This window comes from Lonchura striata, chromosome 33 (assembly GCF_046129695.1).
Source record: "Lonchura striata isolate bLonStr1 chromosome 33, bLonStr1.mat, whole genome shotgun sequence".
Classification (NCBI taxonomy): Eukaryota; Metazoa; Chordata; class Aves; order Passeriformes; family Estrildidae; genus Lonchura; species Lonchura striata.
Window position 1 is genome coordinate 1,193,388 of NC_134635.1, and position 133,552 is coordinate 1,326,939.

Genomic DNA, 133,552 nt, shown 5'->3' on the forward strand with positions numbered 1-133,552 from the left:
TGCAGGGCTGGGAACCCCCTGGAGCCCCCCAGGCAGTCCCGTGGCATTGCCTCTCCAGCCTGGGGCACGGCCGGGGTGCCAGGAGCGGGATGTGATTTGTGGGGGTTTCCTCCCGCAGTCTGTGCCAGTCTGAGCCCCAGCAGGGCTGGCAGTGCCATGGACAGGGTGTGGATGTGCCTGGCCTCACCCCAGGCCAGAGGAACCCCTGGCACAGCAGGGCTGCAGCTCACCCCTTTCCTTGCAGGGCAGTGGAGGTGCCCAGGGGATGTTTGTGCAGAATGGAGCAGGAGAGGATCCAGGCCCGCCCCAGTGCCACACTGAAGGTGGATAAAAGCCATCCTGCCTCCAGGGCTCACCAGAGCCCTGCTGAACTTGCCCAGCATCCTCCAGGATGCCAGCCGAGCCCCAAAGCTGGCCTGAGGCCCAAGACCCTGGCTTGGCAGGGCTCCTGGCACCTTCACTCTCTCCCAGGGAAGCCCCAGGATGGGCATCTTCTGGTGTAAGAAACAGCCCAGGGCTGCTGCTGCTCCTGCACTAAAACATCCTCTGCTCAAGGGTCTCCACTGCTTGGGGCTCTAAGGATCCCACAAGAAAAAGTCTCCAGGAACAGCTTCAGGATGAGCTATTCCCACCTCTAGAGTGACCTTTTCCTCTTCTACACCTTGCCCATGTGCACCATGTCCAGCTGGGCCCCTCTGCTCCAGCTGCAGGGATTAAAGCTCACCTTCAGCTGGGGGCTGTGGGGAGAGCAGCCCCCAGGCCTGGCTCCCTCATCCCTGCTGCCCTGGGGAAGGGATGGGGACAGGGACAAGGCACGTGAGACACCTGGAGCCCCACATTGCCTGTGCAGCTAGTCAGATCCCTTTCCACGGCCTTTAAAAGGCAGAAACGGGAGAGGCCTTGGCATAGCCCTCCTGGGATCCTTGGTGCAGAGGGGACAGGGCAGACACTCTCCTGGTTTCCAAGCAGCAGCATCCCCCCTCCCCTGCAGCCTCCATCCTGTTCCAGCTCCTCAGCTGGTGCCACCTCCTCTGTCCTCGCAGCTCCTCAGGGAAGGGGCCGTGGCTGCAGATGTCCATGACCAGCTGGCAGCAGGGCACGTGGAAATTCCACGCTGGCAGAAGGAAATCAAGCCCCAGAAAATCCATCTATCGGCATCTTGAGGTCTTCTTATGCCAGAGATGTTTTATAAACTCACTGCTCCTCCAAACCCAGCATCTTATCCCTGTTTGTCCTTTGACCACCCTGGGTCCAACAGCAACAAACACCTCAGTGTCAGCACATGCTGCCAGAAACATCCCAGACATTTGCTCATATTAAAGATGGTGTTAGCTCATTTCAGCTCAGAATGACAGGGACATAGAAGTCTCCACTCTTCCATTTTTCCCTTTCAAATCTGCCACCTTTGCTGCTGCAGATGCAACTCTGAGCAATACTGACAAGCTCAGAGAGCAGGATTCCATGGGGGAAACAGTAGAAACTGTAGAATTATGGAATTTCCTGAGTTGGAAGGGACCCACAAGGATCATGAGTCCGACTCCTGGCCCTGCACAGACACCCCAACAATCCCACGCTGTGCCTGGGAGCATTGCTCCTTCAGCTCTGGCAGCTTTGGAGCTGTGCCCATTCCCTGGGGAGCCTGGGTAGTGCCTGATCACCCTCGGGGGAAGAACCTTTTCCTGATATCCAGCCTGACCCTCCCCTGGCACAGCTCCAGCCGCTCCCTCGGGGAATTCTCTCCCTGTCCCAAGGCTCCTGCTCCTTCATGCACTCAGCGTGCTGAGCATCCCCTGGCTGCTTCTCAGCAGAGCTGCTCAGAGCAGGCAGAGCTCAGTGCTGGGGCTGCAGCCTCTGCAGAGGGACCCTGCACTGCCAGGCCCTGATGGACACCAGCCCAGGGCCCTGATGGACACAGGGCATGGGCTGTGGGCTGCTGAGCACCTTCCCCCCTCTTCACACTCTGTGTTTCCTGGAGATGAGCCACTGCTGCCCATATTCCATCAGCAGGAAAAGCTGCACGGGGCAAACCCTGCCAGATGTGCCCACAGCCATTTCCATTCCTTTCCATCGCCAGTGCTTGCTGCAGCAGGGCTGTTTTCTGCTGCTCACTGCACTTCTCCCTCCTGGCCTGCTCAGTGCTGCCACTGGGGTGGAGGGCAGCATGATGTGGCTGCTTGGCTTTACCACATTTAGTGATCCAAAAAGCCACATTAAAAAAAAAAAAAAATTGTACTCAAAATAGTACTAAACCAAAGTGCTGGGAGAGTCCCTCAGATTAAAGGAGAAAACGAAACTGGGTTCAGCTGTAGAAGTCAGAGCAGATGTTGGAAGTTAGCTGCACAAAGCTGGAGTCAGAGCATGGTGCAGACAGGGGTGTGGGACTCACTCTCACTCCTGCACAGGTAGAACAGCCCTGAGGCTTCTGCCATCCAAGCTGGGAGCTAGAAGGCTTTTCCCAAAGCAGGTGAACAAATCTGCCCCGTGCAGAAGCTCCGGGGAAGGGCCTGGAGCCCAGAATGGCCCAGGGAGGCCCCGAGCTGTGGTTTGCAGGGGGAATCCGGGGCTCCAGCACGGGACAAAGCCAGAGCAGCTCTGGGGCCGAGGTCACCTGTGCTGCCCCTTGGAGCTGCTCCTGCAGCATCCCCAGGCCGGCGGGCGGAGGGGCAGAGCGAGTTTCCTTAATGGGCTTGGGACGTAAAAGGCAGCAGAGGCTGGAGGCGAGCAGATCAACATCAAAGGAAAAAGATGATAAAAAAGTGCTTCATCCCGCTTTGTCCCAGGCAGGAGAGGCCCAGTGGCCAAACAGGCTCCCATGAATCACGCTGGTGAGGAAGCCAGCAACGGGCTGTTTGTTCTGTTTGTTTGCCTGTTGCCAGGGGCCCCGTGGCTGGGCTTGGATCCGTGAGCCCTGTGGTTCAGCCACTCTTTCACGAGGGTTTGGGATGGGGAAGCTGGGGGATCTCTGCTGTGATTTGAGGGCAGAGCTGAGACCACAGGGTGGGGTTGGACTGGGCAGGATGGAGCTTGTGGTACCAGGAGAGGGGACTGTGCTGGCTGGAGACCCCAGATGCTGCCGAGAGCAGTAGGATGGAGGCTGGGGGGCCAGTGGCAGCAGAAGCAGAGGGTGCTGTAAGAACCACAGTACAAGGACGGCTGGAGGACAGATCCCACTGGGAATGACTCACGGACAATCAGAAAACACCCTTGGCTCCGATGACAAAGGCAGAGAACACCAAACTGCCCTCCTGTTCCATGCTGGAGGTGAGTTTCCACTTCCTCCACTTCTGCCTTCTGCCCTTCTCTGTGCAAAGCCTGGCTGCACTCACTGCATGCTCAGCTCTGCCTGGTCTGCAGTGCTCAGCCCAAGTGCTAAAGCATCTCTCCCACCCTCCAGTGAGGTATGGGGTCTTCAGAGCTCATCTGTCGATGATGCAGAAGTCCATGCCTCCATTTGCCAGTCTGAGTTCAGCGTATTCTGCCATTTTTCCATTCTTCCATGACTTAACACCTGGGGCTTTGTCTGCATAGAGACGGTCTCTTCAAGCACCTAGAATCTCAGAGTCACATGCTGACTGGGGTGGAAGGAACCTTGAAGCCCATCTCCTTCCACCCTCATGCTATGGTCAGCAGCACCTTCCACTGGACCAGGCTGCTCCAAGCCCTGAGTACTCCCAGGGATGGGACAGCCACAGCTTCTCTGGGCAGCCTGTACTGCTGCCTCACCACTCTCACAGGGAAGAATTTCTTCCTAATATCTAAACTAAACTTACTCTTTTAAAGTTTAAATCTGTTGCCATTTGTCCTCGTTCCATGATCCCTGCTCAGTCCATTTCCTTCTTGCCCTTCCAGCAGGTTTCCCCCCAGCCATGCCAGTCTCTTGTCTTCCTTTCCTGATTTCTTTTCCATGTGGATTGAGAATTCTTGCACTCTATGGAAAGAGTCCTTAAGGACCTGCTAGCTCTGCCCCTTGTCCCTCAGGGCAGTTTCTTAGGGCTCCCACTGAACAATTTGCAGTTTGCTTTCCTACAATTCAAGGTCTGGTCCTACCTTGAATCTTTGCCTGTCCCACATCCCCGGGGCTGTGAGCTGCACTGGTGCATGGTCGCTGCAGCCCAGGCTGCCTGCAGTCCTGATGCTGCTGACGAGCTGACTCGTGCTGGTGATCAGCAGGTCCCAGAGACAGATCCATCTATCCTCTCTGTAGGACCTCCATACATGGCCCCTTGCAAAGCCAAGACCCTCTCTCCTATGAGGATGTTGGAAATTACCATAATGCAAATAAAGCAATTAATTATTAATGATAATTCAGCATCATCCACACTGCAGGCTCTGCACAAGCCTCTGCTCTGTCAAAGGATAAAAGGAAGAGGGTGGAGAGGTCCCAGAGAAGCTGTGGCTGCCCCATCCCTGGAATTGCTCAAAGCCAGGCTGGATGGGGCTGTGAATAACCTGGGATAGTGGAAGGTGTCCCTGCCCACGGCAGCGTGGTGCACGGAGATGGAATCCAAAGTCCCTTCCAACCCAAACCCCTCAGTGATTCTGCAACCCCCAGGGTCTGACCGGTCCTGTGGTTTTGCTGTTTTGCCCAGCCCGGTTCCCCTCCCTGGGCGTGAGGACCAGCGCAGGCACCGGAGCCAGCAGCGAGCCCTCCCTCGTCGCGGATCGCCCCCCAGACGCGGCGAGGGCAGCCGCAGCCCCCGGAGGTGATGCCAGGGTCGCTGCCGGCCGGGCCAGGGCTCGGCGAGCCCCGCCCGGCCCGGCGGGCGCAGGAGGGACCGGCAGCTCCATCTCGTGTCGGCCGGCCGCAGCACAGAGCGGAGCCCGGCCGCCGCGGGCCCGCCGCGCCCCGGGGCTCGGGCAGAGCGGCGCCCGGCGCTGCCGAGCCCGGCCCGAGACTCGGAGCGCCGCGGGGATCGCCCGGCTGCCGTGCAGAGCCCGCCGGCTCCAGCAGCCCGGGGGCATGCCATCCCCCCTTCCCCCGCTGTCCCGTGCCATCCCCCGCTGTCCCGTGCCATCCCTCACTGTCCCATGTCACCCCCTCACTATCCCATGTCACCCCTCACTGTCCCGTGTCACCCCTCGCTGTCCCGTTTCACCCCTCGCTGTCCCATGCCACCCCTCACTGTCCTGTGTCACCCCTCACTGTCCCGTGCCATCCCTCACTGTCCCGTGCCATCCCCTGCTGTCCCGTGCCACCCCTCACTGTCCCGTGCCACCCCTCACTGTCCTGTGCCATCCCTCACTGTCCCATGTCACCCCCTCACTATCCCATGTCACCCCTCACTGTCCCGTGTCACCCTTCACTGTCCCGTGCCATCCCTCACTGTCTCATGTCATCCCCTCACTATCCCATGTCACCCCTCACTGTCCCGTGCCACCCCTCGCTGTCCCGTGCCATCCCTCACTGTCCCGTGCCACCCCTTGCTATCCCGTGCCATCCCTCACTGTCCCGTGCAACCCCTCCCTGTCCCATGTCACCCCCTCACTATCCCATGTCACCCCTCACTGTCCCGTGCCACCCCTCGCTGTCCCGTGCCATCCCTCCCTGTCCCGTGCCACCCCTCACTGTCCTGTGTCACCCCTCACTGTCCCATGTCACCCCTCACTGTCCCGTGCCATCCCTCCCTGTCCCGTGCCATCCCTTCCTGTCCCGTGCCACCCCTCAGCACGGGTCCCTGGCCTGGCCTCAGAGCCTGGCACCGAAGGCACAAGCCTGGATGGATTTTTACAGGCACGGCGCCAGTCCTGAGTGACTGCTGCTCCTCAGGGAGGCAGAGCCAATGCTCCCGAGCTCCCGAGCTCCCATTCATGGCTGCCTCCTCCCAAGGGGGGCAGGACAGAAGCCATCCCTGGCCGGGTCACTGCCACCAGGGCTTGTCCCCTGGCACGGGCACCGGGGGACCCAGGGGAGAACAACCACGCCTTGACCCAGCAGGGGCACCCAGCCCGTGCCTCCCTCAGGCACCCCGCGCTGCCCGGCTCTCCCTCCAGGCTCTCTGCCAACAGCAGAGAGGGGGAAAAGCTTCCCGGCCAGCAGAGAGGCCTGGAGAGCTGGGCAGGAGACACCGTGCTGCCACCAGCATCCCCGGGAGAACGGGAGTCAAAAACCCACTGGGGGACTGGGCAGGAGGCACCGTGCTGCCACCAGCATCCCCGGGGGAACGGGAGTCAAAAACCAGCTGGGAGAGCCGGGCAGGAGGCACCGTGCTGCCACCAGCATCCTCGGGAGTCAAAAACCCACTGGAGGACTGGGCAGGAGCCACCGTGCTGCCACCAGCATCCTCGGGAGTCAAAAACCCACTGGGGGAGCCGGGCAGGAGCCACCGTGCTGCCACCAGCATCCCCGGGAGAGCGGGAGTCAAAAACCCACTGGGGGACTGGGCAGGAGCCACCGTGCTGCCACCAGCATCCCCGGGAGTCAGAAACCTGCTGGGGGACCAGGCAGGAGGCACCGTGCTGCCACCAGCATCCCCGGGGGAATGGGAGTCAGAAACCAGCTGGGGGTGCCAGCACAGAGCCAGGGGACGGGCATGGAGATGAGCACAGCACCCCGAGCCAGAGAGCACTGAGAGGACACACAGGCCATGGGACATGGGGACAGTGTCCCTGAGCAGGACACACAGGCCATGGGACAATGTCCCTGAGCAGGACACACAGGCCATGGGACATGGGGACAGTGTCCCTGAGCAGGACACACAGGCCATGGGACAGGACACAGTGCCCTGAGCAGGACACACAGGCCATAGGACATGGGGACAGTGTCCCTGAGCAGGACACACAGGCCATGACACAGTGCCCTGAGCAGGACACACAGGCCATGGGACAATGTCCCTGAGCAGGACACACAGGCCATGGGACATGACACAGTGCCCTGAGCAGGACACACAGGCCATGGGACATGGGGACAGTGTCCCTGAGCAGGACACACAGGCCATGGGAGACATGGGATGGATGCAAGCAGCAGCTCGTGCATCCCGGCCTCTCTGCACAGAATGCCCTGGACACACAGCCAGGCTCCTGGCTCCCTGCTTCTGGGATGGACCCACAGTTCTTCCTCCTCCCGGTGCCCTCCCAGCCCATGGCACAGCCCTGCCATCCTCCCCGAGCAGAAAACGCCTCTCTTGCCCCTGCTGGCACTTGCTGGCGCCGGGAGCTCGTTGCTGGCACGGCAGAGTGCCAGGAGGTCTGGAGGGGAGCAGGGGCAGGCTGAGCTCAGGCCTTGGGCTGATGGCAGCACCTCCCTGCCTGGGGAGCCGCGGGGCAGTGCCGGGGCTGCTCCGGTTTCCAGAAACAAGATCTCCAGGGAGGCTGCTGGCTCGAGCACCAACTGGCAGACGTGGCGAGCAGGGTGGTGGGGACGGCCTGGCAGCGAGGTGCTGCTGCTCTGCTGCACCACAGTGCTGCCAGTCACAGGACTATCACCTTTGGAGCATCCCAAAGGACATGGGGAGACAGGAATGAATACTGGGATTTGGGTGTGGCTTCAGCCAGATGGTGCCCTGCACGTGCCTGCTGGTACTGGCTCTGTGGCTGCTCAGGGAAGGGAACAGGCCAGGCACGGCCCAAGGTGCTCCCTGCATCTCCTGGCAGTGGGGTCAGGAACAGGGCCCCATGTTCCTGGAAGGGCGGGATGGGCCTCAGACAGCTGGGGGGGGTCTTTGCCCAAATGCTGAATTCTTGCCATGTGCAGGGAACTCCTGCCTGCACTCACCCACCCTCTCCGAGGCAAACCCAGGGTGGAATTTGAGGCAGGAGCAGGGTAACACCTGGGATCAGCATTGCTGCCCTGGGTGCTATCCCCTCTCCTAACCCACAGCCTCCTCCTTTGGCATGGCACAGGGACAGGGTGACACTGTCCTGAGCCACCTCCCTGCCCCGCGACGCTGAAACTAAGGAGTGGGAGGCTTCAGCCACTGTAGGGTGCAGTGGGGGTCTCCTGGATTTGCCAAAGCAGGACCACCAGCTGCTCTGTGCTCCATAAGGGGGTCTGAGCCCACGGCAGCCCTGAGTGGTGAGACACCACGGCTGGGGCTGTGGAAGCCTCAGGAATTGCCTCCCAATCCCCTTCTCCTTTCCCTGCTGGCTGAGGGAACATGACAAACCCAGGGCCCCTGTGCCCCACGCGTGGCCGGGACTTGGGCAGCTGCCGGGAAGCAGAAGATGTCCCCACAGCCGAGGCATCCCGGCATTTTGGGAAGTGTGCAAGCAGCCTGCAGCTCACGCTCGGATTTACACCCCCGGCATGGCCCTTTGCTGCCTGCCGAGGATCCGGCCCTTGGGGCAGGCTCCGAAATGATCCCAAGCCCCCCTGCTTCGTTATTAAATCAAATCCATCTGGCCTCGACCACGGACGGTTGTTATTCGAGATCCCTCTCCTAGAGGAGCTGGGATTAGCTCCGGGCATGGGGGATTCTCCCTCCCTCCCTCTCTCCCACCGCTCCCAGCCCTCCTGCCTCTCTCTTTTGTGTTTCTTCACTTCTGGAGGAGCAGGGGGAGGCGAGGACAGCTTTTGTGCAGCGCTGGCTGCAGGGGTGTCCCCGCAGGACCGCGGTGCCACCGCGCTCCCGGTGGGTCCCGTCAGGACATACCTGCACCCCCCACCCACACCAGGGCAGCCAGAACCCCCCGAACCCCGGCAATGCCACATCTGGCACGGGGGTGACAGTGACTCCAGGCTTTGTCCCAGCCACCTGCCACCCCCATTTTTGACCCCAAGCAGCCGAGAGCTGCTGGGAGCTGCTCTCCCCGGGGCCGTGCAGGGCTGAGCAGGGTAATCCCCTCTCCCAGCCCCACAGAACCCACTGCCCCAGGAGGGCAGGGTGAACTGGAATGGTGAGGGATGTGCTACTGTGGAGCAAATGCTTTTAGCTTTACAGCAAGTGCCTCGAGTGCTGCTGCTTGCCCGGGTGTCACTGCTGGTGTTCCTTAAGGCTGCAGCTCCCAAACCCCCATTGAGGAGCTGCTGGATTGATGATTTGGCTTTTGGAACCTTCATGAAGATGATGGATTTCCACTGCTCTGACAACACAGAAAGCAGTAGGCAAATTAATTGGTGATGACCTGCCAGCAGGAGGCAGAGGCAGGGCACCCAGCCAGCGTGGGGATGTGTGTCTGCTCCTGGTGCAACCCCTGGGGCCACCTGGACCAGCAAGGATAAGGTGACAGCATGTCTGGCTCCAGCCCTCCAGGGACTCCTTTAGGTTGGGCAGATGGAGCCGTGGTCCCCATGGGCTCTCCAGTGCTGGGCCTTGTGTTGTGGCTGGCAGCAATTAGTGTTCCAGCTTGTTTTGGAGTGATCACTGGGTAGGGGCTCTCCCTGAGCAGTGCTGGGCTCAGAACCTGCCCTGAGAGACCGCTCCTGGCTGAGCTTGGCCTTGGCCTCTTGCACCTCCTCTGCTGCAAACTCCTCTTGCAAGGACACAGCCCAACACGCAGGCACCTCCACCACGGACAGGGTACACGGTCCCCAGCAAATGACACCCCCAGGAGCTGTGTATGGGAGAAGTGACAGTGGCAGTGTGGGGTGAAGGCCAGCAGGGCAGTGTCAGAGGGATGTGATGGGTCAGAGGCCAACTTTAAACCTGGGTTCAGTGTTTAAACCCCTTTAGTGTGTCAATCTGCAAAGCAGCATGCACCTTCCCAGCCTTGGCAAACCTTCACCACACCCCAGGAGCAACAGCATCACCCCCTGCATTTCCCTCTCACCACAGGGATACCTGGAGCAGAGCCTGCAGACAGCCTGGACTGGGAAGTGGCACCTGAGCATCCTGGATGGTCCTTCCATCGCCCCTGGAATCACTGCAGCACCTGACAAGGCTCAGAGCTTCCCTGCACTCCAGCAGCAGCCCCCAACTCACTGCAGACATCCTGCAGCCAGCTCTGCTGGACTTCAGCCTGGCTTCCAAGAACTGCTCCTTCTGCAGCTGACTGGAAAACATAAAAGGAGACAAGGCACTTTCTGAGGGAGCACTGGAGTCCGGGCAATCAGCAGTGTGGGAATTGACAGCTTCACTCCTGGGTCACACCGAGCTACAAACATTACCACACCTGCTCTGCTCCCCTGGGGCATCTGCAGCATTTAGGCACGAAGCCTGCATCCCGCAGGAACTTTGTAATGCACAAGGGACTCCCCAGTGGCAGGGATGGTGCTCTCATCTTTCCTGGATGGCTCTGCTGGTGCCATCTCCTCGGGGACCAAAGCACAGCCCCCTTCATCACCCAGCCCTGTGGTAGGCTGCCAGCCCGTTGGGGAAGAGATGGGAAAATGTCCACTTGATGTGCCTGAAAAGCAGCACACATCTCCCTGTTGCTATGGAAACACTGCTTTTAAAGCAAATTAATAATAATAATTAACACGATCTATTAAATAATGGTAATAAAAGCATTAGTAATGACTTGTAATTGGTAAAGTACTTGGAATAATATACACTCACCCTGTGACCTGCTCCCAGCTCGGAACTGGAGCTGGGGGCAGCATCTCCCACCCGCAGGGGAGTCCTGGGTGAGGGCGAGTGCCCTCTGCCTTCAGTACTGTACAGGCAGGAGCTTAGTGGGATTCAGGGAAGGATCAGACTTTTATCTGGATAATGAGGATGTCTAGACTGATAAGAAGAAGGGGTAAATTGGCTCAGGGCCTTATTCTGCCTTGCCGTGTGCTTGGCACAGCAGCACGTGGTGGTGGTGGTGCCTGGGCAAAACTGAAGTGGGTTGAGACCAGGAGTCTACACCAGGCTAGAAAAGACCTTGTTCCTCCCAGTTGTTAACTGAAAAATCAGAGTACTTCCAGGACTGTTAACCCCTGGGAGGCAGAGGTGAAAAGAACTCTGAGAAACTTTTAATGTGCTCGAATTCAGCCTGAATAAGAGAAGGCTCCAGGGAGACCTTAGAGCTGCTTCCAGTGCCTAAAGGAGCTCCAACAGAGCTGGAGAGGGGCTTTGGACAAGGGTCTGAAGGGACAAGACGAGGGGGAATGGCTTCCCACTGCCAGAGGGCAGGGTTAGATGGGACATTGGGAGGAAATTGTTCCCTGTGAGGGAGGTGAAACCCTGGCACAGGATGCCCAGAGAAGCTGTGGCTGCCCCTGGATCCCTGGAGGTGTTGAAGGCCAGGTTGGACAAGGCTTGGAACAACCTGGGATAGTCCCTGCCCATGGCAGGGGCTGGGACAAGATGAGCTTTAAGTTCCCTTAGCACTTGGTTGCAGCCAAGGGGATGGGGCAGCCACAGCTTCTCTGGCTCCCTCTGCTCTGTGTCTCACACATCGGGTCCTTGTGTCTCACTCATCCCTACACCACCAAAAGCAGTGTCCAGAGCAGAGCAGTGCAAGGCTGAGCCCAGAGCCATGATGAAACACCCTCTTTTCAAGCTGTGAGATGCTTCCAAAAGGATCTGGAACTGCAGAGAGAAAATCAATGCAAAGACCTGACAGCATCACCTGCTTGTTTGTGCCCAAAGTCCCTGTGCTGACAAGGTCTTCTGTGCACGGCAGAGCAAGGACCTGCTCTCTCAGAATCGCTCAGCATTCCCGCAGGAGCCTGCCCAGACAGGCAGAGCTGGGATGTGAACACCTGGGAAAACCTGGCCCTCGCTTTGGCTGCTGGCCTGAGACTGAACTCTTTGGAAAAGCAGGTCCCCACTGTCCCTGCTGTGCTTCTGGAGAGGCATCAGCCACCCCTGGGCTGGCATAAGCAAGTGCAAAACAGCTAAAAAAGGGCCGAGATGTGCTCCTTAGGCTTTTCCCAGCAAGGTGTGACGCCCAGGCTGCTGGGCCGTGCAGGATGCAGGAGCAGCATTAGGATTGCAGCACCTGCGTGGCTCAGGCTCCATCCCAGCCCGAGCACCCGGCAGCAACTTCCACCATGAGCCTAAAATTAGCACCGACAGGAAGAGCTCTGGAGCACGACAGGATGATTAGAGCCTCCCTGGAAAGGAGGCATCACCTGCAACGTAATGACTTTCCTCATCTCTGTCAAAATGTGCAACAGCCCTTGTGGAATATGATGGGGAAAAGTGAGGCAGTGAGATAGGGGAAGGTGCTTCTGCACAAAATTGGAGTGATAGCACTTGTCCAGAGAAGAAAAAACAGGATGCTGGCTCTCTGGACTACGCCCTGGACCTGCTGCATGACTTCAATCAAATTGCTTAGAAAGACACAAAAGACTTAAGGATCGTGCATGCCGACTCCACCCGAGATTTATAAACAGCAAGAAAACACCCAGAGAAAATGTAAAAGAATCTCTTTCACATGTATTTAACTGTATATGTTGTGTGAATAATCAGTGTCACTCTTCTCCAGCACCAAATCCATGCTTCAAAACTCTTTGTTGGCCTTCTTCGGCTAAAAATAGCCAACACCACCCACATCCATGTTCCTGAAAGAATGGGATGTCATTGGGCATCACCCCTCCTATAAACTTGCTCTGTTTTCATTTAAAATAACTCATAACTAGAAAGAGCATTAAAAGTGGGTGCACTGAGCCTCCAAGTGGGAAGATGCGACTGTGCTGAGGGAGCTCGTGTGTAGCTCACAGAAATGCCAGTGCCACTCTTGTTGCACCTAGTACAAGCTGGTTTGACTCCATGACTCACATTCCTGTCTTGAAGCTGAAATCATAGAATCATAGAATCATGGGATGATTAGTGTTGGACACAGCCTTAAAGCTCATCAAGTTCCATGGCAGGGACACCTCCTGCTATCCCAGGTTGCTCCAAGCCCTGTCCAACCTGGCCTTGAGCACTTCCAGGGATGGGGCAGCCACAGCTGCTCTGGGCACCCTGTGCCAGTGTTTCACCTCCCTCACAGGGAAGAATTTCCTCTTAATACCTAATGTAAACCTCCCCTCTTTTTGGTTTGAAATTTCCCTTTGTCCTCGGAACATGGCCCATCCCTCTCTCTCAGGTGGCCCCTTACAGAGGGGTTCATTTGTCAGGATAACAGGAGAGAGGCAAGTCCCTTGGATGAAGAACTGCTTCCCTTCCAGATCTCCTGGACAGAAATATGTGCACATGCGCTGCACAGCTTGACAAGGAACGTGCAGCGAATCCAACACATCCTGGACGTGTTGGATTTGCTGGGCACACATGGACCATCTGGCCAACACATGGGCCTCGGGCTTGACATGTCCAGGAAGCATCTGACTGATGGTGGACGCACCGGGCGGGCAGAGGGAGCACACGCAGGGACCCAGCCCCACTGGCACCGCGGTGGAGGTGGGCGCGATGCTCACAGAGCTGATCCGCGGCCCTGCCGGCATTCCTGGGCTGATTTCTGGAGATTCAGACACAGGTAAGTGCCAAAACCTCAATGTGCCCCTGGACAAAATTCAAAAGAGGACGTACCCAAGGAAACACGTGGTGATTCTGATGTTCTATAAATTGAAATCGGGAATTATCTGCTTGCAGAGGATGGGATTCCAACGGGAGGAAAACGTGTTCCTTGGAAAATGAGCAGAATGTATAAGCAGCAGGAATGAGGGGAGAGCGTGACCTTGAAATTGAACACCCCCTTTTGATCCCAGACCTAAAATTATCCAGATTTCAGTAGAAGTTTCTACAGCAATCTTAGTTCAGTTTTTAAAAACAAACCCCTCATGACTAGAAGTCCAAACCCTCCACGTTATGAACACAACCAAGTCTGCCAAGGGTGCAGCACCCGCGATCCCAGCGCCAGATTGTTCCTGTAGCTTAGCACCCATCTGCAGCCAATATGCTGAGCTCTTAACAAAATTGAGGGGTTTTAAAGCCTGGTCTTCTGGGCCTGATCCCATGGACCTGGGCTCACCAAAACCAATGGACTTCAAGGAGCTTTGGATCAGGCTTTGCGCTAATTTACTTATCTCATAGAACAGCTTAATTAACAAATGTTTGCAAAGCACTTCAGGATCCTTCCACGGACAGTGAGACTCCTCTTGCTGCCAGTCCCACTGACAAAGCAAAGAGGTTTAAAGTCAACAGGCAGCAGATGAATTGTACAGACACAGATGGGGATGGAGGGACATCCCGGGTGGATCAGCCACCATGGAGTCCCCCCTGAACCGTGTCCTACAGGGAATGGCCAGCACGTGGGCTCAGAGTGGAAGGGAGCCCTTACAGCTTCCCAGCATTTGGGATGCTTCTATTTCATGTGCAGCTGAGCTGTTCTTGAAAAGATTTGTGCAGGGACAGGGAGAGGATGTCTCAAAGCACTCGTGGCGATGGTATCCCAGCTTGAGCTTTCTACCTCAGGATAGTCTATGATTCTATGCAAGAAGAAAATGAAGAAAAGCCTAAAAAAGGTGTCCTGGTTCCAAGCAGGTGTTTGCTCCCCCTGTCCTCCCCACCACCAGCTCATCCCCTCAGTCTATGGGATGTGGGATGCTTCCACAGCATTAAACCTTTCCTAGCAGCTGCCACCTTTCCTCCAGACTTGGGTCATGTCGGTGGCAAAGGGATGCAGCACTGGGAAGTGCCAAATTCGGCTTAACACTGATGACACAAATTCATCCAGAAAGTTTCTCTCTGCGTTAGCTCTTGATGGTGACTCTAAGTCGCTGTTTTGCCTAAGGACAGGCTGCTGGCACCTCCTCAGTCAATGTCAGCTTTATTCCTGCCTCCCACAGAACTTTCTGTCACCAGCCCTGGTGCCCGGCCACCCCTCCCCGATGGCTCTGGCACCGGCAGTAGCTGCAGTTTGCAGTTTTTCCCTTTTCTTTGATTGTTCTGCAGCCTTCTGCCTCGGGAAGGGGCACGTGATGCCGCTGCCTGATCCCAACCTCTCTGCTTTGAGGGCTCCACCACCGTCCCTGGCTCTAATTAATACTCTTTTTTCCCCCTGACAGTAATTCAGCAATGTGGACTTTAAAACATTTGTAAATACCCGCTTTTTAACTAGAAACACTGCGTTTCTGCCAAAACCTCGGCAAGGGTGCTCGCTGAGTGGATATAACTGTGCAGAGACTACACCCATGGTGAAATCCTCACTTGCAATCCAGCACTACCTGCCCCCCAAAAATAACCTTTTACCTCTCTATCCAGGGAGTTGGGAATGATCCAGCCCTCAACAGCTCCGTGATGTGAGCCCCTCTGACCTACTCCAGCTCATGGAGCTGGCTCAGGCCACCTGGCAGAGCTAACTTTAACCTGAATTACTCCTGAAATCCAGCTTCCCCAGAGGCAGCGATGCCAGACGGGAGGTAAGATCATTCCCAAGCAGCTGCTATCACTGGGAAGAGGATCAAAGTCTTGGTTGTAGCCCAGCTACGCCCCCAAAATATTGTATGAACTGAGAGATGCTGCTATCAGGGACCCATCAGGATTAGTCACTGCCTATGTTGCCAATTCCTGTGATTTTTCTAGGAGCGTTTCTGGTTGCCTTAAATTCCCAGCTCTGTGAGTCATGTGAATCTGTGCGAGTATGAATTTTTTGTTTTTTTAAAGTAAGTTTCTAGACCTTGTGGCTGTGCAGAATAGCAAGGTGATGTAACCAGAGTGAAATCTGACAGCCCCGGGAGAAGGCAAATGAAAAGGAACTCAATTTTCAATTTTTTTTTTTTTTCCTTTGAGTCACACAAACTTTTTAGTCAGTTTGGTGATTTCAGGGCCTGGCTCATGCTGCTGGAATGCTCAGAGCTGGATGTCCACAGTTTCCCCCTTTTTTTCCTTTCGCTTTCTGATTTCCAGGGGAACTTTCTTCTCCTGAGACCTCCGTGACAGAACTTAAAATGGAGGTGGAAGCAAAACCATGTCCCTAAAATGACGTGCTGCCTCCAGAGCAGGCATTGCTACCAGCTTCACGCATGGGCTCCAACCTGGACGAGTGAAAAGTCCATAATTTACAGGGCAGAAGACCACAGTTCCCACCACCAGCACGTGGGCGTGCACACAATCCTCACCCGCACCGGGAGCACCCCTGCATGGAGACGTGTGTGCACACAAATGCCTCGGGCACAAACACGTGTGGTTTGTGGGCATGTTTCAGTGTACATAATCCTGTGTGTTTGCACCTGTAACACACACTTACACAGACACACACACGAGTTTCACCTGGTTGTAAAGCGTGGAGTGAGCCACAGCCAGCGGGCGTGTGCAAGGGAACCAGCAGCGTGTGTGTGAACCTCCACGTGCATTAAATGCACATTTTTTGGCCATTTAATGGGGCACACCCAGCCAAGTATCTGTGGTAAAACTTGCCATGGGATGTGTGTGTGCACCCTATGGAGCCACCATCCATCACATCCCAATACAAAGAGACAACTCTTAGAAGAAGGAATATCCCAAACTGCCATGAAAGGAAACATCCCAAACTGCCACTCTCAGGAATCCCATTACTACACAACGGTGAAAAAGGAAATAAAACCTAATTCAGGACACTCTTCTACAGCCATGGCCAAAATGAGCTGCATGAAACACAGCAGTGGGTGGGTTCTCCCACCCTTAGCTTTACTTTTTTCCCTCCTTTTTGTGCACACCTGCAGCACAACCACCACAAGCTCTAACCCACAGCAGCGAGAGGGGATCTGCCCCTCTGGCTAGTGTCCCAGCATCTCCCTGAGTTTGTACCACACATCAGGAAACCTGGATGCCAAAATCAAACTGCGAGCAAAAATTTCCCTTCCCAAAGTGCCTGGGCAAACTCGCAGGGAGAGCTCCAGCAGCACCTTACCGGCTGAGTCAGTGGATGAGCCATCTCCTTGTGCTGGGTGCCCCATCTGCCGAGTTTAGCCGCAGCTGAGACCTTCTGCTGGTAGACCCAGAAAGGGGAGGTGGGGGGAAAGAAAAAACCTTCCTGTAAGGATCGCAGAGAGAGCAAATGCTACAGGATACAGTGGGGGTAGAAAGGTCCAGCCCCGGTGACGAGGCAGCGGTGCCACCACCCCCCAGCCCTCGCCGCAGCCGCTGCCATCGCCGGAGCCGCAGCGCGATGTGGCTCGGCGGGAGCCTCGCATCCCTCTGCATTGTCCCCCTCCAGTGCGAGCTCCGGCAATCTCATTTCATGGGAGACATCTGGTTTGATTCAAAGAGAAGAAAGGGGCGAGGGGAGAACCGCGCGCTCACACGCTCACCGCCCAGCCCGGCTGGCTGGGAGCTGGGGAGCGATTGTCAGCGCTTCCCTCCGCGCGGAATCCTCATTTCAATGAGAAAGGCCAGCCCAGGGAGCAGGGCTGTCCCACGGCCCCCCCAGCATTCCCCGTCCGCAGGAGGGGGCTTTGCTGGGGCACGGAGCCAAGGGTGGGGAGCTGAGCCCCAGCAGCCTCACCAAGCCTCGCCGTGCCTGGAACCACTACAAGGCCTTGGGGGGCTGGGGGGCTCCCCCTGCTTGTTCTCCATAATTCCCAGACCTGGTGGACATGCAATATTGTCCCTCAAATGCTTGTGGCTGTGTCAGGGGTCTTCCCACTGCAAGACCGAAGTGCTCATGTTTGTGGGGAACCCTTTTGGAAGGCCATGCCCTCCTTCACAAGGACGAAGCAGTGAGCTCCTTGTCCATTGTGGGGGGGGGGTCCTGCCCCATTGTGCCACCATTCACCCCGCTGCCCCTGGTGCCCTGCTAGCTGTACCCAAGGTGTCCCTGCTGAGCCACCTCTCCTCCCAGTGAGCCCTGCTGTGCCTGTGGGTCTCTGGATGGATCCCAGCCCTGGACACCTCTGCAGCACCCCTCACGAGTGGGTAGCAACAGGTCCCCACGCAAAGCCTCCTTTGCCATTGACCCCTCCACAGTGGGGGGCACATGGTGGGCCCACACACAGGCCCCTTCCACTCATGACCTTCCATGCTGGGTGCACCCTGGGTCCTCTCACAGACCCTTCATTCCTGCGATCCCTCTCTGCCAGGGGTGTGCACAGTGAGTCACTCATGGAACCCAGAGTGGGACCCCATGGAGCCCCAACACCCGTGTCTCCGTGGGTCCCCATGCAGCCCCTACACCCACCCGCTGCATGGTGGGTCCCCAGGGAGCCTCCTCCTCGTGTGACACAGGGAATCCCACTGCAGCCTGCTCCACCCATGGCACAGTGGTCCCACCACAGTCCCTTCCACCCATGGCACGGCTGATCTCCTTCCATCATCCTCCAGCCGTGGCACAGCACCTTCCCACGCAGTCCCCTCCACCCGTTCACTGCACGGCTGGTCCCCTCACACCTCTGTCACCCGTGTCACAGCGTGTACCCCCACCCCACGTCACGGCATGTCCCTCTGCAGCCCCTCCACCGGTGACATGGTGGATCCTCCTGCATTCCCCTCCGCTGGTGGCACCGCGTGGTCCCCCTGCAGCCCCTACACCCGTGACACAGTGCGTGCCCCTACAGCCCCTCCGCACAATGTGTCTCCCCACAGCGACGCCCCCTCCGTGTCCCGGGCGGTCCCCCGCAGCACACTCCACCCGTGTCACCGTGGGTGCCGTGCAGCCTCTCCACTCGTGTCACCGTGGGTCCCCTGGAGCCCCCTCACCGTGTCCCCCCACATCTCGCATCCAGTCGTGTCACCGTGGGTCCCCACATCCCCCTCCCGGTGTCCCATCCCGCCCGCTCCCGCCGGCTCCGCTCGCCGCCGCCCCGGTCCCGCCGCCCCGGTGCCCGCCGCCGCGGGCGGGGGTGTGCCGCCGCCGGACTACATCCCCCATCAGCCCGCGGGCCGGGCCGCTCCCGCAGCGCCCAGCCGCCTTCAAACAAAAGAGTTTCCCCCCGCGGGGCCGCGCTCCGCTCCGCGCCCCCCGCACCCCCCGCACCCCCCGGCGGCGGCGGCCGGGGGCGGGGGCGTCGGCGGGGGGACCGCGGTGGAGGCGGCGGGCGCGGGGCTCGGGTTACACGGGAAAGGGGCTTGGCCAGGCGGGGGGCGGGGGGCGGAGGGTCCTTTTCTCTCTCTCGTTCTCTCTCTCTGCCTTTTTTTTTCCCTTCTCCCTCCCGAGCTCTTTGTGTCCCCCCCCTCCCCTCCTCTCGCCCCCCCCCCCCCAGCCCCCAGCCCCCTCCCAAGCCTTTGTTAGCCATGCCTAGCCTGGTAGTCCCAGGGATAATGGAAAGGAACGGGGGTTTCGGCGATTTAGGCTGTTTCGGTGGGAGCGGCAAAGACAGAGCGCTGCTTGAGGATGACCGGGCGCTGCAGCTCGCCCTGGACCAGCTCTGCCTGCTGGGGCTAGGCGAGCCTTCCTCCTCCTCCTCCTCCTCGGCCGTGGTGCTGGTGGAGGACAGCAACAACAACAACAATAACCCGCCGCCGCCGCCGCCGCAGCAGCCCCCGCCGCCGCCGCCGCCGCCGCAGCAGCCGCCGCCGCCGCCGCCGCCGCCGCCCCCGGCGGCCCCGAAGGGCTCGGCGGCGCCCAGCGCCGGGGCGGCGGAGCCCAAGTTGTGCGCGCTCTACAAGGAGGCCGAGCTGCGGCTCAAGAGCAGCTCCAACACCACCGAGTGCGTCCCGGTGCCCAGCTCCGAGCACGTGGCCGAGATCGTGGGACGGCAAGGTGAGCGCCGGGCCCCCGGTACCCCCGATCTCCCCCGGTGTCGCCGCTCGCCGGCCCCGGGACACTCCCCCGCGGCCGGGGGGCCCCGCCGCCGCCCCCGCCGCTCCCTCCCGCCCATTGTTCGGGGCCGGGGCCGCTCGGCCCCGCCGGGGACAAAGCCCGGGGCTCCCGGGCCGTGGGCGGGTGGCCGCGCTGCCGGCACGGAGGTTTTTGGGCAGGGTGGGATGGGGGGATCTGCGGGAACGCTGCGGGGGCTTGTCCGGCCGCCGGCACCGGAGCCCCGCGCGCCGCTCGCCGGTTCTGCCAAAGAGCAGATCTCGACCGCGCTCTCCTTAAGAAAAAAACTGGGAATAAGGCGGGGGAAGGGCGGGGGTGCGGGCTGAGCCCGGCCCCGCGCTCGGAGTGCCCCTTTGTTGGCCGGGCGGAGGGGGTGTGGTGGTGCCGGGCTCGGTCCGAGCGGCCGGTGAGCGGCTGGGAGCCGAGCTCCTCCCGCCGCCCCGGGAGCGGGGGGACCCCGGAGCGGGGGGACCCCGGAGCGGGACCCGCCGTCCCGCGTGGGCCCCCCGCAGCCGCTGCCCGCGCGCCGCCACAGTGATGCTTTTGTTCTCACGGCTCCGTTCGGAGCGAGGTGGAATGGAGGAGGGCTTTAAAAAAAATTACATATATATATATCTATATATATATATATATATCTCCATACCACACCCACTCTTAAGTCACCCCTCGCCCACCCCCACCACTCCCGGGTGTGCGGTGCGGGGCCCCGCGCCTCCCGTGGGCACTGCGGGAGTCGGGGCACGGCGCTGGTGAGAGAAGTTTTGTGTCGCTACAGAGAAAAAAAAATAATAATAGTGCGGCTAAGTGTTGGGCTTTTTTTTTTTTCTTTCTTTCTTTCTCTGAACAAGTAACTTGACGCTCTGGAAGTGCGATGGGCAGAGCCTGCGGCTCCATGGGCAGATGCTCCCCTGTGGGTTGGGATGGAAGGGCCTGAGCAGAGGGTTTGTGGTGGGATCCGGGGGGTGATGACCCCCAGTGCCCCGAGAAGGGCTGAGGTGGGCAAGGGGAAGCCACGGGGAGAGGGGCACAAATGGCTCCTTGCTGGACATCTCTGACGCTAGGGCGTGCGGTTGGAACAATGGGGCCTGCGGAGGCTCTGCTTGCTCCCAGCCCTGGAGCAAGGGTCCCGTTCCCACGGACCGGCCCCGCTTCTCCGGGATGGAGAGTGGGCAGGAGTCCGGGGGGGGCTGACCTCCCCAAAACTTGGGGCGTCTGCAGCCGAGGGAAGCGCTCTTGCTCTGGCGTTCGCACTGGGATGGGGGCCCCTCACTGGGGAGATGGGCAGGAAGGGGTGAAGGTCTGGCCCAGGAGATGCCACTGGCCCTGATCCCGATCCTCCCTGTGCTGCCCTCGCTGCCGGGAGTGGAGCACGGGCAGACACGGCGGGGCTCAGCACCAACTCTGCGCTGCTGTGTGTGAGGGCATGGAGAATCAGGCCCCCTTTGTTTAATAAAGTTGGGAAAGAGGATTCGGCAGGCGGAACCAAGGGGAAATGTGCCAGGGCTGTTTTCTTCCAGGATCTCACTGCTGCCCCAGACTCCTGAGAAGGGGGTGTGTTTCGATGCGTTCAGAACGCAGCACGTGCCTGTTGTGTCCAGAGCGATGGAGAGGAACGTGGAGACCTGGATTTTTTCCACCATTTTTTGTGTGTGTGAGGCTTTTCCCGCATCTGGGAAACTGAAATGTCAGTGTGCTGGAGCTGGGGGGATGCAGCTGTGCCTGTGCTCCTTTGGCTGGTGGGGCAGATGGTGCAGCCTGTGCCCCATCATGGGGGTGGGGGGACAGATCCTGTGCTGGGGATTCCTTCAGCACAGTCCCTGTAGCTACGGCTCTTCACTCCAGCAGAGATCGTGGCCCACACTTGTTTCTGAAGGCCTGTAGGAATGTCTCCACTGTTTCCTGTGCCTTGTTTTTGTGTAGAAGGCCGGATTAAGAGGGTCTGGATCTGGGTGTGGGGCTCCCAGGGCATTGATTCCTGGGCTCTCATGGATGCCTGACCAGGAATCCCAGAATCCCAGATTGTCATCCCTTGGTAGTACCGCTCCTGTGGCGGATGGTTTTCTAGGAATATAATTGTTTTATGGGTACCTGTGAACAGGGTAATAAACATCTTGAAAGAGGGAGAGGGGGAAAAAAGTAATCATGAAATAAAGATTATTTCACAGCTTTACTTGGTAACAGGGTTTAGCTTTTTCTTCAACTCATTTATTTTCTGAAGAAACATACTATCCCTTCAGATTATTTTATAATAATGTCAACCATCTATGAAAGTGTTCCTCACAGACAGGCATGGATATGAGAGGCCTGGATCTGGGCACGGCGGCCCTGGTGCACACACTTGACCATGGGAATTCCACCTGCTATCAGGCCACCCCTCACTTTGCCAAAGGAGTGAAAAGGCACTTAAGTGTAAATAAGGCTCAATCCCGATATATTTTTATTGGAATGTCTGTAAGGCTGGCTTGTGAAGAGGTGCAATCGTGGCAGAGGGGGTGGCTTCACTGCGAGCCAGAGATGCTGCAGGAACTCAACCTGAGCTTGGCAGCTCCTGCTTTCCCCAGGAGCTGTGAACGTGCCCTGGAGGAGCCAATCGCCTGCTGGAAACCTTGCTCCAGTTTGCGCTGGGGCTGCTTTGTGCGCTGAATTTGAGCAGCACGGCCACGAGCCCGCCAGCCTGGGGGACTGGCTGGGATGAGGTGGTGGGCTGTGGAAAGGGGGGTTGGTGGGAATTGTCCAGGCAGGCTCCTCCACACCGTGCCCCAGGGTCAGTGGCAAAGAGTTGGGTGGCTGGTGGGATGTGCCAAGGGCTGCTTTGCAAACCGGAGGGCAGGAAACTGGAAAAGGAAGAATGAGGGGATGGAGTCACAAGAATCCCTTTGACTGGTGCCTAGGACCCTTGGGCATGGTTGGAGGTGGAGCCATGACCTCCACCCCTGTCCTGCTGTTGCAGTGAGGGGCAGGGGTGAGTCTCTGCCTTCCCCTGGCATCTGTGGGAACTCCAGCTGTGCTGAGTTTGGGCAGCTGAACCTCCTGCGTGTGCTCCCTGGTTCTGGAGCCAGGCCAGGCCTGTGTGGCACACCAGGGTGCTTGGTGACTCTTGTATTTCTCCTCCCAGCTCGTGTTGTGGGTGTCCTGCCTGTGCTGGCTCTCACGGCCATGCCGATTAAATTGTGAAGACAAAGCACCGGAGGGGTTTGCAGGAGGTTTTTTAGGAGATGGTGGGACATCAAGGGATGTGGGTTGAGAAGGGGTGTGGGTGCTGGGAGGAATGGAGAGTGTCTGAAGGGCATTATGTTTTGGTTGTGCAGACAGTGAAATTAGGAAGGGGCAGAAATCGTCAGTCGTTGCCGTTCTTCCCTAGAAGTGACCCGAGGTGGGTGTGGATTAGCAGAATCAAGATTTGTATCCAACTTTTCTGCCCGCTCCCACAGACAGGCTGGGCTTCTGTCAGTGGAGCCAGGGGAGAGGCTGAAGGGCACATTTAGGGCCAGATGTTGTGGTTAGGGAGACATGGTGCTGGTTCTTTGTGTGTCTGGTGTGTGCAGGTGTCGGGAGAAGGTGTGGGGTTGCTTTGGCTTCATGCTGCGCCCACTGCCAGATAAGACTTTCCCCGTAAGGGTTTTTGGACTCTCTAAGGATTTTTGGCCCTTCTAAGGGTTCTTGGTCTCATCACAGTAATAGCATCCATTGTCACCTGTACTCACAGAAACCCTTTGATGCAGCACCTCCCAGCCTGCTCCAACCAGCCTGTTGTCACCAGGAATGAGATTATGCCAGAGAGGATCTTAACATAAATTGCTCTTTCTTAGCAAGGCGAAGTCAAATAACAAGAGGCTCCACTAAACCCAGGTGATTGGGTTCTTTGTGTAGCTCCAAACATGCTCCAATGCTTTCAGCATTTAAAAATAGTCCGAGGAAAGCCTTTTCCATTGAGGAAGTCTGATGATGGCAGCTCCCCCACCCACCCTGTGGAGGTGGATGTATGTACAGCATCCGAGGAGCAGCGAGGGGAGCAGATCTTCTCGTCTCCTTGCTTCGCCGAAATCTTGGCTCGAAAGCCGCCCGATCTGGTGGGGTCTGAGGACAACCTCCGCACGCTGCTCTGGCAGCTCGGGATGGGCCTTAAAGGGAGAGAGATTGCAGTCGGTGTCGGGTTGTTACAAAGTGTTAATGAGAATCGGTCGGAATTTACACCAGGGAAAAGTGCGGAGCGGGATCGACTTTGTGCCGTTTGTGGTGGAGGTGGGAGGAGAAAACGGGTCTGGGAGAGAGACAAAGGGAATTTTCTAGGGAGACACGCACGCTCCCCCGCGCATCCCAGCGGGCTGGGTGCCGCGCTGACCGAGTGAACCGCAGCGCAGCCGCCCGGAATCTAGGGCAGTGGGAATCTGCTGCCATTGGGTGGGGGCCCCGCCTTTGTCTGGCAGCCCCCTCCCCGCGCCCCCGCCGCTCGCCGTGCCCTGCCCGGCTCCGCTCGGCTCCGCTCGGCTCCGGCGCGGCCGCGCGGGATCGTGCCGTGCGGGCACACCCACTCCACGCCAGGCATCGCTGCCGGGGCTGGGGCTTCCCCTTCCCAACTTTCCAGGCGGTGATTGTCTGCGGCGCTTTTGGGTGTTTTGGTGGGCTTTTTTTTTTTTTTTTCCTTTGTTGTGGTGTTTTTTTTTTTTTTCCATAAACAACTTTCATCGCAATGTGAAAAAGCGTAAAATCGCCGCGCTGGAACAAGGCAGTTGCTGGTTTTCCTGGCATGGTGTGTTGGGTGGTGTTTTTCCCCTTCTTGTAAACACAACTTGCATCATCAGGACAATAAACCCTCCGTGCCAAGAGATTTAGTTGGTTGGTTGTGGTCCTTTTGTGTGCGTTTGTGTTTTTTGACACCACTTTCATCAGGTCTTCAATGCAGCAAAACCTTACCCCACAGGCCGTCAGGAGGGTTTATTTGTGAAGTTCTTTGTGTGCTTGTCTTTTAACAAGGCTTTCATGTTAACGGGGAAAAGAATGCCCCACCTTACCCGAGGTAGCTGAGGGTTGTTTATTTTATGATCCTCTTCAATTTTATGACTACAATAGAAAAAAAGACCAAGTTCTAATTTGCCCTTAGACCCTCTTGCACCCCACTAGCAGTGCCAGAAGGGTCTGCGTGGGGTATTTGCAGGTGTAATTGTAATTTGTATCTGTGCAGTGTAGCGGTGCCTTGCCATAAATGAGAAGAGGGATAAAAAGCTTTTGTCTGTAGCGATTACTTTGTATCTGATGAAAACAAGAAATATCAGGACCTGGAATGATTTGTGGGGTGTGTTTTCCAAAATAAAACCACAACACAGTCAATCAAACAAAAAGATCCAGCTCAGGGTTGGCTCCGGAGCTGTTTGCTGTGGCTGGTACAGCTCCTCTGGTGCTTCCAGGGTCAGGGTCGTGCTCCTGGGCTGGAGGTGCCAGTTGGTGCCCGGTGGGAGCCTCTAGACTGCATCAGTAGCAGAATATACCTGTGCAGGATCTGGCCTTGTGGCAGCACCAATGAGAAGGTCATCAGCAGGTCTAACTCTGAATTTCCACCAGAGTGAAATTATGTGAGGGATCTGCTCGGCACGCACAGCTGTGTGTGATGGCACTGTCCTGGTGGCATTGTCACCCTGGTGCTGTGCTGGGCACATCCCTTCCTGCTCTGATCATCCTCTGCCCGCTGATGGAGCAGCGCCTGGGAGCCTCGGGGCAAACCCTGCTGAGGTCCCGTGCAAACACGCTGGTTTGGGGCTGCTCGGAGGAGAACATTTGGGATGGGTTCGTGCCAAGGAAACGACAGCTAGATCAGATGCATCCAGCACCCTCGTGTCCCTTGTGAGCAGCTGTCTTTGCTGGAGAGGTGAACCAAGCTCCTAGAGCTTTCTCTGTTAATTTTGATGGATTCCTTGCCATGATGCAGGGGAAAGCAGAGAGGAGAAGGTGGCTGTGCATCCAGATCTCCCCCTGACCTCCACCACCCATCTTGGCAATGTCTAGACTCAATTTATTTATATGTTTTCAGCCAGAGATGGCTGCTCTGCGGATTAATTCCAGTTAGCTGACTGGTCTGGGCACCAGAGGCTCTCCACTCCTCCAGGGTTTGGTCCTGTGTGGGAATGTTTGTGATGTATTCTGGTAATTTGCAAACACGTTTACTTTGAGTCAATTGGTAATCAGTGAAATTAAAGAGAAAAAAGGGTAAGGGGAGGAACTGAGCTTATAGCCTCCTTCATGAAATGCTTTGGGATCTGCATTATTGACAAAACCCAGGATAATAGAAGGTAGGCTGTGGAAACACAATGAGAAAGGGCTTAATTCTCTGTTTAATATAAAAATCTAAGTGGCAGGGATCCGTCAGGGATCGACACGCTGATGTCTGTGCTCTGTCATAACGAGGAGAACATACACCAAGTTATATATTGGTGCTGCTTTCATGGGTCTCTTTCTTCCCTTAGCTTCATTTTGACACCACCTGCTAGGCAATTCCTTCCCTTCCACCTCCCTCCCCTTTGAACAGTCCCCTGAGTGAAATGCTTTGTTACATGGTGTTTTCAAATTTCAGTTATGCAGGAAGGGAAAGTGTCAAAAAAACACCCCATGCAGGACAAATTTTGTTTGGAATAAGCACATCGGGGTGTGCTGCCCATCTGGCTGGGATGTCATGGGCCACGTCCTGATCCAGATGTGCTCCATCAGAAAAAGGTGATCTCAAAGCAGGCTCAGCCCCTTTTTAGTGTGCAGAGCGGTCAGGCATGGGGCTGAGATGGGCCCGGAGCCTTGGCACTAAGTGAGTAAATCACATTTAAGCCCAGCCTGGTTTTAGCTGATGTAAACCAGAGCAGCGCCCCTGGAAGTTGTGGAGCTCTCTGGATTTGGGCTGCTGATGGTTTGGCCATTGTCTGTGCCAGTTCAGAGCTGCTGGAGGCCGGGGCCACTGAGCCCGCTGGGCTTGCTGGAGTTGGTCTAATTTCCTAGGAGGTGATTTTCTCCCGTTTTTAAGCACAGGATCTCCATCTGTCTGTCTCCACAAAGCTGGCTTTCCCGTCTGCAGGCCTGCACAGAGATCCTCCCTCCTCCTCCCCCCCTTCTCACACCACCGACTGCACCACGCGTCCTTTTGTCCGCTCCAGATCCTCCTTCCCCTCCCTCTTGCCATGCTCTCTCCTTGCCCACCTTCCTTTTGCCGTTTTGGGGTGTCTTGGCTTTGCTCCCACACACCTCATTCTCCTCTCTTGGAGGAATCGGGGTGTGCCCCTCCCTCAATTTCCACCACCTTTGCTCCATCCCTAACTCCCTTCCACTGCTCCAGCTCCCGTAACGCGCTTACATTTGCCCTCATTCATGTGTATTCCTTGCCACTGCTCCCTTCCATCTGTCCCCAGCATGGAGCCCCCGTCCTTTGTCACCGCTCTGCCTGCCTGACCCTCCCTGTCGGCTCGGCGATTGTTTCCTGTCCTGCCGGGCTCAGATCCCTCTCCCCCACTCGGCTCAGAGCAGCGTGGAGCCCAATCCCAGCCGTGCCTCACGCCTGCCCGGGGTCCTTTCTGCACAGGAGAGCGAGCCCGGCGCTCCAGAGGCAGAGCGCGGGTCACTGCGGAATTCCACGGCGCTCCCGCAGCCTGGGGTGATGCATGGGGAGGCTTTTGCAGCTTGATGCTTGCTGTGAGCACCCCTGTCTCTCCATGTGATGCTCTGGTGATATCCCTGGGGAAATGGTGGCATCTCGGTTAATCTTCCTAAGATGGAATCTCCCTCTTTGGAGAGGGAGTGAGCAGCACAGGAGGGGGCAGGGAAATGTCTGCCAGCGGTGGGTCAGGGACAGCCCACCCTGCCGTGGGTGCCAGAGGGCATGGGCGACCTCTCAGGGTTTTATCCAGCTCTCCTTGGGATGAACCTTTATTATGGATTTTGCCTGCCTGGGTTTATCCTATAGTTGAGCTGTGCCTGGCTCCATGAGGTCCTGTCCTTTGAGTTTCCGGAGAATTAATAGCACACCACTGGGTGACCGCTGGTCCACATGGGCTGTTTGAAACTTTGCTAAACAAAGCATCACAAATGTACCTCATGGTGCAAACTCTGGGGAGTAATCCATGAGCTACACTGGATTTGGCAGGGGGTAGATTTGGTTTGGATTTGGGGATTTTCCCAGATCTTTCTTTGTGCCAGATCTGGCATATCCGTTCCCCAGGAACATGGAATTCCTGTTTCAGAGATGGGTTTATTGCAGCAGTGCTATGATGTGGAGCTAAGAGGAAACTTTGCAGGAGCACAAGGCAGGAGACAGTTATTCCTGCTCCAGAAATGGGAAATGAGGCGCTGGGACCTGAGGTGGCTCTGAGGAGTTAAAAATCACAGTGGGAGTTGACAGTGAAGTTCTGATTTACCAGCATGTGTCCTGTGCTGTGCCATGCCCGGTGCCTGTGTGGTGCCTGGTGTCCGTGCAGTGCTGTGCTCAGTGCCTGTGAGGTGCCATGCCCAGTGCCTGTGCACTGCTGTGCCCAGTGCCTGTGCAGTGTCCGTGCCATGCCCAGTGCCTGTGCACTGCTGTGCCAATTGCCCGTGCAGTGCCCATGCAGTGCCCAGTGCCTGTGCAGTGCCCGTGCCATGCCCAGTGCCCATGCCGTACCTGTGCAGTGCTGTGCCCATGCCGTGCCCAGTGCCCGTGCCATGCCCAGTGCCTGTGCAGTGCCCGTGCCGTGCCCGTGCCATGTCCAGTGCCCATGCCATGCCTGTGCAGTGCCTGTGCAGTGCCCATGCCATGCCATGCCTGTGCAGTGCCTGTGCAGTGCCCATGCTGTGCCGTGCCTGTGCAGTGCTGTGCCCGTGCCATGCCCGGTGCCAGCGCTGGCCGGGCTGAGCGGGCTCCACGCTGGGCACTGCTGGATGCACCTGTGAGCCCAGGGAGTCCCAGCTGCCAGCTCTGGTGGCACCAGGCCGTTTCCATCACCACAGGTGGGGGCTTCGGTTCCTGCCGATGATACGGGGTGCTGGGATCGCTGCTCTCCAGGGAGCACCCTGATGTCACCAGCCTGTGTCTCACACGGGGAGCTGTGGCAGCGCTGAGCTCCCAGCCTGAGAGATGCTGTTATTTATCAGGATCTCTATAAATAATAATGTTCCAGCCCAGGAGCTGAGGAATCTGCATTTGGTGGTTGCAGAGGCATCGTTTGCAGGTCATTGTGCGTTGAAACGTGGTGTCAGTGGAGTGTGTGGAGGAAAACCTGCTGGTGCTAGGTAGAGGAGTACAGGAGATGGTCTTTTCTGGGCAGAGAAGGTGGGGTAGGAGGTGCTGGGGGATCTCACAGAAATCCCAGTGCTGTGTCCTCATCCTCTGGTGCTGTGAGCCCTGCATCAGACACCCAGATCCTCGGGAAACCGCAGCAAAGTGCTCACCTCACTTCATCTGCATGGGAGAACCACAGGTTTTAACTTTTCTTTGAGATCTGAGCTCAGAGCACACCTCCTGCAGAGGAACCCCCAGCCTGCACTGGAGCTTGGTGCCAGGCTTCAGAAATGCCTCAGGGCACCAAGTGAGGCTTTTTGGGAGAGGGGTTTGAGGGGCAGGACAGCAGCAAGGAGGGGGTCCAGGAGTAGTTTAGAGAATTGTGCCACATCTGTAAAAACTCTTAGTTGCTTGATGGCATCCTGGTGTCATCTGGAAACCTGAAGCCAATCAGCTGCATCAAGACCCTCCAAAACATCATTTTGGAAGACAAAACACACTGGAAAGTCTTTTGCCCTTTTTGGGAAAGCAGAAGGCTGTTTTCTGAGCTATGAGGAGCTGGGGGAATGGGCTTGGTCGGTTCTAGGGTTTGGGGAATGCGTTCAATGGGCTCTGGGATGTGGATACTGGTACCAAAAGCACTGCTTGGCGGTGATCTCGAGAGAGGGCTGAGCACCTGGAGCAGGAGCCTTTGCACAGCCTGATCTGGGGCTCACGGGAGGGCAGCCCTGCCCCATTTCTTCCTGTTTCAGCCCCAAAGCAAATCCTGCCTCCTGCTGCCCCCGGCCATCTAGCTCTGCTGGCATTTGCACTCCTGCCATATCTGCAGTGGGGAGGCCCAAACTGCTGCATCTCTGCAACTCCCCTCCAGGCTTGTCCCCCTGAAGTTCACAGCATTCACCCTAAAACCTCCTCAGTAGTACCAAAATCCTCTGGCTCTCTGGAGGGCGACTCCCCCTGGGAGCTGGCACAGGGTGGCCAAGGGGCTCCACATTGGCCATCCAGGCTGTGGGACTGGCATCCCTCTGTTCTCCTGTGACCCCCAGGCTGCTCCATGCATTGCCCCTGTCCCCAGAGCCCAAGGATGACCATTGTCTCTGGGGGGCCACCCCGGGGCTCTGGGGACAGCCTCTGTCACAGAAAGCACTGACACCCGGGGTGGGTCCCCCGTTTCTCCGCGGTGTTGGGGTGTGTGGAAGGGAGATCTTAGGGATGACTGCTGAGGGAAGGCAGTCGGGGGCATGGTGTGGTGAGGTGCAGCACACGAAATGGTGATCCCCATTGTGGGGGATAAGGGAGCACGGCACTCCTGAGGGAGGGAGTCTCTGGGCATGGTGAGGGGGGACCTCCCTCTGGGTTAGGGGGGGTAGGGCCTTTCCCTTGTTCCACGTCCCGCGCAGTGGCTGCCAGGTGGCACAGGAGATTGTGGCTGCTCAGCCCAGTGTCCTGCAGAGCAGGGCGAGCGGCGGGACATCCCCGTTAACTGCTGTGCCTTCTTCTCTCTCTTCCCAAGGCTGCAAGATCAAAGCCCTGCGGGCAAAGACCAACACCTACATCAAGACCCCGGTGCGGGGGGAGGAGCCGGTCTTCATGGTGACGGGGCGGCGGGAGGACGTGGCCATGGCCCGGCGGGAGATCATCTCGGCGGCCGAGCACTTCTCCATGATCAGGGCCTCCCGCAACAAGGCGGGCACCACCTTCGGCAGCGCGCCCACCCTGCCGGGGCAGGTCACCATCCGGGTGCGCGTGCCCTACCGCGTGGTGGGGCTGGTGGTGGGCCCCAAGGGAGCCACCATCAAGCGGATCCAGCAGCAGACCAACACCTACATCATCACGCCCAGCCGAGACCGGGACCCCGTCTTCGAGATCACCGGCGCGCCGGGCAACGTGGAGCGCGCCCGGGAGGAGATCGAGACTCACATCGCCGTGAGGACGGGCAAGATTCTGGAGTACAACAACGAGAACGACTTCCTCTCCAGCAGCCCTGACTCCGGCATGGAGAACCGCTACTCAGAGGCTTGGCGGGTCCACACGCCAGCGCCGGGCTGCAAGCCCCTCTCCACCTTCCGCCAGAACAGCCTGGGCTGCATCGGCGACTGCTCTGTTGACCCCGTCTACGAGACCCCCCGGCTGAACGACCAAAACGACTTCAATTACGGTTACCTCTTCCCCAACTACGGCGTGAACAAGCAGGATTTGTACTACGGCGTGCCGGAGTCAGGGGCCCCGATGTGGGCCGGGCAGGAGAACACCAACCCCGTCTCGGTGCTCTTCTCGAAGCAGCAGCGCTCCAGCAGCACCGGCGCCATCCACCCCAACTCGCACCGCTCGCCGTCCTCCTCCATCCCGGAGCCCGGCCTCTCGGGGCTGCCGCGGCGGTCGCAGGGGGAGCCGCTGCAGGGCTTTTCCAAGCTGGGCACGCCCGCCGCTGCCCGGACGTCGGTGGCCAGCAGCCGCGAGTGCATGGTGTGCTTCGAGAGCGAGGTCACGGCCGCGCTGGTGCCCTGCGGCCACAACCTCTTCTGCATGGAGTGTGCCGTGAGGATCTGCGAGAGGACTGATCCCGAGTGCCCCGTCTGCCACGCCGCAGCCACTCAGGCCATTAGAATATTTTCCTAAAGAGACAGAGCAGGGCGTTGGGGGGGTGGGGGTAGGAAGGGAGAGTGGGGGGGGTCCATGAGAGAAAAATGATGATGATAATAATAATAATAATGATAATAATAATAATAATGATAATAATAATGATGATGACATCTGAAGAACAAAAAAAATGAATGAAAGAATAAATTAATTTAAAGAAGAAGAAGAAGAAAAAGAAGAAAAGAAATTATTTTACAAGCAATGTATGTTATTTTTTAAAAAAAATAAGTGAATAATAAAATTAAAGTGAATAGCAAAGCCAGAAATTTTGAAGGGCGAACAATGCTCCAGCCTGCAATGTCTTTTGTAAACCAAGTACTCAGAACGCACACTCGGATCTCGCAAGCAAAGCAGTTTAGTTCAGTTTTTTTTGGTGGTGAGATTGGGACTTCTTGGTGATGACCAAGCCAGGCCACCTGGATCGACTGGGGAGGGAGCAGGGATGCAGGGAGGGCCCTGCCAGCCTTTCTCCAGCCACCTTCAACCTTTGTCTTGGCCTGAAGCCCCCACTCTCCTCCCCCCAGGGTTGTCGGCCCAACTGGGAGCTCAGAAAGAAACAACAGAAAGAAAGGAAAACGGATGACAGGGATTTAGAAGAACAAGAAAGAAACCATCAACCTCTGGGAACCTGTTAGAACGAGGGCACAACTGTATTACCTCAAAGATTTAAACAAAAAAAAAAAATCACAGCTAAAGAACTTTTATTGTTTTCCTTTTTTTCTAAAAAAAACCCAAACAAAAAACACAAAAAAAAGAAAATCAAAAAAAGAAGGTGAAGAAATAAAAACGACGCCAGTGAAACTGAAGAAGGTTTGGAAGAACCTATTGGGATCACACCAGGCGACGAGCATTTATTTTGTTATTCTGAGCCACCGTGGAGTCTGGAACTTTGTTCTTTTTTCCTTATCCAAGCAGGGATTTGTTCATCAGTCCAATCAGGAGTCACTAACAGGGTATTTCCAAAGCATTCCCGAGTTCCCGTCCATGGGGGGAGTGCATCGACTTCCACGTTTCCGTAGGTCACTCTTCATTCTTTCCTCCAAGTGATGCCAGCTGCAGCTACACACACCACACACACACACAGAGAACATTGTGCTTTTCTTTTCTTAAAAAACATACCTATTGCACCAAAACCTAAGAGAGACGATCATGCAATACAGGCAATGAGCCCATATGAAACCAACATGCATCCCAACAGAGAGCAAAAAAAACCCCCGAGTTTATAGAGATAATTTTGTTGTCGTCGTTTTTAAACTGGACCAAAACTTTTGTTACCCAAACCAAGTAGGGGAAAAAAAAAAAAACAAAAAAGAAGAAAAAGTATTTCTTTATGGACCAAAACCTCTTCAGCTGTCCTTTTCCTGGATCTTCCTGAGGTTGGCCACTTTTATATATTATATTTTTTTCAGAACGAAACAAAACAGAAAAAAAATTGCCTTGTTGAACATCCTTTAATCATTTCAAGACTCCTGGTTTTGTTAAATGAAATACTTTGAAACCATTGGGAAGTGGGAAAGGATGGGCTTCAGATCTGGCTCCCGTGCCAACGCATGCAAGGTGCAGGCCAGCACCTTCGCTCCATCAGGTTTGTTCAGCTGGTCTGTGGATGCCAAAATGCTGTGATGTTAAAAATGTGTTGGATTGACCTATTGAGTACCAGTACACCCAGCTATAAATATATGTGTGTATATATATATATAGGCACTTAATTAATCAAGCACCTATATATATATATATGTGTGTATATAAACCCATATATATAATTTTTCTCCCACTACCACCACTTCCCCATTTCCTACCCCTCAACTTCTGCTCACAGATCCTGGACCCTGATTTAGAACTGAACCAACAAGTTTCACAACTTGGCACAGACAGTTCTAACATCAAAAGAAAACAAAAAAACAAGCAAAAAAAATCGCCTGAGATTTTTTTATTCCCTTCAGTTACAGGAGACTTTATTTTCATCGTGATAATGTTCCTGGGAACATCCTCCCTTCTGCTTGGTTTGCTGCCTGTGCCCCGGCACGGTGGGCTCAGGCCAGCTGTGGCTGCAGCCGCTGAAGGGGCTGAGCTCACTGTGCTGGGGCAGGTGGTGCTGGTGCTCTGTGCTGATAAAGATCCACTTCTGATCTTCAGATACCAGTTGGAGGGTTTGAAACGATGGCGGGATGATGGGATGCCTCCACTGTTTTGCATCAACAGTAATAGATTCCGAAGGGGCAGATTGGAGGGGTGGACAATGGTCCCAGGCTGTAGCAGATGCTGATGTTTTGGAAAAAGTAAAGACAAAAGTAGCAATGCCGTGCTAGCGGGACACCGTCAGGCAGGATCGGTACTCCCCTCCTCCCCAGAGCTCTGAGAAGCCCCTGGGCGTGCGGCACAGCCCTTCACATGGATGTGAGCATTTCCTGGGGGAGGGCGCCGTGTTTTGCACCCTCTGGTGTGGAGCCTGGAGGGTGATGGAGGGTGGGGTGCTCTGGATGAACCCCCAGAGCCCCCACGGCCCGAATTGTCCTGCGGCACAGCCGTCCCTCCCCATGGCAGCGCGGCTTCAGCAAAGGCTTTGGAGCCCCGGCCAGCACTGGCCACATCCTTCCTACAACTGACCCATTCTCATCCAAAATCTGGCCTCAGTTTGGTCCCAGTGAAGGGAAGGGAGAGGGGGACATGGCTGTTCTCTGGGAACCTCTCCCCTCCCCGGTGCCACCTTCTCCATCACGCGCTGCCCTCCCCACCCCAGGGTTGTACTTTATCCGTTCATTGCGCAAAATTCTCCCGCTGAGGTAGAGAGAGTGGTTGAAGCACGAGCTGGGGGGCGGGGGGCGGGGGTCGGGGGTGGGCAGGGGGATCAGCCACCCCTCCGAGGGGCGCTCAGAAATGTTGGTGTTGGTGCTGGAGGGGCTGAGCTGGAGGCGGTGGTGGCCGCAGCCCCGCGCCGCTGTGTTAGTGAGTGAGTAGTCGTTCTTGGCTGAGTGGAGTCTGTTCGTGGTAATGTGAGCAAGTTCTTGATCAATGTCTTTATTTGATGCCAGGTTGTGAAGAGGTGGGTGGGAGTGGGGAGGGGGGAAGGAGACCCCTGTGGTGGGGACCTGGGGTGGGGGGACCTGTTCTAGCACTGACCGTAGGGGGTGAGGAATGGGGAGGGTACAGGGGGCTCGCTCTGCTCCTTGTACCTCCTCCCTCACCTTAACAAGCGAAAACGATGTAAAAGCCTCCTGCATGCTGAAAAAATGTTAGAGAAAAAAACAAAACCCCTTTCTTTAAAAAAAAAAAAAAAAAAAAAAAAGAAGGGAAAAAAAATTAAATCATGACCCAAACAAACGTCCAATGCTTGCTGTTGGGAACCAGAGTGGGGCTGTCCTCGATGGGCTGCCCCTCTCTGCAGTTGAGGTTCCTACTCAAGTCTCCAAGTTGGCCTTTAATAAAATCTTCAGTTCCAATAACCTTTATATATATATATATATATACACATATATATATACATATACATATATATTAAAAAAAAGCTTGATGTAGCAGTTCTAGTTTAAAATGAATAGAAGTATTTCGGCCCCTGTTTTATTTTGATTTTTCCCTGTCCCCTGCTTCCCGCTGTACCCCCCACCGACTCCATATTTTGATGTAGCAACTTTGGAAGAAAGAAAAAACAGGCGCTGTAAATGCACCGAGAGCTACCTCTGCCTCGAGTGGGGGCTGCAGGGAACTCGGGGGGCTCGGGCCTCTCCCTGGCCCCATGGGGCACCCAGAGAGGGGCAGCCCGGGCCCTGCCTGTTGGCATCCATGGGGAGCCCGGTTGCGGGGCTTAAACAACAAATTTGCGTAATTTTTTTTCCTCTTTTTAAATATATGTATATATATAAAAATCTTTAAAAAAAAAAAATAAAAACAAAAAACAAGAAAAATGCCCATGACCTTAACTATTTGCTCTGACTTGTATCTTCCTTGATAGGTGACTAAAAATGGCTTGTTGGTCTAATTCACCAGCAATAACGATAACTAAATACGGCCCCCTCCTCCTGCACCCATCCCTTTTCTGCAGCGCCCACCAAGCCGGGTCCTTGCACTTCTCCCCTTCCCTCCCACTCGAGGATGCCCTTGGTGACCCCTTCTTGCAGTGTGAACCAACTGGACTGACCCTCGCTGCCTTCAGCTGCCCCCACGATCCTTCCCAGGCTTTTGGGGTAACCCCCTCGGGGTGCTGAAGCGACGGGGACACCCCACTTGTGCCTGGGCTGGAGGGAGGCGGGTGGAACTGGGACCCGAGGCGCCAAACTGGGTTCCTCCCTCTGCATTAGGAGCAGCAGACCCTTGTGGGAAGCCTGGTCTGTGAGACCTCTGTGCTGCAAAATCACACCCCACCAAAGCAGGGTCGGGTTTTGGGAGCGGTGACAGGACACGGGCACTCCCAGGGCGGCAGTGCCAGCGGGTGCCGCTGGCTTCCCCTCGGCCTGGCTGGGCAATGGGGAGATCCCCGGGGTTTGCATCAGCCCCTGGGGCCGCTGGAGCCGGGCTGGGGACCGAGGTGACCCGTGCCGTGCCGTGCCGTGCTGTGTGAATACTGGTGGTGTCTTTGCGAGGCAGCAACACGAGGGTACAAGCAGTGGCACCGAGGGCAGGTGCCCAAAACCTGGGGCTGGGAGCAGAGAGGGCAGAGCTGCGCTGGAAAGTGCTGAGCTGATGGCAGGATGTGTCCAGGTCTGGGCAGGACGTGTCCACGTCTGTGCAGGACATGTCAAGATCTGGGCAAGACGTGTCCAGGTCTGGGCAGGACGTGTCTGGGTCTGTGCAGGATGTGTCCAGGTCTGGGCAGGACGTGTCTGGGTCTGTGCAGGATGTGTCCAGCTATAGGCAGGACATGTCCAGGTCTGGGCAGGATGTGTCCAGGTCCAGGGGGGATGTGTCCAGGTGTGGGCAGGATGTGTCCAAGTCCATGCAGGACACATCCAGGTCCAGGCAAATTGTGCCCAGGTCCAGGCAGGACGTGTCCAGGTCTGGGCAGAACATGTCTGGGTCCGGGCAGGACATGTCCAGGTCCATGCAGGATGTGTCCAGGTCCATGCAGGACATGTCCAGGTCCATTCAGGATGTGTCCAGGTCCATGCAGGACATGTCCAGGTCCATGCAGGACATGTCCAGGTCCAAGGACGTGTCCAGGTCCGGGCAGGCTCAGCCTGTGGGGGGACAGAGGGGCTGTAACGGGGTGCCCACCCAGTTCAGCACTGGGATTTCCACTCGTGCTTTGCCAAACCGCCGCCAACTTCGGCGCTGGATGCAAAGGAGGAGCGAGGGCGTCGGGCTGTGCTGGATTTGGGACTCATCCTGTGAGTTTTCCTTGTGGACGAGACCTCCTGGGTGGGACCAAGCTGTGACAGAGCTGTGGGAGCCAGGCCCCCCAGAACTGCGTTTGTGGGCAGCGTTTGTGAGCTGCCACGGCGGGGACAGCGACTGCTGGACAGGGGACGGTGCTGGGGAGCGGGTGACAAAACGTAACCAAGGGAAACGGAGGGATAAAGTAATATCATGCTGTGATGTCATCCTCATCGACATAAATTATATAGAGAATAGTGTGTATTATAATGCATAACAAAAGAAAGAAAAAAGAACCAAAATTGGATTTATAGTTAATGAGGAGATACTATAAAAATATCTTGTCCTAGCTCCCATTTGCAAAAGTATTTTTCAGCTGGAGGGATATCTATTATTTTTTTCTCTTTTCTTTCTTTCTTAAAAAAATAATAATCTTCATACATACAAAGGCTCAGACTGTTAATATTGTTAACCTCTGAAATCAAAATACTCCAACCTGTTTTGTTTGGTGTTTGAAGGGTTTATTTTGATGCATTTCCTGGTGTTTTTTAAAGAGAGAGAGAGGAGGGAAAAAAAGATTAAGATTTTAAAATTAGAACATTTCTTTATAATTTAATATTCTATTTTAATAAATGCATTTATTACATGTAAATGTAGCAAGGAACTGGGCTAATAAAAATACTTTTTATTAGGTAATTTATTATAAGAAAAAAGGATATTTTATTTTATGATAAAGTGATCCTTAAAAGTTTAGAAGGTTTAGAATATATGTAGGTTAAAAAATACATTTGTATCCAGAGTATTGCTTAAAAAGTGTTTTTAATATATGTTTCATTTTTCGTGTGTGCGTGTGTGTATGTAAAGGTGATAGTTATGGTGCAGATAGCCCTTTCCGCAAATAAGAAATTAACACAGTTGGATGTATTTAAACAAAAAAAAAAGATAAAAAAAGGTAATTAAAAACAGAGAAGTAGAAGAGAAAAACCACTATAAACCCAAGACTGTGCCCCCATGCTGTGGCTGCTCCATCTGGGAATCCCCTTGGAAAGGGTCGAGGTCTGGGTGGATTTTGGCTCGGGGCTGGCTCTGGGGCAGTCTTTGGGCAGCATCACCCCGCGCTGGCCCTGGCGAGCCCCGGCCCTGCTGTGGCACAGAGGGAGCTGTGGCACAGCCCTTCCTGGGCATCCCTGGGCACCTGAGCATCCCTGGGCATCCCTGACCCGACCCGACTCGCCTGGGGACCAGATTCTCCTCCTGCTGTGGCTCCCTGGGACAGGGGCTGCCCGAGAGCCGCGGGCTCGCAGGGCAGAGCTGGCACTGCCCCGCTCCCTGCCCTCCTCCTCCTCCTTGTTGGCAGCACTGCCAGGCTGATCCCATCCCGGGGAGCCAGAGGAGCTTTGGCCTTGATCTGCTTGCAGGATCCATGGTGCTTTCCACAGCCTGGCCGGGCAGGACTGATGCTCGCTGCTGGCACAGACCGGCCGCGCTCCTGGGGGCTCTGGGTGGTCCCTGGTGCCTCCTTTAGGCTTTGGCTCCGTCTCTTCCTGTGCTGGGCGGGTTGCAGGGACAGCAGGGTTTGGTGCCAGTTTTCAGGCCAGGATCTTGAGAACATCCATGGTCATTCCTTTGTGCCACACCAGGGCCGTGCCCTTGCCATGGTGCTTTGGCCAGGCGGGGGCTGAGCTTACACAGAGCTCCCAGCCAGCTCCAGCCCGTGCTAGGTGGGAACAGGTCACCCCAGCTGCTCCCCAAGGCCCTGTGGGCACAGCTCCTGCTGGGCACCCACGGCAGAGTGCCCCTGGCTGGGTTCTGAGCTTCTGTGGATCCGGGAAAGCACTTCAGCATGGCTCCAGCACATCCTGAGGTGTTTCACAGGATCCTGTCCCAGGGCTGCTCGAGGGATTTGCTGAGCAGCCACGACCTCCCCGTGGGCTGGGGAGTGGGGGACGTCTGTCCCCCTCACACCCCGAATCCAGCCCCTGCCCTGCTCCCCCTCCCAAAGCAGCAGGATGACGGGGTGATGTTTCTGCTCTGTTGCCTTTCAAAGAAACATTTTTAAATAATTTGTTTTCTGTTTGTTTGTTTTTAACCAAAAATGAGAAAAAAAAAAAAAGTTTGCGTTGATGGGTATTAAAAAAATGTTAATAATAATAAACACTCAAATTTATTTCATATAATCCTAGAGTAAAGATTAAAAAAAATTAACTAGTTCAAATAGTAGATGCTATCCATATTGTTTAATCTATAGTAGATCCAAGTGATCCCAGACAGAGCAGAATGTAAAATAAACTTGTGAACACGATCATTGTTAACTTCCCCAGGAATTCTATCTTTTTTTGGTACTATTTTTCTGAAGCAAACAAATAAATGACCGAAAGCCTAACAAAATAACAACCACCAGCTGGTACCTTCTGTCAATCAAAGTCCTGAAGTTATTTTTATAGAGGGGAAAAAAAAAGACAAAAAAAAAAGGGATCTAATAATATGTATTTTTTTAAAAAGATACGTTTGGGGGTTTATGTTGCTTTTTTAATAAAAATAGACAGATTTGGCTAGTCATGGAACAAAATAAGGAAGTTTTAGGCCATTAATTTTTTGCCTTATTCTGACTTCTAGCCTTGGGCTTGGAGCAGGAAATTGCAGAAAAATGTTCCAAGTTGCTGTTACTTTCCTTGGGCTGTTCTTGGTTTTTGAACTTCTCCAAGCACCAAAGGTGTGGGAAGATCCTGGGATGGGCAGGTGGGACCATCCCAGGTGGGCAGGAGAAGGAAAGGAAGATTGGGTGATCTCCCCTCTGTAAGGTGACAGACAGAGCTCGAGGGCAGCGAGGTGCCAGGCGGAGGCTCTGCCCTTGCACTGGGCAGTGCCAGGGCATTAGGGTTGGTTTGTTCCCTCTTTGTTTTCTTTCTTTTCCTTGGTTCTCTCTCACCCCGGTGGCGTTGCACCGGGACGTGCTGTGCACCTCCAGGTGAGCTCGCTTGTTTAGCGCGTGGCATCTTCCAGGAGATTTGGTTTGTTGGGTGTTTCTTTGTTCGGCCTCCAAACATCAGCTTTGAGCAGTGGAGCTGCGGGTGAGATGTCTGGAAAAGCCTCTGCTGGCCCCAGAGGGCATCCCTGATCCCACAGCTTTGCTTCCTGGCAGCTGCCCTGGCGCTGTCCTGCTCGCGGGACAGTGACACGCGTGGCACGCCCCCGGGTTTGGGCTGCAGAAGCACGGGGGAGGCCGAAGGCTGTTCTTAGCCAGCACAGCATGGTGGCTGTGGATGGATCCTGAGTCCCTGCAGCGCCGAGAGCACGAGCGAGGCCTCCTGGAGCTGGCAGCAGGCAGGGGTGCCGCGATGGCAGAGCCACTCTGAGCGCTGCAGGGCAGGGCGGCACAGCCCTGGCACCAGCACTGGGGCAGGGCATGGCCCATGCCCCTGCCAGCTGCTCCACTCGTTCCAGAGAGAGGCCAGCACTTTTCTCCAGAGTTCTGGTGATGCTTTTCACTGCACCAAAATCTCTGCTTAAAGGAGAGAACTCAGAAGGAAACACCCAAGAGGCAACGTTGTCATTAGCAAAGCCGAGTGCCGCAAAGAAAACACCCTTGGAAGTTGCTTCCCTCTGGGTTTAGCCTTTGCTCCTCTCCTCTGAGTTGTGGCTCAGCTGTAGCAAACCCACGGATCTCCTGCAGCTTGGGAGCATCCACACCGATGCCTTCCAGAAGCACGGGGGCCGCCCCTTGCTCCCTGCCTGCCTCGGGGGGCTGGGGCAGCCTCTACCAGCATTCATCACTCAGCAAAGCCATGCAATAGGTCAGGACAGGAATGAAGACAGTTCTCATTCGGTTTCTGCATATAAATAGCACTGTGAATCTGAGATCCCTCCCCGGGACCCTCCTGGCGTGCTGGGGCGTTTCGGGAAGCAGGGCACGATGTCTCCTGCCCTTCCAGGGGGGTTCATGCTCGGTGAATCAAGCCTGGTCCTCCCCTGCCGGGGCGGCGAGGCGGCCTGTTTGCTCTTTCAGTTTTGTTTTACCTCATTTTGTTTATTTGATACTTGAAGAAGCGTCAGTGGTGGACATTGTACAGTGGTGCCCTGGACTGGAGGTGGATGCACTTTATCGTCACCTGTGTACCCATCCGAGCCCCAGCAAGGTGTCCTTGGTGGCAGCAGAGCCAGCGTGGGCTGGTTCTTCCAAAACCCTGTCTAGGATGTTAGGGAGCAATCTCTGTGTTTTAGTGTGGGGTTTTCACATCCTGTAGGAACTTGAAGTCATGTTCTGCTGTCAGAACCCAGTGAAAAATGCAGCTGGAATTGTGCTAGGCAGACTTCGGTTTGCCTGTGCCGTGCCAGCAGGAGACAGCAGAGGTTGGGCAGCTCCCGCCTCCCTCCCCTGTGGCTCCCCTGTTCCAGTGGGTTACCCTGCTGGAATCTGGAGTCACTGCAGCCCTGGCAGGCTGCAGCATCCCTCCCTGCTGGATCTGCTCCAGCATCGCTTCAGGGCTGCTAATGGAGCAAATTGAAAGTCACCCCCAGTAAAGTGACACTAATGTAAAATCTGGAGTAGTTCCACTACTGTCTGTGCGAAAATGAAGTCCCCCTCCAATGGTGGCACCGGGTTACTGACAGCAGGATGTGCTTTCTGGGCTGATGATGATGCTTTTGAAACAACTTGCAGAGAAACGGAGCGGTGAGATGCAGCAGTGTGGTGTGGCCTTTGAGATCTGCTCTTGGCTCCCAGCAGCTGGGACACAAGACGTGGTCACAGGCTGTTTTGCTTATCTGTGAAACCATCAGCATTCTTTTTTCCTTTTTCTTTATGAATTCTGTTCAAGATAATCATAAAAAAAAAGGGGGGGGAAAAGACCAGGGGCTGGATCCTGTTCTGCAGTATGGGATTTGCTCCCGGGTTAGAAAGCAGTGTTAAGCAAACATGAAAGGCAGTGGGCACGAGGGCTGGCAGCGCTGCAGAGCCGGCTCCGATCTCAGCCCCCGGCAAGCCAAGGAAATCCCCAGGGATGCCCAGAGCAGCCCTCTGCTGCTGCAGAGGACTTCCTCTGGCTCTGCCCTGGTATCAGACACCCAGGCTCCGGCTGGGACTGTGGCAGAGCAGCTCAGTGGCATTTCCCACCTGAGAGCTGCTGAAACGAGCCCCAGGCTGGGCTCCCTGCAGCAGCAGCCCTCCCCAGCCCAGCCCGCGGTGGCTTTGCTGGCACAGCATCACCCTGGCTGGTGGGCAGGGCAGCACGGCCCTCCCCAGCCCAGCCCGCGGTGGCTTTGCTGGCACAGCATCACCCTGGCTGGTGGGCAGGGCAGCACGGCCCTCCCCAGCCCAGCCCGTGGTGGCTTTGCTGGCACAGCATCACCCTGGCTTCCTCCTGCTGAGTGATGCCAGGTTGGTGTGATCCGCCCTCCCTCGCTCCGGGCGCTGTCCTGCCCGCGCTTCTCCCACCTCGTGCTGAGCCAGCTGCCACGGAGTCGCCCGACTCTGTGGCCCTTCCATTGAAAGTCCATTTCCTATTATTTGTGTTCGTTTTTTTTTTTTTTTTTTTTCCTCTTTTAACATCATAGGAAACCTGTAGTCGGGATTGTTACTATTGGAAACCGATCACATGTTCCATCCAGGTATTTTCATCTCTCTGGCGTTACACAAAAATAAAGGCCTGAGAGAGAGATATAACCGAACATAGAAGTAGAGTTAGGCTTGTTGTCTGAGTTTTGAGGCATATAGTATAATGGGAGAAGGAAAAAAAAAATTAAAATAAAATAAAATTAAAATAATGATGTTGCACAACTTGTAGAAAACAAAGAAGGGAAAGGGTTAATGTATTAAATGTGCTAAATTACATTAAGAACTTAATTTTATTAAAGTATTATTACTTAAGAAACTTGGTTTCTGCTCTTGATTTGTGTCTCTTCATACTTTAGGAAGGGGCAGGAGCAGTGGTTGAGAACAAGGCCCTGCTGGGCTGAGTTCCAGGGCAGTGGGGCTGGACCTCCCTCTGCCACCCCTCCTGCGTCTCCCACTGCTCACCTGCTTTTGGCAGCACTTCTGGGGCTCATTAAAGCACCTGTGGGCTGATGAGCCTCCTGAGGCAGCTGCTTCTCCCGGAGCTGGGGCCAGCGGGTCCCACGGGTGTGAGCCACCCTGTGCCACATTTCACCCTTCCCACTTCTTCATCCCAGCAGAAAACATCCACAAACTGGAAAGCCTGGAACAAAGCTGAGTTGCCGAGCCCCAAAGCGCCTCCATGAGTCTGAATGAACTGGTGATGGCATATCCAATGGCAGTGAGGCCCGAGGGACACTTGGCTCAGCCCTGGCCCTTTGTGGAGCAGCATCCATCCCCCTGTGCCCACCTCCCCAGCCGGTGGGGCTGACATCACCTCTTGGCACCGTGTTTTGCTGTGGGCAGATGGTGTGGGAGGAGGTGGTGCTTGGCAGCTCCTGCACGTTTCCAGGGCTTTTCCAGCTGAGGTGGGCAGGGGGTGAAGTGCAGCCTGTGGGGCAGGGGCCACCATTCACCTGGGGACAGACCCAGCTGCAGTCAGACCCAGGGCATTACAGAGAATGGGTCTGGCCAGCTCAGGGATGGGGCTGCCTCGGTGTAGGACACAGTGCCAAGGGGCTGGAGCCAAGGTTGAGGTGCTGCAGGGCTGGGGTGGCTGCAGTGGGTGGATAAAAAGGGGCACCCATATGGTGTGGCTGCTTCTGCACCCCATTTGTGCATCCCTGCCCTGCCCCGGGCCAGCAGCAGGATCCCATCTGTTCTAATCCTGAATTTCAAGCTTTCCCCTCTGGCCTCCCAGCAGGACACCCCCTTGCCCAGGTTACAGCCCTCCTCCTCCTCCTCACCCTTCATTGCCTGTGGATGCTTCCCAGCTGCCCCATGTGGGACTGGCACTGCTCTTGCCTCAAGGAGAGATCTGGCAGAGAGAGGAAAGGCTTCAACAGCAGCTTTATTTGGGGATTTTGCCTCAATTTCTGTTCTATCAACAAATCATGCCCCAAGGGGAACCATGGCCCAGGTCCTACTGGGACAACCAAGTGAGATGCAGAGTCTGGGGGCAGCTGTGGAGAGAGAGATCCCCCAAAACCCCACACAACAGAGGCCACACTCCCAGTACTGGGTCAATTCAAGCCTTCCCACCTGCACCCCTCTTGACTGATGGCTGCCAATCACCCCGACAGCAGCACGGGCTCAGCACAGTCTGTCCTGGTACCCTGGGTGATGCCCACCTTGGGAGGTGGCTGCTGTCCCCCAGGCAGGGGACAAGGCCACTGTCACCCTGCTGCTGCAGCAGGCACTCCATCCAGTGGTGGCATGTCCCAGGCTGGGCCACCAGCCACAGTGGCCAAACACTCGAGCAGGGAAGGGCTGAGCTACGCCAGGGGGACCTGGAGGGGGTCCCCAGTGCTGCCACCGGCTCCCGCACAGGGAGCTGTGCAGAGGGACCATGTGTCTGCCCTCAGCACCTCATCCCTGCCCTCAGCCCCCAAATCCCTGCTGCCCCCTTGTCCCCTCCTCAGGGCTTCCCAAAGGCCCAGCCCCTGCTCCCATCTCTTTCCATGGCAGAGTCACAGCTTTGCCCTTTGCTGGGGTCATGCCACAGGGAGGGGGTCACAACACAAAACCAGTGTCACCCCCACACCCCTCCCTGGATGGCCCCAGCGGCACCCAGAGGTGCTGCAGGGACAGGGCTGGGCACCACCAGCCACATCCCTGCTGGTTTCACCGGGTGGGAGAAGGAGGCACCCAGTGTCCCCCTCACACCCATGCCACAGGGCTGCACACAGGGCGTCACCCAACAGGGACTCGCCACGTTCGGGCTCGTTCAGTGCCACCCAGTCACCCAGCAACTGTGCCTGCAGGGCCAAAGGGAGCAGGGACACGGGGGATGGCAAGCCCCCAGCCTCGGGGGGAGAGGGGAGGCCCCCTGATGCTCTGCCTCCCCCGGTTTTGTTGTCCTACATAAAGACAGGCAGAGCAGCACACGGGCAGGATGCTGGCACACGCAAGAGCAGCCAGAGCTCGCTGCACTGCTCGGAGAGCTGCGGCGGGCAGAGGTGCAGGCTGGGGGGACACAGGGTGCCACCATGTGCTGGCAGCTGGGGGGTCACGCTGGGGGCACCCCAGGGGCTCAGATGTTCTGGCAGCAGGGTGCCTGCCGGCCCTCCTGCTGCGTGGGCAGCACCTGGATGGGTTCAATGGTGGTGGCGGGGCCAAACTCCGACTCCGCCTGGCCCGTGATCTGCCTCTGGGACACGATGCGGTAGATCTCTGCCAGCAGAGAGAGGGGAAGTGAAAACGTTCTTTAGGTAAGTGTTTCAGTGGGGGATCTGCTCCCTCCACAAACACACGGCTCCAGCGGGGCAAATGCTCACCTCTCCCCATCCAGGGGAGCAGGATTCCAACCCAGATCCCACCCAGGACAGCCAGGCCCCCAGGGGTGTCCTGAGGGGACACAGTGTCCAAAGCCATCTCTCCTCCTGTCCCTCCCTTTCCTGGCTGCCCCTTACCCGAGAGGATGTTGTGGAAGGCTGTCTCCACATTGGTGGAATCCAGGGCAGACGTCTCAAGGAAGGACAGCCCATTCTTCTCTACAAGAACAGAGTGAGCTCAGGTGGGCGCCATGAGCTCCAGGCAGATGGGGAGGGCCTGGCCAGGATGGGGGAGATACCTGCGAAGCTCCTGGCCTCGTCGGTGGGCACAGCCCGCAGGTGCCGCAGGTCACTCTTGTTGCCCACCAGCATGATGACAATGTTGGCATCAGCGTGGTCCTGCAGCTCCTTCAGCCAGCGCTCTGCGTTCTCGTACGTCAGGTACTTGGCGATGTCATAGACCAGCAGAGCTCCCACTGCCCCTCGGTAGTAGCTGGGGGACAGGAGGGGACAGGGTCACAGCAGGGCCCCGGGCAAGGCAGGCCTTGGCAGCAAGGGAACTCACGCGGAGGTGATGGCGCGGTACCGCTCCTGCCCGGCCGTGTCCCAGATCTGAGCCTTCACCGTCTTGTTGTCCACCTGGATGCTCCTCGTGGCGAACTCCACGCCGATGGTACTCTTGCTCTCCAGGTTGAACTCGTTGCGGGTGAAGCGTGAGAGCAGGTTGCTCTTGCCCACCCCTGAGTCCCCAATGAGCACGACTGGTGGGCACAAACACAGCGTCAGCTCCCCCAGCCACCAGGAAAGGCACCCACCCCACAGCCTGGCAGGGATGGGAGCCTCCCCACCTGCCCAGACCCCACCTCTGTCTCATCCAGGAGGAGCTGGCAGGTGAGGGGTGAAGCAGAGCAGGGCCAGCTGCCTCCCCTCCTCCCAGCAGCATCACTGACCGTGAATACCCCTTGAGAAAATCCCTGCCATCACCAGGAAGTTAGCAGAAGTCTTTATCCCTGGGGATGGGAAAGCACCACATGCATTGATATACCCAAAATGGGCAGAAAACCAGGGTCAGGACCCATGCAGGGAGAGCCAGGCCAGAGGCCAGGCAGAGCTGGGGCACCTCTTGACAACCCTGTGTGCCCTCCAGCCCTGTGGGCACACTGGAGGACATGGTTTGAAAGGAAGCATCCTCCTCTGCGGCTGCTGGTCCAGCCCATGAGCAGGGAAGTCCCTGGGTGTGGGTTAAATGCATTTTGTGCCTGTCCCAGATCTGGATGGTTCCTGTAAAACCTGGTGAAACAAGCTCTGGGGAGCTTTATCACACACCTCCCCAGTCAAGTTTGTTGAGTTTATGACTCAACAGGTTTTTGGTTTTATTTTTTAAGTTATTTTTAATTCCTTCACTGCCAATCCTATTCATTCCCCGGCTGTACTCGGACACTTCACCCACCCGTGGGACATGTGTCCCCACCAGGTTTGGACAACACCACCAGTGACCACGGTGGGCAGGACACAGGAACAGCAGCACCAGCAAGGGGCCACTGGGATGCCACACGCTGCAGGAGCCTCAGCAAGACACTGCCACACTCAGCCGAGGCTCAGCAGCCACCACCCTGCAAGGATGTTGCTCCACGTCCTGGATAACTCCTTCCCACCAGCTCCAGCTCGTAGACATGGCTCCCCTGCATGGTGCAAAGCCTCCGACAGTGCAGCCACCCTGCTACAAAACCCTCAGAGCAGGGCAGCCACCAAGCAGCCTGGCGCCAGGAGGCCCAGCAGGGATGGGACAGATCTCTGGGATCACTGAGGGAAGCTGGAAGGCTCCAGAGCACGGGGAGCAATCACTGTGTCAGCACAGCCAGCAGCTGAGAGAAGGGCAGCTCCTCCACAGCTTCACACAATGGTCTGGGTGGATGGGACCGTAAAGCCCATCTCACCCCAACCCCCTTCCACTGTCCCAGGTTGCTCCAAGCCTTGTCCCACCTGGCCTTGAACTCTTCCAGGGATCCAGGGGCAGCCACAGCTTCTCTGGGTACCTGTGCTAGGGCCTCCCCACCCTCACAGGGAGCAATTCCTTCCCAATATCCCATCTAACCCTGCCCTCTGACAGGGAGAAGCCATTCCCCCTTTTCCAAAGTCCCTCTTCACTCCCTTGGAGCCCTTTAGGCACTGGAAGGGGCTCTGAGGTTTCCCCAGAGCCTTTTCTTCTGCAGCCTGAGCATCCCCAGCTCTCCCAGCCTGGCTCCAGCCCTTGGAGCATCTCCGTGGCCTCCTTGATTTCTTTGAGGAGCTGCACACCTTTCCTGTGCTGGGGGTCCCTGAGCTGGAGGCAGCTCTGCAGGGGGGGTCTCACCAAAGAGGGGCAGAATCCCCCCTTTGCCCAGCTGCTGGGGAGACTCCTCAGCTGCTGCCCACTGCAGGGAGCTCTGAGAGGACCACAGCAGCCTGGACTACCCTGGACAAGGCAGTAGGAAATGCAGGCCGGGTTCGTGATCACTTCCCCAGCTCCGAAGTTTTGATGTGAGCTCGGTTTTTTACCAACAGGAAATTGCTGCTTCCCCAGCTCAACTGCCACCATCCTCACCCTGGCAGTGCCATGTTCCACGGCAGGCTCCAAGGGCTTTGCACCACGCCAGGGATGCAGGGAGGGTGCTGCAGCCTGTGGGGGTGATGAGCCTCCTGTCCCTGAGCTTGAGTGGCTCCAGGAGCTGGAGCAGCACCCCCCACCCCAGGCACAAAAGCACTTGACACGTTTTGTCCTCACTGCCTCCAAACATCCTCAGCACACCACATCTCAGTGTAGGAAACAGCCTGGAGCCCCACACAGGGCTCCAAGGAAGGGTCTGAGGAGCAGCCATGCCCAGAGCTGCTCCTCAGCCATCCTGAGCCCCTCCAGCCCAGGGGCCTTGCACAGCTGGAACGTGCATTGTGCTCTGCCACAACTGGTGCTCCCACTTCAGTGGAACTCGGATAATGCTGCTTCCTGCTGTGACAATCTCCCTTTCCTCACGGGGGAGGCTGGGCTCACAGCTGCTGCACCCTGGGAGCAGCTCCATGCCCCTGACCTGCATTCCCCTTCGACTTTGCTCCTGCTTTGGAGGCATCAGCTGCCCTTGCATTGAAAACTGAGTTCTATTTTTTAAACACTCCAGAGACCACCGTGAGACCCAGGAGGGGAATGAAATCCTGTGCTGAACTGCTCCCAGCCCTGGCTCCTGTAGAATGACAGGGGATGGTCAGACACAGGAGGACTATGAGCTGAAGCCCCCTCAGAGCCACGCAGCTGGCACAGCACCGGGTGGGAAGTGCAGAACAAGGCAGCTGGGAGAGCTCCTGCCTGGGCATCCTACTCAAGGCACCACTCAGCATCATCAGAGTTTCCCCCACACCAGAGGAACTCCAGGGAGGAGGATTTTCCTGGGCAGCAGCCAGGGGAGGTGTGCAAGGAGCCAGGGGCCACCAGCACATGGCTGGCTGGAATTACGTCGTGTCGGTGGCTAGAATTACTCGGGGCCTTGCGGGCAGGCCCGTGTGGGTAGGCTGACTCACAGCCACCCACCGGTGAGCTCACACCCTGGATTTTATGGCTCAGGAGGCTGTGGCATTGCCAAGATGCCCCTTTGCTTCCCCAGCACCTGCTTTGGCCAGCCTGCAGGGAAGCCTGGCACGCACAGGGATGGGGCTGCTTCATGGGGATGCTGGGCTCCAGAAATGCCAACGCTGAGTCTCCAAGAGCCCGTCCCTGTCCCGCACCGGGCCCAGCAGTGAGGTCAGAGCATGACCAGCAGCAGCAAGGACCAGCCTGGATCCCTGGATGCTCTCCCTCCACTGCAGCTGGGCAGCAGCATGGCTTTCTCTCCTGGGGGAGGTTACTCAGCTCTCAGACGGGCTCCCTTCACCCAGTGCCGCAGAGCAGAGCACCCACGGGTGCTCAGGGCCCAACACGGCACGCACAGAGTCCCACGGACCAGCCTTCCCCAGCACCCTGCCGTGGGCACAGCCACCCTGCAGGGCGCTGCGCTCCTTCCCGCAGAGTCTAGAGCGGCTGTAACGAGAACGGGGACCACAAACCATCAGAGCAGCCCCAGCGCCCCTTCCAGCACAGCAAGCCCCGCTCCCGTCCCGCGAACTGGGAATTGCGTGCTCCATCCCAGTACGAGCCCCAGATGCCAGTGCCACGCCGGGGGTGCTGCCGGAGCCAGCGCTGCCAGGCTGGCACCGGGCAGCAGACCCACCTTTGAAGAGATAATCGTACTCATCGTCCTTGCCCCGCATCTCGCCCGGCACCGCAGCCCCGCTCCCACTGGGAAATCCAGCTGGGATTTCCGGGCCCTGCCCAGCCCGGGCAGGGGCTGTCCCTGTCCCCCGGCACCCATTGGTGCCACGGCCCTTCCTGCTCCGCACCCATTGGCGCCCGGGGCTGCCCGTCACACCCAGGTGCGCTCACCTGGGCCAGGTAAGGGGGGCAGGGACGGGCCGCCACCCGAGGGTGCCCCGGATGGGGACAGCGCGTCCCACACAGAGCCGTGGGCGTGACACGGAGCTGGGCTGGCACGTCCGGCGTGGGGCACAGGGAAAGCGAGCGCAGACGCGGAGAATCCAGCGGGATCACCCCGCTTCCAGGGGTTTCAGAGCCGGCAGAGGCCGCGTCATCGCTGGAAGTGATAAAGTTCAAGCAGGGGAACTAAACTGGGGAAGGCTGCATGGGGAGGGGGCACAGGGCGAGCACGGCTTTAGGGTGGGAGGGGGCACAGGACGAGCCTGGCTCCAGGGTGGGAGGGAGTGCAGGGGGGCCTTGGCACCGGGGTAGGAGGGGGCACAGGGGAGCCGTGGCATCCAGCTGGGCTGCTTCGGAGGCCGTGATTCTCAGCACATTATGAAGGTGGGGACCCAGGGCGTTGACCACAAACACGCAGGAATTCCAGCTCAGTAAACCTGCATTTCACAAGTCCTTTAATGATTGTGTCACGCCCGTGCTGGACACAGAGCTGCTCCCGGCCCCATGGCACCGGGCCCTGCTGGGACAGCCAAGGGCTGAGTGCTGCCACTTCACACCCCAGAGCAGTCCCTGGTGGGACAGACACCTGTTGGTCAGCCTCATCCTCAGTGCAGGCACAGGGTGGCCCTACAGCAGCACCCCAGGGCCAGAGGGAATCAGAGAGGCTCCTGTTGCTGGCATGATCCTGCCCAGAACCTACTGGCTTCCTCCCCAGAGGTGCTTCAGGGGTGTCCTGGTCATTTTGCCCTGCAGGTCCAGAGGGCTGTTAGGGTGCTGTCGTGACAGTGGTGATGCTAATCAGGGCCCAGCAAAAATGAAACAAGAGAGAGAAGAGCTCCTGGAACTGGTGCTTCTCACTGTTTATGGCAGAATTTGGCCCCTGTCCAGGCTGCTGGTCCCCACCGCACCAGGACAGGGGTGGCACTGCAGGCGGGGTGACACCAGCCTGTGCTGGTGGCCACTGGTGTGTCCTGGCATTGTGGGGTCCCCTGGGGACTTCCCGGGGTGCCCAGCAGGTTCAGAGGGGCACGCAGCACGGGCGCCTCTCTGCCTGTGCTGGGGCTGTGCTCGCAGGGCTCTCACTTGCAAGTGACACCGTGTTGCTTTGGCTGCTCCTCTGCTTCTGCTTCTGCACTTTGTAGAAGATTTCTGCAAAAGAAGTGCCAGGGATTCCATGTGTCAGCCAAGGCCCCCCGAGGATGCAGGGACAGCTTCAAGCCTGCAGCCCCCACTGCTCAGTGCTGGTGGCTCTCCTTTGCTCTACGCAGCACAGGGGTGACTCGAGGGCTGACAAGGGACAAGGCGTGCATCCCTGCGGCGCTTGGGGAACACCCTGTGCTTGGCCCATTTCCTCTTGCCCAACCTGGGATTAGTGCTTCACCCTGTGCTGGGGCTGGCAGCTCACTGGGCCAGGCTGGGTCAGCGCAGCACTGCACAGCATGGCACGGAACAGCACCGCATGGCTTGGCATGGCTCAGCACAGCATGGCACACCTCGCTGCCCGGACACTGCTGGCTGCCATTCCTGGAGAGCTGCTCTTGGACTCCGTCCCTGGCCCCCCAGGCCCCCACAGCTGGTTTGGCAGGATGCTGGAGACACCAAGTCATGAGCCCAAGACAACAGGAAGGAGACTGGAGATTACGGGGCAGAAGCAGCCCCCGGGGCTTCAGGGATGCCCAGGGGCCGTGAGAACAAAGCTTCGGGTGTGGGAAGTGAAACGCCCAGCACCAAAGGCTGAAAACCAAAGCAGCCAGAAAGACAACACCAAAAGACCTCATGAAACTAGCCCCAAATAGCTCAAGTGGAGCAGGGAGAGAAGTGCTGCACATCATCTGCCCAGCCCTGCATCCCTGGGAAAGGGACCCTGCAATGCCCTGGAGCTGCTGAATTACAGCTCCAGTGCCTGTACCCTTCAGGATGGTCTCAAATGCTTCCTCAACGTTGGTGGAGTCCAGCGCCGAGGTCTCGACAAACAGCAACCCGTTGTTGTCTGCAAGGAGAGGAGATCCCTGAGATGAGGACATGCCTCCACTCTGGAGCACCTTTAGAGATGTTCAAGTACCTGCACTGGTGCAGGTCCATGTTGTTGGAGAGGTTATTAAGCCCCCAGCCCTGTGGCGGGGTGCCAGCCTGTACCTGCAAACATTTTTGCCTCTTCCATGGGCACCTCTCGAGCCTGTGCAAGGTCAGTCTTGTTCCCCACCAGCATGACAACGATGCTGGCCTCGGCATGGTCATAGAGCTCCTTCAGCCAGCGGTCCACCACATCGTATGTCTGGTGCTTGGTGATATCAAACACCACCAGGGCACCCACAGCCCCCCGGTAATACCTGTGACAGAACCCTACTATTATTCCATGCTCCAGCTCCCCCCAGCACCCTCACCCATGGGGCTGAACCCAAGCCCCAGGAGAGGCAGGGATTTGAGGCCTCCCATCCTTACGCGGAGGTGATGGCGCGGTAGCGCTCCAGCCCGGCCGTGTCCCAGATCTGAGCCTTCACCACGGCGTCTCCCACCAGGATTGTGCGCGTGGAGAACTCCACGCCGATGGTGGTGCGGCTGTCGTGGTTGAACTCGTTGCGGGTAAAACGAGAGAGCAGGTTTGTTTTTCCCACCCCAGACTCCCCGATCAGGACAACTGTGGAAGGAAGGAGAAATCCCACTGGACTGCCCCAGCTACCAGCACTGGTTGCATTGGCATCGCTCGCTGCTGTCCGGTGACCCCAGACTGGCTGCAGAGGCTGGGCAGCTGTGTGGGTTTAACCCCTGGTGTGGGCACTCCTTCAGCCCAGCTGTGCTCCCTAGTGCTGGTGTAACCCCAGAGCTGGTCAGGGGGCTCAGGGCTACCGGCCTCTGGGCAGCAGGAGCAGGGCAAGGAAGTCGGTGAGCCCTGGGTCACCCTGCTGCAGTGGGCACCCAGGACAGGTGGCACACCAGAGCCTGTCTGTCTCCACTTGCCCAAAGGGAGCACTGAGCTCCAGCAGAGTCCAGCCAATAGTACCTGGCAAAGACCAGGCGGGCCCAAGGAGCTCAGCATGGGAGGCGTGAGGCTGCGCCCCCATTTCTCCAGCTCAGCTTTGACCCCCAGGTCCTCTGCTGTGCCACTGCCCAGGTCACCGCAGCAAGTGACTTTTCAATGCCCACTGCTCTCGGGGGTCACAGGATGTCGTGGCATTTGTCTCACACACTCAGCCCCAGCTTTCACAGCCCCACTATCCCGTAACAGCAATTCGCCTGGCACTGCACGCCTTCAGCCTTGGGGTGAGTGAGGGTCTCCCCGGGTCTCTGTGGACCTTGCTGCTGCTCACCAGCCCTGGCTGGCCTCACTGCTGTCAGCGGACCGTGCCTGGCCCCCAGTCCCCTCACCTTCCGTAGCTCCCGGTGCCCATCACAGCTGCGGGGACAACCAAAAACGTGCCAGCTCAGGACACAGCCACCCTGGGGAACGGGCACCCTCGTTGCCTCCCCGCAGCCCCTGGATTTCTGCTCCACTCCTTTTGGGGAAGGGGAGGGCTGGCACGGAGCGCAGGACTCACCCTTGAAGACGAAGTTGTAGTCCTCCTCGGCGCTGCCCATGTCGCCCCGGCCGCCGCCTGCCCTCGCAGGGCCCCGGGTTTCCTCCGTGCCGCTGCCGAGCCCGAGCAGCCCGCGGGGCGGGCCGGGCTCCCGGGGCGCCGAGGGAGGAGACGGAGCCACCGAGGCTCCTCTGTGCCGGGGAGCGAGCGGGGCCGAGCGGCTCCGGGGAGCGGAGGGTCCGGGACAGCGGCGAGAGGCCGAGCAGGCGACAGCGCGGCGCCCAAGGGGTGGGACCGGGTGTCGCAGCGCAGGTTGGGCAGGTAGCGGCACCCCTGGGACCGTCACGGGGCGGCCGGAGGAGGAGCCAGGGCTGATCGGAGTGCGGGGCAGGCTGGGGCAGCGAGAGCAGCACCAGCAGGATGGGCAGCGCGGGCAGGGAGGGTGCCAGGGCACCGAGGGCACCGCGGGGTGGGACGGCAGCGAGGGCAGCCGTGCCAGGAGCAAACCCCCGCTCAGCCCGGCTCCCGCGGCTGTCGATGTTCCCTCGCCTCTGCTGCCATCGTGTGAAAGCCAGGGAAATAGGGATGGGAAGGAGCCCCCAGCACCCCCAGCTATCCCAGTGTAACAGCAGGGCTGGGTAGGGGCTCGGCTCTCTCGTAACCCCTCTCCTTTGACAACAGCCCCTTGCAACTTGTTGTTTTTCCCCAGGGCAATGGCACCTCCCAAACACTGCCCAGGCACCTCCAGCCCAGTCCGGTTGTGTTACCCCTCAGCTCCCCCAACAACAGACACAATGGACACAAGCATCAAACACACTTTTATTCCCGCCAGCTTCTGGATTCCTGCCACTGCATTCTTAAGACCCCACCAGAGCTCCAGGATGCCCATGGGGCCACTCACGCCCAACCCACGGCGGTGACGGTGACGGTGCTGGAGCCCCGTGGCACCTCAGAGCCCTCCACTGCCTGCTCACGATGCAGCCACCTGCGTGAGCGGCTCCTCCAGGTACTGCACCAGTGCCTGTGCCTGCAAGCAGAGAATGGCATGAGCCACGCTCAGGTGGGTTTTGCAACACGTGTGCCCACTGCCCACTTGCTTATTGTAATTTGTATTTCAGTTTAGGACCTTAAAAAGGTGTGATAGAGTGCCTGGGCAGGCACAGGGGACAGAGGAGTCTCTGCAAGGTCCAAAGAGAGTCCCAGACACAGCAGCTTCCTGAGCCCTTCCATCCCAATCCTCTTCAACAGCTCTTTCCCACACCAAGCAGGGATGCAGCCCTGCCTACACCCCAGCCATTACCTTGGCTTTCAGCATCCCAAATCCGACCGTCTCCTTGGCGTACATGCAGAGCAGCAGGTTTGCCACCCGTGTGATGGCCACTCGCCCCTCCTGCCCAGGGAGAAACAGCACCTGTGGCACCCCAGCTTGGCCTGGACCCCCAGCACGATCCTGGCACCACAGCCACGTCCCCAGGGAGGGCAGGCAGGCTCCAGCCCCACATACCATGCAGTCCATGAGGATGAATTTGAGGTTGTCCTCATTGAACGCCTGGTGCCCATTCTTGTCGTAGGCCACCCAGATGTTGCTGGCGATGGCTGCGGTGACCCTGGCATCAGTGTCCCCATAGCCCGAGTAGGCAAGCAAGGACCCCTCGTTGTTCAGCAGCCTGGGAAGGACACGGTAGGGCAAACCAGACCCTCTCAATACCAGGGGTAGAGCAAACCCCCCCCACCCAGTCCCAAGAACTGCTCCCACAATGCTCCCACTCTGCAGGGGTTTGGCAGGGAGTGGGGGGCTTCAAAGCCAGAAAGCTCTGCAGTGGCCCCAGGCCCGAGCAGGCCAGTGCAGGGCTGTGGTGTATCTGCCTGTTGAAGCAGCAGGACCTGCCACAGGCTGGGCATGAGGAGGACAAACACTGCACAGCCCCAGCCCTTGCACTGTGCATGAGGCATCCCAGCACCAGACATCAGGAACGGTGCAAGGCCCCAGCCCCACACACTGTGCACAGTGCCAGCACCATATGGAGCCCAGCACCGTGCAGGGTGTGTGGTTTCAATCCCACGTGTGCCCCTGGAAGGGCTCGGCCCCTTTGCCTTCCCCAGGCAGGGACAGGGAACATCCCCAGGCAGGGGCAAAGGCAAGGAGCATCCCCGGGCAGGGACAAGGGCAAGGAGCATCCCCAGGCAGGGGCAAAGGCAAGGAGCATCCCTGGGCAGGGGCAGGGGCAAGGAGCATCCCTGGGCAGGGGCAAGGAGCATCCTCAGGCAGGGGCAAAGGCAAGAAGCATCCCTGAGCAGAGGCAGGAGCAGGGGCAAGGAGCATCCTCAGGCAGCAGCAAGGGCAAGGAGCATCCCTGGGCAGGGACAAGAGCAGGGGCAAGGAGCATCCCCAGGCAGGGGCAAGGGCAAGGAGCATCCCCAGGCAGGGGCAAAGGCAAGGAGCATCCCCGGGCAGGGACAAGGGCAAGGAGCATCCCTGGGCTGGGGCAAGGAGCATCCTCAGGCAGGGGCAAAGGCAAGAAGCATCCCTGAGCAGAGGCAGGAGCAGGGGCAAGGAGCATCCCCAGGCAGGGGCAAAGGCAAGGAGCATCCCTGGGCAGGGGCAGGAGCAGGGATAAGAGCAGGGGCTGGGGAAAGGCAGGCAGCATCCTTGGGCTGGAGCAGCATTCCCAGGGCAGGAGCAGGGAGCATCCCCCGCTGCAGGGACAGGGGCAGGCAGCACCTCCGGGCAGGGGCAGCATCCCCGGGGGCACGGACAGCGGCAGCACCTGCCGGGCTGGGTACGAGGGAAGCATTCCGGGCGGGGAAAGCACGTCCCCGCAGCGCCGTCACCCCGGTGCCCGCCGGGCCCACTCGGGGAGAGCCGCCCCCCGCCCGGCCCCCCGCACTCACAGCGTGCTCTGGACGCCGCCGGTGTTGGCCTGGCTCAGCACCTGCGTCAGGGCCTTGGGCCGCAGCATGGCCGCCGCCGGCACCGCGGGCCGCGGGTGGGGCCGCGCCGGGCGGGGCCGTCACGGGCCGCGCCGCGCGCGGCACGCCGGGAGCTGTAGTCCCGCCCGGGCCTGCCGTGTCCCCGTAGGCGCCGGGGCTCCAGAGGGGCCGCGGCAGCAGGAGGGAGCACGGGGCGGGCGTGGCCCTCGGTGCCCGTGGGGATCGGGGATGGAGCCGGTGGAAGGGGGCAGCGGCGGGGCCCTGCGGGCAGCTCCCCCTCCGCAGGCTCAGCCCCGCTTTCAGCCCGCGCCCCGCTCCGGCCGCCCGGCCCGCGCTGCCGCCGTTCCTCCGCGCCGCCGGGAGGCGCCGTCCCGGCCGAGGCGGCGCTGCGGCGCCGCTCCCGGCTCTCTGTGGTGGCGGCGGCCCGGGCTGGCGGCGGGCGGCGAAGATGGCGGAGCCGAGTGGCGGCGGCGGCGGCGGCCCCGGGCCCGGGCCGGGCGGGGACGGCCAGCCAGGGCCCGGCGGGGCGCTCATCCGCGTGACCGTGAAGACCCCCAAGGACAAGGAGGAGATCGTCATCGCGGACGGCGCCTCCGTGCGCGAGGTGGGGGCGGGTCAGGCCGGGAGGCCCGGGGGGCCGGGGCGGGGGCTGACGGGCGGGGGCGGCCGCTCTGGGGGGCTGGGGGACCCAGGAGTGCGGCGAAGGGCTTTTGGGAAGGGAGCCGAGTTTTGGGGCCCGGCAGGAATTTGGGGCGCGCGTGAGGAGCGGGGGAAGGTGCTCGGGGCTGGGGGGCGCTCAGAGGGGCTGGGGGGCTCTTGGAGACCCGGATCTGGGCTGGGGCTGGGCTCGGGGGCAAGCCGGGCTTTCCGCGGCACCCCGGGCCTTTGGGCCTCAGATCGGAGGGAGGACAGGTGCTGGAGGCCTTTGGAGGGGAAACAGCCCCGAGGGCGGCAGGTGTCGGGGGGGCTCACCTGTGGCAGGGGTCGTAGGTGTCGGAAACACAGGAGTTGGGGGCTCGGAGGGCGGCTTTGGGGGTGGTGGCAGTGGGAGGGGTGTGAAGGACCGGGGTGGGGTCTGGGGGCTCGGCCCGTGGGCCGGGCTGCGTGGGAGAGTTTCCTGAGCGGAGGTGTGGGGAAGGTGGTGGGACTGTGGGCAGAGCCGCAGGGGTGCGCGGGGGGCTGCCAGGGGGACACCTGGGGGTCCTGGCGTACCTCGGGATTTCTCTGGAGGCAGATGCCCCTGGCCAGGGGAGAGGAACTGGGCAGATGTTTGGGGCCAGCTTTGGATGAGGTGGAGGGAAGGAAACATCGGCCCTTCCACGGGTGGGCTGGGGGGGCTCTGCACCTGCTAGGGAGCGGGAGAGGGCTGGGATTGCCAAGAGCTGCGCTTAGCGAAGGCTGGGATTGGCAGGGACGCGCTCTAGGGCTGGTCCTGGCATCGAGGAAGTGGCGATGCCCACTGGGACAAGGTGTCATGGGCGCTGCGTTGGGCTGGCTGTGTGCTTTGGTCGGGCGTAGGGCACGAGGTCAGCGTGTGAAGGGCCTGGCAGGGATCTCTGGGCAGCAGTTCATGGCGTGGGCATGCACGTGTGGCCCTCCTGATCCTTTCCCTGGGGGGAGCCCCTCGGACAGGAGGTGTGGAGTGAGGGCTTTGTGCAGGGGGGCCACGGAGCTGTGTGGGGAGAGACACAGACAGGGTGATCTGGGGCCAGGGCTGAGCTGTGCCCAGCCTTGATTTTAGAGTTCGGGTAAACTGAAGCTCTCTCCAGGCTGAGAGCTCTGAAACCACCATGTGTTTCACTCTCCATGCTGGCCTTCCCCTTTGAATTCCCTTTAGTTTGTGTTTCCCAAGTGCAAGGCTTTATTTCCTCCAAATCAATCTGGGGATGCCCCGGCAGGGCCAGCAGTGAGAGTCTTGCTTGCAGGTGTAAATCCCAGCACAGCACACAGTAAGGAATAGGTGTCTATGCTCCGTGGCATGCTCACAGGGAATTCAGTTGCAGAAATAGGAATTGGAGAAGACCTAGTTTATTTCCATTGGCTGATAAAGGATTATTCCCTTTTCCATAGAGCACTGTCCTGTATTAAATCGGAGTTTGGCTTTCCTTAGGAAAAAAAAATCAAATGAACAGATGAAACCAGTTCAGTCGTTCAGCATAAATGGTGTGTTTGGGTTAGGCCTGAAGCACAATTGGTCTGGCTTGGGAAGCCTTCAGCTCTTCTGAGGGAATGGCTCTGTTTTTTTCTGACATTTACTCCATAGTTTGTAATTTCAGAACTTGTCTTTGGTTTGGTTTTCATTAGCACTTCAGGCATCATCAGCAGCTGGTGACTGTGTGATACCTTCATGGGCTGTGAGGATTGTCAGTTCCTTGGGCTGTTCCCAGAATGGATTTATGTTACTGGTACCAGTCCTTTGCCTGAAAAATGCTGTTTGTTTTTCAGTTCAAAGAAGAGATTTCTAGACGGTTTAAAGCCAAACAGGATCAGCTGGTTCTGATCTTTGCTGGGAAGATCCTGAAGGATGGAGACACGTTGAATCAACATGGGATCAAAGATGGGCTCACTGTTCATTTGGTCATTAAGACTCCGCAGAAGTAAGAGCTTAGTCTTGGAGGGGCTGGTGTCAAATGGGGGCTGGGAATAACTGATTGTGATGATCCTGGTGAGCTTTCCCTGCCCCAGCCGTGGGGGTTTGTCACTAACCTGTCCGTGGATGACACAGCTGTGATGGTGTGTGGCAGGTACCTGGAGGGGCTGTCCTTTAACATTACTCATGTGTGTGTCTTGGAAGAGCCCATCAGAAATGTATACTGGTTCTAGCAAACCAGCAAAAGTTCTAGGAAAAGTTGCTGGTAAAAGAAATTACTTTCCCAGTGAGTTTGTGTTGCTGTAGAAGCCAATACCTGGGTTTTCTGTCACCTCCTGCTACATACTCAGCTCTGAGGCTGTGCTCAGGCTCCCCGGGGTGCCACAGGAGGCACACATGCCCTGGTGGGCCCTGCAGGCACGGCTGCACAGGCTGGTGCAGGCAGTGGATGCTGTGCAGCCACGGACATGGGGCAGTGTGGGGTCACCCTGTGCTGTGGTGCACCCGGGCAGTTCCCTGTGGGGATCTGGCTCAGGTGCACCACAGACCTCAGACTGGGAGCAGGACATGGGGCTGACCTCAGGCTCCTGCGGGTTTGGCTCTTCCCAGCACTTTCCAGAGAGGTGGTGGGCATGGAAGGATTTTGGGAACAGCTTCTGTGCTTTAGTTGCAGCCACATTTCAAGGCCCTTCACAGCCGTGCCTCAGGCTCTGGTCACAGCGTGCCCCAGCTCCCGGGGAGCTCCAGGGCTATGTCTCTGTGCAGTTCTGCTGTCCCCTGGGGGAGCTGCACTAATCAAAATAGGCTTTCCCCCCCTTCTTTTTATTCCACCTGTTCTTCTACAAACACAAGGAAGTGTGCTGTCAGGTTCTGCAGCCTCCTTGGATTCTGCCTCTCCAGGTAGCCTGATGCTGTTTCTGCTGTCTCCACTATAAATGTGGTATTGGTGACTGTTTCAAAAGGGGAATCACAGCTGTCCTGGGCTGCTCATTTTTCTCCTGATAATAGTCCTAGAAAAGTGCTTACTGAAGACATTACAGGCTCTTCCTGTGGGAGGAGGTTGAGAGAAACCAAGTGCCCTTTCTCTGGCTTCCTTCTTCCTTTCTTATTCAGCTTTCCATTTGCTTTCCCCACTCTTTGCCTCTCTCAGTGGCCACTGGTTTTCAGCAGCAGTCAGGTCTGTCTGGACAGTGGATAGGGGCCTTCAGGGTTGATTTTTCAAGTTCTAGAAGAGTGAAAAAGGAAAGGGAGAGAAAAGGAATAATTCTTGGTTTTGGAAAAAAAATCAAGGAATCATTGTTCTCACTGTCATAGGTATAATAGCATTATTGAGGTGAATAAAGTGAATTTTGTGGTCTAATTTAATGAAAGCTCTTCAACATGAGTCCAGAGCTTGCTGTTGTGACTGCAGAGGCTTCAGAAAATCTTTAACTGTTCTCTTCCAAATTCCTGTAACACTCTTGACGAGTAACTGGTAAGAAGGTACTAACATGGGTTGGTGTATTCAGCAAAGCTGATGTCCAGTACCTGCTGCGTGGTGGCTTACAGCACAGTGTCTCTTTGGGTGGGTTAAAAGAAGCTCCAGACAAGTTGTGGTGGAGCAGGAGCCTTGCATCAAGGTACAGCCAGTGGCAGAGCAGGAATTTGAAGTCAAATGTTCCATGGCTTTGTGAGACAGGTGCTGGCTGCCTCGTGCCTCAGTTTCCCTTTTTGTACAGTAGTGCTGATGCTTCTTTTTGCCCCAGAAGCACTGATAGGAATACTCAGAAGTGAACATTGTTGTTTACCCCATGCACTCGCCCTTTTGTAACTCCTGGGGTTTCTGCGGGAGCAGCAGAAGGATTTTGCTGTTTGAAGCACACTCATTGCTCAAAGATATGGCTGCAGTAATTAATTCAGTGGGATTCAAGGAAGAGCTGGATACAGCTCAGGTTAAGACCCATCCAGCCACTCTGTGTGGGCCACAACAGCCTGTCAGGGGTGCAGTGCTTCAGGATGGGAGGCAGATTCCAGCAGATGGAAGCACATCTGGGAGCACAGCTGTGGATCAGTGCAGGCAGAGATGGGGTGGAAGCTGGGGCTGGCTGCTGTGCTGGGAGCCCTGTCATTGTGGGGTGCACGTCCTGTGTCCCCACAGAGGACTCCCCTTGCCCTTCCCCGAGGAGTTTAATACCTTTTATCCTTTGCAGGGTCCAAGATTCAACATCTGCTGCTTCTGCCCCCAATGCTGCTTCTGCCCCCACTGCAACCCCTTCTTCTCCTGCTGCCCCATCTCAGCCCTCTACATCCAGCAGTGCTGGCCCGGACACAGGGAGTGGCAGCAGACGGAGCAGCGGGTCGGGGAGCGTGGGAGGTCCTGGAGATGGAGGCCCCAACAGTGCTGCATCCATCCTGTGTAAGTGGGCGCTGTGGGAAGGAGGAATTTTCTGGGATTAGACCAAGGAGTTGGGGTTCTTGACCCCTGTTGTTGTCTCTGCCTGCCATGGGCTTTGCATGAGTCACTCCTGTGGCACACCTCTGTGTCCCTGCTCAAGGTAATGGCACTTGGTGAAGTGTGTGTGTGTGTAGGGATGTCCTTACTCAGAGCTGGCTGCTGGACACAGGATAACTCTGGGTTTGTGGGGATGCAGTTCAGCTGCTGTGCCTGCCCTCTTTTGCAGTTGCTGCCAGTTACTGACTCATACCTCTCTTCCCCTGTGCTGTTCCCTCTCCAGCTGGCTTCGGTGGCATCGCTGGGCTGGGCAACCTTGGGATGGGCTCTGCCAACTTCATGGAGCTCCAGCAGCAGATGCAGCGGCAGCTCATGTCCAACCCTGAGATGCTTTCTCAGATCATGGAGAATCCCTTGGTGCAGAACATGATGTCCAACCCTGACCTCATGAGGCAGATGATCATGGCCAATCCCCAGATGCAGCAGCTCATGGAGCGAAATCCAGAGATAAGCCACATGCTTAATAACCCAGAGCTCATGAGGCAGGTGAGTCACACCAGGGCTCAGTAAACAGGGTTGAGGAGAGTCTTTGTGGACCAACATCAGTGTCTGCACTGCAGAGGAGGAGTGGGAATGCCAGAACAGTGGTTTTGGAGATCTCTTCCTTCCTGCTGTGAGCTCCCCACAAACAGATGGTGGTCTTGAGTTATGTGAATACTAAATACTCAACCCATGTCCTTTCAACTCTTATTTCCCTTTCAGAGCTATTGAATCCATGGTGTATTGTGGAAAAAAAGGGATGCTGGGATTTTTCTAGCATGCTGACTACAAGGCTACTGTATTGTGATTCAGGAATGGGAGTAAAAACAGTGCTGGAGAAGTGAAGCTACTGCAAAAGCTCTTTGTTTCTCTCTAGTTCTCTTGACAGATTATGTAGAGACTCCAGAGCTGTACAGTGTTCCACTACCTGTATCAGTGGGGAGCAGTAGTGTAGGCTGGTATTCCAGAGGGCTCTCATTTTTCCCAGAGCAGAGAGGACCTGTGTCCAAGAGGACTGGCTGTCTGGAAGACCAGAGGTTCATCAGAAGAGAATCCTCAGGGATCAGTGGGAATCTGGGTGTCAATAGCCATTAACAGGACTCTGCTGTTTCCTGGGAAGGCTTGTCAAGAGGGTTGTGCTCAATGGGCCTCATTTCCATCTGCTGCTCACTCATTCTGCTTTCAGCTGTGTTGGCCATACATGAAATTCCAGAGCTGCAGCGCTAAATTTTGAATAATCTGTACTTCAGCAGTTCCTCAAATGAGACCTGGATATTTATTGTGCAAGGGAGGCCTGTCAAAAGTCTGGAGAGGGTGGGAGGATCCACCTTCCCAGTTTCTGTAGGTAGTCCATCCAGACTGAGTGGGAACATTTGATGTTGGATGTCTGGATGTCCTGATACTGCTTAGGAACAGAGCAGTGTCATCCAGCTGAACTGAGGCTGAGAAGGAAGAGAGCTGAGCAAGGCTGGGGAGGAGCCTGGATCCCTGGGCTCTCTTTGCTTGGATAAATGATGTCTCTGCTCTCTGCCTGTGAACTGTGTTAAATTATTGTCTCTCTCCTGGAAGAGGAGCTTGAGCTTTCCACCTTTTCCTTCTCGCAGACGATGGAATTGGCTCGTAACCCTGCCATGATGCAGGAGATGATGCGGAACCAGGACCGTGCTTTGAGTAACCTTGAGAGCATTCCAGGAGGATACAATGCCCTGCGCCGGATGTACACGGACATCCAGGAGCCCATGTTTAGTGCAGCCAGGGAGCAGGTATGGCTGATTGTCACTGGGGTGTAGTGTGGGAAGGGGGTCTTTCCCTGTCCCCTGTGCTGATGGGGCGTTTTCCTACAGCCTGGCTCTTCATCACTCCAGTGCAGGCACTGGCTGGAGAACGTGGTGCAGTGCCTCTCGTGACATGGGTTGAGGTGTCAGAGGAGAGACCTGCTCTGGCTCCTGCAGTCCCCCAGCAGGCTGGATGCCAGCCCTGACCGATAGGCAGGCCCTGTCGCTGCTAGCCCAGCCCTCTGCTCCCTGGATTAGCTGGAGCCTGACGCCTTCAGTACGGAGCTGGCTCAGATCCAGCTGGCTGGTAGTGCAGGAGGAGGGAGCACAAGTCTGGCTGCAGAGGGCTGTGCAGACATACTCCAGTCCAGATTACCTACTGCTATGTCCGGGTGCTGGTTTCACAAGGGCGTTTTGAAGCCCTGCATTTGGGAGCTGAATCTGGGGCTGTGGCCACTCCTGAGCCTCGTCTTTTTCTGAGTGAGGTGTGTTGTGGATTGCAGATTTCTCAGGAGGCGGATCATGGCACATATTTAATAAATTCTGGACTTGGCTGAATATGATCGGCTGTTCTCTGGCTCAGTGCTGGGGTTGGTCTGCTGGGACTAACTGATTCCATCTGTTTTATTTTTTTTTTTTCTCCCTAGTTTGGCAGCAATCCTTTCTCTTCCTTGACGGGGAATTCTGACAGCTCAAGCTCTCAGCCTTTGCGGACGGAGAACAGAGAGCCATTGCCAAACCCCTGGAGCCCCACACCCCCTGCTTCCCAGAGTCAGGCACCCAGCAGTGAAGGGAGCACGGGCTCGGCAACCACCCAGGGCACCCCAACTGTATCCAACCCCTTTGGGCTGAATGCTGCCAGCATCGGCGCTGGTACGTAAGGGAGGAGCCGGAGGGTGCTGCTGGCTGAGCAGGTCACCCAGCTTCCTTGGAGGGCTGGTTCCTCTGGCGTTTGAGCCCTGTCTGTGGCTGATACCCAGAGGAGTGGGTCTAGCCTACTTGCAGACACAAATGAATTATTCTGATGCGCTTGTCGAACGGTTCCTTTGGGAACTCTGCTGTCCCTAAAGCCCTCAGGAGCAGGAGAGTGGCCAGCAGAGCACTGCCATGGCTGTCCACAGCCATGTTTGCTGCTGGTGGGGGGGTGGAGTACAGGCAGTGCTGTCACCTGTCACATTGTATTTCAGGCAATGCAGCGGTGCTCAGGCTCATCAGGGGTTTTTCTTTGTCTTCCCCTCCCCTTGCAGGCATGTTCAACAGCCCAGAGATGCAAGGACTCCTGCAGCAGATTTCTGAAAACCCTCAGTTGATGCAGAATATGATCTCTGCCCCCTACATGCGGAGCATGATGCAAACTCTTGCCCAGAACCCGGACTTTGCAGCACAGGTAAAAGTGTTGCAGTTGTCAGCTGTTGCCAGGCAGGCCATGAGCTCAGTGTGAGGTGTCAGTCTGCTGCTGGGGTCAGACTGGTTCCTCCTGCAGACACCGGAGCAGAGTGAATACACCATTTGGTTGTGTTTCTCGACAGCCTGAAGGCAGCCCCAGCTCTGAGTTCTGCGTGTTTTGCAGAGCCTCTAACACAACAGGTGGCTCTCAGAGGGACATGGGAATGGCCCTTCTCTTTGCTTGTGGCCAGGTGGCCCCTGTTCAACACCGCTGTCAGGAACTGAGCTGTCCTGTTTTGATCCCCCGTAGCAGGGCAGCATGTTGAAAGCCCAGGGAGGGAGTCAGGGGCCCCATGACTGACATGTTTTTCATGGCTTAGTTGCATAGGGTTTGACAGCAAGTGGCAGCAACCCTCTGACCCTACCTACATGTGCTGTCTCTTGCTAGATCATGGTAAATGTCCCCCTCTTTGCTGGGAATCCACAGCTTCAAGAACAGCTCCGCCTTCAGCTCCCTGTCTTCTTGCAGCAGGTAAAGGCCTCTGGCTGGCCCTGTGCTGCCCTCAGCCCCTGGCTCCAGAGCTTCTCCCCCACTGTGGCCCAGGCAGGATCTCAGCTGCTTGGTGGAGTGCACTAGGGAGCATGTGGGCTTGGGGGGCCGGGCTGAGGAAGGAAGGGGGTTGCACAGGGGAGACAATGAGGAAGAACAAGGTAGTCGGAATTAACTTGCCTGAATTACTGAAAGGTAGACTCCAGATTAGGCTTGTGAAGCTACTTGGAACCCGTGTGTAGACAGGCTCTCACTGTGTTGAGTTTGCAAAAATTGCACCGTTAATTGTGCTAGAGCAGCTGGTTCTCAGGTAAATCGGAATCCAAAGGCAAGTGTCCCCAGTTCTAATCTGATTGACCCAGTTCATTTAGGAAGCCTGATGTGAGCTCTGTGAGTGTCCCTGCAGGTGAGCCCTGCAGTCTGGAGCCTCGGAGGAGGATCCAGACACGAAGGCCAGCGCTGGCCACAGGCAAGAGGCTCAGCTTGGCGCTGGCTCAGGTGTGGCAGTGGTGGAGCTCTGGCTGCCTGAGCTCTCCCTGGTTGGTACCGTGGTGTCTCTCTGCCTTGTCCCCAGATGCAGAACCCGGACTCCCTGTCCATCCTTACCAACCCCCGCGCCATGCAGGCCCTGCTCCAGATCCAGCAGGGGCTCCAGACGCTGCAGACGGAGGCCCCCGGACTAGTGCCAAGGTATGGAACACTCCAGAGCGGGGCCATGCAGGCAGAGCTGCTGTGCCCAGCACCAGCAGGCAGAACTGGCTCTGGATTCATCCAGGAGATCTGCCTGGGGCACTCTGTCATGGGGACTTGTGCTGGTGTGTGCCTGCAGGCCCCTCTGAGCAAGCTAATTAGCACTTGCTGCTTGCTTGTGCTTCACCAGGAAGTCCTTGACCCTTTTTGGAGAAAAGGTTTGAAGTGCACTTGGTCCTTCCCCCATCCTTTGTTTGCTGCATTTAGTGTGGACTGAACTCAAGAACTTTATCTCTGGAGAACAGTACGAGATGGACAGACACAGGCACGAGGCTGGGTGGGTGTGCTGGGGCAGGCTGATGTACTCAGCCCTCAGCTCTGTGCTTACTGTCACCACGGGTCACACTCCATCACAGCAGTTCTCTGCAGGCTTCTCTTAGCTCTGCTCACTCCCAGTGCCGTGTGTGACCAGAACACGGATGCAGCTGGTTCCGTTTTCAGAGCTGCCCTGTAGCAGTGCCTTCAGTGAGGGCCAGCCTGGTCGTGCCTGCTGGCTGCCCTGCTGCCCCACTCTGGTGGGTGCCCAATGCCAGTGTCACCCTGAGCATGCCCTGCCTTCCTCTGCAGCCTTGGCTCCTTCGGCATGCCCCGGATGCCCCCGTCCTCCACAGGAGGAAGCACAATCCCGGAGAACCCCGTTCCCTCTGCTTCGACGCCGGCCAGTGCCTCTCCAGCTGGGGGTGGTAACCCTCAACAGCAGCTCATGCAGCAGATGATCCAGCTGCTGGCCGGAGGAAGCTCTCAAGTACGTAAAGCCCAGCGGGTGCTGGCATGGGCAGGGAGGTCTCCAGGGGAGTCCCCACCTCGCCTCACTCGGGGATGTGGTCTCCAGCATTCTCTTTCGGTTGTGGTACTCTGGGCTGGGTTTGGTGTTGGGGTCTGCCTGACCCTTTGGAGTGTTGAACCCTCTAAGAGGTTTAAGCTCAGGGTGCTGAGGATCCTTCTCCCTGCACTGCTGCCACCGTCAGCACCGGTCCAGGACTGACTCTGGTGTGGCTGCTGTGCCACGTCCCAGGGGCACGTGGAGGCTGTCCCCACAGGACCCTGAAGCTGAGCTCGGGGTTCCTGCAGAGCCGTGGCTGCTGGCACTGCCCACGTTGGCATGCTGCGTGTGCTTTGTCTCCAGGGTCTCTGTCCTTTCCCTCGCAGGCGCAGAGTCCCGAAGTGCGATTCCAACAGCAGCTGGAGCAGCTGAATGCCATGGGCTTCATCAACCGTGAGGCCAATCTCCAGGCGCTCATCGCCACCGGTGGGGACATCAACGCAGCTATCGAGAGACTGCTGGGCTCCCAGCCTTCCTAAACTCTGTCCTGCTGCCCCACAGGCGTCAGCACACGCATCCATACACATGCACAGGGGATCTTTCCGGAAAGCCCGCCATCATTTTCATATCTGACAGCTGTCCATGTATTTAAAACAAAAAGATACAGCTTAACCCCTGACCTTCCTACTAAGTTAAGATTTCATGTTGAAATGCTTTTTAACTGGCTTGTATGTGGATTCCAGTTCTCATCGTGGCCACAGAGACTTCAGATGTGTATTTTTTCCTAAATATGCCCTGTCTCAGACACTCTTCTCTCTCTCTCTAGATGGTAGAGGCGATACTTCTAGTTACTTACCTGAATGATTGTGTTTTGAGTAGCTTGATTTTAACTGTACATGATTCCTTTCCCTAGCCCTTCTTTCAGGCAAATATTTAAAAAATTGAGCCAAGTTTGGGGATTGGTTATTTCTCTCAGCGTCTTATTGGGAATGGATCAAAAGAAAAATTGAAATTACCTGAGAATTTCTGATGTCATTTGTCTTAATGTTTCCTGGGATGAGCCGAGCCCGTGTCCCTCGCTCAAGGTGCCTCCAGTCTCCTGGGTGGGTGAGAAACGTGCATTTGAAGTGTGGTCTCTTTACACTCTGGGGTGGTATAATGGAACCCAGGGGTGTGCAGTGACCAGGTGTGCTGTTCTTGAGCTTGAGTTAAAGGTGCTGTGCAGAGGAAGGTGTTTGCAAGGTGTGTTTCTGCCCAGGTCAGAGGTGTCCAGGGGCATTGACTCCTGTGCTCAGTTGGGCTCATTTGTACAAGTGTAAAAACTAAAAAGGAAATGGAAAAATAAGCTAACGGTCTTCTCGCTTCACTGCAAAATGTTGAAGTTCATGTTCTTCCCAGTTTAGATCCATCCTCCCCCCACCTTTCCATTCTGGTGTGTTTGAATGTTCAGACTGTCCAAGAGTCTCCACCAGCAGGGTGGTATTTCCCAGGAGCCTCCATGGCTGTGTAATTTGCATAGACCATTTTTATCAAAGGAAAATAAATGCGCACAACCATCTGTCTCCCTGCATCCCTGTCTCATCCTTGCCTGCCAGTTCCCAGTCACTTGGGACTAATCCGTGCTGTCCTGTTCCCGTGCTCAGCGCAGGCACGGGGGTGTCACTGTCCCTCCCACCTGGCCCGGCTGCCTTCCCTCACAGCCAGGAAACCTCTGACACTCCAGGAATGCTGCTGCAGCTTCCCAAACACTGGCCCTAAAGCGCCGGTTTGGAAGCTTCCTTTGAATTCGAATTGGCAATTAGCAGCTGTTGGAACTGTTGAGAGCTGCGAGTCGGTGTTACTTGGTAGTTTTGAGTTTTCTTTCCGTGTGGGAGGATGGGGCAGAGAGGGAACAGGAGGTTTGCTGCATACCTGTAAAACCTGCTGCACCCAGCCGGCTCCGGAGCTGGAACTGGGCTGGATGGGTGTTGGTGTTGCTGAGAGTGTAGGTGGTGGTGGTGGTGGAGAAAACACGGGGCTGGGAACACTCCTGCCTCTGTGTGTGCATCCTAATGAGGCTGCAATCCCTTGGAGGAGGTTTAGAAAGCAGCTTTAACCTCTTCTGAAGGCTCTGCACAAACGAGTGCAGTGCTTTGTGCAACCTCAGACGTGGGAGGTTTGCACAGAGCTGTGTAGGGATGGGACTGGAGGTCCCGGTTGGCGCTGGTGGGGTCAGAGCTCGTCCCAGATGTTACTGATTGGCCCCTTTGCAGCTCAGAACAGGCTCCTGAAAATGCCTGTGTGAGCCTTGGGATCTCTTCGGTGTCCCCTGACGACATTTAAAGTCTGCACAAGCCAGCTCTTGTGAGGAATGTGCTTGTGGGAGGATGGATGGATGGTGCAAGGAGGGAAGGGAGGTGCACAGCGTCACAGGGAGTGGGGATATAGCCCCATGGTGAGTTTAAATCCCTGAGGAGCAAAATTAGTCCCACCAGTGGTTTTGGCCAGGCAGGAATCATCCTTCCAGCCCCTCTGTGTCAGCAAGGTGTGATGTGGTGATGTCAGTCACCACAGTGCAAGGATTCTGTGCGTGTGTTGGAACAGGAACTTGGAGGGATGGAACAGTGGTGACTCTAAAGCTGGCTGGAAATAAATCCCTGCGTGGTGGAGGAATCCTGCTGCCGTGTGTGCAGGTGGCTGTGAAGCACTGAGGAGAGTCCACAGGAGTTTGAGAATCCTGGAAAGGTTTGGGTGGGAAGAGCCCTCATAGCTCATGTCATTCCACACCCCTGCCGTGGGCAGGGACATCTTCCACTATCCCAGGTTGCTCTAAGCCCCATCCAACCTGGCCTTGGACACGTTCAGGGATGGGGCAACCACAGCTTCTCTCTATGCCAGGGCTTCAGCACCCTCACAGGGAAGAATTTCTCAATATCCAGTGTGAGTCTTCGCTCTTTTGGTTTCAAACCATATAAAAAGACTTTGTCCATCAGTTTAACAAGTTCTCTTTAACTCCTGATAGGCCACAATGAGCCCTCACATGCTGTCCAGTCCTTGGTGTCTCTTGCTTGTTTAAGTGGGGAAACAAATTTCTCCTGTCTCCACGCTGTAGCATCTGCTCCTGTGCCACTTTGGGGTCATTGCTCCCCTGCTGCCAGCCCACCAGCCCAGATGCTGAAATAGAGCACAGGGCAGCCTGCAGCCTCTCGTGCCCATCCGATGCCACCTCCCGGCCCTGCAGCCTCGGCAGCAGCCTGGCAGAGCTGCCCACGAGCTCCCTGTGCTGCTCAGGTACTGGAAGGAGCGCTGGGAGGTCGGGCCTGCAGTTCCTCAGCTCTGGGACAGCCAGGCTGGGGTCACTGGGAGAGGGCTGGGCGTGGGTGCAGCTTCTGCTCTTTGCTACCCACGGGGTGCAGGTCCGGCCTTCCCAGGCTCTGGAGGAAAAGGAGCTTTGAAGGCTGGTGAGAAGGAGCCTTTGAGTGAAATCTTAATCCCCTCCAGAGCTTTCCCTAATCCCTGGTAATGTGCTCTTCAAAGACCCACTTCCAAAGGAATGACTGCACTTTCTCACTCCCAATCTCTCCTTCCCCAAGGAATTGCCCAAAGGTGTTCTCACTGACTGTTTCCTCTCATTTTCCTCTGGTGAATAGAATTAATTATTTTAAAACATAATGAACGAAGCAATTTCTGCAGCAGGTAGTGGCAAATACAGCTGATTTATTGGGAGAGATTTCTACTGTTAAGGATATATTTATACTTCGTTTCACCCCCTTTCCCTGGAGGGGATCTGCAGCCTTTTCCCCCCAATATCCCACTGTAACACTTCCAACTTTGAAATCAAACCTCAAAAATGTGTAGGAAAGATGGCAGGAAACCAACATCTACATTCCTTTCCATAAACCATTTTTTTGGTTACCAAGTTCCATGGCATGGGCAGTTTCCTGTGGCTGCAGCCCTGGCTATGAAGGGCCAAATTCAAAGTGACTCAAGAGAAGGTCATGGATTAGGACAGCTTGGAAAATATGTGTGTGTGTGTGTGTGTGTGTGTGTGTGTGTGTGTGTACAGGTCACCTCTGTGTGTGTCTATCTGTCTGTCCGTGTATCCAGGTCAGCTCCGTGTGTGCCTGTGGCACACCCAGCAGGGGTGTGTGCATCACTCAGCAGGTGAGGAGGGCTGGGTGTAGGTGTGTGTCATGTTCACACACACATGAGTGTGTCCGTGTGTGCGCTTGTGTGTGCACGTGCATGGGTCTGTGTGCGTGAGTGTGAGCACACAGGCTCATGTGTGTGAGCACGTACACATGTGCATGCGTGAGCACATACATGTGTGCCTACGTGTGAGCACGGCTGTAGATGTGGGTACAGGTACGTGTGCACGCGTGTGAACATGGCTGCAGATGTGGGTACGGGTACGTGTGCACGCGTGTGAGCACGGCTGCAGATGTGGGTACGGGTACGTGTGCACATGTGCATGCGTGGTTTTGTTCGTGTGCACGCCCGTGTGTCCCCATCCTGCCTATCCCCGTGCCGTGAATCCCATGCCTCCATGTTCATGTCCCATGTCACCATGACCCCGTGTCTGTGTATTCCCCATCCCCGTCGCCATGTCCCATCCACGTCCCCATGTTCCTCTCCCTGTCCCTGTGTCCATGTATCCCGCCACCCCATATCCCTACCCCTGTCCCCATGTCCCTATCCCTGTCCCCGTGTCCTTACCCCTGTCCCCATGTCTGTGTGCCCCCATATCGCTGTCCCCGTATCCCCCTGTCCCCATACCTGTCCCCATGTCCTCCTGTGTGTCCTCCTGTCCCCATATCCCTATCCCTGTCCCGATGTCCCTCCCCTGTCCCCGTGTCCCTCCCCCTGTCCCGATGTCCGTCTGTCCCTCCCCCGTCCCCGTGTCCGTCTGTCCCTCCCCTGTCCCCGTGTCCGTCTGTCCCTCCCCCGTCCCCGTGTCCCTCCCCCTGTCCCCGTGTCCGTCTGTCCCTCCCCCGTCCCCGTGTCCGTCTGTCCCTCCCCCGTCCCCGTGTCCGTCTGTCCCTCCTCTGTCCCCGTGTCCGTCTGTCCCTCCCCCGTCCCCGTGTCCCTCCCCCTGTCCCCGTGTCCGTCTGTCCCTCCCCTGTCCCCGTGTCCGTCTGTCCCTCCCCCGTCCCCGTGTCCGGCCCCGCCATCGGCGCATTCTCGGCCCCGCCCCTCGCGCATGCGCAGAGCCCGTTCCCGGCAGCCCGGCCGTGACCCCGCCCCGGCCGCGTGCGGCGGTGCCGGGACACACCGGGATATACCGGGATATACCGGGACACACCGGGATATACCGGGGCTAGTCCCGGGACACACCGGGATATCCCGGGATATACCGGGACTAGTCCCGGGACACACCGGGATATCCCGGGATATACCGGGACTAGTCCCGGGACACACCGGGATATACCGGGACACACCGGGACTCCCTCCGGGACACACGGGGGCACACCAGGACACACCGGGACTCCCTCCGGGACACACGGGGGCACACCAGGACACACCGGGACTCCCTCCGGGACACACCGGGGCACACCAGGACACACCGGGACTCCCCGCGACCGTCCGGGACCCCCGGCGCCGCCGGGCCATGAGCGCCGCGGAGCCGCCGGGCCGCGGGATGCTGTTCGCCGAGACGCAGCTGAGGCGGCACGGCTGGCGCCGAGGTGGGGCGGGCGGGGGTCCCCGGCCTGTCCCGTCCCACCCTGAGCGCCCCCGGTGCCCCCAACCCCCGGCTGCCCCCAGACTCCGAGCCCCGAGCCCCCAAGCCCCATCCTGCCCAGCCCCGGGACCCTGCGGCCCCCGGCAGCCCCCGGTCCCCACCCCAGACCCCGGTGGTGCCCCGGGGCCGCCCCCCGCTCCCCGCTGGAGCTCTCCCCGCGCCCTCGGGGTGCTGCAGCCCCGGTGCCCCGGTGCCCCGGGCGCGCAGGGTGACGGGTGCGCTGTGTGCAGGGCAGGGGCTGGGCAGGCGGGAGGACGGCATCGCCGAGGCCATCCGGGTGAAGGTGAAGTGCGACACGGCGGGGGTGAGTCCCGGTCCCCGCCCGGCCCCGGCGCGCTGCCCGCTGCCCCGCGCGGCATCCCGGACTCCTCTGCACCCCGCAGGTGGGACACGACGCGGCGGAGCCCTTCACCTTCCACTGGTGGGACCACGTCTTCAACCAGGCGGCTGCCAACATCGCCGTGGAGGCCGGGCAGGTTGGAGCGCTGGGGGTGGGACGGGGATGGGGTTGAAGGCAGGGGAGAGGGTCTGGGTTCCTTCGGTGACTCCTGTACTGCCACCGTATCCCCTGTGAGGAAGCAGCACCTTGCCGAGGGGCTGTGGTGGTGGAGAGGCGCTGCTTGGACGGGTCATTTCCAAGCCCTTTGCCTTTTCTCGCCAGGATGGCATCTCTGTGAAGGCGCTTTCGGAGCAGGGAGGCAGCATCAGCAATAAGAAGCCGCGCAAGGCTGGCGGCAGCGGGAGCCTGCTGTACGGCCGCTTCGTGAAGGTGACTGGCCCCCGGAGCCTGGCGGTGCACGGCCCCCAGCTCGTTGCTGCTGCGGCCCCCAGAGCCCCGTTTTCTTTGTCCCCCTTGGTCACAGTCCCTGTGTCTCTGTGCTGCAGTCAGCCACGCTCACAGCCTGTGGGGAGGAGTCTGTGACAGCGCCCGGCACCTCTGAGAGCAGCGAGGAGGAGGAGAAGCTGGACCTCTCTTCGGTCAGGAGGTGAGGCTGGGCCCATCCCTTGGCAGGGAGGGACGAGGGCTGACAGGTTCCCTGCCCCAGGCCGTGCTCCCCGCGCAGTGCTGGGCTGACGGGTCGTGTCTGTGTCCCGCAGGCTGACGGACGAGGAGCTGGTGCAGGCGTGCGGGGGCCGCACGGCACACAAGTGAGTGGCTGGGGCTCAGCTGGCCGGGCTGCCCCTCCTTGCAGGGGCTGCTGAGCAGGCTGGGCTGGGGCACACCTTCCCTGCTGGGGAGGTGCCAGTCCTTGCTGCCCGTGGTGTTGCAGGGGTGCCCGTCACGGCCTGACCATGAGTGCCAAGCTGGCGCGCCTGGAGGAGCAGGAACGAGCCTTCCTGGCCACGTACCGGCAACGGGAGCAGCAGCAGGAGCCCCCGGAGAGCAGCCAGGGCAAAAAGAAGAAAAGAAAACAGTCCAGGGACGGAGACAACCCCGAGGTGCTACAGAGCCAGGAACCAAACAGAGAACAGGAGGAGGTGTTGGGAGAAGAAAAGGTTGTGAGGAGGAAGAAAAAGAAGCAGGGGCCAAGCAGAGAAGAGGAGCTGACAGGAGAGGAAGAAGTCATGAGGAAGAAGAAGAAGAAGGAGAAGGTGATCATGGAGCCATGTGGAGAAGAGGTATCAGGAGAGGAGGGGAAGGTCATGAAGAGGAGGAAGAAGCCAGAACTAAGCACAGAAGAGAAGGTGGTAGAAGAGGAGGGGAAGGCTGCAAAGAGGAGAAAGAAGAAAAAGAAGAAGAAGCAGGAAGAGGAGGACCAGGAAGAGGAGGACAAAGAGGAGCCAGCTGAAACAGATGTACCTCTGCAAGAGATGGATGAACCAAACCTGGGACACAGCCCTACAAAGAAGAGAAAGAAGAAGAAGAGGAAGAGGGAGCCAGAGTGAGAAGTGACTTGGCTGCCATGCTGTGCAGCTGCCAGTCCCACCTGGCTGTAAGGGTCCTGATCCCGGTGCTGGTGGGTGCCATGGGCTTCTCTGAGCTTGTTCCAGATGGAGCCCAGCACTGTGGCCCAGCTGCCTGGGGATGCTGGGCTAAGAAAAGCTGGTCTGGAGCTGGATCAAGCTTTACTTCACCACCTCAATTTTCAAGAATGACCCTGGTTTCCCCCAGGCCCTGGGGAAGGGACCCATTTGCCATGGGCCTGCCACAGAAGGACACAAGGACACACGCTGCAGAGTACTGAAATATTTTTTCAAGGGCATGAATAAATCTTTATTGTAATCAGATTATCCCAAAGTGTGAGTGGCGCTGTGAGTGGCAGAACCCCAGGTCACCTTTACACCGGCAGCAGCCCCAAAGAGAGCTCTCCCTGCAGCCCCTCACCACTCCCACATCTACACCCTTCCATCCTGCTGGCTCACACCGAAGCCCAGTGAGGTGTTGAGCACCCTCCCAGCAGAGGCTTGGGCAGAATTTGGCCCTGGTGTGCAGTGCTGAAGCCGAGCCTGGCCCCCCAGCCCCTCTGGCCCCAGCTCTAGGTCAGCTGCAGGACGCAGTCTGTGCCGGGGTACGCTGGCAGGTTCAGAGCATATTTCTCCTGCAGCGCGGGGGGCACAAACCTGCCCCCAAGGAAGTGGTACCGGCCGGTGAAATGCATCGCTGCCTTCTTGGGCGCCGTCAGGGAGATGAGCATGTCGGGCTGGAGGCCGTCTGCCTTCCCCTTCTCCACATCCCAGCCTGCAACGAGCCCCGTGGCCAGGCTGGAGCTGGGACCACCCTGGCCGGGCACCTTCCTCTGGCAGGTGCAGCCACAACTCACCTGAGGGGATGTCGATGCTGGCGATGGGCACCGTGACGCGCTCCAGAGTGCTGAGGATGCTGCCAAAGGGCTCCCGCACTGCTCCCGTGAAGCTGAAGCCGAAAATGGCATCCACCACCAGGCCATAGAGCTCGTCGATGAACGCGGCCTGCGGCAGGGGTGGCAGCGGGTGAAGGGCAGTCCTGGCCACAGCAGCAGGGGCAGGTGCTGCCAGGCTGGGGGCTGCTCCTCACCTCAGTTGGGAACTCGGGGAGGAAGGGAATATCCATCTTCTTGCACTGGGTGGTCAAACCTTCAAAGAGTGGCTTGCTGGAGCGCTTGGGGTAATACACGGTTGGCTGGTAGCCCTGCAAGAGCAGAAGGCACCTGAACTAATCCCACCCTGGCACCAGCAGCAGCCAGAGGAGTGGGACCCTGGAGCCCACAGGGGTGCACAGGTACCAGCACCCTCACGGGGACCCTGTGGCTCCTGCGCAAGACTCACAAACATCTTCAGGTGCCGGGCGCAGACCAGCCCATCGCCGCCGTTGTTCCCTGGCCCGCAGACCACCAGCACAGCGGGCTGGCTCGTGGTGAAGGAGCTGGGTGGGTAGGCCTGATGGGGGGCAAGAGGCGCAGCGTTATGATGGGGAAGTGGGCTGGGATTCGCAAGACCCCCGATTTGGGACTGGCACGCCCATGGGATTGGGATGATTCCCAGGACCACCATCTGCCTCCCTGGTGCCCACCTTGGTGGCAGCACAGTTTGGTACACAATGCCAGGACCCCCAGGACCCTCCCTTGCCCCCCAGGGCCTGCAGGGTGGGGATAGTGGGGATAGGACTCAGCCTGTAGTGCTGGCACTCTCCCCCAGAACCTCCACCCACCTCCTGGCACCCGCCCTGGCAGTGGCACAGCTCAGCCCACCATGTTGGGACCCCCCTGGAGCAGCTCAGCCCACAGTGCCAGGACCCCCAGCTTGCTGCTGGCACTGGTGCAGCTCAGCCCACAGTGCCAGGACCCCCAGCTTGCTGCTAGCACTGGTGCAGCTCAGCCCCCAGTGCCAGGACCCCCAGCTTGCTGCTAGCACTGGTGCAGCTCAGCCCCCAGTGCCAGGACCCCCAGCTTGCTGCTAGCACTGGTGCAGCTCAGCCCCCAGTGCCAGGACCCCCAGCTTGCTGCTAGCACTGGTGCAGCTCAGCCCACAGTGCCAGGACCCCCAGGTTGCTGCTGGCACTGGTGCAGCTCAGCCCACGATGTCGGGACCCCCACCTTGCTGCTGGCACTGGTGCAGCTCAGCCCACGATGTCGGGACCCCCAGCTTGCTGCTAGCACTGGTGCAGCTCAGCCCCCAGTGCCAGGACCCCCAGCTTGCTGCTGGCACTGGTGCAGCTCAGCCCACGATGTCGGGACCCCCAGGTTGCTGCTGGCACTGGTGCAGCTCAGCCCACAGTGCCAGGACCCCCAGCTTGCTGCTGGCACTGGTGCAGCTCAGCCCACCATGTCGGGACCCCCTTCTGCCCCCCAGGACCCCACCTTGGCAATGGCGGTGGCACAGCTCAGCCCCGCCAGCTCCATCAGCTGGTCCACGCTGAACTTGTACTCAGTGAAGAGCTCCTGGTCGATAGCCTGGGCCTCCTCCTGCCTAGGGTGGGAGATGGCACGGCTGGGTGCCCCAAAACCCGCCAGGCCCAGCCCGGAGGCTCAGAGCGGGCGCGGGGCACGCACAGAGCTGAGCCCCGGTTACACCCGCACGCCCTGCCCGCCCGTCTCCCTCCGTCCCGCCGCCTACCCCAGGAAGCGGAGCCCCGCCGGGCCGGGCCCCGCGCTGGGGCCGTGCATGGCGCGGCGGGGAAGGCACCGGCCGCGCTCCCAGCCCCGGCTCCGGTTCCAGCCGCGCTCCCGGCCCCAGCTCCGGTTCCAGCCCCGGCCCCAGCTCCAGCCGCGCTCCGGGCACCGCCCGCCCGCCCGCGCCGCCGCCGCCGCCGCCAGCAGCCCCAAGCCCAGCAGCGCCCGCGGGCCCGGCATGCGGCGGGCACGGCCCGGCACGGCTCGGCACGGCCCGGTACAACCCCGGTACCACCCCGGTACCACCCCGGCACGGCCCGGAGCTGCACGGAGCAGGCGCGGGGCCGCCCCGGGGCGGAGCGCCCTGCACCGCCCGGCGAGCCCTGCGGGCGCCGCCGGACTCCGCGGCCCTCCGGCCCTTCATCTCCTCCCCCGGAGCCCCACATACGCAGTGGGGAACATGCAGATTTTCTTAAATATTACAATGAATATGATATGTGTAATGTTAGAAAGTTATGCTGTATTAATTCTCTTGAGTAGTGTGTTAAATATAGTTTTAGGTTCCAACATAATGTTAAAATAGAGACTATGTATGTGGGGGAGTTTTTGTTGGGTTTTTGTTTTTTTGGTGGTTTTTTTTTTTTTTTTTTTTTTTTTTTTTTTGTTGTTGTTTTGAATGAGATACTCCGAGGAACACCTAAATCTTCCAAGAGAAGAGGAATTGATAGTTTTCTTATCAGAAAAAGTTAATTTCTTCAGGACTTGTTCAACTCAAAGACGCCTTGGGGATTAAAGAAAACAGCTGACATACAACAGAGTTCTTGTTTTAAATAGAATGTATGCATAACCATGAAGGATATATGGATATGCAACAGGCTGTTGTTTTTAAGGTTATTCCTTTGTCCACAAGGTATGTTTTTCCAAGAGCATCCGGATGTGTAATTCTTTGCTTTTTATTGTCTTGTAATTGTCCTAACTCTAAACTTTACTATTTTAATGATATTGTTAATTTTATAACCATTTTATTATTATTAAACTTCTAAAATTTTAAGAACCAAGTGATTGGTGTTTTTCACACGCAGGACGGTGGAAATGGAGCAGGGTCAAAATCGTGTTGGCCCAATGACCCACCTCCCCCAGCCTCCGGTTTGGACCTGCACAGGCCCCCCAAGAAATGGTGTTTCCCCGGTGTCCTCCTGGTCACACGAGGCTGCAGACGAGGGACAGAGTCCTGGTCCCCGTGCCAGGTCCCCGGCGGGGCCAGCAGCCAGCAGCAGTGGCACTGGGGTCACGGGCAAGGCTGCAAGGCCACGGCAGGTCCAGCAGGATGCAAAATGGAATAATCAAATCACCGAGTCACAGACTGGTTTTGGTGGGAAGGGATCTTAAAGCCCATCTCATCCCAACCCCTTCCACTATCCCAGGTTGCTCCAAGCTCTGTCTAACCTGGCCTTGAACTCTTCCAGGGATGGGGCAGCCACAGCTTCTCTGGGTACCTGTGCCAGGGCCTCCCCACCCTCACAGGGAAGAATCCCTTCCCAAAATCCCACTGATCCCTGCCCTCTGGCAGTGGGAAGCCATTCCCCTTGTCCCGTACTTCAGGCTCTTGTCCAAAGTCCCTCTCTAGCTCTGTTGGAGCCCCTTTAAGCAGTGGAAGGCAGGAGTGGGCAGGAGGTTCATACCAGGATCCTGGAAACCACCCTTAGATCTGCTGCCCCATCCATAGACACAGTTTTGGTGTTGGCTACGAAGTGCCAAAATCCCCAGCCCCTGTGCTGTTGGCCTGGGGTCGTGTCCATGCCAAAACACAGCTCTGCTGGGGTCTTCACTCATGAACCCTCCCCTCAGAGGACACTCTGGAGCCCAAACCTCCCTTGCCTACTCCCCCAAGGCATCACCTACCTCTCTGGAGGCTTCAGAGGGAGGGTTTGGTGGTTTCGATGCCCTGTGGAATGCAGTGTGAGACCCTCAGGCCTGGGCTCACTGGAGAAGTGATGTTCTGGTTGTCTGGGGTACTTGTGGAGCTGGAGGCCTGCATGGGGTGGCTTGGCCAGGGGCAGGGGGCTGGTGATCCTCGTGCTGAGAGACAAGTGAACCTCATGTGGGGGTTCTGGACAGCGTCCCTGACAAACTCCCCTGTCACACTGTGACTGAAACCCCCTAGGATCCAGCTGGAATGACCCCAAACATACTCCCAGAATTACATATCGTTAAAAATCTCTGGATTTTCACCATTAAACAGGAGAAGTCCCTTGTGCTGCAGAGGTATTTGGGTGCCAGGGGCTGTACTGAGGTGCCCACCCACCTGTTAGCCTGGGGCTCACTGTGGTACCCTGGAGCTGAGCTGGGACCATCGTCATCCTCCTCAGAGGTGCCCAGGAGGCCACTTGTGTTGCAAGGCTCCAGTGTGAGACCAGCAGTCAGAGCCACTCTTGTGCCTCCAGGAAGGAAGGACAAACAGGCAAGAGCACAGTATCAGATGTGCCAAGGGCTCAGCTCCATCAGGAATTGTCTGATGGCTCAATCCCACGTTTAGTTTGCACCCTCTCACCTGAATACCCGCGATGTGCTCCTGGCATATGCCAATACAGCTCGTCCTCAGCCTGGGCTTTCCCCCTGAAGGACATGGAGTGAAGGAAGGCTTGTCTCCTGTTTCATCTGGAAACTCATTCCAGGGAAGGAGAGAGAGGATGGCAGCTTTCCTACTCACACCTCCCTCCCCTGCAGCTGTGTCCTACAGGCATGGGGCAGTGTGGAGCAAAACTGCAGCTGGCTGGGCTCCTGATGGGATTAACATGTGTTAATCAAACATGTGTTAATCAAACATGTGTTTCCCTGAGCAAACTCGGGCACCTCTTGCCCCAAGCCCTACTGGGGTCCCAGTTCCCATCCCTCCAGAGTGTGCCATGCCCCGGGTGATGCTCACCAGGGCTGGGCTGGGTGCCCAGCCCCCCTGGTAGGAGAGGTGGCTGAGGCGGAGTCGGTGCTGGATGGCATCTGTTAGCTTGTGCACGACCCGTTTGTGGGCAGCTCTGGGGGCGTCCTGTGGTGGAGAGAACCTATATGTGTGATGGGCTAAGTGGGTTCGCCCCAGGGCTGAGGCCAGTGGCCCATGATTCAGGGGAGGGTCCGGCCCTGGGGGTGCCCATCATGCCTTACCTGACAGCGGGAAAGCAAAATCAGAGCCTCCTGATAGTGTCTGATGGCTCTCTGGGGGTCTCCCAGGTGGAAGCACGCTTCACCCAGCCCCTCGCAAGCTTGCCACTGTCCCTGCAGGTCCCCTGGGAGGCAAAGGGCTGCATCGGTCCCTGCACTGCTCAGCCGAGATCCCGGCAGGCAGCCTGACCCAGCCCGAGTCCGCCTGGCTCCGAGGTGCTGCAGGGCTGCCGTGCCTGCCCTCACCCGAGTCCCGGAAGGCTTGCAGGGCGTGCAGGTAGCTCTCCGCGGCAGCGCCGTGGTTCCCGAGCTGGCTGCAGGCGTACGCCAGGTTCCCAAAGCTCTGCGCCTGAGCCCTGCGGTTCCCCAGAGCACCTGGAATTGGGAGCACAGGGCTCCGTGCCGAGCCGGCACACGCGGCAAAGCCGAGAGGCCGAGACGGCGGTGCGAGCTACCGTGCAGCGCGGCCGCGTGCCGGTGCCAGCGCAGCGCGGAGCCGAAGCTGCGCAGGGCGTTGTGGGCAGCGCCCAGGTTCTGCAGCACCGCGGCCTCGCGGTGCCAGGCCCGCTGCGGTTCCGCGCCGCACAGCGCCAGGGCCCGCTCGAAGCTCTCGGCGGCCAGCGAGAAGATGTGGAGCTGCGAGTAGCCGAGGCCGATGTCGTTGTAGAGTTTCCCTGGGGACAGAGAGGAAAAGCAGCGTGGGAGCTGCTCGCCAGGGCGCTGAGGGCGAAGGGCGCGGCGTTACCTCGCAGGGCCGGGTCGGGGATGGTCTCGCAGAGCGAGCGGCACCGGGCGAGGACCCCGGCGATCTCCGGCGCCCGGAACCGCTGGCTCTGCAGCATGGAGCCGCCGGCCCTGCTCAGAGCCACGGCCGCGGCCCCGGGGCTCTCGGCCGCCGCGTAGGCCCGCGCCGCGTCCAGGAAGCACCGCGCGGCCCGCGCCGGCTCCCGCATGCCCAGGTAGCAGCAGCCCAGCTGCACGGCGGTCCCCGCTCGGCTGCCGGCCTCCGCGGCACCGGCCTGCCCGGAGACTTTCTCAGAACACTCCAGAGCCTTTGGAAAATCCTGGAGCCCTTCGTGCGCCGCCCCAATGCTGAAATAAAGGCTCCCCGAGTGGTCCCCGCTCTCCTCCTCCGAGGGCTGGGACTGGAGGAGGAACTCAAAGCCCTTTTTGGGCTTCCCAGTTTCCACGTAGGCGGCCCCCAGGTTGAAGGCACAAGCCCTGTGGAGCTGGGGGCTCTCTGTGTGCCTGGAGAGGAGCAGGGCCCTCCTGAAGCACCCCACTGCCTCCCGCCCGGCGCCCAGGGCCAGCGCCTGATGGCCGGCTCGTGTCAGGCCCTCGATCGCATCCATCCGCCCTGCCGCCTCATCCCCTCCCTCCTGAGCGGCTGCCCTGGCCTCAGCCTGCTTCTTCTTACGGCTCTTCTTGCAGCTGGTGGGGGCAGAGGGGGCAGTGGGGTGTGGGGGGGCTGTGGGGGAAGAGGGGACAGAGGGGACAGAGGGGGCAGTGGGATGTTTGGGGGCAGTGGGATGTGTGGGGACAGAGGGGGCAGTGGGGACAGTGGGATGTGTGGGGGCAGAGGGGGCAGTGGGGACAGTGGGATGTGTGGGGGCAGAGGGGGCAGAGAGGGCAGTGGGGACAGTGGGGGCAGTGGGGTGTGTGGGGGCAGAGGGGGCAGAGGGGACAGTGGGATGTGTGGGGGCTGTGGGGTGTGTGGGGACAGAGGGGGCAGTGGGGACAGTGGGGGCAGTGGGATGTGTGGGGACAGAGGGGGCAGTGGGGACAGTGGGATGTGTGGGGGCAGAGGGGGCAGAGAGGGCAGTGGGATGTGTGGGGACAGAGGGGGCAGAGGGGGCAGTGGGGTGTGTGGGGACAGAGGGGGCAGTGGGGACAGTGGGATGTGTGGGGGCAGAGGGGGCAGAGGGGACAGTGGGATGTGTGGGGGCTGTGGGGTGTGTGGGGACAGAGGGGGCAGTGGGGACAGTGGGGGCAGTGGGATGTGTGGGGACAGAGGGGGCAGTGGGGACAGTGGGATGTGTGGGGACAGAGGGGGCAGAGAGGGCAGTGGGATGTGTGGGGGCTGTGTAGGAAATGGGGTATGTGGATCCTGTGGATCCTGTGGGGGCGGTGGGCTGCGCTCCCAGGTCAGCAGTCTCTTCCGAATCCATGGGCAGGGGCAGCAGCCTGCCTGGAAGAGACAGACGTGCTCAGGCAGCCAAGCCAGCACAGTCCAGCCAGTGAGCACTTCAAATGAGCAGCATATTTCATATAATTTATGAAAAAATTAGGGATGTCTTGTAGGCTGTTTGCTGTTAAGTTTCAGGAAGGAAAAAGTGGACCCCACAAGCCTTGGTGGCCACGACAGAGGAAGGAGGTCACTGAGGGAGGAGGAGGGACAGCACGGAGTGGGAGTGGCTGGGGTGCCTTTTTGGGAGGCAGAATAATGGGTTGCACACACTTACTGTTTGCTCTTCAGGTGCAAAGGGTGCCGAGAGCGGGGAGCAGAGAGACGAGGCATCCCCGCCGCTGCGGCCGCGCTGCTGCCACGAGCCCCGGCTCTGCTGCGGGGCTGGAGGATGTCTGAGGTGCCTCCGTGCTTGGGCTGCCTGGAAAGGTGCCTGGAGCGGGTCACAGCCCCTGCTGACAGACGGCCAGGTTCTGAGACAGGAGCGTGGCAGGTGGTGGCACAGGCTGGGACAAAGCCAGGCCTGCTCCTGGGAAAGCACATCCCACAATGGCCCCGCGGGCTCCAGTTTCAGCCCTGTCACCAGGCTGGTGTGCAGTGCCATGGCAACTCGGTGCAGCAGTGCCAGCGTGAGCCCTGGGATGGATGGATGGATGGATGGATGGATGGATGGATGGATGGATGGATGGATGGGAAAGCTGTGTGGTGGACAGGACAGCCATGTAATGGATGGCACAACCGGCTCCTTGCTGTCACAATTCATGGCAGGTGCTGGGGGCTTGTTCCATGCGGGGGCAGGTTCATGCTTTGGAGCAGGTTGATGGATGGGCTCAGAGCAGGGAGGGTACAGGGCACCCCGGGGCCGGGTGGCACGTCCTTGGTCTGGCACAGCGCTGACCCCTTGGCACAGCCCGTGGAGTCCCCAGCAGCCGTCGCTTGGCCCTGCACCCCGGTGTGTGCCCAGCCCCTGCACCCCAAGGTTCCTCCTGCAACCCGAGGCTCCCCTCGCTCTCTCGGAGTCACCTCCCCGCACCCCCGGTACTCCCGGGGATCCCCAGTGTGTCCCATGCTCTTCCCCCCAGGCGTCCCAGTGCGGCCGCTCTCCACTGTCCCGGGGTCCCGGTGCCCCGGGATCCCAGTGCTGCTACTCCTCGGTGTCCTAGTTTCCCGGGATCCCAGTGCCACCGCTCCCCGGTGTCCCGGTGTCCGGGGGTCTTGGGGTCCTGGTGTCCCTCTGTCCCGGTGCCGCCGCTCCCCGGTGTCCCAGTGTCCCGCTGTCCCGCAGTCCCGGGTTCCAGTCCCTCTGTCCCGCTGTTCCTTGGTCCTTCTGTCCCTCGGTCCCTCTGTCCCGCTGTCCCTCGGTCCCTCTGTCCCGGTCACTCTGTCCCTCGGTCCCGCTGTCCCGGTGTCCCGCTGTTCCTCTGTCCCGGTCCCTCTGTCCCGCTGTCCCTCGGTCCCTCTGTCCCGCTGTCCCGGTGTCCTGCTGTCCCTCGGTCCCGCTGTCCCTTGGTCCTTCTGTCCCTCTGTCCCGGTGTCACTCTGTCCCGCTGTCCCGGTGTCCCAGTCCCTCTGTCCCGGTGTCCCTCGGTTCCTCGGTCCCACTGTCCCTCTGTCCCGGTGTCCCTCGGTCCCGCTGTCCCTCGGTCCCTCTGTCCCTCTGTCCCTCGGTCCCGCTGTCCCGCTCCCGCTGTCCCGGTCCCGCTGTCCCGGGTCCCGCCCGGCAGCCCCCGCGCGGAGCCACGTGTGCAGCGGGAGATTCAAACCGCGGGCGGAGCCGGCAGAGCCGCCGCGGCCATGGAGGGAGCGGGGCCGGGGCGCTGTGAGTGACCGGCACCGGCACCGGCACCGGCACCGGCACCGGGGCTGCGGGGGCGGCTGCGGGCACGGCTGGGGGGCAGGAGGAGGAAGGCAGCGGGCACGCCCGGGGGGACGGGAGGGGGACAAGTCTGGGGTGCAGCGAGCGGGGGGAGGACAGGTAAGTCCGGGGGTGCGGGGATGGGGACAGACGGGTTTGGGGTGCCGGGATTGGGGAACAGACGGGTCTGGGGTACCGGGATTGGGGAACAGACGGGTCTGGGGTACCGGGATTGGGGAACAGACGGGTCTGGGGTACCGGGATTGGGGAACAGACGGGTCTGGGGTGCGGGGATTGGGGAACAGACGGGTCTGGGGTGCCGGGATTGGGGAACAGACGGGTCTGGGGTACCGGGATTGGGGAACAGACGGGTCTGGGGTGCGGGGATGGGGAACAGACGGGTCTGGGGTACCGGGATTGGGGAACAGACGGGTCTGGGGTGCGGGGATGGGGAACAGACGGGTCTGGGGTGCGGGGATGGGAACAGACGGGTCTGGGGTACCGGGATTGGGGAACAGACGGGTCTGGGGTGTGGGGATTGGGGAACAGACGGGTCTGGGGTGGGGGGATTGGGGAACAGACGGGTCTGGGGTGTGGGGATTGGGGAACAGACGGGTCTGGGGTGGAGGGATTGGGGAACAGACGGGTGTGGGGCGGTGTGAGGGCACAGCTAAGCCTGGGGGGCTGTGGGGACAGGTGGGGTGCACGGGGGGACAGGGACTCTGGGTGTGCAGAGGGCTGGGGGAGCGGTCGGATTTGGTGCAGGGGGTTGAGGGGGAACAGGCAGGTCTGCATGTGGGTAGAGGGACTGCAGTGGCAAGGTGCCAGGCCCACGGGGACAAACTGGGGGGGACATCTTTTGAGGAATGGTTTGTTGGGAGGCAGCTGGGTGCCCCCCAGAAGTCATGAGTGCCTCCAGCACGAGCAGCAGTGTAAAAGGACCCTAAACCTGTAGCTGTGTTCCCCACCTCCTCCCGGGATGCTCGATCCGTGCCCTCCCCCACTCCAGTGCCAGCTCCCATGGCCGTTATTTGGGAAAAAGGGAAATTGGAAACTTTCCTCCCACTGCCAGAAGGGCCTGGCTGGTGACGTTGGTGCCACTCCCACGAGGGCTGTGGGAGGCTACTGCACCCAAAGCCTGCCTCCCTTTCCCAAATCTTAGTTTCAGTGGCCATGGGAGCTTCAAAAAACCGCAGAGCAGGGGGCTCTGATGGGATATCCCCCTTCTGCCCAGGTGAGCGCCTGACTGCCGATGAGATGGACGAGCAGAGGAGGCAGAACGTTGCCTACCAGTACCTGTGTCACCTGGAGGAAGCCAAACGGTGGGGCTGCACTTGGGGAGATCCTCGAGCTTGGATTTGGGGGGAAAAGGGGTGTTAAGGGGAGGGACAGGGAGAATGGGTGGGGAGTGGCTTCAAAATGCTGCTTGGGTCCTGCAGTTTTATGGCTCCTGAAAGTTGGCTGGGGGGTTGTGTTTTTTGTGGGAGGACACTCAGCCCAACACCCAAACTGAAAACCACCCAGCAGCAAAATCCTGAGGGCTGAGCTCCCCTGCCAGGGAGGATTTATTGGAATGGGGTTTGGGGGGGGATGTCCTTTGGGTGCTTTTCTGCTGGGTGGGGTGCTGGGGGTCAGTGACGTGCCCTGTCCCTGCCCTGCCAGCTGGATGGAGGCGTGTCTGGGCGAGGGGCTGCCCCCACCCACGGAGCTGGAGGAGACTCTACGCAACGGGGTCCTCCTGGCCAAACTGGGCCACTGCTTTGCCCCTGCCATTGTCCCACTGAAGAAGATCTATGACCCTGAGCAGACACGGTACAAGGTAAGGCTGTGGCACCAGAGGGAAGGTGTAGTACCCCTTGGGGTGTAGCCCCAAACCTTTCCCTTGCTGGTGAGTGCAGAGTGAGGAGGGACTCGCTGGCAGCAGGCCCTGAGGGACTGTTCTGTAGCAGGTGGCTGCAATGGGGTCCCTGAGCTCTGTGCCCCTCTGTCTTTAACCTCCTGCCTCGGCTGGGTTGGTCTGGGGGCAAGGGGGACCCCAGGCATGGGAGAAAGTGGGGTTCAGCCTGACCTCAGCTCCTCTCTTCCAGACAGCTGGGCTTCACTTTCGGCACACGGATAACATCAACTACTGGCGTGATGCCATGAGCCACGTGGGGCTTCCCTCGGTAACATCTCCCCTCCCAAAGGCCAAGGGACACGCTGGCCTTTGCCTTGTGCCAGTCCTGGGGGGGTGCTTTGTCTTTGCCCCCCACTCTTTAACACCAGGGGACTCTCAATGCCATTGCCCCTGACGTGTCTCTGGTCTTGATGGCAGATCTTCCACCCAGAGACCACTGACATCTATGACAAGAAGAACATGCCCCGCGTGGTCTACTGCATCCATGCACTCAGGTGGGTGCCCTGGCCTGGTTCTCATGGAACATGTTCATGCTCATGAGCCCTTTGGTGGTGTCACCCGTCAGCCTCAGGTGACACAGAAGCGTCAGGAGGGAGAAGCAGGTGATGTCACCACGTGGGTTTGTATTTTAGCTTTTACCTCTTCAAGCTGGGGCTGGCTCCTCCGATCCAGGACTTGTATGGGAAGGTGAACTTCACAGGTATGGCACTGTGCAGGGAGACCTGGGCTGGGACTTGCTGAGGGGGGTTTGGCACCGATGCTCCGGGGTCCCGTGGCAGGAGGGATGTGCAGAGTGAGAGTCTTGGATGCGTCTTGCCAAATCTGCCTCAGGGATGCTCACCCCAGTGTGGGGGTTTTCTGCACCCCTCTTGGTCTGGCAGGGCAGTGGGGGCTCTGCTGGCTGCCCCTGCTCCACTGCTGGGCTATGGGGCTGGTGCTGAGCAGTGCTGCCTCTGCTCTGCTCCAGAGGAGGAGATCAACAACATGAAGCGGGAGCTGGAGAAGTACGGGCTGCAGCTGCCTGCCTTCAGCAAGATTGGAGGCATTTTGGCCAACGAGCTCTCAGTGGATGAAGCAGCAGGTGATGGGTGCCTGGTGGGGAACGTGGGGCTGAGTGTCAGTCTGTAGCAGGATCTTGGCCCAGCCACTGAATGCCAAATCTGGGGCCAGCAAACTGGGAGAGGGTGCCCCGGGAGGTGATGGTGCACTGGGATGAAGTGGGAGGCATCTGGTAGTTCTCTTTCAGCCTGCACAAGGCTGCAGGTGCTGGCACAGCCCTCGCTAGGCAGCAGCAGCTGGGGTTGTGCATTCCCTGGGCTTGCTGTGAGACACAGACTTCCCTGCTGCTGGGGACTGCAGCTGGCCTTGTGAACAGGGTGGGCTCCCATCGCCGTGGCACGGCGGGTCCCACTGCAGGCAGGGGTAAAGCAGATGGTCCATTGTGCCCCTCCGTGTCCCAACTCACTCCTCCTCTTCCCCCTCCAGTCCACGCCGCGGTGTTGGCCATCAACGAGGCGGTGGGTCGGGGCGTGGTGGCCCAGACGATGGAGGCCCTGCACAACCCCCACGCCAGGCTGCTGGGGCTGCGCCAGGAGCTGGCAGCTGCCTACCAGGAGGTGCTGCACCAGGCCAAGCTGGAGAAGGGCAGCAATGCTAGAAACAGGGTGAGGAGGGCACAGGGGGCTCTGGGGTGCCTGGGAGAGGAGCAGCCCCTTTGCTGATGGGCAGGTGGGTGCTTTCAGCTGGAGGGGTACCTTGGCCAGAGGCCATAGGGGGCTTGCTGGCTGAAACATGGCCTGGGAGCCCTTGTGCTGAGCAGAAGATGGGGGAGATGGTTCCTCTCTGGGGGCTAGTTCACCCAGGGGGTGGGAAATGAGCCCAGGCATCTACAGGGGACCCCACTGTGCATGGTAGGGTGTGCTTGGGCAGAAAGCTCAGGCTGGGGAGTCCCTGTCCAGTACCCACAGGTGATCCCCGAAGGAGAGGACGTCTACGACTGGTGTCTGACCCAGGCTGAAATCCAAGGGAACATCAACAAAGTGAATGGTGAGCAAAGCTGGGCCTTCCCTCTGGGGGTTCTCCAGGGCTCATGGTGGGACCATGGTAGCCCTGGGCATGGGGAGAGTGGTGGGCCTAGCAGAAATAAGTCTGCTCAGACCTAGAGGGAAGAAGGGCTGGGTGTGCATTTCCAAGGAGAAATTAAAGTGATGGGTATGCAGGCTTTAGCCATAGCTGCCTTTGCTCCCTGGAGCTGTGGGATGATTTACCTGCTCACCTCTGGGGTGAACTGGCCTCTTGTAGTGCGTGGGGCTCTGGAAGAGGTGGACAATGCCCTGGAGAGACAGGATGTGCTGGCACTGCACTGTGCACTGCAGGACCCCATCCTGGCCCTGCGCTGCGTCCAGCGTGACAACCTCGAGCTCTACTTGGAGCAGCTCAGCTCGGACCGGGAGGAGAAGGCACTGGTAGGGGCTGGCAGGAGTCTGGGGTGCTGGGGGTGCTGGGGGGCAGCCCGTGCCCCAGGAAGAGGGAGGTTCTGTGGGCTGAGGAGTTGGCAGCTTTCTGCCAGGGGTCTGAGCACGGCTGCTCTGGCAGCACCAGTGTGGGAGCCGTGAGCCCTGACACCCTCTCTGCCTGTTGCAGGAGCTGGGCTACCTGGAGCTGCTGGAGCAGGAGGAGCTGCAGGCAGGGATCCTGACAGCGAACCGGAGGGACGAGAAGGAGCGAGCCAGTGAGTGCCTGGGCAAACTCTTACTGCAGGCTCTGCTGCCCAGTGCACCCCAGGAGCTGTGGGCCTGCTGGCAGCCTGGCCCTGAGACAGGGCACGGCCACCTCCTGCAGCCACCCTGTGCCAGCCCCCGTCTGTCCCTCAGTGCTGGCAGCTGTCGGCCGGATCAACGCTGCTGTCCGCCAAGGGGTGCCAGCAGAAACCTTGGAAGCTCTGATGGACCCTGCAGCCCAGCTGCCTGATGTGCATGCCCCTGCTGCCTCCCTGTACCAGCACCAGCTGGCCCTGCTGCAGGGCCAGCACCCACGGGTGAGACACCCCAGGGATGGGCCTTGACAGGGGGTGGGTTGGTCCCTCTGCTAGGTCTGGGGTCCTTCCTTTGTTGCTGCTTCCCTGGGGAAGCTGAGGCTGGAGGAGGAGGTTTTGGGGGCTCAGTGCCTCTGCCTGCCCTGTGCAGGGCGAGTTGGCACAGGAGGAGTTGTTTGTGGCTGTGGAGATGCTCTCGGCTGTGGCACTGGTTAACCAAGCCCTGGATGCCAGGAACCCCAACAGGCTCTGGAGCAGCCTGGTCAGCCCTGCCCTGGGCCTCTCAGGAGCTGAGGATGCAAATGCACAGCGGTGAGTTGGGCTCTCTTAGGGCTGGTGTGAATAAATCTTGTGGAAAGGGCTGGTCAGGGGGCTTGGGCTTTTTGTGGGCTTGTTCCAGCAGCCTCCCTGTCCTGTGCCTTGCCTCTCCCCTCTGAAGATCTGAGGCAAGAGCTGCCGTCTTGCTCAGAATGCACCAAGCCCTCCCCGGCATGCACTGAGCCCTGCTTGGAATACTTCAAGTTGTTGCCTTGTGTCCCTCCTGCAGGTACTTTGATAATCTGTTGCAGCTGAAAGGCCAATTGAGGAAAGCAGGAGCTGAGTTCCTGAGCTGGAATGACATTCAGGACAGCATTACCAGCACCAATTCATCAGTGCAGGAGGAAAACGACCGTGAGTCCTGCCCACACGAGGTTTGGGCATGCAGGGGTGTTGGAGTTTTGGCTTGGTTTAGGGGTTTTGTGTGGAGGCAAAGTTTTTCTTCTAATTTGTGTTTTTAAAGAAAATTTAATAGTTTTTTGTTGTTTGGTTTTAAGGCAGTTTGTTGTAAGCTATTTAAAAGATTGTTTTCTTTGGTTATTGTGGTTTGGTTAGTAGTTTAGGTAGAGGCACACATACTTTTGATGCTTTCTCTGACTGTTGTTTTTTTTTTCCTCCCCCTGCCCGTGGGTTGTTGCTATCTTTTATATGGTATATTATGTGATACATGTTTATAGTTTTAAAAAAATATTTATTATTTATATTAAATGGTGTTTTTTATTTTAAACTAATTTATGAGTGTTAGTATTATTAAGAACGTGGAGGTAAGGAAGAAGAAAGAGGAGGAATAGGACTGGCTTATATTCTTCTATCTTAAAACTTCTGACTTCTATGTATAAAGTAAAAATCCTCCTGTATAGGTGTTAAAACTTTTGTATAATACTAATTTTTTTTCTCTTTATTTTGTAACTACTTCTACTATAATATTTAAATTTTTGTGACTTCTTGTTCTACTTGTAAAGTTGATAAATTATTTTATGGCTTAAACTTAAAATTACAGCTGTTTTCAGCTGCCTGTCAGGGCTTTAAATGTTTCTGACTAGGGCTTGGAACCTCTAAAAATGTCTGAGGGACACTTTGAGTTCCAGCAGAGGGGGTCGCAGATGTCCTGGGAGGGAGGGTGCACTGGGATTCCAGCCCCGATAAGGCACCGGAGACTCTCAGCACCCTGGGCTGCGGGTCCCTTGGGTGCCTGGAGTTCGGAGGGGTTGAAAGGCGTGTCCAAGGCATGTCCCTCCCTCCCACGCAGGAGCCCGTGGGCTGGGGCTGCTCCACGAGGCGCTGCTGCGGGCAGACCCCGAGGAGACGCTGGCGGCGCTGCTGCTGCTGGCGCCCGCCCTGCCCGGCCTCGCCCTGCCAACCGCCCCCCGCTACCACGCCCTCCTGGCCCGGGCACGGAGGCAGAAAGCCCAGGTGGGGTGGGGCTCAGGGAGGAGCTCCATGGCAGCCTGGCATCCCCCCTGGGTGCAGGGCACCGCCCTGCTCACAGGAGTGTGAAGTACCCCCCCACCCCAGCAATGCAGCACCCGCGAAGCAGGAGGTGCTCACAGGGGCTGCCCAGCTCACTGGAGCCCATCTCCCCTGTATCACAGGCCACAGAGGACAATGGAGCTGTTCTTAGCTGGGAAGAAGTCCAGGAAGGGGTCTGCCAGGCCAACCAGGACACAGTGGCAGCCAGGAGAAGTGAGTGCTCTCCCCATGCAGGTGCTGCTGGAGGTCAGGGGACAAGAAGGGGCTGATGTGGGCCCCTCTGCTCCCGCAGTGGCTCTGGGCATAGCTGCCATCAACCAGGCCATCAAGGAAGGGAAGGCATCACAGACACTGAGGGTGCTGTGCAATCCTGATGTGGCTCTGCGTGAGGTGGTGAGCACCTGTGCTGACGGCTACCAGGAGCAGCTGGCGGCTCTGATGGCCACCAAGGGACCAGCGGGTAAAACCCTGGGGCTGCAAAACCTCCCCCACCCCGGGAGCCTGGGGTGCACCCCTGGCCAGGGTGTTCAGGGGGAGCAGCACCCTCCAGCAGCTCCCATCCATCCCGGCACGCAGGGAGCACGGAGCTGTCCTGGACCAGGCACAGGCTGCTGGACGGTGCCGAGTTCTACCTGAACCTGCAGACCTTGGAGGGCAGCTGGCAGCGCCCACGCAGCGGCAGCTTCAACACCGCACACCTGAGCCGGGAGGAGATCCAGGTACGGGCAGGACGGGGCTGGGAGGGCACGGCCGGCGCCGCTGGGGCTGAGCTGGCTGTGCCTCGTGTCCTTGCAGTCGGTCGTCGCCCGAGTGACGCTGGCCCACGAGCGGGAGCTCCTGTGGGCGTCCAGCGTGGCGCTGGTGGTGCGGCTGCAGGCGCGGTTCCGGGGATTCCTCGCTCGCCGGCGGCTCGCGGCACGGCGGCGCGTCCTGCGGGAGCAGGGGCCAGCTGCCACCAGGATCCAGGTGACACAGCCAGGGCTGTCCTCCTCTGAACACAGCACACACAGAGCAAGGGCAGCTGCTCACGGCGCCTCCTGGCAGGCTCGGGCAGGGCCAGCGCTTGCTGCGCTGTAGTTTTACTGCCAGGACCTCTGAGGTGCTGCACGGAGTACTGAGGGGCTTGCTTCTCTCACAGTGCTGCTTTGGGTGCTGGTTTCCTCTTTCTCCACGCTGTGTTACTCTCTTTCCTCATGTGCTCCCTGAGAAACCAATGGAGTCACAGTGACCTCACTCAGGTCTCTCTACCTGGTGTCTCCTTGTGCCCAGGCTTGTTGGAGGGGATACAGGCAGCGCAGAGCTTACCTGGACAGGCTGCACTACCTGAAATCCAACACAGAGGCTGCAATCAAGGTTTGGAAGATTCTTTCTTCAGCCTTTGTTCCCATGTTGGGCATTGTCACCAGCTTGTTCAGCTTGTGAGGGTGCAGAGGAGCCAGGGGGGTTTGTGGCAGCTGGGCCAGGGCAGTGTGTGAGTGGACAGGGGAGTTAAAAAATCATAGACTAGAATTGTTACCAAGGGCTCACTGAGGCTGGAGAAGCCCTTGAAGATCACCGAGTCCATTCCAGCACTGCCAAGGCCACCACTAACCATGTCCCCAGGTGCCACATCCCTATGGGTGTTAAATCCCTCCCAGGATGGTGAACCCACCACTTTGCTGGGCAGCCTGTGCCAATGCCTGACCACCCCTTCTATGAAGAAATTTTCCTTAATATCCAACCTATACCTCCCCTAGAAATCCTCATGATTTTTCCCCTCCACCCATTCCCTTTGGCCAAGCAAGTCCTTCCAGAATCCGAATGTTTGAACACCTCTCCCAGATCCAGGCAGCTGTGAGGATGTGGCAGGCACGGAGGAAGTACCAGGAGAGGCTGCGCTACTTCAGGCAGAATGTGAGTGATGGGATGGGAGTCAAACCACTCCTGGGGCTGTGTTGGTGGGGATGTAGGGGGATGATCTGGAGCACGTAGTTGGATCCCTGTCCCTGAATGCTCTCAGTGCAGCTGGAAGAACTGATTCATCCTGGCAGGGGGACAGATGGGAAGGAATAGGTACCTGCTGGGTCTGCAAACCAAGCTCTCAGGTTTTGTAAAGTGTGAGGAGAGCAAAACCACTCCAGTTCCGTAAAAAAAACCAACAATGACTTCAAGATGCCCATTAAGAGGGGAAGGAAATTTTGGGGAGAAAAGGGGGGTTGTCAGCTGTGGGAAGTGAAGTTGCACCCACGGAGTTGCTGCAGCTTCCGATATACAGTGAGTGGAGGGGAATGACCACTGTGAAGGGTAGAAGCCCAAAATCTCTCCTGTGTTGTAGAGACCCTCATTCCAGGCCTTAATACATTCCTGGCAGTGGCACCAGGCAGTGATGTGTTTGTCCAGCTCTCCTTCACTCCCCATATGTGTTAGGACACTATGGAAAAACATCTCCCACCTCCTTGTTTGTCTTGGCAGATTAAAGCTGTAATTAAAATCCAGGCTTTTGTGCGAGCCAACAAGGCCCGTGGGGATTACAGGATGCTGGGTAAGGAAGTGCCTGCTCATTGCTGCTCTGAAGTGTGATGGCTAATTGGGAAGGGCACTCTGCCTCTTCCCTTGCTGGCCCTGCACAGTGGGGAAGCAGTTATGGGCAGGCCACTGGTGGCCCCTTGGCAAGGACAGGAGTGACCAAGGTGGTCCTTGGTCATCAGCCCTGGGGCTGCCTCTGCCCCCAAAAGCTTCCTGGAGGCTGTTGCACAGTGTGGCTGTGTGCTGTCCCATGTCCTGGTGCTTTTTGGGGAGGAGGATGGGGTGTGGGTGAATGCAGTGGGGGTGGCCACTCCATGCACCCGCAGATTATTCATGGCCTTGCTCTGCATTGCTGCAGTCCACAGCAAGAGTCCACCCCTGGGCATCGTCCGGCGCTTCATCCACCTGCTGGAGCAGAGCCAGCACGACTTCTGGGAGGAGTCAGAGGTGCTGCGGCTGCAGGAGGAGGTGGTGAAGAGGATCCGTGCCAGCAGGCAGCTGGAGAGTGACCTGGACCTCATGGACATCAAGATTGGGCTGCTGGTCAAGAACAGGATCACGCTGCAGGTAGAGAGAGGGGAGGACTTGGCTGCCTCATGCGGTCCTGCCCTCCACGGCATCGCAGCTTGGACTCATCTCTGCTTCTCTTCTTAAGCACTTGGAGGGGCTGGGGAGCACTGGGCTGCCTCTGGCTCTCCCCAAAACTGGTCAGAATGCCAGAGCCTGAGGCAGACCCCAGTGCTTCTCTCCTTGCCTGTGTGGCCACAGGAGGTGGTGTCCCACTGCAAGAAGCTGACCAAGAAGAACAAGGAGCAGCTCTCAGAGATGATGTCCATGGACAAGCAGAAGGGGCTCAAGACGCTCAGCAAGGAGAAGAGGCAGAAGCTGGAGGCCTATCAGCACCTCTTCTACCTGCTGCAGGTGGGGCTGGGGGTTTCTGCTGTGTCCCCCACAGCCGGGGGGCCAGTGCAGGGACCTGGACCCCAGCTACCCCACCACACCTGGGCTAGCTCGGTGTCCCTCCTCCCTGCAGACACAGCCAGTGTACTTGGCCAGGCTGATCTTCCAGATGCCCCAGAACAAGTCCACCAAATTCATGGAGTCGGTGATCTTTACACTTTACAACTACGCTTCCAACCCACGGGAGGCTTATCTGCTGCTGCAGCTCTTCAAAGTGGCACTGCAGGAGGAGATCAGGTGGGTGTCCTGGTGTGGGAGCAGGCCCAGGGAAAGGCTGAGCTGCAGCAGCTTGGTGTGAGAACCCCGGGCTTGGTCTGGGGTCTCGTGTGGTGGAAAAGTCTTTCCTCCAACCCGAGCTTCCAAAGAAAAACTCTGCAGCTACTTGTTGTTCGGTCTCAAGGCAGTTTATTGTTGGTTATCTAAAAGATTGTCTTCTCGGGCTGTGGCTGTTTGGTCAGCGGCCCAGACAGAGACACACACACACACTGACATCCTCTCTGTCTGCTGTCTTCTTCTCCTCTCCCCCCACCCAGGGCTGCTGCTATCTTTTCTATGATATATTACGTATTACATGTTTATAGTTTTCCCCCAATACCTACTACCTATATTACAAAGTGCTTTTCTACTCTAAACCAATCTGTGAGTGCCAACATCACCAAGAACATGGAGGCAAGGAAGAAGAAGGAGAAAGAACAGGATCAGCCCACTTTCCTCCATCTTAGAACTTCTGACCCCCATGTACAAAGTAAAAATCCTCCTGGACAGATGCTAAAACCCCCCTGTACAATACTAAAAAAAAATTCCCCTCTGTTTTGTAACTACTTTTACTATACTATCTAACCCTTTGTGACTGCTTGTTCCACCTCCAAAGTTGGTAACTCATTCCATGGCTCAAACTCAAAATCACAGCTGTTTCCAGCTGCCTGCCAGGGTCTAAAATGCTTCTGACCAAGGCCTGGAACCTCTAAAAATGTCTGAGGGACATTTTGAGTTCCAACAGCTCGGATGCTGTTATCTGTCTGCTGCCTCCTGCTTGGAGAGCACACCAACACCCGTCCACCCCCGGGTGCCGTCTGCCCCATTCTGTGCCCAGGTCCAAGGTGGACCACGTTCATGACATCCTGACGGGCAATGCCACGGTGATCCGGCTGGTGGTCAGCTTCTACCGCAGCGTGCGTGGGCAGAACGCCCTGCGGCACATCCTGGCCGGCCCGGTGCAGGAGGTCCTGCAGGACAAGGCCCTCAGCATCCACACGGACCCTGTGGACATCTACAAGGCATGGATCAACCAGACTGAGTCGCAGAGCGGGCACAGAAGGTCAGACCCTGGGTAAGAAGGCTTGGCTCGGCCGCAGGGTGGTGGGCATGCGATGGTGACGGGGTCCTGTCCTCCCTTCACAGCGAGCTCCCGTATGAGGTCAGCCCTGAGCAGGCTCTCAGCCACCCCGAGGTCCAAAGGAGGCTGGACATTTCCATCCGCAACCTCCTGGCAGTAACAGACAAGTTTGTCTCTGCCATCACGTCTTCTGTGGACAAGATCCCGTGAGTGTCCCGACGGTTTCTGTGCACACCCCAGGAGTGCTGTTGGCTCTGAGGTGTCTCCAGCAGGGCCTTAGAAAGGAGGTTGGATTATGGGGGGGCTTTGCTGCTGCAGGACTGAGTTACTGCACTGTCGGCAAGGGGAACCCCAAATATCAGCAGTGCCTCATGGGCTGCTTTGTTTTTCTGCTCCGTTTCTGGGCAGTTTACTGCTGACATTGAGATGTCTGCCAGGAAGAATCTGAGCTTTGTGGTCATCTCAGAGGATGAAGGCCTCCTCCAGAAATGCCTGGGTTGGCAGCAGGGTCAGGGAGGGAGCTGAGGGGTGCTGTAGCTGCCAATCCTACCTGTGGGCTTCTCCATCACCCCGGGCTGGGGGCTTGCTGCTTCTTGGAGGATGGGTAGTAGGACTGGGTCATCAGGGTGGACTCACATGCTGATGGTCCTCTCCCTACCTCTCCTCAGCTATGGGATGCGCTACATGGCCAAAATCTTGAGGATGTCCTTGGCTGAGAAATTCCCCAAGGCCCCAGCAGAGGAGGTTGATAAGGTACCACGGGGCTGGGGCAGCTGTACAGTTTGGTGGGGTTCAGCTGTGTCTGTACACGAGGGCCACAAAAGGTCAGGTCCTCTCGACTTAAAGACCCCTCCAAGTGGACATTTCCTTGAGCCACTAAGGAAATGCCGAGAGCGGCCTTTGGCCCTGCACTGCCATCTCTTCCAGGAGATGCAGAGCAAGGATGAAACATCCTTCCCTGCTGAGGTGTCGCCTCCTTGGGCCCTAAGCCATCTGCCCCCCGGCCTGCCTCTCGTCCTAGGTCGTGGGGAACCTGCTCTACTACCGCTTCATGAACCCGGCCGTGGTGGCCCCCGATGGCTTTGACGTCGTGGAGGTGTCGGCCGGGGCGGCGCTGCGCCCGGACCAGCGCCGCAGCCTGGGCTCCATCGCCAAGGTGCTGCAGCACGCCGCCGCCCACAGGCCCTTCCAGGGGGACAGTGCCCACCTCTGCGGGCTCAACCGGTACCTGGAGCACACCCACAGCAAGTTCAGGTGCGCCCCAGGATGGTGATGGGGCGGGAGGGCGGCCAGGAGCCCGTGACAGGGCTTGGGGCTGACCAAAGGGGTCCCTCCCTGCAGGAGGTTCATCTCTGCTGCCTGCTGTGTCCCTGAGCCCGAGGAGAGGTTCGACATGGATGAGTACTCAGAGATGGTGGCAGTGGCCAAACCAGTCATCTACATCACTGTGGGGGAGCTCATCAACACGCACAAGGTCAGGGCATAAAGCTCATGGCAAGCTCTGCTCCCTCTGCTCCCATCCCCTGGGCTTTCTGCTGTGTTTCCTCCCATTCTTCTGTATCCCACCCCTGGCACAGCTTCCTTCTGCCTGACCCGTTTTTCCCTTCTAAGCAGGGAAATAACCTGGATTCTGCAGGCTTGTCCTTTTGCAAACCTCATATTTTCTCCATCCCCTCTTGCGTGTGAAGGGTGACCCTCCCTCAGTCTCCATTTGCATCCCCCTTTGCCACTGATTCATCCCTTGCACTGTCCAGCTCCTGCTCGAGCACCAGGACTCCATCACATCACACCACAGTGACCCCCTGCACGAGCTCCTGGCGGATCTTGATGAGCTTCCTACAGTCCAGTCCCTGGTTGGTAGGTTGGAATCTGGGACCCACCACCCTCCCTGGTGGGAGGAGGGTGGATGTGGGCACACTTTCTTTGCACAAAGTTTGAGCTGGATTGCTCTGGGCACGGGAAGCCAGCCCTGTAGAGCCCAGCACAGCTAGCAGGGCTCTGTGCCCTCGCAGGGGAGAGCGTTGCCAGCCTGGGAGACAGCAGTGCTGAGCAGGTGATCTCCCAGCTCAGCAGAACAGAGATCTCCCTCACCCTCACCAACAAGCTGGTGCCAGTGGCCAGCAGCGAGGAGAGTGACACCAGGAGCCTGCTGCTGAGGTGAGGATGGGCTCTGGGCGTGTTGGAAGGGTACTGGGGGCTGGGATGCTCAAGGTGGGCAAGAAACCCTTGGGAGGCAACTGAATATTGTGTGGAGGGTGGTGGTCTGGAGCGGATGCCTGACATCTCCCTCTGGTCTCTAGCACCAAGCAGATGCTGGTGGATTTGATCCAGTGCCAAGCAGGAGATTCCCTCCCAGAAATCCTGTGGACACCAGCCTCACAGCATGAGGTGGGATGTGTGAGGCTGCTGCTAGGGATGAACTGATTGTGGGCAAAGGGCTAAAAAGTTCTCAGCAAAAAGCTGCTCCACTCCTCTCAGAGGTTTGGCTACTGCTCTTGTGATCCAGCGGTGCCTGGACCCTGGATTTCAGAAGAATCACAGGTTCTGGGCCAGGAGAGACCCACATCAAAGCGTGGGTGAAGGAGTTTGATTGTTCCCCCTCTGCATCCCATTCCAGCTGTGTTCCCTTCTCCCTAGGAAGCTGCCCACGAGCAGCTGGTGTGCCAGCGGGCGCTGCGGGATGCCCAGCCCTCTGCCCAGCTGAGGCGCCACCCGTCCCTGGCTGCCAACGCCCGGCTCTCCATGGAGGAGAAGAAGCGCAAGGTCACCCGCAACCTGCGGCGCTTGGAGAGCCTGGGGCTGCTGGACCCTGCCAACCAGTACCAGGCGCTCATCGACGAGCTGGCCAAGGTGTGCTGGGGGCTGCTGAGCTGGGGTCACCCCTAAGGCCCCGGAGCTCCTGCCCTGGTAAAGCTCACAATGGCACTTTTTGGATTTCTGGCACCGCTGTTTCCTCCAGGACATCCGGAACCAGCGGCGACACCGGCAGCAGCGCCGCAGGGAGCTCCTGAAGCTGAGGCAGACCCTGGAGGGCCTCGATGCCAAAACTCTGTTTTATGAGGAGCAAATTGATTATTACAACCAGTACATCAAGACCTGCCTTGACAACCTGGCAGCCGGCAACAAGTGCGGTTCCTTGCCAAAAATCAGTAGTTTTTAAGAAAAACGCCATTTGTTTTCATTGCTCTCTGGTTGTTGTGAATCCTGGAGATGCTGGGAATCCAAAGGGTCACGGATGGCTGGAGATGAGCTCTCAGAATGTGCTCCCTTCTCTTCCAGGGGCACTGGGAAGAGCAAGAAGCTGCCATCTCTGCACTACACAGCAGCCCAGCTGTGGGAGAAGGGGGTGCTGCTGGAGATCCAGGACCTGCCACCCAGCCAGTGCGTACCCTGCTCCAGGGCAGGAATTCCTGCTTGGCCTTATTCAGTGCAGGGCCAGGAGTTCATGCACTCTGATCCTTGTGGGTCCCTTCTGGTTCAGGATATTCCATGATTCTATGAAAACTTAGGCAGGAAGAGGAAAGTGACTGAGGAGGAGGATGCACAATGGGGCCGCTGTTGTCCTGCCATATGGGGCAAGTTGTTTTGTGTAGGAGAATGCAGGAAAGCTGGGATTTGCAGTGGGGTTTGGGCTGTGGGTCTGGCTGCTGTGCTGGGGGTGCACTGGGAGGGTGACCTGGTCCTTGGCTGTGTTAAAGCTGTGAAGCCCCTTGGGTAGTGAGTGTCTCTGTCTTCCCAGGCTCAGGAACGTGGTTTTCGACATCATCCCCTGTGAGGAATCGGGCAGGTTCCAGGTGAAAGCCAAATTCATGGGGATCGACATGGAGCACTTCCAGCTGCACTACCAGGTGGGGAGGCTGCACTGCTGGGGGTCAGAGAGATGAGGGCAGCTGGGGCGTGTGGGCTGGGTGGTGCCCCCACACCTGCAGCTCTTGTTGGGGACTGTGTGGAGCCCTGCCTGGAGCTGCTGGGCCAGCCTGGCTGGGCTCAGGGCAGTGACAGTCCCCTCCCACAGGACCTGCTGCAGCTGCAGTACGAGGGAGTAGCAGTCATGAAGATGTTCGATAAGGCCAAGGTCAATGTCAACCTGCTCATTTTCCTGCTCAACAAGAAGTTCTTCAAGAAGTAACAGGGTCAGGGGGGCAATGTAAACCTGCCAAAGAGACCTCAAGGCTGCTGGTCCCAGGGCAGGGAAGCTGCTGCTGGCCATGGAGCGTTCCTGCATGGATGCTTGAGCATCTGCAGCCAGCAGTGCCTGAGTGGGGGCACGGGGCCCAGCCCCAGCCCTGGGCACCCCAAGCTTGGTACTGAACCAGTGCCCGACCTCCCTGCAGGAGGATGCACCTGCCAAAGCTTTTGCAGCATGTGTTGCTTTTAAAATCTATTTTATTTTGGCTGTTTAATTCCTGTGTTGCCAACAGCCAGCTGCCCACTCTGTATTTTTGGACACTACACAGGTTTTACTGATAAAATAAAGGTATCTAATTTATCTATATATCTATCTATATCTATATGTATGTATATATTTCTTCCTTATATTAAGGCATGGGAAATTTTATATGGAGGGGTAGGGAGAGGCCAGAACAGAGAGGCAATAACTGCTTGTGAAGGCAGCTGTGAGCTCCTCTCTAGTACATTGAGGTGCAATAGAAGAATTTTGATTTTAAAGATGAATTTCACTGCTGTTCAGCCAGGCTGCTGTCCCATGGATGTTTTGAGGGACTGAGCAGGGACCACGTCTGGACCACAGTATCTGCTGTAGAACAACCCCACAGCACCATCTCAGCAGGGACGGCGGTGTCTCTGTCCCCTCTTGATTTCATCTGGTGCTTAATCAGTTTTCAAGTGTGGGACAATGACTGTTTTTGGCCATGGCTGCATTTAAAGCACTTTCTCTCCATGTGAGCTCCTCCTGCAGCCCCTTCCCTGGGATGGGAAGGGAGCTGCTGCCAGTCCTAACCCCCTCCCACCCCATCTCCTTCAGGTGCAGGAGCAGCAGGTCCCAAACCTGCTCTGCAAAGGAAGTTTTTTTGAGGATTGGAACAGGAATCTCCCTCTCTGCCTGGTAACTGCTGTGGGACCTTGAGGCAGCTCAGGGGGTACCTGACCTATTGGCATCTCAAGCTCTGTCTTGTCTTTGGAAAGTGATGTTTGTTTGTGAGGTTTTTAGGTGATTTTCTTTCCCTCCTCTCATATAAATGCCTCAAACTATGCTTATTCTATCCCCATCCATGCTGGATTCCTGCTGTGCTGCCTCTGCTTGTTTACTCTAAATAAAGATGTATCAGAAAATGCAGAATTTCTCTGGATGATCATTTCCCTGTGCTCCTCGCCTGCCTCTCCCTTTGTTTGGCAGGGTGTTTGGGGCTGGTGACATCCCTGCAGCCCCCGTTCCCAGACAAGGTGTCCCCTCAGCTCTGGCCAGGGCCCCAGGGAGCACCAGGGCAGTCAGGTGCTGAGGCACAACTCGGCTCTTGCACAGGGAACTTAGGCCACTTGCAGACACACTTAATTCTTAAATAAATACTATGATTACATCTCCTAAAGACTATGATTATATCTCTACAGGAATGAAGTGGGATCAAGCTGCAGCACTTTTCTGTGTTTAAAATAGGACCAGGCTGCCATTAACCTGTTGGGTGCTGCACCATCTGCAGGGACAGGATCCTGGGAAGTTGCTGCTGCACATTACCCATTACCACATGGGTTTTCATCTTCTGGTTGCCATATTTGTTTATTTTTTTCCTTCCTTGCCTTTAGAGGAGGATCCAGCATGTCTCTGGCTGTGGCTCAGTGTGGTTTGTTGCTGCCAGCAGCCAAGCAGCCATTGGCTTTGCACCAGCAGCATTTGGCACGCTGAAAACACTTTTTTTTTGGGGTGCTTTGGGGATGGAGGGGAAGCCTGAGGTAAAGAACTCCACCTAATAATAACAGTCCCAACTGTTCACTAAGCAATGCTGCAGCACAGAGGGGACTCATGTTGCTGTGGAAAAGGTGATTTATTTTTTGGAAGCTGTGCTGTGGCCAGCCATGACTCAGAGCCGGGGTGCCACCTCTTGCCTCCTGCCCTCCGGCTCGGGAGAGGAGGTGGGAGGGGAAGATGAAGCCCCGGGAGCGCTGGAGGAGGCCCGGCTGGCTGAGCTCCTCCCGGCGCAGCTCCACTAGATGTCATTGCAAGCTGGGATAAGGCTCGGGCTCCTCCGTGCCCAGCCCGGGCTCCTCCGTGCCCAGCCCGGGCTCCTCCGTGCCCCGGGCACGCAGCGGCGCTCCCGGGGCGCACGGAGCCGGGCCGGGGCTTGCGGAGCCCGGCGGCTCCAGCGCAGCCTCCCCAGCCCCGTGGCTGTTCCTGCAGCTCCCGGGGCTCTGTGCTGCTGGCCCGGGCTGGCACAGAGAAAGGGACCCCGGGCAAAACCCGGAAAACCCCGAGCTAACGCCGCCCTTAGAAGTGTTATTTGGGAAGGGGGAGAAAAGGAGAAGATTGGGCTCCCTCTGAGCCTTGTGTTTCACACCAGAGAATCCTACAGTGGTTCGTTGGAAGGGACCTGAAAGATCACCAGTTCCACCCCTGCCATGGGCAGGGTCCCCTTCCACTATCCCAGGCTGCTCCAAGCCCCATCCAACCTGGTCTTGGGCATTTCCAAGGGTGCCACAGCTTCTCTGGGCATCCTGTGCCAGGCCTCACCACCCTGGCAGGGAGGAATTTCCTCCCAGTATCCCACCCAACCCTGCCCTCTGGCAGGGGGAAGCCATTCCCCCACGTCCTGGCACTCTTTAGGTAGAGGGAGGTATTATTTCACCTTGAGCAGCTCCAGCACGCCCGTCCAGCAGCCAGACACCTTTCCTGGCCCGCCAGCATTGCCCGCATGGCAAAGGGGATCACTGCCTGCATTGAGCCCCCTCACTGACCTCCCCCTCCACGCCCAGCTGGGCCACAGCATTCCCAGGGCAGCGGCTGTGCCAGGGGCTGCGCTGGAGGTGCCACATCCCCAGGTGCCATAGGGTCCCTCAGCCACACAAGGGACCCTCACTCCTGCTTCCTTACTCCCATAATTGCCTCCAGGAGCACAAAGGAGCTGCCAGATGGGTGTACTTTGGAAAAAAAAATAAAGCAAAAATAAAATGGAACGAGGGAAGGTTGAAAAACCGATGTGTATACATACATGCATGAGAGGAGATCTGCACCAGGGTACAGGATGGGCATTCAGCTTTTCACATCTCACCAGGCTTAAGTTTGGCCTAAGTCCTGCAGCCTGTGGCACTCAGCACGAGGAGGAGAGCGTAAGCCGTGGAGAAAGGTGCCCCACTGGGGCTGCTGCCATGGTGTGGGGTGGGAAAGGGGCGCTGGGACCTCCCGGGCGGTGGGAGGGAGAGGTGAGGGAGAGTGAGGGAGAGTGAGGGAGGGTGAGGGAGAGTGAAGGAGAGTGAGGGAGAGGTGAGGGAGAGTGAGGGAGAGTGAAGGAGAGTGAGGGAGAGATGAGGGAGAGTGAGGGAGAGTGAGGGAGAGTGAAGGAGAGTGAGGGAGAGGTGAGGGAGAGTGAGGGAGAGTGAAGGAGAGTGAGGGAGAGTGAGGGAGAGTGAGGGAGAGTGAAGGAGAGTGAGGGAGAGTGAGGGAGAGTGAGGGAGAGGTGAGGGAGAGTGAGGGAGGGTGAGGGAGAATGAGGGAGAGGTGAGGGAGAGTGAGGGAGAGTGAGGGAGAGTGAAGGAGAGTGAGGGAGAGGTGAGGGAGAGGTGAGGGAGAGGTGAGGGAGAGTGAGGGAGAGTGAGGGAGGGTGAGGGAGAGGTGAGGGAGAGTGAGGGAGAGTGAGGGAGAGTGAGGGAGAGTGAGGGAGGGTGAGGGAGAGTGAGGGAGAGTGAGGGAGAGTGAGGGAGAGGTGAGGGAGAGGTGAGGGAGAGTGAGGGAGGGTGAGGGAGAGTGAGGGAGAGTGAGGGAGAGTGAAGGAGCCTTGGGAGGTTCACAGCGGGGAGCTCGCGGGAATCCCTGCGCCCAAAAGGAACAGAAATGGTTAAACTGGGCTCAGGAAGGTGCTGCTGCCGTCCCTGATCCCAGCAGCTGCCTGGCCTGGTGGAGGAGCTGGGTGCTGGGTGCTGGGTGCTGGGTGCTGGGTGCTGGTGCTGGATGCTGGGTGCTGGGTGCTGGATGTTAGATGCTGGGTGCTGGGTGCTGGTGCTGGGTGCTGGGTGCTGGTGCTGGGTGCTGGGTGTTGGGCACTGGGTGCTGGGTGCTGGGTGCTGGATGTTAGATGCTGGGTGCTGGGTGCTGGTGCTGGGTGCTGGGTCTGGATGCTGGGAGCTCCATCCCAGGGCTCTGGAGTCCTGGGCACCCCCAGACACGCTGGATGGAGCCTGGGCCGTGCCTCCAGCTCCATCCCAGGGCTCTGGAGTCCTGGCACCCCTAGACACGCTGGATGGAACCTGGGCCGTGCCTCCAGCTCCATCCCAGGGCTCTGGAGTCCCAGCATCCTCAGACACGTGGATGGAACCTGGGCTGTGCCTCCAGCTCCATCCCAGGGCTCTGGAGTCCTGGGCACCCCCAGACACGCTGGATGGAGCCTGGGCCGTGCCTCCAGCTCCATCCCAGGGCTCTGGAGTCCTGGCACCCCCAAAGACGCTGGGTGGAGGCTGGGCCGTGCCTCCAGCTCCATCCCAGGGCTCTGGAGTCCTGGCACCCCTAGACACGCTGGATGGAGCCTGGGCCGTGCCTCCAGCTCCATCCCAGGGCTCTGGAGTCCTGGCATCCTCAGACACGCTGGATGGAGGCTGGGCTGTGCCTCCAGCTCCATCCCAGGGCTCTGGACGCGCTGCCCTGCCCAGGGGGAGGATTCCCCTGCCTGTCCAACAGCACAGCCCCGCTCGCCCCGCAGCACCGGGAGGCAGGGGAGCCACTCAAAGTGCCCGTGGCAGGGTCGGGGCTCAGCTCAGCCGTGCCAGGCTCCCCCCGGAGCAGCAGCAATGCCAGGGGTGGCACAGCCTGCACCGAGGGATGGTATTGCTGCTCCCTTGCGATGGCAGCAGCTTCCCTGTGGGAGAGGGGGAAAAAGCACAAAGTGAACGGGGGAGAAAATAAGAGGGGAATGTTTGCCCACTGTCTGCTGCGTGTTGTTGCTGTTTGTTGTGTTTCTGGGGTTGCTCTGGCAACCCTGGGAAGCCGTGCCAGGCTGCAGCACGGCGGGTACCAGCACGGCGTGGTGAGCAGCCGGGGGGACAAGCTGCTGCCCAGGGCCTTGCTGGGGTCACGGCATGGCCCAGCTCAGCTGCTGCTCTCCCTGGAGCCAGGGCTGGGTGCTTGGTTCGCACCCACAGGCTCTCTGAGAGGAGCCTGGCCTGGAGAGGAGTGAAGTGAGGCTGGCTGAAGGGTCCGGGGGACAGCAGCCAGCCCTGCTGCCCCCAGGAGCCCAGGAGCACCCACGGCTCTTTCCTTTTCGGAGGGAACGGGACAGCAAATGTCTGCACTTTGGGATTTTCCAGCCCCCCCGTCAGTGTTGAAGTTGTGTTCCCCCCACCCCAGACAGCTCCAGGTGCCACCAAAGGCTCCCTGCTCCAAGTGGGGAGGATGAGTGGGAGGCAGGCAGACACCCAGCCCCTTCCTGGGTCCCCGGGCTCCACCAGGGCCGGGAGCACGTTCCCAGAACCCAGCAGTGGGAATTTGGTTTATTTGCAATGCAACAATGACCCCAGGACCTGGAGGAGAATGAGCGAAACTCTGGAGTCCTGGAGGGGCAGAGGGGCTGTGGGGGTACCAGGGGGGCTGTGGGGGTGCCAAGAGGGGTGTGGGGGTGCCAGGGGGGCTCTGGGGGTACCAGGAGTCTCTGGGGGTGTCAGGAGGGGTGTGGAGGTGCCAGGGGGGATGTGGGAGTGTCAGAGGGGCTGTGGGGATGCCAGGGGGGCTCTGGGGGTACCAGGGGGGCTGTGGGGGTGCCAGGGGGGCTCTGGGGGTGTCAGGAGGGGTGTGGGGATGCCAGGGGGCTGTGGGGGTGCCAGGGGGGCAGGAGCCACCCCTCTGGGGCTGGGCTCACACACTCCCTGCCGGTGCGTGCAGAAGGGCTGCTCCCCGTGCCGAAGGGAGGCAGGGTGCCAAGGGGCAGCGTGGCCCTGGGGACAGCGGGGCACAGGGGGGACAGCTCGGGGAGGAAGGAGGAGCTCCCCGAGCCCCTCTCAGCCCACAGCTGTGCGAGCTGTCAGAGCTGGAGCCCGCGTGCCCCGTGGCATCCCCCGGGCGCAGCAGTCAGGGCTGGGTGAAGGCTGTGCCCCTGGGAGCCAGGAACGATCCGTGCAGCTCCAGAGATGCCAGTTAACTCTTCGGGGGCTGCAGGGAGGATGGGGCTCCTCGGGGACGTGGGCACTGCCACCCAGAGCCTGCAGACCTCGGGGTCTGGGGGGAGATTCCAATGGTCTGGGGGTTCTGCTGCTTCCCGTCCTGCCTGGCACAAACAGCGTGGAAAGGTCTCAGCCTGTCACTGGTCTGAAGTGCCAGTTTAATTTAATTGTTTCATTGCTGCACCTCCAAATGGTGATTTTTTAACTCGTAGGCCTGATGAGGAGTCCTGCCCTGAACTGGAAGCTGACTCATTCTCCTCCAGGTCCTGGGGTCATTGTTGCATTGCAAATAAACCAAATTCCCACTGCTGGGTTCTGGGAACGTGCTCCCGGCCCTGGTGGAGCCCGGGGACCCAGGAAGGGGCTGGGTGTCTGCCTGCCTCCCACTCATCCTCCCCCCCTCGGAGCAGGGAGCCTTTGGTGGCACCTGGAGCTGTCTGGGGTGGGGGGAACACAACTTTAACACTGACGGGGGGCTGGAAAATCCCAAAGTGCAGACATTTGCTGCCCCGTTCCCTCTCTGAAAAGGAAAGAGTGAGGATCAGGCCCCAGCTGTCTCATCCCTGCTGTAGCCATCAGGCCAGACCCAATTCCCATTTCTCTGCTTGCAGCATCTCTGGGTGCAGCCTCAGCCCCAGTGTTGGGAGCAAAGGAAAACTGAAGAAACGAGAGCTTGGAGCTGGGACTTGAATCCCCATCCCAGGATGGGGGGTGAGGGGAGGGCAGCGTTTCCCCCCCAAAAACCTCTCCACACGGGGCTGAGCAGGAGCTGGAGCCGGCGTGAGTCACCCCGTGCAGCTGCTGCCAAGGCAGGAGCGACCTTGTGCTGCTGAGCCAGCGTGGGCTGAGCCACGGGAAAGGGAAGCTCTGGCTCAGGCCGGATGCTCCGGAGGAAAGAATGAGCTCTGGGGCTGAAACCGCCGGCCGAGGAGGGCCAGAGCAGTGTCAGGGAGGGTCTGGGGTCTGCCCTTCTCTGCTGCAGCAGCGAGCAGGTTTTGGGCGCTCCCAAAATCCCGGGGCTTGGCGAGCGGCGTCTGTGAGCACCCGGGGATGGGGCTGACGCTCCACGAAACTCAGGGAAAACCAGGGAAATCTCCCCTCTGCTCCTGCCACGCTGCCCTCAGCCCTGGGATCCTTCCAGGCTGGCGAATGTTTTCCCCTGTCCCGCTCCTGGGCTTGAATCAGCGGACGTGACTCAGCGGGGAGGAGAGAGGGCTGGGGAGCAGCTCTGTCCCCGCAGGGGAGCAGCACCCGAGCCCCCTGAGCCCCCGGAGCCCCCCGAGCCCCCGGAGCCCCCCGATCCCCCCCGAGCACCCCGATCCCCCGAGCCCTCCGATCCCCCGAGCCCTCCGATCCCCCGAGCCCCCCGATCCCCCCCGAGCACCCCGATCCCCCGAGCCCCCCGATCCCCCTGAGCCTCCCAAGCCCCTGAGCCCCCCGATCCCCCTAGCTCCCCGATCCCCCGAGCACCCCGATCCCCGATCCCCCGATCCCCCCGAGCCCCCCGATCCCCCCCGAGCCCCCCGATCCCCCTGATCCCCTGAGTCCCCCGATCCCCCTGAGCCCCCCGATCCCCCTGAGCCCCCCCGATCCCCCCGAGCCTCCCAAGCCCCTGAGCCCCCCGATCCCCCGAGCTCCCCGATCCCCTGAGCCCCCCGATCCCCGATCCCCCGATCCCCCCGAGCCTCCCGAGCCCCCGATCCCCCCCGAGCCCCCCGCCACCAGGGCTGACACTGCCCTTGTCCCCCGCTGTCCCTCCCGCGCCCAGCCCATGGGTGCAGCAGAGGGGGAACTGGTCCAGCCGGCGCACCCCGTCCCGGCGGAGAGGGGAGATTCCTCTGGCAGGGGGGTGACCCTTGGGGGCCTTTGTCACCAGGGTGCCACCCCGCCCCGGGCGCTGGGGACACGCATCGCCCTGCCCAGGGGAGCGTGGAGCAGGCAAAGGAGCCCAGCACGGGGGTCTGTGCGCTGCGGGCGGGTGGGAGATGGGGAAAGGCTCGGGGGGCACCGTGGTGGCACTGGGTCAGGGGAGCAGGCAGCACACCCTGTCTCGCTGGATTAGAGAGATCAAGCAGCCCGGGGATTAGGGAGTCAGGAGAGCCGGGCCACCTGCGGGGGAGGGAAAAACCTGTGAAGGAGAAGGATGCGAGAGGTGTGCAAGGCTGGGCTTTGGAGCAATTAGATAAGTGAATCAGGGCCTGGGAGCGATTAGAGAAAGAAATCAGGTTTTACACCAATTAGGTGAAGTCCCCAGGCGATTAGACACAGAGGTGGCTGCAAGAGGAGGTCTCCCAGCAGTGCCTGGAACTGATAGGGCCCGGCATTGATTAAAGGAGCATCAGAGGCTGAGAGCAATTTGATAAGAAAACAAAACAGTGGATCAATTAGCCTGGGAAAAAGGAGGCAGCTGGGGTGATAATGGGAATGGGGAAGTGGGGCCAGTCCAAACAACCCCAACAGCTCTGAGTGTGGTGCTGCTGGAGCTGCAGGAAAGGGGTGGAAAGAGGGAAAATGGTCCTAGCTGGAGCTCCGAGGGCTATGGGAACCTGGGGCACTGGGGTGAGATTGTTGGGCTAGCTCAGTTTGGCACTGGGATGAGATTGGTGGGCTAGTTCAGTTTGGCACTGGGGTGAGATTGCTGGGCTAGCTCAGTTTGGCACTGGGATGAGATTGCTGGGCTAGCTCAGTTTGGCACTGGGGTGAGATTGCTGGGCTAGTTCAGTTTGGCACTGGGGTGAGATTGCTGGGCTAGTTCAGTTTGGCCTTAGCACGATGAATTCACACTGACCTCAAGAGGAGTTTGCTGTGGCTGGTGTGAGCCTCACACAGCTTCTTGTGGGCTGCAGTGGAGCATCACCAGCGAGCAGAAGGTTCTGCATTTCACAGCATCTCAGAATCATGGAGTGGTTTGGCTTGGAAGAGACCTTAGGGTTCATCTGCCCCAATGGCCCTGCCAGGGACAGGGACACTTTCCACTATCCCAGGCTGCTCCAAGGCCCAACCAACCTGGCCTTGATCCAGGGATGGGGCAGCCACAGCTCCTCTGGGCAACCTGAGCAAGTGAATTCCAAAAAAACTTTTTGTTTTTGAGCAGCTTTCGCTCTGGGCCCACACTGTCACACACCTGGAGCAATTTTATCCAGTGGGAAGGCAGTGATACCAGGATAACTCAGCCCTGCACCCTGTCTCAGATGCTCTGGGAGTTTCCAGATACGGGTGCCAGACGAATGAGCAATTAAGTAACTCAACGGAGCCTAGAAATAATTAGACCAAGGAATGCAACTCCAGCAGATGAGTTTAGTGAAGAAATGGGAGTATTGGAGAGATGGAGATGAGAAGGGTGATCAGGTCTCAGCACAATTATCTAGAGAAAGTCTGCTCCAGACTGATTAGAGGAAGGGAAAAGAGCTTTTTGGGCAATTAGGTGAGGGAAATCAGCTCTGGGCAGGAAGAAAATAGACTGTGGGAGAGATTGGGGTGGGAGATGGTGAGTTTTCTCTGCCCCTGACTTGGATAAGGGAGCTCGATAAGGGCTTTCTGAGGCAGAGGCAGAAATGGGGATGAGGAGGATTAAGGAGCAGAGGTGGGTGTGCAGCAGATCCCTGGTGCTGGGGAAGAAGGAGTGAGGTGGCAAGGAGAAACTGAGCCCTGCCCCCGAGGAGCAGGAAGACCAAAATCTGGGGGTCAGAGCTAACAAACCTTGAAACAGGGGTGCTGGCAGCTGGAATGGCCGTGGTTAGAGCAGGGAAGGGAGTTGGGGACCGTTTCCAGCCCAGCACGTGGCAGGATCCATCCCTGATCTGTAAAACAGGATTAGTCCCTCGTGCCCAGCACAGCTGAGAGCCAGCAGAGTCTTTCTGCACGAGTGGCTTTGCCTGCAGGACAGAGGGAGCTGCAGGGTGGCAGCGTGACCCGGGACAAGCGTGGGGCTGGCAGCCCCGGGATGTGCCCTGGGCATCCAGCAGCCCCTGACTGAGCCAGGGGAGGGGGCAGCCTGGGGGCACCACGGCAGGGAGCTGAGCCCCAGATTTTGGGGTGCTGAGCCACCGTGAGAGAGGTGACAACCAAGATTGTGCCACAGCAGCAGCAGCTGCAGCTGGACAGTGCTGGATCCTCTGGGAACGCTGCCTTTGCTCTTTAATTAGCCTTGACGGCCGCTGGAGCAGATTTTGCTGGTCCTTTCCTCTCTGGGGCTGGCCAGAGAAGTCGCAGGGTTCAGCGAGGTCAGGCTCCTTTTTCCTTCTCGGCCCTTTTCCTCTCGTCCATCCCTGCTCACAGAAAAGGAGGGAGGGAGGGAGCAGCACCACTGAGGCACATGAGGCTGACTCCGGTGCTGTGGGAAGGGGAAGCTGTGGTTTGGCTGCCAGGTCCCAGCTTGGCCTCTGGAAATGACCCTCTTGGAAAGGGAAGCAGTGTCTTGCCAGGCTGGGCAGGGGCTCAGCAGCCCCCCGGGAAATGTGGCAGAGGGAGTGAGGGACCTCAGCAGCAGCAACCGAGGGCGATGCTCAGCTCCTGGGGAGCAAACCCAGGTTAAAACAAGCACCTGTGAAGGTCACGGAGGATTTTTACATTTTATATATATATATTTAATTATTTATTTTCATTTTTAGTTCAGTGCTTTTCACCACAGCTGCTGGTGAGTGACAGAGAACAGCGCCGGGGCCATCCGGGGAAGGTCCCATGGACACTCGTCCCCCCTGGGCATCACAGCCCTGCTTTTCCCAGCAGGAGGGTGGCTCTGACATATCTCCTTCACCCCTTGGCCTCTGCTGAGCTCGCTGGGACGAGCCTGGTTTCTGTGGCCTGACAGCGTTATCTGGGACACCAGCAGAGCCAGGCTCCACTTGGGTCCCTGCTCCTCGGCTGCTGTGGATATCCTCAGGAGACAGCCCAGCCAGTGTCCCCCCGGGGCTGCACATGCTTCACCTCCCACCCAGGCTGGGCACGGGGATTTACAGCACCAGAGCCCAGCAGAGCCCCCGGGACCCATCCTGGGGCCTTGGGTGTGTCCCCCCCAGGCTCAGACGCTGCTTTTGTTCAAGCCCTATTGTGGATTTCAGTGTTTTCATGGCTTTTACATTTTCCTTTTCCCCTTTCCAATTCTGATGAAAAAATGTATTTGGGGAAAATAGAAATATTTAGACATTTCCCTGACAGGCAGCAGAGCTGGAAGAGCTGTGGTACAGCGCTGTTCACGTGTGCTGATGAAAGCTCAGCACAAAAAATCAGCCTGGGGAACGCAGCACCCTCAGCAGCACCAGACCCACAGGGTGAAGTGCCAGTGCTCACCCCACAAGTCACTCCCCTTGCCAGCAGCCAGCACCAAGCTGCCTTCAAAATCTGGATAAGGAGAAGGGTTTGGGCTGGTTTTGGGGACGTTTTTGATATGTGTGTGTGTATCTCTCTATCTATCTACATATGCATATAAATCTTGTGTGCACAAAAATATATGTAGTACATTAAAACATACTATATAGCATATTGAACCTCACTACGGTAGGAGTTCTGTGTTAAATAAGTAGCAGTCAAAATCTGTATTTTGTGTTATGTTGTGACTCTGTCAGGGCTGGAAAGGGGGGCTGTGTTTGTGTCCATACCAGCCCCCCTCTCCCATCAGAGGGTGTCTGGGCCAGGGGTACCTTGAGAGGGCCAGCGGAGCCCCTCTGAGTGAGGGATGCTGCGGGGAGCTTGGGCGTGTCAGTGAGGGGCAGAGCTGCTCTCCTCTGTGCAGGTGGCTCTGGGATGAGCCCAGACCTCCCTCTCAGGAGGCAGGGAAATCCCCAGCCCCGAAATCTGCCTTCCCCACCCCATTTTTCTCCTGCTCACACCCTCAGGTGTTGATGTCCTGAGCAGAGGGCGGGCACCACACCCGTGCTGCTGGGGAGGTGACAGTCCCCATCCTGCTCCCCACTCCCTTTGTCCCAGCCCTGCAGGCTTCAGCCCATTGCTCTGCCTCATTCCAGGGGGTGCAGAGCCTCCTTCCACACCCAGCGGGGCTGAGCCTGCCCAGGCTGGCCCCTGACCCCCGCCCTCCCTGCAGGGACCCCACCCCGGGAGCTCCCTGGATGCGTGTCCTAGCTGGGACAGAGACAATACAAAGCAGCACACTCCATTTTCAGAAGGCTTCAAGCTGGTTTTATTCTAGAATGCTTTTTCTACATTCTTACAAAACTCATAAATTTACACTTCACTCATTGGCCAGGAGATACAAACAAAGTGCTCATTGGAATAGGGAGTTGCAGGTTTCTTTTATTTATTCTTCTTTCTTTCTTGGTTTCTATGTCAACAACCTTGGTAGAAAATTCTTTCAGGGGTAAACATGGATTTTCTTCTCAAACTTCTCTCTGCTCACAGGAGTTGCTGTAAAACCTCTTCCACAGATGTGGATGCCCCATGCACAGAGCAAGTCTGCAGAACTGGGTGTATGGGGCTCCTGAGCGTTCCTGGGGGAGTGAGAGGGACTGGAGGCCTTGAACTCATGGAATCATGGAACAGCTTGACTTGGAAGGCCCTTAAAGCTCATCTCATTCCACTGTCCCAGGCTGCTCCAAGCCCTGTCCAACCTGGCCTTGGACACTTCCAGGGATGGGGCAGCTGCAGCTGCTCTGGCCACCTCTGCCAGGGCTTCACCATGCTCATTGTCAAACATTTCTTCCTTATATCGAACCTGAACCAACCCCTTTTAGTTTAAAAATGCTCCCCCTTGTTCTATTCATCCTTCTGCTTGGACTTAGGAAGAGGAGCTCAAGGCCCCTGTGCCCAGAGATCTTGCAAAGTCACTTTCCTGCGTGAATTTTGGGGAGTTTCCCTGCAGATCTGTTTGTTGCCTGCTCCCTTCCCTCCGTTTTCTAACTTGTTGCTGATTTGGGAGGAATAAATGCTCTTGAAGAGTTCTGGATTACACAGAGCCCAGGAGCTGCCAGGGTGGAGATGGGGTAGGGCTGCAGCAGTGGCAGCAGTTGCCTCCATCCCTGGCCCCAGCCCCTGCCTTGCTGGAAGGAGCAAGGCATTGATTTCAAAGCACCTGAAAAGCACCCTTGGTGTCCTCGTGTCCCTTTGGGACATGTCCTCGTGTCCCTTTGGCAGAGCTGCTGCAGGAGGTGCAGTTTTCGCCCCACAGTTTTGCTCTGTTCTGCCTGAGCCTCCCTTGCTTTGGGTGGACGCTGTGGTGGGCTGAGGGAGCAGAGGGATGGGAAAGTTGCAGAGGGGAGGTGATGAGCTCCCGGGGCGGGTTCTCGGAGCTGTCCCGGAGCTGGCCCAGAGCACAGCCCGTCTCGGCCGTGCCACACCGAGGGCTGGAGGCAGCGCTGGGGCTGCGGGGGCTGGGGCTGGCTGCCTCTTCCCGCAGCCCCACGCATCCTGCCTCCATCGGCAGCCTGACCCCGGCTTCCACTCCGCAGGCTCCGCAGCGCTGCCGTTGCCCCGGCAACGTGTCGTCGCCACAGCAACCGTGACAACCTTCTGCTCATTAATTTAAAAAGGTTCGCAGCGTAACAAATGAAATAGTTATAAGCTTGTCAGGGTGTTAAGGAGCAGGGGGCTGACAACTTGCCCCCCTTGCCTGTGCTGCCAGAGCAGCCTGGCTCTGCCATGAGGTCCTCGCCCCAGACCTGTCTTTGTCCCAGCACCTTTGGGTGCAGGAATTCCTTCAGGGCAGTCCTTGGAGCATCCTGGCAGTGTGGCATCACTCGGGGACCGCCCCAGGGGACAGATGCAGGTGGGGGCTGTGGCAGAGGTGGCTTTGGGGGGTTTGATGCTTCTGTTGGGCCACTCCTGCTGTGGTGGGGCCGATGTTAGGGATGGAGTCAGAGTTATCCCGTTGTCCTTGCCCAGGGTCAGCACAGGCTCTGTCCTGGAGGATAATTATTTTCGTGCAACACGTAGCTCCTCCGTACCTGCACTATTAAAATGAATACCTTTACCTTTGTACCTAATAGGATTGAGGGGGGGAGGATGAACAGATCAAATACATGACTGTACACACATATATTCCTTAGGAAACCTGGCCAGATCACAGATACCCTGGATATCCTCAGCTGGAGGAAGTTAATCCCAGCTGGCTAAGCCTGGCAGCTGAGGTAAATCAATGTTTCCCTTGAAGTCCTGGGCCAGGTTGCTGACAGGTACAAAGAGGTATTGGAAAGCTGAAGCTGCTGAAGCCAGGGCAAAGGACACCAGTTGAGGATTTGGCTCCTGCTTCATTATATACCATTTTGCTGAAATCTCAGCGGATTTCAAGTTGACCAAACCCCTTTAATCTCAAATAAAGGCCATTCTCTGGCTTTTTGTAAGTGGAAACACGAAAGGAACCGGTTTTTAAAAAAAATCCTGCCATTGCAATTCTGCTTGGCAAGCTGAGAATAAGGTCATTTTTCAGCAAGAAAAGTGTCCGTTCAGTTAAAAATAAAAATGGTGAGTTCTGGGCCACATTCGTTCCTAATGGAAGCTGTTGCTGGGATTGCACTGGTTTCTGTTAGCTGGAACCCAGCATTTCCCAGCCCTTGAGCCAGACAAGTGTTGGTTTGGGAATGGGGCTTGTCCCTCGTTTCAGCTCCAGAGCCACTCTCCTCACAGTGACCCAGCAGTTCCAAAGCCCTGCATCCATCCTGGAATCCATCCCTGCCTCCAGCCCTGCCTCCATCCCTGAATCCATCCCTGCTTCCATCCCTGCTTCCATCCCTGATCCATCTCTGCCTCCATCCCTGCCATCCCTGCCTCCATCCCAGCCTCCATCCCAGCCTCCATCCCAGCCTCCATCCCTGCTTCCATCCCTGCCTCCATCCCAGCCTCCATCCCTTCATCCATCCCTTCATCCATCCCTGATCCATCCCTGCCTCCATCCCTGATCCATCCCTGCTTCCATCCCTGCCTCCATCCCTGATCCATCCCTGCTTCCATCCCTGCCTCCATCCCTGCCATCCCTGCATCCATCCCTGCCTCCATCCCTGATCCATCCCTGCCTCCATCCCTGCCTCCTTCCCTGCATCCATCCTTGCCTCCATCCCTGATCCATCCCTGCCTTCTTCCCTGCATCCATCCTTGCCTCCATCCCTGATCCATCCCTGCCTCCTTCCCTGCCTCCATCCCTGATCCATCCCTGATCCATCCCTGCCTCCATCCCTGCCTCCATCCCTGATCCATCCCTGCATCCATCCCTGCCTCCATCCCTGATCCATCCCTGCCTCCTTCCCTGCCTCCATCCCTGCCTCCATCCCTTCATCCATCCTTGCTTCCATCCCTGCTTCCATCCCTGCCTCCTTCCCTGATCCATCCCTGCTTCCATCCCTGCCTCCTTCCCTGCCTCCATCCCTGCCTCCATCCCTTCATCCATCCCTGCTTCCATCCCTGCTTCCATCCCTGCATCCATCCCTGCATCCATCCCTGATCCATCCCAGCCTCCATCCCTGCCTCCATCCCTGCATCCATCCCTGAATCCATCCCTGCCATCCCTGCCTGCATCCCTGCATCCATCCCTGCCTCCATCCCTGCATCCATCCCTGCCTCCATCCCTGCCTCCATCCCTGCATCCATCCCTGCATCCATCCCTGCCTCCATCCCTGCATCCATCCCTGCATCCATCCCTGCCTCCATCCCTGCACCCAGCACTGGCCAGGCTGGAGCTGGCAGCAGATTCCTGTGCCAAGGGCAGCTGGCAGCAGCTCCAGCCCTGCCCTCTGCCCCTGCCTCAGGAAGGGAAATCCAGGGAGCGCTCCGGGGCCTTGTTTCCTTGCCTTCAACAGATCCTTCAAAACCTTTCTCAATAATTCAATGAGCAAGGCCTAAAAATAGCACCAATATCTATTCTATGTGGCAGAATAATCGAATGGGGAGAGCAGGGCAGGAAGGGTCCTCAGTGTCCCAAACTTTCCAGCCCACGCTCAGCGGGCTCCTGACGAGGGCAGGGAGGCTGCTGGGTGTCAGGGTGTGCTGGCAGGTGCCTGGGATGCCTTCTTCCAAAGCAGCCAGGTTTGGGGACCTTTCATTCCCCAGAAGAGGCTCTTTGGCAGCTTTTCATGCCATGGTGAGTTTTGGAAGGGCACGGCAGCCTCAGCTGTGGCTGCAGTGAGGACGGCCTGGGACATGCACCCATGGCTGGGGCATCTTGCCCACCCTGGGCCCTGGCAGCAGGCACCCGAGGTACCCCAAAACAAGCTGGTGGCACAGCTGGCCGCCCAGCACATGGCGCAAATGCCACTGTGAGTGACAGCCGAGGAAGTGGCAGCTGGAGCCTTAAATCTGCACCTCCTGAGCTCCTGCTTATCTGCAAAGCTCCCAGCACTGAAGTGGGGCTGTGCTGGAGCAGATAAAGCCATGGCTTGGAGGGGCTGCTGGAGCCTTGGCTCGAGGCAAAGGCAGCGAGGGGAGGCCCTGGACTGGGGGAACGTGGCCCTGGGGTGGGCTGGAATTTGGGGCTGAGCCTTGTGGTGCTTGGAGGGAGCTCACAGTGCTCTGACTCACGTGGAGAATCAAAGTGAGACTCGGTGCCAGCAGTACCACAGCACCACAGTGTGAAATGGCACTGCCACAGTGTGAAATGGCACTGCCACAGTGTGAAATGGCACTGCCACAGTGTGAAATGGCAAAATGGCACTGCCACAGTGTGAAATGGCACTGCCACAGTGTGAAATGGCAAAATGGCACTGCCACAGTGTGAAATAGCACTGCCACAGTGTGAAATGGCAAAATGGCACTGCCACAGTGTGAAATGGCACTGCCACAGTGTGAAATGGCACTGCCACACTCAGGGTGGGTGATGATCCCAACTGGGAGCTGGCAGGGGCAACTGGGATGGCAGGCTTAGCCAGGATGGTGTGCCAGGGATAGCCAGGATGCCATGGCAGGGTTACTTAGGATGCAGCTGCAGGATTCACTGGGATTTGGTGGCAGGGTTCACTGGGATTTGGTGGCAGGATTCACTGGGATGCATCTTCAGGATTCACTGGGATTTGGTGGCAGGGTTCACTGGGATTTGGTGGCGGGGCTCACTGGGATTTGGTGGCAGGATTCACTGGGATGCATCTTCAGGATTCACTGGGATTTGGCGGCAGGATTCACTGGGATGCAGCTTCAGGATTCACTGGGATTTGGTGGCAGGGTTCACTGGGATTTGGTGGCAGGGCTCACTGGGATGCTCTGGCAGGGCTCACTGGGATTTGGTGGCAGGATTCACTGGGATGCTGCTGCAGGATTCACTGGGATTTGGTGGCAGGGTTCACTGGGATTTGGTGGCGGGGCTCACTGGGATTTGGTGGCAGGATTCACTGGGATGCATCTTCAGGATTCACTGGGATTTGGCGGCAGGATTCACTGGGATGCTGCTGCAGGATTCACTGGGATTTGGTGGCAGGGCTCACTGGGATTTGGTGGCAGGGCTCACTGGGATGCTGTGCTGGGCACACTGTGAGCTTGAAGAAAGCTCTCCTTGCAGCATGGAGAGGCTATGTAGAAAGGGGCTGAACCCCGGGGGATATCTGGGAAGAGGAGAAGGGGAATGCATTAGGAACGGCAACAGCCCCCGGGGCAGAGAGAGCGTGAGGAACAAGCCTGCAGCTTCGCGATCCCTATTTGGGGCATCCCAGGACCTGCCCATTGCCCGGACAGGGTAGCCAGCCCAGCCTCCCCAAACTCCTCGCGGAGAAAGGCAAACAGCTCAGCCGTGCGTTGCATAACCAGGAAAAAAGGCGTCCTCGTCCTCGGAGCCGAGTGGCTGCCGGCCAACTCCGGCATTAAAGTGGAGCAGAGGATACCGGGAGGGGAGCGCGGATTAGGCGGGGAGGGGATCAAGCGAGCGGCAGCGAGGCCAGGCTGGCCGCAGCCTGACGAGGGTCAGGCTCCGCAGGGCTCCGCAGGGCTCCCCAGGGCTCCCCAGGGCTCCCCTGAGCTCCCCAGGGCTCCGCAGGGCTCCCCTGGGCTCCCCAGGGCTCCGCAGGGCTCCCCTGGGCTCCCCTGGGCTCCCCAGGGCTCCCCAGGGCTCCCCAGGGCTCCCCTGAGCTCCCCAGGTCTCCCCAGGGCTCCCCTGGGCTCCCCAGGGCTCCCCTGAGCTCCCCAGGGCTCCCCAGGGCTCCCCTGAGCTCCCCAGGTCTCCCCAGGGCTCCCCAGGGCTCCCCTGAGCTCCCCAGGTCTCCCCAGGTCTCCCCTGGGCTCCCCAGGGCTCCCCTGAGCTCCCCAGGGCTCCCCAGGGCTCCCCTGAGCTCCCCAGGGCTCCCCAGGGCTCCCCAGGGCTCCCCTGAGCTCCCCAGGGCTCCCCTGAGCTCCCCAGGGCTCCCCAGGGCTCCCCAGGGCTCCCCAGGGCTCCCCTGAGCTCCCCAGGGCTCCCCAGGGCTCCCCAGGGCTCCCCAGGGCTCCCCAGGGCTCCCCAGGGCAGTGCCAGGAGGGCTCCAGCCTCCCTTCCCTGTGCGGAGCCCCGGGCACCTCCCTTCGTGCCAAGGATGGGTCGGAGCCGCGGTGGTGAGGCTGCCTTGACTCACGGGCTACGATAAGGAGCTCAGCCAGGAGAGGATTTGTGTGCGATGGGCTCCATTTGTGCAGGTTGAACTGGCTGGGCGATGGGGAGGCGCCAGGGCCTTTCTTTAGGGTGTGCAGGAATCACAGAGAGCATCTCGAGGAGGAGGGGATGGAGATAACTCGCGTTCAGCACTGATTCACAGCTGCAGAGACCTGGATCTTTGCTTTCCCTGAGCTGCTGAGCGTGGAGCTGCTCTGGATCTCGCACTGATTCAGCAAGACGTGAAGGCTTGTAACTTTGGGGAGTTCTTGGAAATTGGGCTGCTCCCAGTCAGCAGCTACTCCTACACACGGAGGAGATCCACTTGCTTGGGGAGCTTCTGCAGCTCTATCCTGCCTGTACCAGAACGGGGCTGCAGTTTTATGCTGGGGAGAAAAAGGAGAGATCAAGTGAATTTAAAATTGTGAGTGCTCCAAAGTGTGCCCAGGCTCCATTAGCTGATAAACACAGCGCTGGGTTTAAGCCTCCAGGGTGCTAACAGAGGCTTACCTAGCTGACAAACCCCCAGCAGCAGAGATGGGGGTTCTGCTGTGCCTCTTCTGCCCCAGGAGCTGCTGCTGTCCCAGCTGGAAAGCTCCAACACAGACCAGCAAAGCTGCCACCAGCTTGGGCCGAGCTAAACCCCAGCTGGGTTTGCTGCCTGCAGAATCACAGAATCACAGGCCTGTTTGGGTTGGAAGGCACCTTAAAGCTCATCTTTTTTCCACCCCCTGCCATGGGCACGGACACCTTCCACTATCCCAGGTAGCTCCAAGCCCCGTCCATGCTGACCTTGAACACTTGTAGGGATGGGGCAGCCACAGCTTCTCTGGGTAACCATGCCACGGCCTCATCAACGTCCACAGAGAAGAATTTCCTTCTAATATCTCATCCCCTGGACTCGCTCCAGCAGCTCCATGTCCTTCCTGTGCTGGAGGCCCCAGAACTGGAGGCAGCACTGCAAGTGGGGTCTCACCAGAGCCCAGCAGAGGAGCAGAATCCCCCCTAAAGGTGCTGCCCATGCAAATGTGGGACAGCACTGCTTGTATTGGCTGCCAGTTTGTACTGCCAGGTCACATCGAGCTTCTTATTCACCAGCAGCCCCAAGTCCTTCTCTTTTGGACATTTGCCACAGCATTGGCCCTGGTGGTTACCCCACAGCGTGTCGGCCCTGGTGAGCAGATCCCACACCCTGCAGCAAGGTGAAGGCAGCAGTGTTCTGGGCTTGTGGGCAAACAGTCCTGCCCAGTGGCCAGGCCAAGGCAACACCGACACTTTGCAGCAGCAGCGGGGTCCTCCCCCACCCCCTTGAATTTATCAGGTGTTCTCCAAACCTAGCAGCCGTGGTAGCCCAGCCCAGGGTGATAACTGTCCCCTTGGCTCGGTGCTCTCAGGTGTGTCAGGGAGGATGAGGATGGTCTGTCCCCACTGAGTGTGCTGCTGGCCCCGGGGATGCTCTGCCTGCTGCCTGCGAGGGGTGACCCCCACTTAGGGTGGCTGCTTTCTGCAACATGAGTTATTTGAATTTTCCCCCCTCTCTCGCGGTGGCTGCTCCTTGAGGGCTCACCACGATGGGTCCCACTCACCCATCTGAGCTGAGCATTCCGCAGCCCGGGTGCGAGCGCGGCAGTGCCGGCGCTGCTGGAGGCACTGGGCGGGGGCTGGGGATGCTCCAGGGGAGGAGATTCAGGGCTGCTCCACGGGCAGCTGAAGGGCAGCGTGTTTGCTCTCGGCTTTGCATCAAACCCAGGGTCAGAGCCAGGAATCTCTGTCCCCCAAGAGCCTGGCGGTGCCAGCGCCCATGGCATGCTGCCCAGGCTTCCCGGCCTTGGGTCCAGGATCAGGGCGAATCCCGTTTTAAGGCAAAAGGTTATGGGCGGGAAGGAAGCGATCACAAAGCAAACACCACAGCCTTCCCCAACTGCACACGGCTCTGGCACAATAAATAGAAGGAAAGGGACAAAAATAGCCCCCCCCGTGTTGCAGCGTGGACGCAGCGAGGAAGCAGGGCTGTGCTCCGGGGTGTCCTCCACCCACTCCGACACTCACGGCCGAGGGGATGTCCTGCAGTGCTGCGGCTGCCGGGCAATATCCCGGAGCAGAAACCATGAGCGGGCTTCGGGGAAGGTACCCGAGCCCTTGTAAAAGTCACTGCACCCCGCACCTGAGCCCTTGCAAAACCCGCTGCATCCCACGCCCTGGCAGAGCTCTGGCACTTCCCCTGCGTGCAAACCCTGCTCCCAGCCCCCAGGAGCCAGCTGAGCTGCACCGTAATTCGGGCAGAGGCAAAGCCCAGATGTGAAGGCACAAGGACTGGCTGGGGGCCCGGCAGCCGGGGGAAAAAACATGCGAGTCTGGCTCCGGTTTGGGAGCGGGCTCGGGGAGCTTGCAGGGCGAATGCAAAAGTTCTTCCCTGGCCAACAGAGCTCCCGGTCCCCATTTGGGATGGGACTGGAGGACGCAGGCATGGACCTGGGAGCAAAACGCTCACGGTCCCGTGCAAGCCTTGTGGCAGGCGAGAAAAAGCCTCATCTTCCCGCAGCCCGCGCTGATTCCCGGTGCGGCGAGGCAGGAAGCACGTCCCGGCCGCGGCACCGGGAGCCGGGTCCCGTCGGGCGGAGGGCTCGGGGCGGCCCCTCCGCAGCGGCCCCGCTGCCGGGGGGGCGCAGCTGGAGCCCTCCCAGGGCCCTGCCGCTTTAACCTGCCTCTCCCACGTGCTGTCTGGTTGTGCTGGAGACGGTGACGCAGGCAGGACGTCAATGGACGCTGTGGGAGAATTTAGACTTGGAGAGGAAGGGGGGCAGGGAGGAAGGCAGCGCTCGCAGGGGCGGGGGCCGCCGGGGGTGCACGGCCGGGGCAGGGGGGACCCCGCACGCAGCCCGGCAGGGTCGCCCGGGAGCATCGCTGCCAGCCTCGTCCGTGCCACATCGCCCCCCTCCCCGGCGTGTGCTGGGACCTCGGCCAGCCGCCAGGGCAAATAATCCTCCTGCCCTGCCCGAATCCCGGTGGGCGGCGGGGGCCAGGGGCCGCGTGAAGGCGGCGCTGCCCCCCCGCATTGTCACCACACGTGTGCCGCTCCCGTCCCCGCGGCCGGCCGCGCTGTGCCCAGCGAGGCAGCGGGTCACGGGTGGCCCAGGAACGCGGCTGGCACAGACCCTGCGGGTCACCGGGGCTGTCCCCCGGCCGGGGAGCTGGCAGTGACCCCGTGAGCGCCTCTCCGTGCGCGGCTCTGCTCCTCTCCCCGTCCCGAGGTGCCGCTGCCAAGGGCATCACCCCCACCCCGGCCAGGTCCAGCCGATGTGGCATGGCAGGACCCCCATGCCCTCCCTCTTCCAGGGCTTTCAAGGCTCTTGCAGAGCTTTCAGCTCTGCATACCAAGGGCACCGGCAGTGCCAGGGACAAGCTGGAGCAGCACTTCCACGCCAGGGAGGGATGAGATAAGCCATGAACTGTGATTCCTCCCTGCATGCAACCCGTCTTTAGGAGCTAAACTGGTCTCCCCAAAACTCGCATGGAGCTCTGCTCCCACTCGGTTCAGAAGGAGGAACACTGGCAGAGAGACAAAAAGTCGTGGCAAGGAGGCTGGAGATGCTGCTCTGCAGTACGAGATTGCTCTCGGGCTCTTGGCTTTGCCCCCAGCCCTCACCCCACTCCCCTCCCTGAGCTCTGTGCAAGAGAGGGACAAATGTCTTTCCCACTTTAGGTTTTTGGGTGCCTTTTTTTTTTTTTAGTAGCCTGAGGGTGTAGGTGGCTGCATATCTTGGAGGACCCAGGAGTCCTGCCTCCTTCCTGCTGGCATAGGGCAAGGGAAAGCAGTTTCCACTGTCAAGAGGCTGCGCACCAGCTGTACAAAGCAGCAGCCTGGTGTGGGAAGGGAGTTACTCAGCATTTGGTTCCCAAGAGACAAAAAAAAAAAAAAAAAAAAAAAAAAAAAAAAAAAAAAAGGCAGCTCAAACTGACTTTCCAAAATACTTTGAGGTTCATAGTAATGTTCTCGTCTTTGTCTCATAAATATCCTGGGTTGGATGGATCCTTCCCTCATTTTCATCCTGTAACTCAGAGAGCGGCACCAGAGCACGGCTGTTGCATGTTATTCTGACTATTTTTATTTTTTATATCTTTGGATACATGAGCTCAGTTGATTGGAAAACAAACCCCAGAGAATCCTTGAGGAGAGACTGCAAACAGCTCTTGGTGAGATGACTAATCCCATCTCTATCTAAACCAACAGCGTCCTAAAAATAGCCTTATTTCTAACAATAAATATAATAAAATAACTAACTGACAACAAACAGCCCCAAAAAGCCAAACACACAGAAAAGTCCACTAGAAATACATACTGGGACGGGGGAAGCAGCCAGCAGGAAACTGTGTCACTGAGTCAGAGGGGTGGCCATGCCACCAGTGATGCTTGGTCAGATCCGGCCTCTCTGCCGAGACCATCGTTGCCTCTCGCTTGCCCTTGTGCCTTTGCTTTCTTTGTCCAAGCTCAGCGTGAGGAAGGCCCACGGGCACCAGACCCAGGGGAAGCTGATCCCAGAGTCACCATCCTGTTCTCCAGCACCCGCTGCAAGCCCTGGAGTGGGATCCCTCACCCCAGCTCGGGGTGCAGGTCCGTCACCCCCAGGGCTGCTCCGTGCCTACCAGCCTCCCCGGGCCCTGAGCTCACCACACACCTTGGATAATTTGGATAATTTGCCACCTACTTTCCACACACCAGGAGCCTCCCACGCCCAGCGTGTTGCAAAACAACCCCCTCAGCTGAGTCACTGGCATCGGGGAACTTCTCCCTGCCCTCCTGGCCTGGGATGGGGCTCGGGGCAGAGCTGGCCATGACAAACAGCTGTGATGGGAGCACACCCCAGCCCATCCCAGGTCACCCCAGGCCTTTGGGGAGGAAATTGGGCGTTTTGGGCTTGTGCAGTGCCCTGTGTTGTGGAGGCCAGTGCACGGGGACCAGGTGCTGCTGCATTGATGGCTATGGGCATCATCTGGGTGAAAAGACGACTCTGCCCCATGCCTGGCAGCTCCCCTGGGCTGGTTTCGTGTTCCAGTGACACTGGGAGCACTCAAATACTCAGCGCTCCACCTGAATGTGACCAACAGGGCTCGAACATCCCTGTCACTGCCCCCAGCCCCCCCTGAGCTGGGACAGTGGCTTTGTATGTGACAGAGCCGTCACTGAGGATTTTTATGGAGCACTGGAGTTGCACCAGCCTCGTGCTGGCTCTGTGTCACCAGTATGGAAGGTGGGCTGCATTCTGCCAGTCAGGGGGGCCCATGAAACATCTGCTGTGGAGCCTCTGACCCCTGGCTCCAGTCTTTTTCTGTCAGAAGCAGTCCCACACCGGCCTGATTTTTATTTTTACTGCTTTGTGTGGCACGTGGGAGCCTGCCCAGGCCTGCCATGCCACATCCATCCCTGGGAAAGGACAGCCTGTGCCCCATGCTGACCCCCAGCTCTGCCATATGGCACTGCTCCAGCATTCCCAGCACTAGGAGAGCTCATCCAGAGGGATCAGCAGCTCCCACCAGTGCAGACCTGGGGTGTAGGTGGGTGGTCTGCATCCCCCCAGCCCCAAGGATGCTTGCACCCACCACCGACACTGTTCTGAGGCTGTGGATAAGCAGCACTGGACATGGTGATGAGACAGGAACAGAACTAGTTACCCAACCCCCTAAAAGCCAGATTCCTGCCCAAATTCACAGCCCCAAACTGTCCTGGCATAGAGAGGGGAGTCTCTGTTTGACCTGTTGGGTTTCTTGCAGGTAGCACAGAGCGATTTATCTGGGTTGCAGCTACTTTGGGGTGGGAGTGGAAAGGAGAATCCATGAGGCCCATCCAGAGGTCTGTGACCTTTAGGAGCTGGGAATGTAGAGGGCTTGGCGCAGGGTCTGGATGCTGTGGCCCTGCTGCCGGGGAGCACGGGGAGCCCAGTGCCGGTGCCATGTGCTTGGCTGAGGATGTGGCACGGTGGGTGAGGGCTGGGAGCCCCGGGAGCCCCAGTGCAGTGAGGCAGGAGCAGCCCCTGGCTGTGTCCGGGCACACCGGCCAGCCTTGTACCCACCAGAGCTCCGTGCCGGTGCTGGACACACAACTGGGACCTTCCACTGCGTCCGAGTGCTGTATCCAGCATCCCAGCAGCACAACTGGCACCTTCCCGGGCAGCCGGTGTCACCTGTGTGGCTTCAGGGACACCTGGACCCCCCCGGTATCACCTGTGTGGCTTCAGGGACACCTGGACCCCCCCAGTGTCACCTGTGTGGCTTCAGGGACACCTGGAACCCCCCTGGTGTCACCTGTGTGGCTTCAGGGACACCTGGACCCCCCCGGTGTCACCTGTGTGGCTTCAGGGACACCTAGACCCCCCCGGTGTCACCTGTGTGGCTTCAGGGACACCTGGCCCCTGCTGACCCGCTGTCCTGAGCCTGACCCCCCATGGAAGCTGGGGCAGAACCCACCATGCCCCCATCGCCCCGCGGGGCCGGGCCAGACACTCCGGCCCACGCTGGGGAACACGAGCGGGGCCAGGCCAGGCTCTGAGGGTGGCAGAGGGCAGCTCCCGGCCCAGCACTCCCCACCGCCGGCCACCGCTGCCCCTCCCCGGCTCAGCGCACCGCCGGGCCCGGCTCGGCCCCGCTAGACCTCGGTTCCCGCAGGTTCAGCCCCCCCGGCCCCGGTCCCGCTCGGCCCCGGTTCCCCAGGCTCAGTCCCCCTGTCCCCGGTCATACCCCGGCCCCACCAGACCTCAGTTCCCCCAGGCTCAGCTCCCCCGGCCCCGCTCGGCCCCGGTTCCCCGGGCTCGGCCCCCCGGCCCCGCTCGGGCCCGGTTCCCCGGGCTCGGCCCCGCTCGGCCCCGGTTCCCCGGGCTCGGCCCCCCGGGCCCGGTTCCCCGGGCTCGGCCCCCCGGCCCCGCTCGGCCCCGGTTCCCCGGGCTCGGCCCCCCGGCCCCGGTCCCACCCCGGCCCCCGGCCCCGCTCGCTCCCCCCCGCCGCGGCCATTGGCCGCCCGCGCCGCCGCCGCCGCCCCTGACGCTGGGCCGGGCCCGGCCATGGTCGCTCCCCGCCGGCTCCGCCGCAGCCCCGGCAGCGGCCGGTCCGCGCCGCGCTCAGGTGGGTCCCTCCCGCTCTCGCGCTTCTTCGCCGTCGGCTTTTTTTTTTTTTTTTTCCCTCCTTCTAATTGTTATTTGTAATTATTTTTGATTTCTTTTAACGTTTCGCGATTCTGGCGCTTACTTCCGAGAACGACACCCCCCCCCCCCTTCTCCTTCCCCGGGAGGCCTCGGCGGGGCGCGGAGCCCCGCTCCGCCCGGCGGTGTTTGGGGTGCGGGGAGCGCAGGGACCCCCCCGACCCCCGCGCCGCACGGAGCCGCCCGAGGCGCGGGGATGGGCGGGGGCGGGAGCAGCGGCGGCGGCGGCGGCAGCGGCACATCCTTCCCCCGCGCCCCCCTCCTCCCTCCTCCCCCCTCGGCTTCAAAACAAACCGTCACCAAAATGGTGCAGAGGTGAAGGAGGGAGCGGGAGGAAGGGGAAGAGGTGGCGGCTCGGCCCGGGCGCTGCGGGGACAGGTGAGGGCGGCGCGGGACGCGGAGAGACGCGGGACACCGGGGGTGCGGGGCGCGGGGGGATGCGGGTGCCGGGTGCGGCACACGGGGATGGTCCCGCGGGGTGCTGCCGGTGGGGTGGGGGCCGCACTGGGGGTGCCCACCCCGCTCCGGGGCGGTGGGCAGCGTCCCCGTGGGACCCCCGTGGGGACAGACCGCGAGCCCACCCGCGACACTGCGTCCACCCCGAACGGGACCCGCTGCGGCCTGGCGGGACGCGGGGAGAAGCAGGGCCCGGTGGATTTCGGGGGTGCCCTCCCTGCTATGACATCGGGCGATGGCATGGGGACCGTGGGGGACCCGCCGGCGAGGCTCCGGGTGCCGGCGGGGGCTGCGGTTTGATTGGCAGGAGCAGATTTTGGGAGAGCCGGCGGTAAATCGAGTGCAGGAGCGCCCGTGGCTTGGCCGTGCGCCGGCTCCGGAGCCGACAGCTGGGATTGTTTGTCCGGGGGGGCTCAGCGCCTCGCTCCATCCGGCAGCGGCCGGAGCAGGGTGTCGTGCTGGGGCCAGACCGCGTCACGGCTGCCGCGGCCTCCCCGGGCTGCCGAGCGCTGCCTCGGCCGGAGGGACCGGCGATGCTGAGCGGGGATGCGGTGACACGGCGTCCGGCATCTGCGGCTGTTCGGCATCTGTGACGCCCGCTCGACCGCAGCTTATCCCTTGCCTGCAGCTCCCGAGCCCCTTTGGCTTTGTCGTTGGTTTTTATTCTTTTATTTATTTTCCTTTTCTCCCCTGACGCACAAGAGCAGCACACGGTCAGTTGGGGCACACACGCAGCTCTTAAAGCCCCTGCACCCGTGGAGCCCCATGGTGCCCCCAGCTCTGCACGGCCACCAGCCGGGCTGTCCCCTCCTCCTAATCCTCCACAAGTGTCGGAGCTGCCACGCGGTTTTGGCTAGTGACTCCCCCTTGCTGTGGCCAGGGGTCTGGGCAGGGACAGGGACACCTGTGCTGCTGCAAATTCCCCCGGCACTTCAGCTCAGCGCCTCTGAGCCCCCAACGGGGAAGGCCCGATCCTGGCCCTCTAGAGCCCCTTCTCCTGCAGTGCGTGGCCGTGTATGGATTTTTGGGCTGGCGTTGCTTCTCCAAGGTGGATGTTCTCAAACCACTGTCCCAGGACAGCCAGCCTGGAATCTTGCTGCTGAGGAAGAAGGGGCTGTGCTGGCCTCAGTGAGACGGGGACGCTCACCAGGCCAGGGGTGCAGAATTTGGGGGTAGGTAAGGGTTTATTCTTGTTATGTTCTTTCCTTCCCTGAGCTGATTTGGTGCTGGTGGCCCTGGTGTGGGAGCACTGAGCTGCCCCTGTCTCTTTGGAGCTCCAAAGCAAGCTGCTCTTTCTGCCTGCCCTCAGGATCACCGCCATGGGCTCCTGAAGGTCACAGACCTGTGGATGGGCCTCATGGATTCTCCTTTGCACTCCCACCACCTTGCCCTTCAGCCCCTGCAGTTGTCACGGCTTTGCCGAGCTGAGGCATCTGCACTTGTGCGGGCTCCAAGCAGGTGGCCGATGTGGGGGCCACTGCTCGGGTTTCGCCGGTGCCTCTGCCACAGCAGGGATTTATTTGACGTGCTCGTGTTGAAGGGGCATCAGCTCCCATGTCAGGTGGCTCAGGGCTTCCATTCCTGCCCAGGCTCTCCCCCAACACAAAGCAGCTCGGGGGCTCCTCATGCTGAGTGGTCACGTCCCTGTGTGTGTGCTCAGTCCTGCTGGGGGGCTCTTGGGACCTTGAGAAGTGCTGGCTTTGCCAATAGGTGACCTTGGGCACGTCCCTTTGCTTCCCCACGCTTCGGTGGTGTTCTCGGAATGGGAGAGGTGGTTAATGTGTTTAATTCCCCCCTCCTCACTGGTATGGGGCTCCTGGCCCCTCTTGGGAAGTGCAACTGCGGAGCTGGAAAGGGCTGTTGCTATTTTGTGCTGTCCCCGAGCGGGCAGGGCGGAGGCATGGACGGTGCTGGAGTCACCCAGGGTGGATTTTTCCCAGGCTGCCAAGTGAAACAAGTGGGGTCTGAGTCTCATTCTGCAGCCCTTTACTGTGACTCTGGCAACATAAAGGAGCCTAAATATGGTCATAAACTGCATCCACTTCAAGGTCCCTTCGTGCTGCCAGGGCAGGCTCACGGCGGCTTTGTGAGAGGGAGAACAAAGCCGAAAGTGTCGGACGAAAAGTACGGGAGCGGGACCCGGCTGCCGCGGTGCCGGCGCGTGCCGGGCGCTGGTGCCGGCAGCTGCCCGGCAGGGAGGTGTCAGTGCTGGTGCAGGCCCCGGCTCACGGAGGCAGGATGGATGTGAGGGTGGGGGGAGATGCTGCTTGGCACATCCTGAAGGAGCAGGAGGGCTTCAGCTAGGTGTGGAGTGCTCAGCTACAAGCTATGCGTCTAACACCCTGGGCGAGTCATTTGAACCTAAAAAAGTCTGTGGTGAGGGGCTGAAATTGCCTTTCCCTCTGTTTTTCCAAGCCAGAGTGCTTGCCAGGGTCAGGTTGGCATCGCCTGGAGCGTGCTGGGAAGAACCCGCCATGGGATGCTGCGTGGCATCTCTCCTCTGTGACGGATTGCAGGGACGTGGCCTTTTTGGGAGTGAAGGGGAAAGAGGGAGCGGGCTGTGGGTTGCTGGCATTGATTCCGCTCCCCCGGACCACCGCTGCCCCACTGGGTGCCCCCGGCAGTGGTGCTGAGATGCCATGTGGAGCTGTGATGGTGTGAGCTGCCCTGGAAGGTGGTGCCTGAGGCTCAGGAAGTGAGCAGGCAGCATCCCATTAAATCCTGTTAATACCCGGGAGTGCACATGGAGGTGACCCAAGCCACGGTGAGCTGCACGGGTGGCGATGGGGCTGCCGTGTCGATGCTGTGCTGGACTTCCCCATCTGCAACCAGAGCTAAAAATATCCCCCTGCCTCAGCCCGCCGCCATCCCATCTGTTCGGAGGGTGAACTCCTCGGGCCAGGGGCTCTTTCTTATTTTTATCGCTAGTTTGGCAGTTCCTGGAGGCTGAGCTGTCCCGGGTTCAGAGGTGACTCTATTGTAGATGACAGTCCTGCTCCCGGGAAGGTTTGGCTCTGCTGCTGAGAGCAAGTGAGGAGGAGGAAGGGGAGGAGGAGGAAGGCTGGGGAGGCATGGAAACGTGTGGCTGTGTTGGTGCCATGGGGTGAGCACTGGGTGCCCTTGGCTGTGCTTGCCCTCTCCTTGTGCCAGCAGGACTGTGGGGTGCATCACCTCCCCCCAACACTGGGACTTCACCACTCGATGTGATTCTCAGGGGTTTGGTTTTATTTTTTCCTTTCCTTTTTTCCTCTAATTAGATAAGCTTTCAATAAAAAGCTGAGATTTGTTAATCACTTTGTTTGATCAGAGCTCAGGCAGTGCTGAAGACCTCTAGGTTTTTCCCTCTGCCTGTGTGAGCAGCAGTTTGCTTTTGCTTTCAAGATGGATCTCGCCGTCTGCCTGCCAGCAGCTCTGCCTCCCCGGATCTGTCGGTTTGCATCTTGCACTCCACTTTGCTTTGCTTGTGGTTCTTCTTTAATTTTTCCTTTCCCCTCACTCTTGGTGTCTCCCTGCTGTAGCTTCCCACTGCTTGCAAAACAGACAAGAGCCTGCATCCTTTAAAAAATCCTAAAAAAAGTGCCCATGTGGAGAGCAAAGGTTTGATAAATACTTCAATTTAGAGTGATTTGTTTTGGGGGGGTGGGGTCTAGGTTTGCTTTCTCTTAAATGGGGGCGCAAAAGGCGGGGGACTTGGGCCTCTGAGCTGCATGGGAACAGTTTTTTGGGGAAACTCGGCCTGTTTTTGTGTGGGTCACGACAAGGCTGGAGGGACACAGCAGCTGCTCCATGATTCCCAGGCTATAGGTGAGCATCTTCCCCTATGTAAGAGGGAACAATGAGATGAGGTGTGTGCAATGGTGATGGGTCCTTGCTGCCACCATCCCTGTCACCCGGAGGGCTCCACTCATGGCGAGATGTCCTGGTTGTGGTGGACTTCTGGAATGCTGGAACAGCTGCTGGGGCCTGTTCCCAGTGCTGGGTGCTGCCATGCTGCCCAGTGGGACTTTGAATAGCTCCGTGCTGCAGTCCCCAGCAGAGCAGGCATGCGGTGCCACACCAAAGCCCGAGCGGCCGGAGCGGTGCCGGCCCAGTGTCCCGGTGCCCGCGGTGAGGACGAGCTGGAAGGGCAGGGTGGTGCCTGTGCTGGGATGTGTCAGGAGCCACCGTGGTGTCCTGAGCCGAGGCAGCCGGACTGGACCGTGCCGGGGCTGAGCAGGACTCGTAGGATTTCCCAGATAGCAATCAGCCCTTGCTTTTCCTGGGGGCAGCACATGGCCCTGCTTGTGGTGCACGTGGAGGGCGTCGGCAGCACCCATGGCCCGAGCCTCATGCTGTGAGTGACCAGCACGAGCTGGAATGCAGAGGTGGGCAGCTGAGCCCCTGCCATCTGTGCCGGCTGTGCCCCGTCAGCCCAGTGCTGCTGGCACAATGGCTCAAGGTCAAAGCCATGCACAGCGGCTTTGGGCTGCTGCTGGCGCGGGGTGGAAGCGCTCCCACCTCCTGTCCTGACTCAGTGGTGGTTGGGGTTGGAAAGGGGGTAATTAAATGACCTATTTCTGGGCAGGGAGGAAGAGGAGGAGGAGGAGGAATCGTTTCTCTTTCCAGAGCTTCAAACAGCTTTCTGCAAGCGTCCGGCACAAACCCCAAACCGCTTCCAGGAGGAGGTGGCTGCAGCCCCCCTGGCTGGGGTGCTTGGGGCATGGGTGGGGAGCTGGGGGCTGTGGGGAACAGTGACCTCCCACTGCAGCACTGCTGTTGCATCAGCCTTTTTTTTTGGAAGGAGGCAGGAGAAATCCATGGCTCCTGAATAATTTTTTTACCCTTTTTTTCCATCCCCAAAAAGTAGTAACGAGATTTGGGAAGCGGCACCTGCCTGTGGGGCCAGGTCCTTGACCCAAGCCCAACCCAGGGCTGCCAAGGGATCATTTTAGGATTTCTAGTGGCATTCCTCCTTCTCCTCTCTCCTTTTTGCCATAGGGGGATTATCAGCACCTCCTGTGTGATGGATCCTGCAGCTCACGGCCCTGAGGGTGCTGGGGCTGTGAGCCTGGGGGTTCCTGCTCCAAAGGATGTGGTCGAGTTTCATGTGCAAGATTTTATTGATGGATAAAAACAGTGGTTATAAATATCCCTGCTTGGAAGTTTTCATCTTCTTTTTTAAATGGAAGTGCCTTTTGGAACAAAATTACTTTCTGCCATCCTTTTCGAGAGTATCTTTTTTCTCTTCTTATTTTGAAGATGAAATTTTTCTTTTTACTCTTAAATTTTTTCCTTTCCAATTTTTGGAAGACTTCAGGGAAAAATCGCTAGGCGCCATACCCAGGAACACATCCCATGTCGTGCAGGTGGGGAAAATATGTGGGGTCAGATTCATCTGGTTTGGTTTTCCTTAAAAAGGAAATTGAGAATTGGAAATGTTCATGGCATCAGTGAGAATTTTCTATCAAAGGAGACAAAATCTGAGGGGCAGGAGTTTGCTTAAACCTGCTGCATCAAGTGTAAAAAAAAAAGTTAAATAAATTAATTGGATAAAGAACTTCTGTTCAGTAAAAGACTGGCAACATTTCCATGTTTCTGTCTGGAATTTTTCAGTTGTAAAACCTGAAATCCTCCCCCACTCCTAGCAGTAACCTTGAGACATGGTGCCGGAGCAGGAGTTTCCACTGGCAGGGAAGAAAAAAATTACAATGAAGAATGTGGACAAATTATTTTGACTGACCAGCCTTTTTTTATTTTGCACGGGCAGTCACCAAGACTCCTGCCCGCAGCTGCTATGCTCAGTGCTGGGAGCAGGAGATAAACTACTGTGGTGAGGGGCTGAGGCAGGGAGCGGCAGGGATTGGGCTCCAGGCGTGGGTGCTCTTGGTCCATGGTGGCATCCACGGGGAAGGACCTTCTGCAAGCTTGGACTGCCAGGAAATGCGTGTTTTTCACCCATTTTGGGCATACAGAGGCAGAGAGTGGCTGTGTGCTTGTGTAACTATAGGTGAAGGCTGCGCTGTCGTGCTTTGTCTGAATATCATGATGAACGTCCCCGTGGAGCTGCTACCTGCAGGCTTCTTGTTGGCATCTGAGCGAGCTGCCAGCCCTGGGAGGAGCAGCCACTTTGTCCCAGTGCCAGTGGCTGGGCATGGTGTCCATCCCTGGGGTGCACCCGTGACACCTCCTCTGCCTGGGGACCCTGGTGCTGCTCGGCTCAGTGGTGGGTGGCAGGTTGGGGCGGCTGAAGACCCCACAGTTTGTGAAAATCCCAGTGTTGCTGCAGCCTGGCTCTGCCACAGGCAGCCTCCTCCTGCTGGGAATTCCTGCAGCGAGCTCTGCCTTTGGCTCTGTTGGACACTGAGCCTGACATGCAGCACTCGGACTGGCTCAGAACTTGCTGGAAGAACCATGGGGGAAAGGAAGGGGTTTGTGTGTCACCAAGCGTCTCTGGTGCTGGCACCACTGGGGAGGTCACGGAGGTGAGGAGGTGTCTCTAGGCACAGTTATCACAGACTCGTGGAATGGTACAGGCGGGAAGGGATCTTAAAAATCATCTCATTACAACCCTTGGGTTTATCCCAGGGGATAAACCACATGCTCCCTGGAGACATGTCTCTGCCCCTAGGGAAACCCTGCGGTAGCAGCAAATTGATTCAATAACTGGAACAGGGTTGGGTGAAGGTAGGGCTTACCTGGATGTGGGCTTGGGGCAGTTTTCCATCGAGTATTCTGGTGAGGAGCAGCACTTGGGATCACTGGGACAGCGTGTGCATGCCAGCTCTCCTCTGAGAGCATGCACCAGTGTGGGGGCTCCGGGAAGGGCTCAGGGGGCTGGGATGCAGCCAAAGTCAGGCCTTATCTCCAGCCTCATCCCTTGGGTGATGCTCTCCCAGAGAGCTCCATGTGCCACCAGACGCCTGGCTTTGCATGACTGAGGAGGATTTGACGCCCCATCTCCAGGGTTTTAAGCACAGGGATCAATCACGTATCCATCCTCAACCTTCCCTGACTCGGCGTGGCCGTCCTTCCCACGCGCCGGCAGCGAGCCGCCGGGAAAACTAGCACCTCTCGGCTCGCTGGATCAAAAATATCCCCAGTCCTGCATGGATGCCGTGCCAAGATGGGGAGCGGAGCCTGCGCTGCCTCTTAGCAGAAATCTGTCGCCTTGCTCGGCGGTGGGGAGCTGGGAGGGAGGCTGGGATCTGCGGAGTGCTGAGCCCCAGCGCTTTCGAAAATAGAAGCAGAACAAATGGTTGGAGCAAGATGCTGGTGGTGAAGGCAGCCAAGGCCTCTTCCCGCGGCAGCTGGTGGCTGCTTCTTGCTCCTCCATCAATCCTCTCCCCAGAGCTGGCATTTCCTTGCACGGGGGGAGAGGTGAACATCTGGCTCTTGGAGCAGCCTGGGCCACAGCGATGCTTTATTGGGTTCGGTGTGGCGCCCTGAGGCTTTGGTACCGTTGAGCTTTGAGTGAGCTGTGAGGATGGCAGGGCAGGAGGGGGTTCAGTCGGTGTGAGATCAGGAGATGGTCGGGTGGCGCTGGTTGCTGAAGGGACTTTGTCCCAGAACAGTGGGACAGGTGCTGGGTTGAGCTGCGGGCACGCCGGCTCGGCGCGGCAGCAGGTGCTGCCCTGGTGCCCGACAGCTGAGCACGGAGCTGCTGTCTCTGCTCCCGTGGGAGGGGCGGGGGTCCCGCTGGGCTGAGCTCCTGGTGCCTCCCGGGGGCCCCGGGCTCGTGGGAGCCGCACTGGGGTGCTGCTGGGCAGAGGCCAAGGTTCCTTTCCTCCTGCTTCCCCATGGGCTCCTGAGGGGACAAAGCCACCTGTGCTCACAGCAGCCGCTGGCACCCAGGAGAGGAAAATGGTGAGCCCAGCTCCCAGCACGGATCGAAGAGTTTGGAAAAGTCCCGTTTAGGGCC

The 133,552-nt window shown here is 58.4% G+C and overlaps 10 protein-coding genes across 17 annotated transcripts in view; 5 read left to right on the forward strand and 5 right to left on the reverse strand.

Annotated features, from left to right (window-relative positions):
* Positions 1–18,933: 18,933 nt before the first annotated feature.
* MEX3A (mex-3 RNA binding family member A) lies at positions 18,934–32,545 on the forward strand. The gene is made up of 2 exons (XM_021532198.2): positions 18,934–19,425; positions 30,222–32,545. The coding sequence occupies exons 1-2, from the start codon at positions 18,957–18,959 to the stop codon at positions 31,325–31,327; spliced, it is 1,575 nt and encodes a 524-aa protein (XP_021387873.1). The 5' UTR covers positions 18,934–18,956; the 3' UTR covers positions 31,328–32,545.
* A 12,233-nt stretch (positions 32,546–44,778) lies between these two features.
* LOC110471567 (ras-related protein Rab-11A-like) lies at positions 44,779–46,480 on the reverse strand. Its single transcript, XM_077789378.1, has 5 exons — positions 46,459–46,480; positions 45,585–45,780; positions 45,319–45,512; positions 45,158–45,238; positions 44,779–44,918 (listed from the first exon to the last, which is right to left on the reverse strand). The coding sequence occupies exons 1-5, from the start codon at positions 46,478–46,480 to the stop codon at positions 44,779–44,781; spliced, it is 633 nt and encodes a 210-aa protein (XP_077645504.1).
* A 3,475-nt stretch (positions 46,481–49,955) lies between these two features.
* On the reverse strand, positions 49,956–53,208 carry RAB25 (RAB25, member RAS oncogene family). Its single transcript, XM_021532206.3, has 5 exons — positions 53,054–53,208; positions 51,960–52,155; positions 51,654–51,847; positions 51,427–51,507; positions 49,956–50,666 (listed from the first exon to the last, which is right to left on the reverse strand). The coding sequence occupies exons 1-5, from the start codon at positions 53,091–53,093 to the stop codon at positions 50,536–50,538; spliced, it is 642 nt and encodes a 213-aa protein (XP_021387881.1). The 5' UTR covers positions 53,094–53,208; the 3' UTR covers positions 49,956–50,535.
* A 623-nt stretch (positions 53,209–53,831) lies between these two features.
* LAMTOR2 (late endosomal/lysosomal adaptor, MAPK and MTOR activator 2) lies at positions 53,832–56,043 on the reverse strand. 2 transcript variants are annotated; one of them, XM_021532208.2, is made up of 4 exons: positions 55,925–56,043; positions 54,537–54,699; positions 54,333–54,422; positions 53,832–54,059 (listed from the first exon to the last, which is right to left on the reverse strand). In XM_021532208.2, the coding sequence occupies exons 1-4, from the start codon at positions 55,990–55,992 to the stop codon at positions 54,003–54,005; spliced, it is 378 nt and encodes a 125-aa protein (XP_021387883.1). In that variant the 5' UTR covers positions 55,993–56,043; the 3' UTR covers positions 53,832–54,002. The 2 variants fall into 2 exon arrangements, with proteins under 2 accessions (XP_021387883.1, XP_021387884.1); XM_021532209.2 differs by lacking the exon at positions 54,333–54,422.
* Positions 56,044–56,410: 367 nt separating this feature from the next.
* On the forward strand, positions 56,411–67,809 carry UBQLN4 (ubiquilin 4). Of its 2 annotated transcripts, XM_021532196.2 has the most exons (11): positions 56,411–56,567; positions 58,409–58,560; positions 60,743–60,948; positions 61,268–61,530; positions 62,628–62,786; positions 63,446–63,671; positions 64,046–64,185; positions 64,633–64,716; positions 65,309–65,424; positions 66,052–66,229; positions 66,634–67,809. In XM_021532196.2, exons 1-11 carry the CDS (start codon positions 56,412–56,414, stop codon positions 66,784–66,786), a joined length of 1,833 nt encoding a protein of 610 aa, XP_021387871.1. In that variant the 5' UTR covers position 56,411; the 3' UTR covers positions 66,787–67,809. The 2 variants fall into 2 exon arrangements, with proteins under 2 accessions (XP_021387871.1, XP_021387872.1); XM_021532197.2 differs by lacking the exon at positions 64,633–64,716.
* A 3,643-nt stretch (positions 67,810–71,452) lies between these two features.
* Positions 71,453–74,195, forward strand: GPATCH4 (G-patch domain containing 4). The gene is made up of 7 exons (XM_021532199.3): positions 71,453–71,910; positions 72,197–72,270; positions 72,350–72,442; positions 72,628–72,735; positions 72,852–72,952; positions 73,065–73,115; positions 73,238–74,195. Exons 1-7 carry the CDS (start codon positions 71,835–71,837, stop codon positions 73,851–73,853), a joined length of 1,119 nt encoding a protein of 372 aa, XP_021387874.2. The 5' UTR covers positions 71,453–71,834; the 3' UTR covers positions 73,854–74,195.
* NAXE (NAD(P)HX epimerase) lies at positions 74,140–76,735 on the reverse strand. Its single transcript, XM_021532204.3, has 6 exons — positions 76,500–76,735; positions 76,244–76,352; positions 75,213–75,323; positions 74,962–75,075; positions 74,729–74,876; positions 74,140–74,646 (listed from the first exon to the last, which is right to left on the reverse strand). The coding sequence occupies exons 1-6, from the start codon at positions 76,733–76,735 to the stop codon at positions 74,444–74,446; spliced, it is 921 nt and encodes a 306-aa protein (XP_021387879.2). The 3' UTR covers positions 74,140–74,443.
* A 1,658-nt stretch (positions 76,736–78,393) lies between these two features.
* Positions 78,394–81,819, reverse strand: TTC24 (tetratricopeptide repeat domain 24). The gene is made up of 10 exons (XM_077789296.1): positions 81,784–81,819; positions 80,397–81,108; positions 80,107–80,325; positions 79,898–80,026; positions 79,655–79,776; positions 79,428–79,538; positions 79,234–79,276; positions 79,047–79,136; positions 78,801–78,933; positions 78,394–78,574 (listed from the first exon to the last, which is right to left on the reverse strand). Exons 1-10 carry the CDS (start codon positions 81,817–81,819, stop codon positions 78,394–78,396), a joined length of 1,776 nt encoding a protein of 591 aa, XP_077645422.1.
* A 1,799-nt stretch (positions 81,820–83,618) lies between these two features.
* Positions 83,619–99,340, forward strand: IQGAP3 (IQ motif containing GTPase activating protein 3). Its single transcript, XM_021532191.2, has 38 exons — positions 83,619–83,655; positions 84,926–85,013; positions 85,354–85,510; positions 85,779–85,856; positions 86,006–86,082; positions 86,221–86,288; positions 86,556–86,669; positions 87,074–87,252; positions 87,556–87,634; positions 87,890–88,053; positions 88,232–88,319; positions 88,462–88,625; positions 88,774–88,934; positions 89,170–89,294; positions 90,190–90,353; positions 90,533–90,623; positions 90,703–90,870; positions 90,987–91,129; positions 91,206–91,376; positions 91,680–91,763; positions 92,232–92,303; positions 92,862–92,931; positions 93,274–93,482; positions 93,684–93,836; positions 93,949–94,112; positions 94,969–95,193; positions 95,277–95,417; positions 95,880–95,964; positions 96,233–96,465; positions 96,553–96,685; positions 96,966–97,068; positions 97,224–97,368; positions 97,512–97,599; positions 97,849–98,061; positions 98,171–98,337; positions 98,491–98,592; positions 98,951–99,059; positions 99,227–99,340. Exons 1-38 carry the CDS (start codon positions 83,631–83,633, stop codon positions 99,338–99,340), a joined length of 4,914 nt encoding a protein of 1,637 aa, XP_021387866.2. The 5' UTR covers positions 83,619–83,630.
* Positions 99,341–125,042: 25,702 nt separating this feature from the next.
* Positions 125,043–133,552, forward strand: part of MEF2D (myocyte enhancer factor 2D) — a 74,412-nt gene continuing 65,902 nt past the window's right edge. For 4 of the 6 annotated variants that reach the window (XM_077789381.1, XM_077789385.1, XM_077789386.1 and 1 more), the window contains exon 1: positions 125,447–125,577. The gene's annotated coding sequence lies outside the window, so the exon portion shown is untranslated. Of the gene's footprint in view, positions 125,123–125,446; positions 125,578–133,552 lie in introns of those variants that run through there. The other 2 variants (XM_077789382.1, XM_077789383.1) reach the window with 2 other exon arrangements.

What these genes read in the sequence shown, in the direction of transcription:
- IQGAP3 (XM_021532191.2), top strand. Translation starts at nt 83,631, where the DNA reads ATGGAGGGAGCGGGGCCGGGGCGCT. An exon ending in GCCACGTGGGGCTTCCCTCG is followed by an intron (nt 85,857 to 86,005) that starts GTAACATCTCCC and finishes TCTTGATGGCAG; the next exon opens with ATCTTCCACCCAGAGACCAC. An exon ending in ACCAGGAGCCTGCTGCTGAG is followed by an intron (nt 97,369 to 97,511) that starts GTGAGGATGGGC and finishes TCTGGTCTCTAG; the next exon opens with CACCAAGCAGATGCTGGTGG.
- LAMTOR2 (XM_021532208.2), bottom strand. Translation starts at nt 55,992, where the DNA reads ATGCTGCGGCCCAAGGCCCTGACGCAGGTGCTGAGCCAGGCCAACACC. An exon ending in TCATCCTCATGGACTGCATG is followed by an intron (nt 54,423 to 54,536) that starts GTATGTGGGGCT and finishes CTCCCTGGGCAG; the next exon opens with GAGGGGCGAGTGGCCATCAC. An exon ending in TTGGGATGCTGAAAGCCAAG is followed by an intron (nt 54,060 to 54,332) that starts GTAATGGCTGGG and finishes CTCTGCTTGCAG; the next exon opens with GCACAGGCACTGGTGCAGTA.
- LOC110471567 (XM_077789378.1), bottom strand. Translation starts at nt 46,480, where the DNA reads ATGTCCCACGGGTGGGTGAAGT. An exon ending in TACCGCGCCATCACCTCCGC is followed by an intron (nt 45,513 to 45,584) that starts GTGAGTTCCCTT and finishes CCTGTCCCCCAG; the next exon opens with CTACTACCGAGGGGCAGTGG. An exon ending in CGAGGCCAGGAGCTTCGCAG is followed by an intron (nt 45,239 to 45,318) that starts GTATCTCCCCCA and finishes CTGTTCTTGTAG; the next exon opens with AGAAGAATGGGCTGTCCTTC.
- TTC24 (XM_077789296.1), bottom strand. Translation starts at nt 81,819, where the DNA reads ATGGATTCGGAAGAGACTGCTGACCTGGGAGCGCAG. An exon ending in GCACGCGGCCGCGCTGCACG is followed by an intron (nt 80,027 to 80,106) that starts GTAGCTCGCACC and finishes TCCCAATTCCAG; the next exon opens with GTGCTCTGGGGAACCGCAGG. An exon ending in GGGGCTGGGCACCCAGCCCA is followed by an intron (nt 79,277 to 79,427) that starts GCCCTGGTGAGC and finishes TAATCCCATCAG; the next exon opens with GAGCCCAGCCAGCTGCAGTT.
- UBQLN4 (XM_021532196.2), top strand. Translation starts at nt 56,412, where the DNA reads ATGGCGGAGCCGAGTGGCGGCGGCGGCGGCGGCCCCGGGCCCGGGCCG. An exon ending in GTCATTAAGACTCCGCAGAA is followed by an intron (nt 58,561 to 60,742) that starts GTAAGAGCTTAG and finishes TATCCTTTGCAG; the next exon opens with GGTCCAAGATTCAACATCTG. An exon ending in GCCCCCGGACTAGTGCCAAG is followed by an intron (nt 65,425 to 66,051) that starts GTATGGAACACT and finishes CTTCCTCTGCAG; the next exon opens with CCTTGGCTCCTTCGGCATGC.
- GPATCH4 (XM_021532199.3), top strand. Translation starts at nt 71,835, where the DNA reads ATGAGCGCCGCGGAGCCGCCGGGCCGCGGGATGCTGTTCGCCGAGACG. An exon ending in TGTACGGCCGCTTCGTGAAG is followed by an intron (nt 72,736 to 72,851) that starts GTGACTGGCCCC and finishes TCTGTGCTGCAG; the next exon opens with TCAGCCACGCTCACAGCCTG. An exon ending in GACCTCTCTTCGGTCAGGAG is followed by an intron (nt 72,953 to 73,064) that starts GTGAGGCTGGGC and finishes TGTGTCCCGCAG; the next exon opens with GCTGACGGACGAGGAGCTGG.
- MEX3A (XM_021532198.2), top strand. Translation starts at nt 18,957, where the DNA reads ATGCCTAGCCTGGTAGTCCCAGGGATAATGGAAAGGAACGGGGGTTTC. An exon ending in CGAGATCGTGGGACGGCAAG is followed by an intron (nt 19,426 to 30,221) that starts GTGAGCGCCGGG and finishes TCTCTTCCCAAG; the next exon opens with GCTGCAAGATCAAAGCCCTG.
- RAB25 (XM_021532206.3), bottom strand. Translation starts at nt 53,093, where the DNA reads ATGGGCAGCGCCGAGGAGGACTACAACTTCGTCTTCAAGG. An exon ending in CTACAACTTCGTCTTCAAGG is followed by an intron (nt 52,156 to 53,053) that starts GTGAGTCCTGCG and finishes TTCCTTCCACAG; the next exon opens with TTGTCCTGATCGGGGAGTCT. An exon ending in ATTTGAGACCATCCTGAAGG is followed by an intron (nt 50,667 to 51,426) that starts GTACAGGCACTG and finishes CTTCTTTTGCAG; the next exon opens with AAATCTTCTACAAAGTGCAG.
- NAXE (XM_021532204.3), bottom strand. Translation starts at nt 76,735, where the DNA reads ATGCCGGGCCCGCGGGCGCTGCTGGGCTTGGGGCTGCTGGCGGCGGCG. An exon ending in GTGCCACCGCCATTGCCAAG is followed by an intron (nt 75,324 to 76,243) that starts GTGGGGTCCTGG and finishes GCCCCCCATCAG; the next exon opens with GCCTACCCACCCAGCTCCTT. An exon ending in CCCGGCACCTGAAGATGTTT is followed by an intron (nt 75,076 to 75,212) that starts GTGAGTCTTGCG and finishes CTGCTCTTGCAG; the next exon opens with GGCTACCAGCCAACCGTGTA.